The 144179-nt window shown below is 44.0% G+C and overlaps 1 protein-coding gene across 1 annotated transcript; it reads left to right on the top strand.

The window, feature by feature from the left end:
• Positions 1 to 30470: 30470 nt before the first annotated feature.
• On the top strand, positions 30471 to 139073 carry CDIPT (CDP-diacylglycerol--inositol 3-phosphatidyltransferase). Its single transcript, XM_078652405.1, has 7 exons — positions 30471 to 30808; positions 84999 to 85133; positions 109686 to 109839; positions 110546 to 110627; positions 134583 to 134664; positions 136417 to 136611; positions 136792 to 139073. Exons 1-6 carry the CDS (start codon positions 30766 to 30768, stop codon positions 136566 to 136568), a joined length of 648 nt encoding a protein of 215 aa, XP_078508531.1. The 5' UTR covers positions 30471 to 30765; the 3' UTR covers positions 136569 to 136611; positions 136792 to 139073.
• Positions 139074 to 144179: the final 5106 nt, after the last annotated feature.

Below are 144179 nucleotides of genomic sequence, written 5' to 3'. Positions count from 1 at the left end.
CACTACACAAGTCAGCCCCTGGGGTGAACTCTTCTGGCCCCCTAAATTAGGGGAGGTGCCAACTCCGGGAACAGTAGTGAAAAGCCTAGGACTAAAAATTGATGCAGATCTTTCCATGGCCCCCCAAGTTTCCGTGGTGATAGGCTCTTGTATAGGCCTACTTAGGCAACTCCGGAAACTGGTACCCATTTTGTCGGTTCCAACGCTGCAATCCATTGCGTCCGCCACAGTTATCTCGCGGTTGGACTATGGAAATGCCCTTTACTTGGGTCTTCCGCAGAAGCTCCTGAGGAAACTACAGGTAGTGCAGAATGATGCGGCCAGGTTGATCTTCTCCCTACCGAGGAGAACTCGAGCGACGCCCCTTCTACTGAAGCTGCACTGGCTGCCCATTGAACATCGGGTGCAGTTTAAGTGTCTCTGCATTGCCCATAAAGCTATCCATGGAGAAGCCCCCAAATACATTAAAGATCGCTTGAAAAAGTACATCCCGGGCAGAGCCTTGCGCTCCTCCAAAGCATGCAAACTTACTCCATCGCGATTTAATCTTAAATCTAAGGGTGGCAGAGCTCTGTCGGTCCTCCTTCCGCAAATTTGGAATGAGTTACCAGCAACCTTGCAAGGGGAGTCAGTGCTATTGTCTTTCAGAAAAGAGTTAAAGACCCACCTGTTTAAAAAGAATACATCTATACTTTAAACTGTTCTGTGGTCGTGGGCGGTCCTTTCCGCGGCAGTGTGTCGTGTTTCTTTTTTTGAAAAGCGCTTAGAGACCAGTGGTGATTTGCGCTATATAAAACTATAGTAGCATAACAGTGGTGAAGGGAGGGGGCCCTGAGGTGACATGTGTGCAAACACGCCCTGTGGCCGTTTTAAGTTGGGAGATGAATCCTGACAGTCCCTGGGGTCCAACTAGCCAACCAGGTACCTCCAGTAAGCGCCACAGAGCTGCATTGCAGAGGTGTAAAAAGGGGCGTGGTCTAGACCACCTCTCTGCAGTGCAGGCCTCTTGCACTTACTGGAGGTACCTGGTGGGCCAGTTGGCCCCCAGGGACCCTCAGGATTGAAGGGGAAGTAATTCCCCAACTTAAAAGGCACCACAGGGCGTGTTTGCACACATCACCTTAGGCCCGCCCCCTCCCTTCACCACTGTGGAAACACGCCCCGTGGCACGTTTTAAGTTGGGGGATTAAATCCCTTGGAATCCTGAGGTTCCCTGGGGTCCAACTAGCCCACCAGGTACCTCCAGTAAGCGCCACAGAGCTGCGTTGTAGAGAGGTGTAAAAAGGGACATGGCCTGGACCACCTCTCTGCTACGAAGGCCTCTGGAACTTCCTGGAGGTACCTGGTGGGCTTGTTGGCCCCCAGGGGCCCTCAGAATTGAAGGGGAATTAATTCCCCAACTTAAAACGCTCCACAGGGCGTGTTTGCACACATGTCACTTCAGGCCCAGCCCCCTTCCTTCACCACTGTGCAAACGCGCCTGTGGCGCGTTTTAAAGTTGGGGGATTAAGTCCCCTTGAATCTTAAGGTGGTAGGTGATAACGGGGTAAACCCTTTGCTCACCGACCTGGGTCAACATGTAGTTACAAAAAAAGTGGTCGGTTACATAACATATTCACAGCGTTCATTTCATCAGTTAATGGTTTAAAAGGTACACATAAACCAAATAAATACAAAACTGAATTTAATTCAGCTATCAGCAGTGATATCCAGTACTTTCACAGGTATTATATTTTAGTTCATACAATACAGGTATTATATTTTAGTTCATACAATACATAGCAATGGATGAAGTCATTATTCAAAATAGTGCTCAGTGGGTGTCAAAAAGAAGGGTTCCAGATTCAGTAGGGTAGGGTGTGGTTGGAATAGATGGAGGGACAAAGAAAAGGAATTGTGTCCTGTAGACAATTCAAAATCAATCTTAAAACATTTCCAGTCTATAATAGATCACACTGTTCCCTATATAAACAATACACGGGGGCCATGTATGGCAAGTTCTATTGTGGCGTGTATGTTGGAAAGTAATGTTGTCGACGTTTCGACCCCGATAGTAAGGGCGGGTGGTTCCTCAGTTTAGGGTCTTCATCAGGACAGTAGAGATAGTGTTAGTGAGCACCTGCGGAAATAGATACGTATATCACTCAGTAGGGTGAATTAAAAACTGTAAAAAGGCATCATTCAATGGCCCCTAAACTAGTGTACCTACATTGATTCTGGCGCGAAATGCAGTCCCACCTCAGTTGGAGACTTGCGGCGTTGGTAGTGTTCTGTGAAGGAACAATTAACATTTAGGAAGGTTGGCATAGGGCAGGTCAGGGAGGAGTCAACCCACAGTGGAGGCGCCCCTACTTACTAGATTCTTCTATGGATGGGAATCTTAGATGGATGTTTGGAATCCCAGATGAGTTGAGAAATGGCGTGGTACGTCAGAATCTGTGGATACAAAATGTATGTATCCATGTATCTGTACACCACTGGAAGGATTACACATTACCTCGGGTGTTCAGGTGGGGTTCGTAACGTTAGGAAGGATAAACTTACTTGGAGAAATCTTTTAATCATATCCATTAGTAGGTGTGGTATCAATCAAACACCAACTAGAAGGGTTAGTCTGGGAGAGGTTCTCTCACACCATCTGCAATAATCAGAATCAGAAAGACGGTGTTAGCTAGAGTCACTATGTACTTGTATTCGCCTAGGTCGACGTTACAAAAAGGATGAAGTTCAAGGCAGTCGCTGATTCCCTTAACAAATAATACCAATAGCCTCAGTAAAACTCGCACAAAAGTTGCAAGTTGTGATGGTTAAATCAGTCCCCTTGCATCCGTAGACAGATCGGGATCTCTACTTCCAATGAAGGACCTACAGCGCGGAGGCATGTTTACAGTGCTGTTGTGAGCAGAGAAAAGCATCAAAGTTGTGCTGGTTGCTAGGTTACTAGAGTCCCCTCGAATCCGTAGGCAGATCGGGATCTCTGATTCCAATACCAGACATGGGGCGCGGGGCCGTACTTCCAGCGCTGATGTGGGTAGAGAAAAGCAGCCCTGGAAGACCTGAAGTGCGGGGAAATGCTACACGCGCTGTTAAGAGCAGAAGCAGGCAGCGCGAAATGAGCAGCCTCTCTGTTTGACGTACCTTTGGTTCTGCTGGAGTTAATCCTCGGCGGGAACCACCAGCGCAATCACGGCATCACTAGAAATGCTTGTGGCAGGGGGCGTGTCTCAAAGGGCGTGTCAGAGCCCCTCGCGGTGCCATCGCTAGATGCTGGTACCGCGGGTGTGACTTTACTGCGCATGCGTGCTGACAGAGCCACTTATCCTGACCGGGTGAGTGAGTGTCAGGGATACTAGCAGTCTCATCATAGCGGCATAGTATCGATCTCCTATGATTGCTAACGCACAAGCGTGCGCACCCACATTCTTAGTGTTTAAAACGAGGCAGGATGACCTCGCAATTCAAGCAAAAAAGTCTCAAACATTCTTATACCACTGTGAACGGCATACTCAATTAATGACATAATCGTCCAGTTTTCGATATTATTATACATTGAGAGCTAACCTTGCATCCCTTTTAGATTAAAAGAACAATGAGGTTAGATGTAGGTTCTACTATTTTACAGTAATGTAACACAGTATTCTTAGATGGTATTGTTAGGTGTTATCAACAATAAACAGTTTAACATTGGCCCAGCTGGCTACTGTGAACGGCAAACTCAATTAATGATAAAATAGTCCCGTTTTCGATATTAATATACATTGAAAGCTAACCTTACATCCCTTTTTGGATAAAAAGAAAATGAGGTTAGATGTAGGTTCTGCTGTTTTACAGTAATGTAACACAGTATTCTTAGATGATATTATTAGGTGTTGTCAAAATAAACAGTTTAACATTGGCCCAGCTGTCTAAGTGATTACATAATTCTGTATAGTGATGCATATCATAGTATACCCTTTTCTGTGCAGAAGGCATTATCAAAAATCAGGGATCAGATGTCAGTCCCGCTAGTTGTGAGTAGGTCGCATCAAGTTCATTAAGACCATTGTCCACAGTGTCCAAAGTATACATCCATTTACATTCCCGCAAATTAAGTAGCGAATTTAAATCGCCCCCTCTCGGTCCAATCACAATTTTCTCAACCACCAACCATTTGAAAGATTCTGGAGTATGAGCTTTGGACATGAAGTGTTCGACCAAGGGGGAGCCCGGTGTCTGACATCTTATCCGGCTACAGTGTTGGAGAATACGCTTCTTTACATGTTGTTTTGTTTGTCCAATATATACCAGGTCACACGGACATATAATGGCATAGATACCACCACTTGTGTTGCAGTTAGTCATTGTTTTGAGATTCACCTTATGGTTCCGATATTCCCATACCTTGGTTTCTAAGGTGAGTGGGCAGGCCTTACACTTGGTGCATTTAAAGTGACCTACTACTTGGGGAAGATTCCAGATACTTTGTAGGGTGGGAGGAGCTGGAGTTTCTAGAAGTGAACACACCACTTTATCCCTGATATTTTTCGCCTTTTTGAAAGCGTGCATCGGAAGTTCTTTGTGGTCAATGACATCTGCTACTATTTTCCAATGTTTATTGACTGCCTTCTTGATTAGGTTACTCTTTGTGCAGAATGTGGTAACACTTTTTCGTATTCCAAGATGAATACTTTTTCCAGAGTAAGGGAGTAGCCATGGGGGCAGCCTTTGCTCCTGACCTGGCCATACTATACATGGCGGAATTTGAACAGGACCACATCTTATCATCTAGAAATCCATATGAAAACAACATTTGGATGTGGAGACGGTATATCGATGATGTGCTGATGTTGTGGACAGGAAACGAAGATGAATTGAACTCATTTCTTACATGGCTGAATACTCAATCCCAAGACATTCAATTTACTATGAACATGAGTAGAACCTCGATTGACTTCTTGGATATCAGCATTAAAGTTCAAAATGGCCATCTCCATACCACTCTCTACCGCAAACCCACGGAAAGAAATAGTCTGCTACGATATTCGAGCCACCACACACGTAGCCTCCGTGACAATCTACCATTCGGCCAGTTCCTCCGAGTTAGGAGGAATTGCTCACTAAAAGAGGACTACTTTTCGGAATCGGATCTCCTGATTGGGAGATTGATGGAAAGGGGATATCCGAGACGACTGGTGACAAGGGCGAGAAAGAGGGCTTGGTTCAGCCCAAGGGAAGATCTGCTCCAACCAAAAGAACGCCTTACCGATCCAGACAGGATTGTCTGTGTTACCACATTCTGCACAAAGAGTAACCTAATCAAGAAGGCAGTCAATAAACATTGGAAAATAGTAGCAGATGTCATTGACCACAAAGAACTTCCGATGCACGCTTTCAAAAAGGCGAAAAATATCAGGGATAAAGTGGTGTGTTCACTTCTAGAAACTCCAGCTCCTCCCACCCTACAAAGTATCTGGAATCTTCCCCAAGTAGTAGGTCACTTTAAATGCACCAAGTGTAAGGCCTGCCCGTCACCTTAGAAACCAAGGTATGGGAATATCGGAACCATAAGGTGAATCTCAAAACAATGACTAACTGCAACACAAGTGGTGTTATCTATGCCATTATATGTCCGTGTGACCTGGTATATATTGGACAAACAAAACAACATGTAAAGAAGCGTATTCTCCAACACTGTAGCCGGATAAGATGTCAGACACCAGGCTCCCCCTTGGTCGAACACTTCATGTCCAAAGCTCATACTCCAGAATCTTTCAAATGGTTGGTGGTTGAGAAAATTGTGATTGGACCGAGAGGGGGCGATTTGAATTCGCTACTTAATTTGCGGGAATGTAAATGGATGTATACTTTGGACACTGTGGACAATGGTCTTAATGAACTTGATGCGACCTACTCACAACTAGCGGGACTGACATCTGATCCCTGATTTTTGATAATGCCTTCTGCACAGAAAAGGGTATACTATGATATGCATCACTATACAGAATTATGTAATCACTTAGACAGCTGGGCCAATGTTAAACTGTTTATTTTGACAACACCTAATAATATCATCTAAGAATACTGTGTTACATTACTGTAAAACAGCAGAACCTACATCTAACCTAATTTTCTTTTTATCCAAAAAGGGATGTAAGGTTAGCTTTCAATGTATATTAATATCGAAAACGGGACTATTTTATCATTAATTGAGTTTGCCGTTCACAGTAGCCAGCTGGGCCAATGTTAAACTGTTTATTGTTGATAACACCTAACAATACCATCTAAGAATACTGTGTTACATTACTGTAAAATAGTAGAACCTACATCTAACCTCATTGTTCTTTTTAATCTAAAAGGGATGCAAGGTTAGCTCTCAATGTATAATAATATCGAAAACTGGACGATTATGTCATTAATTGAGTATGCCGTTCACAGTGGTATAAGAATGTTTGAGACTTTTTTGCTTGAATTGCGAGGTCATCCTGCCTCGTTTTAAACACTAAGAATGTGGGTGCGCACGCTTGTGCGTTAGCAATCATAGGAGATCGATACTATGCCGCTATGATGAGACTGCTAGTATCCCTGACACTCACTCACCCGGTCAGGATAAGTGGCTCTGTCAGCACGCATGCGCAGTAAAGTCACACCCGCGGTACCAGCATCTAGCGACGGCACCGCGAGGGGCTCTGACACGCCCTTTGAGACACGCCCCCTGCCACAAGCATTTCTAGTGATGCCGTGATTGCGCTGGTGGTTCCCGCCGAGGATTAACTCCAGCAGAACCAAAGGTACGTCAAACAGAGAGGCTGCTCATTTCGCGCTGCCTGCTTCTGCTCTTAACAGCGCGTGTAGCATTTCCCCGCACTTCAGGTCTTCCAGGGCTGCTTTTCTCTACCCACATCAGCGCTGGAAGTACGGCCCCGCGCCCCATGTCTGGTATTGGAATCAGAGATCCCGATCTGCCTACGGATTCGAGGGGACTCTAGTAACCTAGCAACCAGCACAACTTTGATGCTTTTCTCTGCTCACAACAGCGCTGTAAACATGCCTCCGCGCTGTAGGTCCTTCATTGGAAGTAGAGATCCCGATCTGTCTACGGATGCAAGGGGACTGATTTAACCATCACAACTTGCAACTTTTGTGCGAGTTTTACTGAGGCTATTGGTATTATTTGTTAAGGGAATCAGCGACTGCCTTGAACTTCATCCTTTTTGTAACGTCGACCTAGGCGAATACAAGTACATAGTGACTCTAGCTAACACCGTCTTTCTGATTCTGATTATTGCAGATGGTGTGAGAGAACCTCTCCCAGACTAACCCTTCTAGTTGGTGTTTGATTGATACCACACCTACTAATGGATATGATTAAAAGATTTCTCCAAGTAAGTTTATCCTTCCTAACGTTACGAACCCCACCTGAACACCCGAGGTAATGTGTAATCCTTCCAGTGGTGTACAGATACATGGATACATACATTTTGTATCCACAGATTCTGACGTACCACGCCATTTCTCAACTCATCTGGGATTCCAAACATCCATCTAAGATTCCCATCCATAGAAGAATCTAGTAAGTAGGGGCGCCTCCACTGTCGGTTGACTCCTCCCTGACCTGCCCTATGCCAACCTTCCTAAATGTTAATTGTTCCTTCACAGAACACTACCAACGCCGCAAGTCTCCAACTGAGGTGGGACTGCATTACGCGCCAGAATCAATGTAGGTACACTAGTTTAGGGGCCATTGAATGATGCCTTTTTACAGTTTTTAATTCACCCTACTGAGTGATATACGTATCTATTTCCGTAGGTGCTCACTAACACTATCTCTACTGTCCTGATGAAGACCCTAAACTGAGGAACCACCCGCCCTTACTATCGGGGTCGAAACGTCGACAACATTACTTTCCAACATACACGCCACAATAGAACTTGCCATACATGGCCCCCGTGTATTGTTTATATAGGGAACAGTGTGATCTATTATAGACTGGAAATGTTTTAAGATTGATTTTGAATTGTCTACAGGACACAATTCCTTTTCTTTGTCCCTCCATCTATTCCAACCACACCCTACCCTACTGAATCTGGAACCCTTCTTTTTGACACCCACTGAGCACTATTTTGAATAATGACTTCATCCATTGCTATGTATTGTATGAACTAAAATATAATACCTGTATTGTATGAACTAAAATATAATACCTGTGAAAGTACTGGATATCACTGCTGATAGCTGAATTAAATTCAGTTTTGTATTTATTTGGTTTATGTGTACCTTTTAAACCTTGAATCTTAAGGGCCCCTGGGGTCCAACTAGCCCACCAGGTACCTCCAGTAAGCGCCACAGAGCTGCGTTGCAGAGAGGTGGTCCAAAGCCACGCCCCTTTTGACACCTGCTTTACCGTTTAAGTGGCGAGCGATCTATCATAGTTCAACTGTGCTACTGCTTAGCATGTTCTGAATAATTTCTACATTTGCACAAACTGCCCGCAGAAATATCGGTGACAAACCTTTGAAAAAGGACTGAGGCACTTTCATAGGTCTGAATGGAGGGTGCAATTTTGTGACATCGCTCTAGTGAAATACTTTTCTTCAGCCTAGAGGCACGGAAACAAACTATGCTAAAAGCGAAAACGTGAAACTGCAAACAGACATGTTTGTAAAGGAGGATACGAAACGAGGCACTGCATAAATGCCTCATCATGTAGGGGGTTGGACAGGGGTGGTGTTTTAGGGTTTAGGGTCGTGCAGTGGTATTTGTGGGGGGTAGGGGGTCGTGCTAGGGTAGTGTTTTAGGGTTTAAGGTAGTGCAGCGGTGTTTGGGTAGTATAGGGGGTCGTCCTGGGGGTAGATTTAGGGTTTAGGGTAGTGCAGTGGTGTTTGGGTAGTGTAGAGGGTCGTGCTGTGGTAGTGTATTAGGGTTTAGGGTAGTACAGATGTATTTGAGTAGTGTAGGGGGGTCATGCTGGGGTAGTGTTTTACTGTTTAGGGTAGCGCAGTGGTGTTTGGGTAGTATAGGGGGTAGTGTTTTAGGGTTTAGGGTAGTGCAGTAGTGTTTGTGTAGTGTAGGGGTTCGTGCTGAGGGTAGTGTTTTAGGGTTTAGGGTAGTGCAGTGGTGTTTGAGTAGTGTAGGGGGTAGTGCTCACCATGGAGTTAACTGGAAGTCTTCTGCTGGTATTGATAGCGATTCTTTAGTCTGCATGTCAGAATTTTCAAATTGAATAGAAGAGGATTTGAGATCTCTCTTAAAACATGCCCTAATTTTTCTTTCTACAACTCTAACCATAATTTCTATGGCAAAATGAACCCCCTCATTGTGTTCCTTTTTAAATTAAATGTTTTAAGTGTTACCAGTTTATTCCAATCAAGATGGCTTCAGGTGTGCCATAATTTAGTCATAATTAACCACTTCCATGCTAATGACAAGGTCAGCTCGTCATGCAGTACGCTGTGCTTATGACGAGCTGACCTTGTCATGAACAATGGGTTTTTATATTCATCAGCACAGGAGGGGAAAAGCCATAGCATCCAAGGTGTTAAGACTGTTGGCGCTCTCGTTGATCTTTAGAACACTCTGGGTAGCTGCAGTAGAACACAAAGGAATCAACTGCCAGGCTTCTCCTGTTGAAATATAACAGGAAGATATTTGAGATCTCACTTAAAACATTTCCTAATTTTTCTTTCTCCAGCACTAACCATAATTTCTAGGACAAAATGAACCCACTCATTTTATTTCTTTTTAAATTAAATGTTTTAAGTGTTACCAGTTTATTCCAATCAAGTTGGTTTCAGGCGTGCCACACTTTTGCCATTAGTAAGGCTGTTAGCGCTCTAGTTGTTCTTTAGAACACTCTGGGAAGCTGCAGTAGAACACAAAGCAATCAACTGCCAGGCTGCTCCTGTTGAAATATAACAGGAAGATATTTGAGATCTCACTTAAAACATGTCCTAATTTTTCTTTCAACAGCACTAACCATAATTCCTATGACAAAATAACCCCCCTTATTTTGTTCCTTTTTATATTAAATGTTCAACTGACAGTCTCTGCCCTTGTTGGATGTACATGCTTTACTGAGAATGTCAGACTTCATTATCACATGACTGAGAAAGATAATGTGAATTTACAGAAAATATGCTCTCATTTTAGCTTCTGGAGCACCTTCCAAATCTCTATGGGACAAGCATGAGAAAATAGTTTTCTCTCAAACATGATTCATGATATCCCAGCAGAAGGCTTTTTCACATGGTAAAATCACCTTAGAACACACCACAATTCCTAAAATGAGTATGGTACCATCCACAAATGATTTATAATGTAACTAAAGTCTTAAAACCTTCTATTAACTGCAATGCTTTTTAATGAGGTGCTATCATCTATATTGGTCGCAAGATCGCTGCCAACACTTCTTGGATGAAGTGCTGAAAGCCAATCCGATCTCACGATGAGATGTGTCGTTAGGCTCCGCCCAGATATATATGTACTTTTTTTCTTTAATATCTAAAAAACTACTGAACAGATTTACACGTTTAAGCAAAAGGCACGAGCCTGAACTACGGACCACCTCTTTGCCAAATTTGGTGTAATTCCGTTCAGCAGTTCGGGCTGTAGCTGCGGCTAAAGGTCCCTATGGAAAATTGCATGGGGAAAACACGTTTTGGGACCCCTCCTTTTTTCTCGACCCCCGCTTCACACCCCGACTTTCAGGATAGGAGCGGACCAGAGCTGGCCATTAGATTTGAACATTTTGCAAAGATTCGTCAACCGGCGCCAAAGTTATTCCAAATAGAATGTTGCGGATTTCCTATGGAAAATAAGTCCTAACTATAACTACCTACTGGCGTCTGCCAGTAGGTAATATATATATATATATATTATTTTTATATATATATATATATATATATATATATATATATATATATATATATATATATATATATATATATATTTTTAATGCAAAGGCTCAGCTTTTAGAAAGGCACTCCACAGCGTTAAAGGTAATGCCTCATTTATTGGCACATCGAGGGTGGCTTCACATCCGTTTATTTAAAACTTGTTTGCCAACGCGTTTCTGAGCTGTCTGCTCCTTCGTCCTGGGCTCCGGCAATTCGGTATATTTAACTGTTCACAGTCCTTGCTTCAGCTGTCTTTAGTAGTGTCAGCTGTAGGCGTGTCAGCTTAGTAGCTAGGAATATTGGGACATGTAGTTCTTTGTTTGAAACACCCACAGTGGGTTCCGTTTTACCGCAATATTACACAAGATCACAGTGGTTGAATCCAGCACCACTGTGATAATTAAAGCACTCCAGTGTGCCCCGGTCTGTAATTCCACCTTCGCAATTCACACCAAACGCTGCGCCGTGTATTAGACCTCTGGGTAGTCCTGGTCTGACGGCCCCTTTCTCCAGAGATTCCCTCCTTCATTGTACCTGGGTGGTGCTTCTCCCACGACGAAGCTGTCGTGTTGAATGTTTTTAATGCAAAGGCTCAGCTTTTAGAAAGGCACTCCACAGCGTTAAAGGTAATACCTCATTTATTGGCACATCGAGGGTGGCTTCACATCCGTTTATTTAAAACTTGTTTGCCAACGCGTTTCTGAGCTGTCTGCTCCTTCGTCCTGGGCTCCGGCAATTCGGTATATTTAACTGTTCACAGTCCTTGCTTCAGCTGTCTTTAGTAGTGTCAGCTGTAGGCGTGTCAGCTTAGTAGCTAGGAATATTGGGACATGTAGTTCTTTGTTTGAAACACCCACAGTGGGTTCCGTTTTACCGCAATATTACACAAGATCACAGTGGTTGAATCCAGCACCACTGTGATAATTAAAGCACTCCAGTGTGCCCCGGTCTGTAATTCCACCTTCGCAATTCACACCAAACGCTGCGCCGTGTATTAGACCTCTGGGTAGTCCTGGTCTGACGGCCCCTTTCTCCAGAGATTCCCTCCTTCATTGTACCTGGGTGGTGCTTCTCCCACGACGAAGCTGTCGTGTTGAATGTTTTTAATGCAAAGGCTCAGCTTTTAGAAAGGCACTCCACAGCGTTAAAGGTAATACCTCATTTATTGGCACATCGAGGGTGGCTTCACATCCGTTTATTTAAAACTTGTTTGCCAACGCGTTTCTGAGCTGTCTGCTCCTTCGTCCTGGGCTCCGGCAATTCGGTATATTTAACTGTTCACAGTCCTTGCTTAATCACTGTAAACCTGAACTATCAAATGGACCGATGGAACCCACTAATGGTAAAAAAGCGGCGGATTTAAACTACATGTCCCAGCAGACACTGAAAGGGTGCAGAAATGACTAAGCAAGCACACCTGCGACTACTAAAGCCAGCACTAGCATGGGACAAGCCTCACTAGCCACGAGTCCATTGCCCAGGAAGAAGGAGCAGACAGCTTCGAAACGCGTTGGCTACAGGAATAAATGACGGATGGAAGTAACTTTCTGATGCAAATAAAAATGAAGAAAACTTCACCTGCTGTCGTGTGCTTTTCCGAATGCTGAGCCTTTGTTTAATAATATATATATATATATATATATAAGCAAGCTGTAACAAATGCAGGGGTTCATTGCTGTGACTCTAAAAGGTGCATCACGTGTGAATACCTTTTACAAACATCATCAGTTACTAGTTATGTTACCAGAAGAACCTATGCAATAAGGCAGCATCTTACATGTCGCTCAACATGCATTATTTATGTGATTCAGTGCCAACGACAAAGCTGTAAAAAACAATATGTAGGCCAAACAATGAATGACCTCCGCACACGATTCAGGAACCACAAATCAGCAATAATTAATAAGAAAATTGACCAGCCTGTAGCCAATCATTTTAACCTTGTGGATCATTCACTATCAGATTTGAAGATTTTCCCCGTGGAAAATGTCTCAAAGGAAGAACTACTGGACTCCAGGGAAAACTTCTGGAAGTACCGTTTAAAATCATTGCATCCAGATGGACTGAACATTACTGACAATACATCCTGATTACTGCATATCTCAAGAACTCTCAGGACTGCATTGATTCCACATTCCAAATGGTATCTTCACTCATGATGCTTTTTGAAAATTCAGCTGTGTCATCTGTGCAGCCACTGAGCTTACCATCGTGAAACTACCTGAGGAAAGCGGAAGCTGAAACGTTGTAGTGGAAATATATTTTTGTTCTTTTGTGAATATATCTGTTTGAGTCACTTCTTTCTTGGATATTTTATTTCTTTGTGACTCATTGTATCCTTTGGGATCCAGATTTTTGCCCTTACTGACTGTTGTTTTCTTGTGATCCTTCATCTTCAAGTATACTATTTTTGGGATTACAAACCTGTATCCTCCCTGGATCCGACACTCAAGCCAGAAGCAACCACCATGTCAAGAACAAATCTACATCCTAGATATGCGCTGTTCATCCAGGAGAAAATCAGTAAGTGCCAATTTACAATAGCACATTTACAAATCTATAAAAAACTTAACATCTATCCTATGGGGTTGGAGATTAAGTCTAAGCCACCTTTTAAACTAACTAGTTGTGAATGGTCCGCTACATGGAATATTTTACTGCATAACTCATCAATGGCCCTACTATTGGTATCTATTAAAGTAACCATTCAAAAAATGCAGATGCTTAAAGCCAAGCTACAAAAAGAACTGGAACTTTTAAAGAACACAAAAAGTGACTCTGAAGTGGCAAACATACTACAGAGGATTACAGTAGTAAAAAAGATGACTGCCAGGAATTCTATTAAAATTAAATCAGAAAAACTAAAAAGAGATCTGTTAATATTTCATATACCTCCTCTTCCAACTAACCACTTCGTAAATCATTCTGTTTTTGGAGATGTTCTTGTCAGTGTAAGCCCTGTGAATAAACAGCATAAAAAGAACAGAAGATTTATAAGACAAAAAAGACTGCATAGCATCAGCCAGCTTCAACCCTCCCAGACATCTGACTCAGTTATTTACCTGACTGGAGAGCTCCTATCACCAGGTGAATTGAACCTCATGAGCAAAGGCCTCTATTTCTGTCCTGTACCGAAGGACCATAATACGGCCAACATGATGAGAGACCTAAAAACCTTCTAGAGAAGATGCAGGCTCGCAGAATACTTTTACAATAATTCTAATTTTGGTCTGCCAAGCTACCTTCCAGATCCATTTAAGAAGTTCCGCCATCCCAAATCATGGACTCCTCAATGTGGTAGAAATCCTGTTCTTGATACATACATTTTATCCATCAACAAACACATCAAGGACTCAACACCTAAAAGGATTTTTGATAACATCAGCAAAGAAGAAAGAAAAGCTCTCCACCTCCTTCAACAGAGAATGGATGTCCTTATAAAACCGGCAGACAAAGGTGGTGCAGTGGTTGCCATGAAAGTAAGTGATTATATTGAGGAAGGAATGAGACAACTAATGGATACCAACACTTACAAACCTTTAGAAACTGATCCCACTGAAGATTTGAACAAAGAAATTAAAAACATGGTTGTAAGGTACAGGTGCTTAAACCTCATTGATGAAACAACAGCAGATATACTTGTTCATCCCCAACCAAGACCTGGGAGATTTTATATGCCTCCCAAAATTCACAAAATGAACAATCCTGGCTGTCCAATCATCTCTGGCAATGACACCGCCACTGAGAGACTATCTTTATTTATTGACCTGCACCTCCAGCCCATTGTACAGGAGCTTCCATCATTTGTTAAAGATACCAGCCACTTCCTTCAGATTATTGAAAAATGAAACCAAACCTACACATTTGATGATGATACTCTTCTGGCTACATTTGATGTTACATCATTATACACCAATATACCACATAAGGATGGGCTTATGGCGTTATCTGAAGCTCTTAGTAAAAGAACTGTGAAAAAACCATCAACAAATGTGCTTACCAACTTTGCTAGAGATATCCTTAAATCCAACAATTTTACATTCACTGGTAAACACTATCAGCAGATACAAGGTACTTCCATGGGTACTCGGATGGCTCCATCCTATGCAAATATCTTCATGGGCAAACTAGAGAACAGTATACTTGCTACTTCTAGCATCAAACCACTGGTATGGCTACGATACATTGATGACATATTTATAATATGGAATGCAGGAAGTAGAACATTGGAACAATTTACAGCTAATATCAACAATATCCATCCTACCATCAAATTTACCAGCAGCAATACCAAACAGAAGCATCATCTCCCTTTTCTGGATGTGCTAGTCACCATTCATGAACACAAAATTACAACTGATCTGTACCACAAGCCTACAGATGCTCATTTGTATCTAAACTGGACTTCATTTCACCCTCATCACACTAAACTGAGCATCATCTACAGCCAAGCACTCAGAATAAGACGCATCTGCCGCAATGAGGAAACCTGTAAAGACCATCTACAGGAGCTTGCCACATTATTTAGAAGGTGAGACTATCCTCTGCATATCATACAGCAACAAATTGACAAGTCTTTGCAGTTACCCAGAAAAGCACTTATTTGGAATACCAACGCCAGAAACAAAAGTGACAGAACTCCATTTGTAGTTGACTATCATCCATCAGCTCCCAACTACAGAAATATAATGCAAAAAACATTTCCCTTACTGTCCAGTTGTGAAAAATTGCAAAAGGTTTTTCCAAAACCACCAGTCATTGCTTACCGCAGAGCTCCAAATTTACGATCTCTTATTGTGAGAGCTGAACTCAAGCAAGCTGTAACAAATGCAGGGGTTCATTGCTGTGATTCTAAAAGGTGCATCACGTGTGAATACCTTTTACAAACATCATCAGTTACTAGTTATGTTACCAGAAGAACCTATGCAATAAGGCAGCATCTTACATGTCGCTCAACATGCATTATTTATGTGATTCAGTGCCAACGACAAAGCTGTAAAAAACAATATGTAGGCCAAACAATGAATGACCTCCGCACACGATTCAGGAACCACAAATCAGCAATAATTAATAAGAAAATTGACCAGCCTGTAGCCAATCATTTTAACCTTGTGGATCATTCACTATCAGATTTGAAGATTTTCCCCGTGGAACATGTCTCAAAGGAAGAACTACTGGACTCCAGGGAAATCTTCTGGATGTACCATTTAAAATCATTGCATCCAGATGGACTGAACATTACTGACAATACATCCTGATTACTGCATATCTCAAAAACTCTCAGGACTGCATTGATTCCACATTCCAAATGGAATCTTCACTCATGATGCTTTTTGAAAATTCAGCTGTGTCATCTGTGCAGCCACTGAGCTTACCATCTTGAAACTACCTGAGGAAGGCGGAAGCTGAAACGTGTAGTGGAAATATATTTTTGTTCTTTGGTGAATATATCTGTTTGAGTCACTTCTTTCTTGGATATTTTATTTCTTTGTGACTCATTGTATCCTTTGGGATCCAGATTTTTGCCCTTGCTGACTGTTGTTTTCTTGTGATCCTTCATCTTCAAGTATACTATTTTTGGGATTACAAACCTGTATCCTCCCTGGATCCGACACTCAAGCCAGAAGCAACCACCATGTCAAGAACAAATCTACATCCTAGATATGCGCTGTTCATCCAGGAGAAAATCAGTAAGTGCCAATTTACAATAGCACATTTACAAATCTATAAAAAACTTAACATCTATCCTATGGGGTTGGAGATTAAGTCTAAGCCACCTTTTAAACTAACTAGTTGTGAATGGTCCGCTACATGGAATATTTTACTGCATAACTCATCAATGGCCCTACTATTGGTATCTATTAAAGTAACCATTCAAAAAATGCAGATACTTAAAGCCAAGCTACAAAAAGAACTGGAACTTTTAAAGAACACAAAAAGTGACTCTGAAGTGGCAAACATACTACAGAGGATTGCAGTAGTAAAAAAGATGACTGCCAGGAATTCTATTAAAATTAAATCTGAAAAACTAAAAAGAGATCTGTTAAGATTTCATATACCTCCTCTTCCAACTAACCACTTTGTAAATCATTCTGTTTTTGGAGATTTTTTTCTCAGTGTAAGCCCTGTGAATAAACAGCATAAAAAGAACAGAAGATTTATAAGACAAAAAAGACTGCATAGCATCAGCCAGCTTCAACCCTTCCAGACATCTGACTCAGTTATTGACCTGACTAGAGGGCTCCTATCACCAGGTGAATTGAACCTCTTGAGCAAAGGCCTCTATTTCTGTCCTGTACCGAAGGACCATAATACGGCCAACATGATGAGAGACCTAAAAACCTTCGAGAGAAGATGCAGGCTCGCAGAATACTTTTACAATAATTCTAATGTTGGTCTGCCAAGCTACCTTCCAGATCCATTTAAGAAGTTCCGCCATCCCAAATCATGGACTCCTCAATGTGGTAGAAATCCTGTTCTTGATACATACATTTTATCCATCAACAAACACATCAAGGAATCAACACCTAAAAGGATTTTTGATAACATCAGCAAAGAAGAAAGAAAAGCTCTCCACCTCCTTCAACAGAGAATGGATGTCATTATAAAACCGGCAGACAAAGGTGGTGCAGTGGTTGCCATGAAAGTAAGTGATTATATTGAGGAAGGAATGAGACAACTAATGGATACCAACACTTACAAACCTTTAGAAACTGATCCCACTGAAGATTTGAACAAAGAAATTAAAAACATGGTTGTAAGGTACAGGTGCTTAAACCTCATTGATGAAACAACAGCAGATATACTTGTTCATCCCCAACCAAGACCTGGGAGATTTTATATGCTTCCCAAAATTCACAAAATGAACAATCCTGGCCGTCCAATCATCTCTGGCAATGACACCGCCACTGAGAGACTATCTTTATTTGTTGACCTGCACCTCCAGCCCATTGTACAGGAGTTTCCATCATTTGTTAAAGATACCAGCCACTTCCTTTAGATTATTGAAAAATTAAACCAAACCTACACATTTGATGATGATACTCTTCTGGCTACATTTGATGTTACATCATTATACACCAATATACCACATGAGGATGGGCCTATGGCGTTATCTGAAGCTCTTAGTAAAAGAACTGTGAAAAAACAATCAACAAATGTGCTTACCAACTTTGCTAGAGTTATCCTTAAATCCAACAATTTTACATTCAATGGTAAACACTATCTGCAGATACAAGGTACTTCCATGGCTACTCGGATGGCTCCATCCTATGCAAATATCTTCATGGGCAAACTAGAGAACAGTATACTTGCTACTTCTAGCATCAAACCACTGGTATGGCTACGATACATTGATGACATATTTATAATATGGAATGCAGGAAGTAGAACATTGGAACAATTTACAGCTAATATCAACAATATCCATCCTACCATCAAATTTACCAGCAGCAATACCAAACAGAAGCATCATCTCCCTTTTCTGGATGTGCTAGTCACCATTCATGAACACAAAATTACAACTGATCTGTACCACAAGCCTACATATGCTCATTTGTATCTAAACTGGACTTCATGTCACCCTCATCACACTAAACTGAGCAACATCTACAGCCAAGCACTCAGAATAAGACGCATCTGCAGCAATGAGGAAACCTGTAAAGACCATCTACAGGAGCTTGCTACATTATTTAGAAGGCGAGGCTATCCTCTGCATATCATACAGCAACAAATTGACAAGTCTTTGCAGTTACCCAGAGAAGCACTTATTTGGAATACCAACGCCAGAAACAAAAGTGACAGAACTCCATTTGTAGTTGACTATCATCCATCAGCTCCCAACTACAGAAATATAATGCAAAAAACATTTCCCTTACTGTCCACTTGTGAAAAATTGCAAAAGGTTTTTCCAAAACCACCAGTCATTGCTTACCGCAGAGCTCCAAATTTACGATCTCTTATTGTGAGAGCTGAACTCAAGCAAGCTGTAACAAATGCAGGGGTTCATTGCTGTGACTCTAAAAGGTGCATCACGTGTGAATACCTTTTACAAACATCATCAGTTACTAGTTATGTTACCAGAAGAACCTATGCAATAAGGCAGCATCTTACAGGTCGCTCAACATGCATTATTTATGTGATTCAGTGCCAACGACAAAGCTGTAAAAAACAATATGTAGGCCAAACAATGAATGACCTCCGCACACGATTCAGGAACCACAAATCAGCAATAATTAATAAGAAAATTGACCAGCCTGTAGCCAATCATTTTAACCTTGTGGATCATTCACTATCAGATTTGAAGATTTTCCCCGTGGAACATGTCTCAAATGAAGAACTACTGGACTCCAGGGAAAACTTCTGGACGTACCGTTTAAAATCATTGCATCCAGATGGACTGAACATTACTGACAATACATCCTGATTACTGCATATCTCAAGAACTCTCAGGACTGCATTGATTCCACATTCCAAATGGAATCTTCACTCATGATGCTTTTTGAAAATTCAGCTGTGTCATCTGTGCAGCCACTGAGCTTACCATCTTGAAACTACCTGAGGAAGGCGGAAGCTGAAACGTGTAGTGGAAATATATTTTTGTTCTTTGGTGAATGTATCTGTTCGAGTCACTTCTTTCTTGTATATATATATATATATATATGTATATATATATATATATATATATATATATATATGTATATATATATATATATATATATATATATATATATATATATATATATATATAATATATAAACTTTACATAAACACATGTTCATTGGATGATGTCATCATTGATGTCATTTGAGATGTCAAAAGTGATGTCACTGACCATGTCATGTATGATGTAATATGTTACGTCCTCAGCAGTGCATTGCGGGGGAATAAGCTATAGTTAGCTCAACTAACTATAAAGGACGAATTTCTCAGGTTTTGTACGAGTGAAATGTCCAACTAACTATAACCTCCCTGAAACCTATGGCTTTTTTCAGTGAAAAAAAAATATTTATATATATATTTTTTTTTTTGACTGAAAAAACTATAGGTTTTGGGGGTGTTATAGTTACCTGGACATTTCACTCGTACAAAACCATTGAAATTCCTCCGTTATAGTTAGTTGTACTAAGTATAACTCTCGCGCCCGCAATCCACTGCTGATGATGTCACATATTACATCATTCATGACATGGTCAGTGACATCACTGATGACATCTCAAATGACATCACTGATTACATCACTGATGACATCATCCAGTGAATGTGGTTTGGTTCGATATTTAAATAAGTATTATATATATAGCAATCTGCATTGAAGACTGAGTGAATGTATAAGTGTCTGGATGGAGGATTTAGTAGCACTGTGATTGACTGCCTAAGTGACTAATTTAAAGTGTCTCACTAAATATATGGGATACTGACTAAACTGTGCGAATACCTGTATCACTCTATCTCTTGTGTAAACTACTACACAAGTTGGTTACTAGCTATGTGAAAGTCTATATTAGTTATTAATTAGTTAAGTGAGTATTTGTATGGGATAGTGAATGTGTGTGTGGTTGGGTGGGAGATGTGTACCTGTCCAAAGATGTGTAAAAAGATGATTTAGTAGGTATATGAGGTTAAGATTGCACATGGAAACACTTGTTTGGGTGAGTGAATCTCTTTATGGGTGTGGTGATGAGCAAATATATTTCTCAATGATACATATCCAACAAAGTATAAATAGTTGTTGTTTATAAATAAGTATACATACTCAGTGATTGTATGAATGACTGTATCGAAAACTGTATACTTGTAATAGTGATTTTATAACTAAGCTAGCCAAGATAGACAACTTTGAGTGGCCAAGTGATTATCTATTGATAACAATGGACATAACCGCTCTTTATACGAGCATCAGCCACAAGGACGGTCTGAGGGCAGTCGAATACTATCTGGGACAAAGACCTATTGCACCTTTAAATCACAACAAAATGATTATTGATATGATTTATTTCTGCCTTCACAATAACATCTTTTTATTCCAACATGTTTTATACCAACAGTTGCGGGGGGTCGCTATGGGGGCCAGTTTCTCCCCCAGCTATGCCTGTCTCCACATGTGCTGGTGGGAGGAACTGGTCCTACATAGAAAGTACGCTAATACCCTCAGTCAAAATGTGAAATGTTGGTGGAGGTATATAGATGATCTGTTTGTAATTTGGAATGGTTCGGAAACAGAAGCCATATCATTTATTGATGAATTAAACCACAATGATATCAATTTGCAGTTCACTTCAGACATCAGTGCAGAGAGGGTTCTCTTTCTAGATGTGGAGGTATATATAGAGAGGGGTATGATTGAAACCAAAATACACAGGAAACCAACCGCTGTACATTCAGTCCTACATGCAACCAGTCTACATCCAAAACACCTCATCCAGAGCATCCCGTATGGGGAAATGATATGATTAAAGTGTATCTGTAGTACTGACATTGAATTGCAAAGAGCCCAACTAGAAAGCAAACACAGGTTTCTTGAACGAGGGTACACTGCAAAATGCATTGACGCTGCCATTTCTAAAAGCAATGCAGCCAACTGAGATAAATTGTTAAAACTAATAACACCAGGGTTAGGTCCTGACACCATTACTGATGCTGTTGTACAATCAGTAGAAACCACAGATCAATCCAGCAATTAATTCAGAATGATTGTGGGGTACAGCAAACAACACAAAGAAATTAATCGTATCATCCAAAGAAATTGGCCTTTGGTCAAAAATGATCCGGTACTGGGTCACACATTACACCGAGACTCTCGATCACCAACAGACGGGCCCCCAATATGAAAGACAGGTTGGTGGGAAAAATCCGGTAGATCAACCTAAGGGGAACTGGTTAAGCCAAAGAAAAGGTTTCTACAGATGTAAAACCTGTAAAGCCTGTAAGCATGGCAATAATACCACTACCTTTAAAACTGCATTTTGGGGTGGTGACCATAAGATCAATAAGTCTCTGTCGTGCAAAACTGAGTTTGTTGTGTATATCCTCGAGTGCCCCTGTGGGCTTCGGTATGTGGGAAGTACCAAGCTGCAGGGGAATAAGAGGATTTTACAACATATCAGAGCTATTAAGAACCAAGACTAGGTGTACCCCGTCGCCTGACACTTTAATGAATTCCATCAAGCGGACCCGAAACATTTGAAGTACTATATAATTGACTGTGTACCTTTTAACAAAAGAGGGGGCAACAGAGAGAGAACCCTAAGCAAATTGGAAACCAGATATATTTTAGAACTGGATTCCAAGAGCCCCAACGGGCTTAATGTTACTGAAGATTTGTACACATGCTTGTAAAAACAACGAAACATACAAACACATTATCTTTATAGTACTTTTTAGTCTGCTCTGATTTTATATACTCATGTATTTATTCACTCACATATCCTTGTTTTTATCTGGAATGTTTTACCTGGGTTCCTGAATACATAATACCATGCATGTTGTATTTAAATTGATGATAACATCACAAGTTCTATTAGATGGGTATTGCAATGTTTAACAATACAATGTATCATTTACCTCACAGTCAAATTGAAGAGTCCATTTCAAGATAAAGGCTTTTATCTTGTTTTTAAATCCCTTTTTTATAAATTTGATCTCACTTTAATTCACACTACTAACGACAGAGGCTTTTGTCGATTAAGTAGGGGTTATTGCACTAGCACTTGGGACCAACTAAAAAGGTTAAGAGATACAGCTATACTTTAATATGCAAAAGCAAGAGCAAGTGACCCAGTATCAGCAATATAACTTTACATATAACGGATGAGATGAATTAATATTTATGTTGATTGGTATTTTATAGAATGATTTTTAGACGGCAACATTTTAGAAAAACACCTTGATGTCTAGCAATGATCTATTTGGTATGTTTACATATTTATTTATTTATTGAACATCAATCTGCAAGATATCCTAAAGGAGTTATTTTATTCAATTCCAAGTGGATGTATGGGTATTTAAACCAGGTTTTGCACAGATTCTATTTCAATTCTCCCCAATAGATTTTATGGTATTTTAAGGTCTATTTATTTGTATAAACCCATATTGCACTATATTTTACAGCATCTGTTTTGTACAAAACACTTGACTGAGAATCAAGAAGGCCAAATGAAATTCTGGTACTCATACCGTGATTACTGACATGGCATCCTATCCATCAGATTTTAATGGATTTTAAAATCGTTGTTTTTACCTCAAAACATGGAAGGGATGTGAAAAAACATTTTTTGCACAAGTAGAAACACACTGAAAATTCAAAGTGTTACTACCAAGGTATGCAGTCACTGAACAAATCATTGAGGTATTCAAACCACGATTTAGACAAAGAATGAATGTCTAATGACTGCATACATTGTACATAGCATGTAACCAAAAAACTTAACCAGATTGATGTATTGCACTATTTTTGTATTACAAATTGGTGATTGCTTACAAAATGCACTGTCACTTTAACACTGTTTTGGGAAAACATGTTTTTTAAAATGGTATAAAACCAGTCGGATGACTAACGTGTCATGTGATCAAGGCTCCCTCTAGCCAAAACGCGTAATGGCCGACAGAGTTTGGAGATAATAAACTAGATTCTGCGCACTCATCTGTGGTCCGTGCTCCATATTTTTGTTGAAACTACAAAGCCGCTGTGCCATGGAGTCTTCAAGATATATATATATATATATATATATATAATATCCAAACCCATTCGGCGAAGAAACGACCAGCGCCTACTTGAACACGGAGGGCCACAGCGGGGTTCGCCAAGCCCCAATCAATCCACTGACAGTTGTCCTTTAGTCACAAAATAACACGCTGAGGCCCATGCTTGCTCCTTAGTGAAATTTTATTCCGGCACAATCACCCGACGCGTTTCGCAGCGTCCGCTGCTTGTGAACAAGTCGGGTGATTGTGCCGGATTTCACTAAGAAGCAAGTATGGGCCTCAGCGTGTTGTTTTATGACTAAAGGTCAACTGTCTGTGGAGATATATATGTATCTATCTTTCTATGGACTGCCTTTTTGGCTAAATCCTCTCAAATCCACTCCCCTCCTTGACCATATACAAACGCACCTGGATTTCCTTGGATGGCGATCCCTCGATCTTCTTACTCACCAGATCGAATTCGAAACCGGCCTCTGCAACTTTTGACGAACTTTATACCCAGCCGGACTGGCCGCTTTGGCACCGTCCTCCCAGCCCTCCATCTGACATCCGAGGTTCGGCATACGGCGATGCCAATTTCTGTGCAGCTGATGCCTGGTGCTCTTCTGATGTTTGGCGGGGTCTCCCTCGATCGCAGATCCATTTCAACGCGGCCGATGCCTAGCTGAGCTGCCCTGGTGGCTGTTGAGATGGGCTGGGAACTATGCCCTCTGGCCGTCGCCTGTCTTCCGGGCTCGCAGTCCCCTGGCTTCACGTTTAGCATTCCGATCAGCGGAGAATTGTCCAGCGTGGGTGCTGCTGTGCTGCTGCCCGGAGCAATCAAAGTTGCTTTTCATCCTATGCGCTTGCTTGTGGGCCCGCACTCCTGACCCCGCGGACGCCTTGCTCCCCTGTTATCCGGGGCTGCTGACCGGCTTCTGAGCAGATCTCTCCTTCCAGCATGGCATGTTGAGCGGAGGCAATGCTGCTCTGGGGCTCGAGTGTCTTTGCCCGTAGGGACCGGGGACTGACCGGCATTCTCCAGCCTTCCTCCTGACGTAAATGGACTTACTGGACAATGCGTGACCCTGGATGGCGCCTTGTACCCCCCCTAACCCTTTCCTTGTCCAAAATGATTTTATTGCAAAATATGAACCCGACTTTGGCCTTTTTGTTTGCAGGTCTCCAACCGGTTTTGCTGACATTAACTCCAACTTTTGGTTTCCCTTTAAGTTTCTTTTTTCACCCTTCCCCCGCTACCCCGCTCTTCACGCCACCTATCTTGTGGCATGAAACTGTGTAATGTTTTTTTTATGTTCCTATGTAATAGTGAATTTACTATTTGCATACATAGAACTGTAACCACTACTATATGTAGTACAGACATGCCAAGCCACCTGATTCTGGCGTGAGACTACCGATTTCAGGGCTAGTCTCCCGCCTCCCGATTCCTGCAAGCAAAACCCCGATTGGTTTCAGCTCACAGGGCTTGATATTTATTGGGTAACGTGCAGGGGCTCTAGAAGAGGTGAAAAACCAACAAAGCGTCATTAGCAAGGGAATTGTCTTTTAAAGACCTGTGGGGAAACTCTGCTGAGGGGAGCGCCCTACGGACTGTGTTGAGGCCCCTATCTGTTGCCGCTTATCTCCGTGGGACTTCGTGGGACCTTGGAAAAAAGCCGACTCCTTGCCGGACCCGCTGCGCGGGTCCTGCTTCGTCCCCTCCCTCTGTGGGGCTCTTTGAGACTGTGTGGAACTGTGTCTCTTTGCACCGGCAGGGCTGCGAGCAGCTTGGCAGGGACTCAATTGACCAGGAGTCCCTGCTCGTAACAGCTGAGGCCGCTCTCCCTGCCGGTCACGCCCCCCGCCCTGATAAAATCTGCCCAGCTTCTTTTGCCTGCGGGGAAACTCTGCTGAGGGGAGCGCCCTACGGACTGTGTTGAGGCCCCTATCTGTTGCCGCTTATCTCCGTGGGACTTCGTGGGACCTTGGAAAAAAGCCGACTCCTTGCCGGACCCGCTGCGCGGGTCTCGCTTCGTCCCCTCCCTCTGTGGGGCTCTTTGAGACTGTGTGGAACTGTGTCTCTTTGCACCGGCAGGGCTGCGAGCAGCTTGGCAGGGACTCAATTGACCAGGAGTCCCTGCTCGTAACAGCTGAGGCCGCTCTCCCTGCCGGTCACGCCCCCCGCCCTGATAAAATCTGCCCAGCTTCTTTTGCCTGCGGGAAACTCTGCTGAGGGGAGCGCCCTACGGACTGTTTTGAGGCCCCTATCTGTTGCCGCTTATCTCCGTGGGACTTCGTGGGACCTTGGAAAAAAGCCGACTCCTTGCCGGACCCGCTGCGCGGGTCCCGCTTCGTCCCCTCCCTCTGTGAGGCTCTTTGAGACTGTGTGGAACTGTGTCTCTTTGCACCGGCAGGGCTGCGAGCAGCTTGGCAGGGACTCAATTGACCAGGAGTCCCTGCTCGTAACAGCTGAGGCCGCTCTCCCTGCCGGTCACGCCCCCCGCCCTAACTCTACTTAACTGTTTGGGGAGACCGCCGCGCGGTACCGCGCGGGAGCGCCCGGGGCTAAGCCCGGGCAAAGGGAGGGCCCTCTACGGCCCTCAGCGGCACGAGGAGGACGGGGACGGGCCACACCTCTTGGCATCCCTACAAGAGAAGGTACAGTGCCTATTCACATTTGTAGACGACTTATGGACTTTCTGTTTTACCAACATAAGTCATATTACATAAATCATGACATCTAAGGGGGCTTATCCAATTTTTACTCAAAAATGTTGCTCGGGTCAGAAAATGGACACGTACACCCAGAGCCATAGTACCCTTATCACCATCAGTGAAAAAGATACCGATGATTGCCGCCAACCCCTAGATCCAACCCAAACCCTCCCACAAATCCATCTCAGTCCGGTAAAAATGTCTTATTGGGAGGAACTAAATGCTCTGTGCGGGACCAATTTTCTTCCTGTTATGGCTCCTTCCCCTGTAACAGGCTTTACTATCGACCCTCGCGCAGATGGACCTTGCGATCCACCTCGATCACCCAAGGAGGATAGCAGCCAAGTTAGTGGACTGTCACAAGGCCAAAGTGCGAAAAGGAAGCAGGACGGGATTCCATCAACGCTTGCCATAAATCCTATCTTACTCAAGATGCAGACCGAAACTCTAGAAGACGAAGTAGCATCCACCCAATTCCAACTATTGCCCCAGTTTGAATTGATGTTAAGATCTGTAATAGCACCCCTGCTCGACCAAATCAATATCCTAGGGGATAGGCTGACAAGCCTAGAGACTATTATCAAAACCAATTCTTGCCCTCCGGCAAAGTCTGCTAGATCTAACTGTTCTACTCTCCCTACTGTTCCCAAAGTGCCTTACATTACAAAAACTGTCCCAACTGTAAATCAATCTCTCAACTGCCTACTTCATACTGTTACCAAAACCACCCATACACCTGTGCTCAATATCACAAAAAATGTCCCTACCGATAGACAACCTCCCAAGAGACAACCTCCAACCGCCACCAAATTTGCCCGTAAACCTGCTTTATCTAAATACTCTGCGATTAGAGCAGAATCCAACAGAGTAGCTCGCATAGATTTGCCCCCCGAAGCCGCCCCTTTTGTGCTTGTTCTTGCAGGAGTACCTGCACCTATCCCCGGGAAACCTGAAAGACATCAGGACCTATTGTCCAAGGTCCTGTGTTGGTTATCAAAAAATAGACCCCTCCCACCCACCAAAGACGGTGGCATTCTGTGCGTTAGAAGAGTGGGCTGGTTAGGGTCATCACCTAAAGAAATTCCAGGGGACCTAGTCCTAGTTAAATTTAGGGACAGGCACACAGTCCCATATTTACGATCCTCCCAGCCCCATGAAAATGACGGCTCCATCTCCGTTTGGGATCTGTATGACTTTTACCAGATTACCCAATATATCCCCCCCTACCAAGACTAATAACTATACACAAACATCTGCTAGATAGGGGTACTATCAACTCCCCTACCCTTATTAAGATCAGCTCTTGTTATTAGACACTGACAGTAAATGTTTATGAAAATCAGCATTATGTAAATATGTACCATGTTTTTTTTATTGTAGCTTGTGTTTTTATATTGATGTATACTTTTTATGATTTCCTTGTGGAATCGAAATAAAGTTATTTGAATTGACCTGTGAAGTATAGGGGGGGCGGCTGTGTGTGTGCCTGGGAAGTTGTTTCAGCCCGGGCTGCCACACAGGGGGCTGAGAGGGCGGGGGTGCATGCAATGCCAGCAACCTGCCAGGCCAGTGCACAACCCTTGCATCACCCTCTCTCTGTCTGCCATTACGCGCCATGCTTCTGAAAGGTAAGAAAAAAAACATGCATTTGCGTTTCAAATGTCCGATCCTGCAGCAGCACACTTCTAAAGCCAATACATGTCAGTTTCCGGTCCAGGGAAGGCATGGCTTGGCAGTTCGGGCTGGACCTTTCCCATGAGGCACAGGGTCAGACTGATTTGCATATAGCCATGTCTGAACTGGGGTGGCAGAGTGGGCTAAAGAACGGTGATGGATCAAACCCAGATCTTTTGACTGGGTGTGAGTGTTTGATTGTTTCTGATGCTCCGTCCATCACCACCCCCTTTTGTACCGCTTTGGCTGCCGATTTTTTTTTTTTTAATCTCCCACTTTGCTCTTCTGAAATGTTGGCATGTATGGTAGTAGACCTTAGTACTTACTACCATTCCTATGTGTTTTTAAAGTTTATACCTCTTCCTTGAGTGACTTTACAACTTGTACATTTGCAATTTGTTCTGTTTGTATCTCTTATGTAACTCATGTAATCCAAAGTCCTTATGTAACGCAACTGGTTCCATAGCTGCCAAGGTTCCAGATTGGCACGTGTGACATTTCCATAATTTGGGTGCAATTATGAGTGACATTTCAAGGACTAGGAGTGACACTTTCTCACAAGCAAAGTCAAGCAATGAGGCTGAGGGAAACCTATCATATATGTACTATAGCACATAAACAGGTAAGAGCTGTCAGGCAGACCGTCAATCACAGAGAGAGAATCAATGAGAGCAGCATTCCAGAGACAGGGAGTTCAGTAGGTCTGTGGACTGTTGCTGGGATGGTGATAAAATATGATGTGCACTGTTTTAAATAGTTTTTTGTGCATGTATTTACCAAGAATTACCTTTCAAATTATATTGCTAAACGATTCTAATGCAGGTACGATTTCCAGTGCTACATGATTGTAAATGCAAAAGCAGAAGAGCTAATAAAATATAACACAGACCTTGATTTTAACGAAGTTAAGAAACAGTCACTGTACTTGGGACTTCTATCCAGGGAAAACACCAATCTTTCCCTCGTAAAGCTCGAGGTTAGCACATCTCACTATCCACGTATCTGTGAAAAAAATAATCTTACCATCCTCCAGGTATGCATGTCAAATGCCTCCTCAAGAGTCCCCTGGACACGCAGCAGATTGGTGGAAGTAAAATAGCAGCAGCTGATAGCACAGACCCAGGCCTGTGCGAGCTGCTGCAGGAAGCGCTGCGAGAGTCACAGCCGGGTGCCATCATTACTGTACTTCGCTCCGGCCGTGATTTGTAGCGCTCAGGCCACGGTTATTTGTAGCGCTACGGCCACGTTATTAGTGGATGTTAGGATGAAGCAAGCCTGGTAATACTCCTGAGGTGGCAATCGCGCGGAAAAAAAGTTTCACCGGGGGTCGGGGAACTTTCGGGAAAACAGTGAGGTGAGTACATGGTGTACACTGGCCAAGCTGCCAGGGTGCCGTAAGGAGGTCTGCGAGGGCTGAAATTGCTAGCGGCTAAATGTTCCGAATTATCCTGCGCTCCTCCGGCCATGATTATAGGCAGCCCACCCTCCGGCCATAAACTTACTAGCCAGCCCGGCCGCCTTTTTTAGTTAAGCTCCCTAAACTCCCCGCGCTCCAGGAAGTGACATCCCACGCGATGACGTCAGGCGCTGACAGATAGTGAGAGCCGCGTCGCGGGATTGGAAGCACCATGATACATTACATTGTAACAGTTGAGTGAGGCTGCCAGCAGCGTTAGCTCAGCTCGGAACCTCAAGCCTGCTCTAGCAGTGCGCGAAAGTCACGGGCAAGACACTGTTTTATTAAGTCTGTTTTATACCATGCTTTTGATGACAGCCACTACACAGCATATGCGTGACAATGCATTTCAGTGCGGTAATGCGGAATACCGCACTGAAATGCGTTAGTGTCACACCGCATGCGTGATACTTGGCTGGACTGTGGTTCTTTTGTAATGCGCTCTGACACCTTCGGGTAATGCTCGCGCTATATAAAATCGCATTAAATAAATAAATAAACTCATGCAAAAATGGTTGTGGAGGATGAAGTTCAAAGTCTATTTTTTTAATTAAAGACGTTGTTTGACAGTAACTGCTATATAATAAAATGAAGAAAGAAATGCATAATCCTCGCCTCCATCTCTTAATAGAAATGAAACTTGCCTTCTTGAAACCTAGTAGATGTTTCTTTCATTCTTCCTCAATTGACGCTCACAAAATTACCCCATCCTCACCGATAACGATTTATCAGCACGTTACTTCGGAGTATTTGTTAGAATGAATTGTTTGATAGAAGAAAAGAATGATTTTACAGAGAACTAGAAAAGAATACCGTCAGTAGGTGCACGTAGGAGAGAAAAAGTGAAACAATAATGTAAAAAAAAGGCAGATATATAATCAAAAGACCTGAACGAACTCTTTTCAGCTAATTAGAATTATTTGGTAAACTGAGTCTAATAAAACAGTAACAATAAAACTGAGCTGCATATATTCTCACAGAACTACACTAAAGAACGAAGGCAGACTTTCCAAGATGGCGACATATGCCGTTCAGCTGCTTGCTGCTGTTTCCGTCCAAGTGAAGTCACTTCTGACGTACAGCCGAAGTACAGATATTCTCTTGTCCAGGAGTTAGCGCTGTACTTGTTCTCTGCGGTAAAACCACGCCGCGGCTCGCCCTGTTGTCACCTGACACCTGTCTACCAGCAGATGTCGCCATTAATTTACCGTTAAATCTACTACGCGTACGTGCGACAAGGAGTTATAAAATAACCCCCCTCCCTGGTTTGTGTCTGAATTGGTACGCTCCATTTTGACGTAATTCTTCCTGTGTCGTCAGAAGGTGTTCTCTTAAAGGGATAGCAGTTTGTAACATCTGCAACCATGGAGGAGGAAAACATCTTCCTTTTTGTGCCAAATTTGATAGGTGAGAAGTTAACGGTACCTATTATTTTGTTTGGGTTTTGAAAAAGTGTACGCTCAGCATCAGTATTGTTATTCTTGTGTTCTTCAGTAAGGTTCCCAAGAGCTCAACGGTAATGTCACCGTGACCATGAAACCACAAATAATGACCACTTGAACCTATCATTCGTTCTCTACAGCCCAGCAGTGATGCCCTCCCTTGACACCAGTAATATCCTTTCTGTGTCCATTTGTAACGTCTCTCTGAGAGTCAGCAGTATCCCACTGAACCCACACGTTTCCACTAAGGCCGATCTGTAATGCCCCCGGAAGCAATTAAATTAATTTCCATGTGAAACCCTTCAATACTTAACTTCTCTGTACATCTTTAACGTATTGGCAGTCCCAGTCGAGGCAATCTGATTGTGCGGTGGGCATAAGGTTTCCATATTTTCTGTAGGCAAATCTCAGGACCCCAGTTTCTACTTTGGTTAATTCTGGATTAATTAAACCTGTTATGCAGGTTTGTTTGTGTCTGGTTTTAACACGGGATTCTCAATTTTCGGAAATAATTGGAGAAGGCCAGTTTTGTGCACGATATTGTGTTTATTTTGTGTCTCGTTTTTCTTACCAGCTTTTAGCTGGCTGTGTGACTTAACGCGCAATAACTGAGTATGCCCTTATGCGCGTCTAGAAATCAGCATACACATTTTCCCCTTTGCGCCGCTTCTCAATAAGGCCAGAGGTGTGAGTGAGCAATTAAGTATTTCGTACACTGTGCAAGTCTACCCCTTTAAAAGGGTTTTCCAGGGAGGTTTCAAGTGGAACATTTTAAAAAATATGCTTGCAATTTGTTTTGATGAGTGAGACCACAGGCAGGGACACTTCTCAACCTGTTGAACAGGTGTAACACTAAGCCTGGCCTCACTCGGCACCTAGTATTTAAACATTTTAGAGGAGGTTGGCAGGTAGCAAGGGTAGCACGCCTGCTTAAATAATACCGAGCTAAAAGCTTGGCTCTTGCTTGTGTCAATAAGAAAGAATAAAGAAGATACATTTCATACTTCGCGCTTCATTGAGCCATAACTATTCATATGGTATGTTTGTTCTATAGTGGTTCAGCGCTGATTTTGTGTTTGTTTAATTTTCCCCTTTGGATAAAGGGTGCTAATGAACAGGGAGCACCTTTGGAAGTCTGCACACAAGATATTTTAAAACTCTGATTTTGTTGGTGATTTATTGTGATTGGTGCAGCAAGTGTTTGTTTTTGGTCCACGGTCCATTGTTTTACACCTCCCAACATGTTGAACAGGTGTAACACTAAGGCTGGGCTCACTCTGAACCTAGTATTTAAACATTTTAGAGGAGGCTAGCAGGGGTTTCAAAGTGAGAAGGGGGATAAAGTGGTCCCAATCCCTTACTGGCCGTATTTTTGAGTTTAAAGTTCATGAGGTATTTGTCCTTGACAGTGGGTCACCCCCATCCCACTAGTGAAGAAGAAGGATCCGAGGTAGGTCAGGACAAATTTTAAATATCATAGTTCCATCACGGAAAACATTTCCAGACTCAGCTGATCATATCCAGTGTTTTATATACAATTGACAGAACTCCTATTTAGGAGAATGGTCAGCAATGACAGCCAACACGTGTTTCGCCCCCTTACATGGCCATCTGGCCTGGGGCTTCCTCAGGGGGTTAGATTTGTATAAGGACCAAAAGCAGATGCCGACTGCTGAGACCCGTTGCTCAAAGGCATTGATGCCTATGATCTAGAGATCTATTGCTAGGATATCGGATTGCGTGGACAATTTTGGTCCTTATACAAATCTAACGCCCTGAGGAAGCCCCAGGCCGGATGGCCATGTAAGGGGGCGAAACACGATTTGGCTGTCATTGCAGACCAGTCTCCTAATTAGGAGTACTGTCAATTGTATATAAAACACTGCATATGATCAGCTGAGTCTGGAATTGTTTTCCGTGATGGAACTATGATATTTTAAATTTGTCCTGACCTACCTCGGATCCAGGTAGTAGCAATGGTAGCACGACTGCTTAAATAACACTGAGCTAAAAGGTTACGGTAACTTCTCAATACTTGGAAAACCAAAGAATCAACATGAAGTTTAGCAGTTTATAAAAGTCCCAAACCATTGTTTTCCATGTAATAATCAGTGCCTTGATTTAAGACTTCAATCCTGCATAGGATTTTTGCTTCAGACCTCATCAGCGGGGTCTTCAAGTAGATGTGCCCAATTGTGGATCACAGATTGTTTTTCAACAATTTATGTTTGAAAAATAATCGTTAAACATTATAACTGGTGATAAAGATTGTACAAAACACAACCACAACAAGTCCCAGAATGCAATATGCTCTTAGCTAAATAGCCAGGAATGGTTAATGGGATCGAGGCACACAGCAGCCATATGTAAGTGGGATTTGTTGTCTTTTTTTTACTTGCAGATAATGACATTTTTTTTCTAGCTTATGCAAAAAATTGTTTAAATTCTATTAAAGACATGGATGCGAGGATTATGCTTTTCCTTTCTTTACTACTAAATTTTCAGCAGCCAATCACAGTAAATTAAAACAAAACCACATTACTCATGGTTCCCTGTACCTCCCATATCACATGCTCCAATAATATGCTAGCCACCCATATAAGTCTAGAAGCCACCATCTTGGGTCCTCTTTCTTTGTGAGATAAAACCATAAGTACAGAATATTCCAAGCGTGAGACAGGGTAATAGTCACCAAACTTCCAATCAGTCCGAAAGTGTCCTCAAAGCTTTCAGGTGATCCAAAAGGGATGTCCGACAACAAACCAGGGCCCAAGATAGAACTCCGAATTGGGCCTACAAAAATGTAGCAAAGCAACAAGTCATACACAAATCCTCTAAGGGAAATGTAGCCCACCAGATCAGGGAGAACATCTCAACTGATCTTCTGGTCATTTCCTGGAATAGAAAGTAACCAACGTAAAGTCTGGCACCAGGAAACTGTACTACAGAATATTGCCAACAATTATCAGGTGGGAGAAGAAGAAACAGCACAATTTTACATCCACACAATTTTATGACATTTTTCAAAAGTGTTCCAATGCACCACAATGAAAATGCATCTAATGGGTGGGATAATCCTCGCTTCTGTGTCCTTAATAGAATTGAAAATCTTGACACATAAAAAATGTCAATCTATCTCAGGAACAGAGGCTAAGATAATGCTAGTTCAAATCTGCGTTACCACCACAGATGCCACATCTACAATAGGTTTATAGAAATATTTCTTAAATGTAGACTCTGAAGACCAGTATGCAACACTCCATAATGTCCTCTGTGCAAGAACCCTAAGCATACGACTTGGATGCCATGGCTACTTTGGCGGAATGAGCACCAAAGGCAGATATATCAGTACCTGCTTCTGCCAGCAACCATCTCATCAAACTGGCTAATGTAGCTGAAGACACTGGTCAGAAAGGCTTTTGTAATCCAATGAGTAGTTGCTCTCCAGCTTCCTGTCTCACATCATAAGGTGACACCTCATCATCTTTTAAACATTTATCCACACATAACTGAGCATTATCTGGAAATCTCTGGTAAGTTATCAACCTGGAATTAGATTTGGTCTGACGAGTAATAGAGAATGTAACACCTACTGGAGAAAAAACTCTGCCTGCCAAACCCAGAGCAGGCACATCTTAGACCCTCTTACTTGAAATTAGGCATAATAATATGGTAAGCTTGACCGATAGCTGTTTGCGAGACAAATACCTGTTTGCCGGCCATTACTCTAGGAATTTAAGGACAACATTCACACCCCAAATGGACACATACCTCGGTCCTGGAGGGTTGAGCTTACAAATGCCACTCATTAATTTGTAGACTAAAGAATGCTCACCTACTGATTTACTTTCTATTGGAAGATGCCCTGCGGAAATCGCAGACCTGAAGTTATTCACCATACTGTATGCTAAACCAGGAGATGCTATTTCTGAAAGAAAATGTATTATCATACAACACTCTACCTCCACGGGATCAACAGCCTGTGCGTTGCACCAAGCACACCATCTCCTTCAAGCTGAGGAATAAAGTTTGTGGGTGCTATTTGCTCAGGCCTGTCTGATGAAAGCTGCAGCTTGTTGCAAAATGCTTGGGGTATACTATCTTGCCCTGAAACCATCCAAGCCATCAACTTGAGTTGACCTGATAGGACCAACGGATGAGGACGTCCCTCCGCATCCAAGAGGAGATCCAGTCGAAGTGGGAGCTGAACTGGAGGAGCAATCGCTAGAGTTAGAGCTATCAGGAATCTAGGTTGAGCCCTCTAATAAGGGGTCACAAGAATGATTTCTGATGTCTGATGCCTGATTTGCGACAGGACTCCGGGATCAGCAGGAACTGTCCTTGAGAAAAGCATCCACCGCTTGGGCTTCCGGATCTGGTCGGCAGCAGAAAAAATGTGCAAGCTGTCGGTTGAGCCGTGATGCAAACAGGTGCATGGACCCAACAATCTGTCCAGTTGTTGGAACACCAAATGATTCAGTGTCCAGTCGCTGAAATCCCGTAAATGATGGGAGTTCCAGTGGACTATCGTGTTTTTCTTACCTGAGAGATATTCTACTGTTAGGAAGATGCGATGATCTAGGCTGAAGTGCCATAAATCCTTGGCAGTCTGCTAGTAGATAGGATATCATCTCCCCTAGCTTGTTGACGTATTGGACCTCTGAGATGTTGTCCATCCTCAGTAATCAACTCAAAATGGTAATCTACAACCATCTGCCTTTATAGGAGAAAAACTCCTGATGGCGAAAGTGCCCGCCTGGAGTTCAGGCAATTGGACCGGAGACTCCGCGCTCTGCCTCTGACCACCAACCTCCAGTGGACACTGCACTCCCCCTCCCCCCCCCAACCCTAACGGCTGGCATCCAAAACTATCACGATTTCTGGGGAGGTTCTGAAAATGGCTCGGGCATTGCAGGATTACCTGCGTTCCAGCCACCATGTTATCTCCATCCTGGCTTCACCCAAAAGGGGGATTTGTTACGTGTAAAAGAGATTCTTTCTCAAATGTTGAATTTTTAATCTCTGAAGGGCTCTGTAATGGAGGGGACCCAGAAAAATGGCCTGGATTGAGGAAGCCACAAGGCCCTCAATACTGGGGATCAAACGCAATGATACAGTTGGTCTGCACAATGCAGAACTCAATTTGATCTTGATATTGCAAATCTTTTGGAGCGCAAGGATCAATTGTGTTCAGACCGGATCTATCTGGAATCCCAGGAATTCCATCTGTTGAGCTGGAGACAGGACAGACTTCTGTGAACTGATTAAAAATCCCAAACTCTGAAGAAGCTGAATGGTCCTGACACTCGTCCTCCATAGTGCCCGGCCCTGACAAAAAGGCCTCTTTGGAACACTCTTTTGAGTGACATCTGGGCCTTTTCAATTGTTGAGTAGGTGGAGCAAAATCTGGGAAGTTCCTTAGCATAGGACCCCTGAACAAAAGACTATCAGCCACTGGGCCTGCTTTCAAGGTGGCTAAATAATTAAGCTTTGGGTCTATCCTCATGAGGATAGATCTACGGCGTTCCGTGTATGTGGCACTAGCAGGCAAATGGCTTTCTGCGTGCAGCCAACCAGATCATCTGTATTCACTGAATAATTGGACTCTTTGGCCTAGTATGCCAACTCAGGAATCTTCGTCAAAGGCCCAGCCATGTCAAAGAGCATTGTCATGAATATTATCCCATGACCTGTCAAGGCCCTTATTAGGGTCCTTTGCAATTTTTTCATAAATGTGACCATGGTATGGTCTATATCTGGCGTATCCGCGACCTTACCCACAAGGTCTGGGCATGGGCACCCAGTGTGATGGTGAGGATGGACCACCTCATCAAAACTCAGTCGGCGGTGAGGTTGAACAGACTCCGCAAAGTCTGGAGGGGAGGGGCCCACTTTGAAGCTCTGGGGTGAATGATTTCTGTGGGCTCGAATAGGAGTACCCGAGGGGTCTTGGCAGGGGCTTGTTTCTTTCTACTAGGTCCTGGTCTATCAACCTCATCGCTGTCATCAGTGTGTGAAGAAGTATCTGATCCCAGGGTATCGGCAAAGAAAGAGCTATATGATTGTGAGGACTCTCCCGAGGGGGCTATAACCATGCTCGGTCTCTCTTACGCCTCAGCTTCTCAAAATCATCTGCATGTACGTCTACTTGGGGCTTAGCCGTGGCTTCGCCCTTTTTTTGAAGGGATAGCTTCATTGCTGGCTGGAGGGATCAAAGGTTGCCAGCCCTGTTGGCGTGCATAACCACACAAATGCCAGGAAAAGGGGCCTAGTGCACGTACAAGGGCCTTATTATTTGATTTTTGCATGCTGCAGTCTAGTGCATCCACTAAATCCATCTCTAGCTGGTCATTATCATGGTAGTATTCTACCTCCGCCTTGTAAGGCTCCCACTGTGTCATTCTCTTGATAAAGTATTGGATTCACGGGGGATTAAGAGAGAGTGGAAACCCTTGCCAGGCAGGAGAGTCTGTCTCAGATTAAGTGTGGAGGAGCTGCCTGGAAAAACGACTCTAGGCAGAACCTGCGTAAATTCTGCAGTCAGGGCATAAGGAGAGCCTTAAATATGTGCCACCACACCGGAAACAAGAATCACGCTAAGTGCAGAAATGCCCGCCGGCGCTCTGATCACTTTTCCTGAGCGTTGCGTTAGAATTCTGCATATACGCATTATGGGGCTTTTACTGGTAGTAGAAATAGGACTGTCTTTGTCACCGAGATGTGCGCAGTCCGGAACTTCTCTCGGGGGCAAGATGGCGGCGGCTTAGGTGGACGTTAGCACACAGGCAGGCAGCGGTCCGAACATTTTCTATGTGACCCATTTGGCTCTGTCTCGCTAAGTTTCTACTTACCCCCCCAAACCCCCCCGACCGAATGCTGTTTTCCCGTAAGCTCCTTTGACCTATGCATCTTGGAACAGTCTCCTCCTTCGTGAGACGGTGTGTGGGGAATTACCTGCGGCGTCTGGTGTTCCAGATCTCGAGAGAGGATCCCAGTATGGCGCCGAAGAATGCGACGGGCAGTGTTCCCTCCAAAGCAGCTATGACAGAAGCCGCTCGTAAAGCCCGGAGCGAGGCCCTGTCAGCGGCCGCGGAAAAACAGGCTCCTGGCAAGGGCGTTCTCACCCTCTGTGAAAGCTCCCCCGGGAGAAATCAAAGACTACGGCTGCCAGACCCGCCACGGAGAGGAAAGGGCGGGGCCCTGGGCAGTGGTGCGGCGAAGAACAGGCTGACGAGCCCTACGGTGGTGGAATTGTTGCAATGAGGGAGAGAGCTGGCTTGTAACGGGCGCGAAGCGGAGGAAAACAATGGAAATGATGGAACTACTGGAAACAAGGGGTGTGTGGCGTCTCAGGAGCAAAACATTGTGAATGATCTGGAACTGAGTAAGGCACCCTTGACTGCTCCACCCATGGGCTTTGGTAGCAAAGACAGTAATGGCAGTAATGGCAATAGTGGTAAGGAAGACAGGTTGCGCAATATGCTAATTACCGATCCCATCAGGACCTCGGAGATCCAAGTGGTTGCGAGGCAGGCTGGCAGTCAAAAGGCTAATGATGTACTAGAAGATAAAACGCAGATGGAAGAGATAAGGAGGGGTGAAGTTGAGAAGGAGTCAAGTGACTGTTTTTTTTCTGTGTCCGTGGAAGCCGAGTGGTCGGATGACATACTTAGCACGTCGCAGGGGGCCAGTAGTCTGGAATCAGACCCAGAGAAAAGTGAGGAGGAGGAACACCTCTCAACATCCAAAAAAGTGCAGGAGCAAAATGGGAAGGAAAACAGAGGAAGTAAAGATCTCTCATGGGATTACTCGGCAAATACCCCACTTTCAGGGCTATCTGTAAAAACTATCCCGGTGCATAAGACTGTCGCTCACTCCACTCTAGAGTCTATTCATCAGGCTATCTTGGCTCACAGGAGGCGTGTCTAGATAGTAGAAAAACTCAGGCAGGGATAAGGAAAATGCAGGGGGTAGTAAGGAAGCTTTCGAAGGCTTTTTCTAACATGGAAGAAAGAGTGGTAAATTTGGAAGAAAGGATGATGGCCACCGAAGCCGATGCTGCTAATGCGGTGAACCTTGGTGGAGGCTCATGATGCCCAGATTAAGGATATCCAATTGAAGTTAGAAGAGACGGAAAACAGACTCAGAAAAAACAACCTAAGAGTCCTGGGGATCCAGGAGGGTCTGGAGGGGTCCGATACCAGGAGATACATAGTTAATCTTTTCTTGGCAGCCTACCTGGAACTATCCGATTGGAACTGGGCATCGGAGATCCAAAGAGCACATTGCATCCCCTTCAAACAGAGAACACAGGTGAAGGAGGGTGACAAACCACCGGCCATATTGGCCTTTCTCGGGAACTTCCTTCTGCGACCAGTCTATTTCGGATAAAGCTAGGCCGGACGCCAGGAGAACGAGCGGGGGGGTCTCATTTTTTGTAAGGCCCGACTTCTGCCACATAACGGTAGAAAGACGCTGGAGGTTAAGGCAGTTGCTGAAACAGTTTCAGGACAAAAATGTTCAAGCATATTTGGTAAATCCTGCACACCTAAAAATCATCAACCAGGGAACCACTCTGTATTTTTCTTCGGAAATTAAGGCAAAAGGGTATTTGGACTCCCTGGACAAGCAATTTGTATAATTCGTAGTGATGGTCGGGCGGGTGAGGAGGTGGTATGGAGGGAAGGGGGGTGGTAGCACTCAATATGCTGTTGGTCTACGAAGGAATAGCAAGGGGGGTTGTTTGGGTGTGGAACAGGGGGAAGGGGGGCATTAAAAAAAAAAAAAGTCGGGTGTATTTCGGGAAAACGTTGCTTCCCTTTGTCCAGGCATTAGGGTCTAATGATTTGGTTGTGTTTATGGGACCCTCTGCCTTCTAGGATTGCGCACATCACATGCACAGACCTTGGTCTGAGCGCTCTGAGGTGGTCACAAGGGGGGGAGGGTGGGTGATAGCGGGGTGGTGGTGGGTACTTCATGGGGTGAGGGGGGTGCAGGAGGGGGGTGAAAAATTAAAAAGTAAAATGTATCTGGTACAATGTTGTCAATGATTTGAAGTATGTAAGGTCAGTATTTGGGTGGTCCCTGTTTAGGGATTGGTCAGGAGTTTCAGGACAAAGGCACGATGAGGAAACTTTGGATTTGTTCTTTGAATATAGGGGGGTTGAACGATTGGAATAAAAGGCAGAAATTAGGGCACTTCGTAGGATCAAATTATTTGGATATTATATGTATTCAGGAAACGCATCTGCCCTGGTCTAAGAGATACCTGGTAAACATTAAGGGGTTCTAGTTATTGGCGTGCTCTACGCAGACATCTTCTGTCAGTGGGGTGGTCATTTTGGCTAAAACTAACCTGGGTGGCTGTAAGCGCTTTTTAGCAGATTCCTTGGGTAGGTGGGCGATTGTGGAACTGAAAATAGGGATAACTTTGTGTACAATTTACGGCTCCAATCAGGACAAACCTGATATATTTGATAAGCTGGAAGTAGAGCTATTGAACTGGCCATATCCCCTGATAGTCTGCGGAGATTTTAATATATCCACCGATTTCATGAACAGTAATAATAGTGTAAGATATGCTGGACGGAAACCCAAGGTTTTTAGAGCCTTGTCCGCTTTAATTAGCTCACATAATCTACAGGATGTTTGGGGGTATAAGAAACCATCGAACCCAGACTTTACCTATTTCTCCTGCCACGCCAAGAAATATACTAAGTTGGATTATTTTCTTATATCTTCATCAGAGGCAGGAAGGATAGGAATCATTAAAATGCCAAAGGTAATTTTTGACCATAGCCCGCTGATTTTAGTCTACGAGAGGGATAACGCTATTAATCCCCCCTATAGATGGACGTTCGAGAGTAGACTGTTAGCTGATCCAAAATTTGTGGACCACCTAAAGAGTTGGGCACAATGTTACTTTGATTTGAACAGGTATGGTGCCTCTCGAAATTGTGTATGGAACTCCTTTAAGGTAGCGCTGAGAGGGGAGACAATTAGCTTCTCAGCTAGCCAGAGGAAAAAAGCCCGAAAGGAGCATGAGTTGCTGATGGCACAGTTAGTAGAGGCGGAGGAACAACATGTGAGAGAGATTATAGACGGGAAATAAGCTAACAAGAGCTTATGTAAGATTCTTGCCCTGAAAGCGGAAGTCTATAAATCTGCTGCCCAGAGAAGTGCGGATGACTATCAGATACATAAGGGGAGAATGTACGAAACGGGGGAGCAGGCTGGCAAGTTATTAGCATTAAGGATTAGACAGGGCATAAGTAGAAATATGATAGGGAAAATTCAGGTGGGCAACCAGGAGTATACTGAGCCAGAAGACATGAGAAGGGCTTTTAAGGATTTTTATCAAAAGCTATATCAAGAGGAGGCTAGGGCAGACGTTAGCCACAAAGTAATGTACAAAGTTCCCCAGGTGGGGTGGAGAGAGGGTAGAGTATGTCAATATGAAGCGTGTACAGAGAAAGATAGAAGAAAGCCAAAGAGGGGGATACCCTAGTTGGGACTAAAACCCTCACACACCTAGCAAGCTAGATGTCATGCTTCATCATATGGGTTTGCTCCTCGCTGAACTGGCGCTGCAATGTTCAGCGGGCACCCATAAAGGGGCTCTTTAACGGAGATCTTTAATCCCTGCCATATGGTGCATGCGGGTGTGCGGGGAAGAAAAAGGGTGTAGTCGTAAGAAATGTGATGAAACTTAAAAAAGGTGGGTCAGTCCACAAGGAACTTTATTGGCGTGGCTGACGCCCTTGGTTAAAATGGTGGGAGGGGAGATAGTTGCTACAGGTAGTGTTGTGCAAGATACCTACAACCCCCTGGTCTGGTCAACATGTTTCATGCCCCGAGGGCAATTCATCAGGACCTAAGTGGGACGTACTACACAGTGAAAAATTGTATAAATAATCATACAACCTTATGCCATGAGGTCAAAAAGGGGCAGGCAAAAGAGTCCTGCTGAGTACGGGTGACCTAAGGAAAATACAAAACAACACATAGTGAAGGTTTGTATGTTCTGTGAAATTGTAAGGCCACACACATAACTCGCTTAAATGACATACTCGTGTATGGAGAATACAAAATAACCGTTTACAAATTAGAAATCTGCATTGATATTGGTAAGTGCCTACTCATTGGAGACAACAATAGTTTATCATGCATGAACTAATTTGGTGATGAACAGCTAAGGAACACATAAGTCGTGATGGAGGGGGCACACCATTAACGATCTTACCCTAAGGGAGATCGTGAGATGCCCCGCAGTCTGCTCCAGTGGGACCTGCACATATAGGTCAGGAACCTAGGGGAAGAGGGAGACAGTGTTGATGACAGGCAGCCGTGCGTGCCTTACCATAATGGAAAAACAGCATCAAGGGGGTTAGGACTCGTAGGAAGGAACAAGCCCATGACGAGGGAATCCACCTGAACGGCCAATGGGGCGCCTCTCATAGCCCAAGTCGGTCAAGAGAGCTGGAAACAACCCCGCGGTCAAGACGAGTACACGGACCCCGAATAGGCGAAATCTGACCCCGCAAACCCAACGGGCGCAAAAGTCAGAAACCACCCAAACGACGGACCATACACCCATCGAGGCCACCGGGGACGAAGCCACACTCGCGTCCAATTGGAGGCGTCAGGCAAAATGGGCGTGTAGGTAATACTCCCACAACATCCGCCAGACCATCCACGGCCTAAGGGGAGACTGTTTCAAGCAGATCGAAGCACTTACCCGGATGGCGTGCGGTCAGAGCCGTTAACACCTACCCCCACCGTCTGGTCAGGACAGAGCAGCTGGTCAAGGACCCGGTGTTCGTGTGGAGTATAAGTAGCTCAAATCTCGCCGAGTCCGCGTGGGGGCGGAGCCTCAGCAGGTAGTCACGCATGCGTCGTAGTGTAAAGCTTACAACCACTGAAACAGGTTCGGTCGAGTTGATGCAGGTACAACGTGGCGGACATTTTAGGGGTACAAATCAAAACGGTCCGCTAAATTGGTGATATGGTATGGACAGGGTTCAGTCTTGTATGACATGCGGATGGAAATACAAACAGAAACGTAGCTGCCATATTAGAGGTGGGCATACACCAGTCCGCTGTTTACGACTGACCAATATGTGTAGGTAAACAGGCACAGATAGAGTATCAAGCAGTGAGCCATGGGAATGGGTTTTATCGTGACAGTGCCGACCATGGCACAGAATCATTAAGGCCAATGACATCAAGCCGAAGGCGATGTACCCATCTTTGTTCAATCTTGAACAATGCTTGCTGTGAAATATGGGGATGGGACTCCAAGACTACCCATCTTATGTTGTCTGCCTGATGACCATGCTGGGTGTAGTGCTCATAGAGCCTGGTATGGGTTTTCAGACACCTGATGTTGCTTTTGTGTTCCATGATGCGGAGTTTGACTGGTCTCATAGTCATCCCCAAGTAATGTTTACTGCAGGGGCAAGTGATGAGGTAAATGCACTTAGTGCTGTTGCAATTTGTGTGCTTGCGTAGTTGCCACTTGAAAGTCTCTGTGAGTGTGATCTCCTTGATGGAGAGTGTTTGTGGGCAAACCACGCAACCACCACACGGGAAGTGCCCTGTCACTGGGGGTTGACCCCATAATGTACTTTGGCTCTTACTGTTCTGTTTTTTTGGGCGTGTATGTATGAGAGAATCTTTTAGATTAGCCGTTCGTTTAAATGCAAAACGAGGTGGTGGAATGTCAAGATCACTCGAGTTCAGGATGTGCCAATTTCTATTGATGATTTGCTTGATGTGGCTGGAGTGTTTAGTGAAGCAAGTCACACAAGTGATCACGTTATCAGCTTCTTTAGGACTGGACTCCAACAGTGCCTCTCTGGGGTTGTTACCAGCTCGTTTGCGAGAGTCGTGTATCAACCGTGCCGGGTATCCTCTATCCTGTAATTTGTGCTGTAGGATACTTGCTTCATGGTTGAAGTCAGTCCTCTCAGTACAGTTCCTGCGGACTCGCAGGAACTGCCCGAAAGGCAAATTGTCCCTTAAGGCTCTCGGGTGATGGCTCCCATAGAGAAGGAGACTATTCCTATCCGTCTCTTTGCGGTACAAAGTGGTCTTTAACCCAGCCGGGTCAAGACTGATGTTCAGGTCTAGGAAGGGGATGGCCGTGTCTGAAATGGTACTTGTGAATTTGAGAAAGGGATTCTGTAGGTTAATCCATGTGCAGAAAGATTCACACAGCGTGCGGGTGCCTCTCCATAGTACGAAGATATTGTCTATATATCTTCGCCACATAGTCAGATTGTCTTTGAAAGGATTATTAGGAGAGTTAATGATATTCTCTTCGAAGGTAGACATATAAATACATGCTAAGCTGGGAGCAAATGTCGAACCCATCGAGGTCCCGCTGACTTGGTGGTAAAGCTGGGTACCGTACTGGAAGAAGTTCTCGGTTAAGGCTATGGTAGCACATGCCAGTATGAAATGGACAGGCGTAGGCGAGTACCACTCTTCCTGTAGTAAAGTGGACTTGACTGCGTCTAGTGTAGCCTGTTGTGGGATGCTGGTATACAGCGCTTCTACGTCTAATGTCAGGAGGAGGTCAACTCCCTCCCTCCCATTGATGTTGTCCATCAGACGGAGCACAGCTTAGCTTTTGAAGATTTTGGAAATGTTCTGGCTCCTCAGGACAAAGCTGTATTAGATAAGGATTTGGAATTGGATGAAGTGGTGAATGCTCTACATAATTCAGTGGCTGGTAAGGCAGTAGGGCCGGATAATATCCCATCGGAAGTATATAAGTGCCTACAGGCAGTGATAGCCCCAGTATTGTTAGATCTATTTAGCGGTATAATTTTTTTCAGGGGAGAACCCAAACTCTTGGAAAGAGACAAATATAGCTGTCTTTCACAAGAACGGCAAACCTAAGGAAGAGCCCGGGTCGTACCGTCCAATATCCCTCATAAATTCAGATACTAAAATATACGCAAAGGTGTTGGCTAATAAGCTGAGAGCGGTCATCGGTGGTCTGGTCTCTCCGTGGCAGCATGGGTTTATCCCTGGTCGAGGAACAACGGACCACATAAGGAGCGCCATCACGTTAGTTGATGTGCAAGCTGTCAAGAGGGGCCGGATCTCTATGATCCTTCTGGACTCTGAAAAAGATTTTGACCGCGGTACATGGCAGTATTTATGAGGGATATTGGAACGGAGGGGCTTCGGCCCTAAAATTACAAAGGCCATCAAGGCAATGTATGTAGATCCATACGCCAGAATCCAGCTAATGGGAGGCGGGTCGGACAAAATTTACATCTCCCGGGGGACCCGCCAAGGGTGTCCATGTTCACCAATTATATTCGCCCTTTACATTGACCCTCTAATAAGAAAGATATTGGGGTGTGAGGGCATTAAATCAGTGGTTTGCAACGGGTTCGAAACCAAGCCTTTGGCATATGCTGATGACTTGGCAATTACAACTACTGACCCGGATACTGCTATGCCCGCTTTGAAGGCAATAACTTCAGAGTTTGGTCGCTGCTCGGCGTATCTCCTTAATGAAAATAAGACTCAGATAATTTGCTCGAATAATATTATAAAACGGGATGGGAGATATACTGATTCGGCAATCTATTTGGGGGTCAGAATCAGCCCTATAATGGAGTCCGTAATTAAAGAAAATTTTGAGCCATTGGTTGATTCAATGGCAACGGAGTTAAAAAGGATAGGTTCCATTCACCTGTCCATAATAGGAAGAGCCAACGTGCTAAAAATGACCATGCCCCCGAAAGTTTTATATCTTTTTTGCTCGATCCCGCTTATGGTGGGGGAAAGTGTGGTAGTCTATTGAATCAGTTTTTATAAAATGTATATGGCAGTATGGGAAGACAAAAAGATCACTTACATACCTGTCTTTACCGCAAGAGAGAGGAGGATTGGGGGTCCCGAATATTTGGTTTTATCTAGTGGCATGTCTTTTCAGTCAAAATGGTGATACTTGTGGATAGTGCCACGAATACCTCGAATAAGCTACTTGGAAACATGTATCCCCCTTCTATATTCAAACTGCTGCTGGGGAAGGAAGCAGTGGGCCTCCTATTGCGTAAACCAGATCGATGATATTACAATAAAAAAAGATATAAGGTACTGGATAGTGCTTGGAAAGCGGTTCAGACATCACTTGGAATTCCGAAGTATAACTTCTATACACCTCTCTGAAAGTCAAATCTTTTTCCCCATTTGAGTTGTGACAAATGGTGGCCTTCTTGGGAGTCCCAAGGAATCAGAAGAATAGGGGATATTGGAGATGGGGCTGCTCCGCTGAGTTTTGTAGATCTGCAGCGGAAATTCGGAATCGCGCCGAATCAAAGTTTTAAGTTCCTTCAAATCTCTCAAACTTTGGCAACTATTAGGCCCCGGATTACCCCAGGAGGTAAAATTCCTATTCTAGAGTATGTTCTGGCTGGGCGCACTAGGATTGGTACGATTTATGGGGAATTGGTCTCTACAATACAGGATGATATGGATAAGGTGGAGGCCTCATGGGCGCTGAAACTGGGTGATCCTGATGTGGATCTCGATAAACCATTGCAGCTGGCAAGTAACCTGTTTCGCTCCTCGAATCTGAGCACAACATTATAAGACACTATATAAGTTGTACTACACTCCAGCCAAGCTTTTTGATTGGGGGGAAAAGGGACGACGATAGGTGTCCAAGGTGTTCTCAGGGGCCTGCACATTTGGTGCATATGTTTTATGATTGTAGCACACTGAATAAGATCGGTTCGGAGATGGAAAAATTCTGCGAGGGGCTGCTAGGTGTTAAAATTACCCTATCCCCGGTCCTGATGATATTTGGAATAGATTCTAACCTGAGGTTGAAAAAGGAGGAAGAAGCATTTGTATTTATTTGTGTTGCAGTTTTAAAAATTCTACTGGCTGCTGGTTGGAAGGACTCCTCGGCGCCCTCATTCCAGATGTGGTTGTCAAGGCTGTTAGGCATCCATAACATCGAAGCATCTCTATACTCCCGAAGGGGCAGAAAGATGAGGGAGTGGGACTGAATATTTGGGCTCCCCATAAAAAATGGAGGGATGCTAGATTGTAAATTGCTGTGCCTTTTTAATTATGCAGGAGGAATGAGACTCAATGTATATCGTTGTATATTGATGAATGTATAGGTATTTATTACTAAGTATATTATATTCATGATCTATTGCTGCTTAATTGGAATAATTGTGTTTTTACTGATCTTTTTTTATGCACCAAATATTCAATTAAAAAAAAAATAATAAAGAGATGTGTGCAGTTCACTCCCCTCTCCCACTCCAAAGAGGCTTCACTCGGCATCGGAAACCTGACCGCAGTTACATACACAAGAGAGATGATTTAAGTATCATTAAGCTTGTGCTGCAATACGCGTACAAATTCATCAAGTGACATGTATAGTGGCACACTATAGGAAGTCACGTCGCGACCTTTCAACAATTGTCAGTAACATAATTACAAACAGGCCCACTGCCTTGTCCTACAATGAACCTAATCTGAAAACACGAGTCACAGTTAATGAACATATGAAGAGTACTTTTGTGGCTGCGAAGCAGCAGAGAGAGAGGACACAAAATGGTGGCTTCTATACTTATATGGGTGGCTCGCATATTATTGGAGGATGTGATATGGGAGGTACAGGAAAAGGTGGGTAATGTAGTTTGTTTTATTTTACTGTGATTGGCTGCTGAAAAATTTGTAGTAAAGAAATGAGAAGCATAGTCAGAGCCTCCGATCCTGACATAGAATCAAGGTTTAAAACAGTCTTGTCGGGGAGAGGGCATTTCATGTGCAGATGCAAGTATACTATGCTGCTTATCTGACATTAACAGTGTCTAAAAACAAAAGGGCATGGCAAAAAGACATTGTTGGAGAGAACAATAAGAGTGGACTGTGGTTTTGAGCACCGCCTCTAGTGGTATTAAGTAGTAGTAGTTGCAGCTGAACTGTAGAGAAAGTAATTTATTATGCATAATGAATTCAAATTCTTGCATAAAAGGAAACACTTTTCAATTATAATACAAAAATTAATACAGAGCTATAATTTATCAATCAAAAAGAGTGTGCAATAATTTGTAATCTAGATTCACTAAAACACTACATGGTAGTCAACTAATGAGCGGGCTTTTCTGAGGCCTTACGCATTTGAGTCTACTAAGTTGAAAGTTTGGTAAATCGACAGTTCAACGGCGTACATTAGAGTTGAAGCAGGCAAATACAGCATGTCTGCATGTTCGAATGCCCCTTCTTTTCAAAAGTACTCTTAGGTGGGCCCTCTTTTCCGTTAGAAGCTTCAGGCACATGCACAATAAATTAACCAAGCCTTCCCTGCCATCCCCACATAGGGTCATAGCCAAGATGGAGAGGGGGGCTGTGTGGGCAGATTACTAAAACAGAGCTTAATGAATTTTTCCTTTCAAGTCCATTAATCAGGGTTTTATAAAGCGCGCTACTCACCCGTGAGGGTCTCAAGGTGCTGAGGAGGGGGCACACTGCAGACAACTAATGCTGATGCTTAAGAACTTTATAATTGTTTAATATTGTCCACTTATGTGATCTTTTTGCCAGCTCGGCTTTGTCTTCCACGGCTGAAAACATCTTCTTTGATCGATTGGTTAACTTTTTAAAAGCAGCAGAAGTAACATTAAAATCCCAAAGAGAATATGCACCCGAGGTATCAATGGCATATTTTAAATATTGCCTAGATAAGCGACAAGGATTTGATTAAAGTTTTGTCCAGTGCGGACCTCAGTTTGTACCAGGTCTTAAGGTAAGCCCCCTTTCTGGCAATTGTTTTGACAGTTCAGAGTCCAACCAGATTTAAGCAGGTAATGCACTTACTGGTAGACTGAAAAGTTGTCTATAGTTGTCGTGATGTAATTATATTAAGGGTTGCTGTGTCTCGCCTGCAGAGAGCTTCACTGCCATATGTTAAGGTTGGGTGTAGCTTAGCTGCGACAATCTTTAGCAGCGGGTCTAGACTTTGCCCGACTACAATCGTCTTTAAAGTCTGGAGCACAACTGGTAGGGTGCTATCTTTACCATGTAGTTCCTCCTTATGAGAAAGGAAGGTTCCCTTATCAAATAAGATGCCCAGGTATTTATACTCAGTTACTTGCTCCATCTGTTAATCAAGTAAGTATATGTATGATCTAATCTGCTTTCTGTTTTTAACCACAAAGGTCTTAGTTTTTTTTTGATTAATTGTCAGAAAGTTCTTGGTTGTATACTTTGAAAATTGGTTAATAAGGCGCTTTAGGACGACTTTTGTTTGACTCAGAAGGATGGCGTCATCCACATATAGGAGATTTGTAATGGGTTTTTGCCCTAGTTTAGGTGGATGGGAATTTACTGTGTCTAATGCTTGTGACATGTCAGCAAGAACTAGTTTAAAAGGTATTGTGCCAGTATGCAGCAGTGTTTATGTCCTAGTGCTTATAGATTTTTCTTGAAAGGTGGAGCTGTCACCTATTTGTATTTTTTTACCCATGTACCTGAATGCAGTATTAGTATTGCTTTTAATAAGCTAGAGGGAATTCACCAGTGTGAAAGTTTAATCCAGAGCAGGTTGCGCCTTATGCAGTCAAATGCTGACTTAAAGTCCAGATAGCAGAGGTATAAGTGTTTGTTGAACAGTTTTATCTTGTTCAATAGCAAGGGCAGTGTCAGAATGTTTGTTGTCGTCCCGAGCCACAAATTAACCCAGTTTGGTTTTGTGGGATAATTTCTTTATCCTCTGCCCACTTCTTCAGCTCTTTTGATAGTAATTTTCTGTCCACTGTCGGTCTCCACCTTTGAAGATCGAAGTGATGACACAGTCCGGAATCAGGGATGGCTTGTAGTTACGAAATGCTGTCAAAGAATGTAGTCATCCTGTTAGCCCAGACAGAGCGAGGGAGTTAACATTATATAAAGACTGTGGGATACCATTTGGCCCTAGGGCACCATTATGGCGACCCCTCTGGATTTCTTTTAATATTTCGTCGCGTGCAAAGGCTATGGCATCATCCGCTAGTGAATGTTGCCCTTTAGGGTAGTGATGGTTTCTGGAGGTGGTTCCCCGGTGGCTGTGTTTACCTCTTTCGCTTTAGATAGGTCATTTTTCCCTGTCATTTGATTACCTGTTGCCTTGCAGAAAAGGGTGGTTAGATTGTGTACACAGGTGGATTCAGAGATGTTTGAGCTAATTTACGATCTTTGGTGCTCTATTTAAGCCGTTCACGAGCTTCCAGAAGTCCCACTAGTTTGAGTTTCTGCAGAGGCAAAGGACCTTTTCGCAAAACATTTGTTCTATACAACGCTTTAAAAAAAATTAATATTAGTTCTATGACTTGTAGGCCGTGGTCACTTTCCACCTTTTCTTCGATCTGGAATGAATTTAGAAAGGAAAAAAGGGGTAGTGTGGCCATTGTGAACTCAGTATGATGTTGACAAGTGATATGTCCATGCTGGTGGATGGTCAGCTTCAAATCTGCCATTTAAGTCTAAAGTGGAGTGCTTCAACTGCTTTTACCAGGTATTTCAACCTTGGCACCTCTGTTTGTTTTTAGTTCAGTGCATATGCACCAGAGGTTGTCCTGTTCATTTTGGATATCGTCTCGGACCATGTTTGGTGTCAAGTTCATGTTGAAGTCCCTACTGACTAGTATTTTAAGTTGTGGCTGCTCAAGTTAACTTTTTCCAAGGAGGTGAATTTGTTTTTGTGAGAGTTCTTTTCTTGATCTACTGTCTGGGTGGCTGTATACCTTAACTTACAGAAGAGAGATATTAAGATCAGGAATCCATCTCTTATCTGCATCATCAGCATGCTACCATCATGGTTGTCACTTGTTCAATCTCTGTGTTTTAGTGATGCTGCAATATATTGCGCTAATCTTCCTATGCGGCGGCCGTGCCCACTAGTCTTTATTGCTGGGTTGAAGAACCCTAAGTACCAGTCAAGTGGTAATGGCAAGATGGAGTAGGTTCTTGCAGAAAGATTACATGGAATTACCTCAGATACCCAATTAGATCAGGAACGCTCATTTTTGTATTTAATCTGCTGATGTTCCAAGAGCGTATTCTCAGGCAGCCAGGTCATCGCTCTGTGTTGCTAGATTGATAAACAGGGCGTCCATGCTTACCAGAGCTGTATGGGTTTGTTTTTGTTGGTTATGTGGCCATTGCCAATTTTGTTGTGAAGCAGTAACTTGTTGATGCTTCCAATTGGGTTCCTGGATACTAAGTACACATGATTTCCAGTTTTATCCATGAGCGCCTCTCTTGGCATCTCTTGAGTGGAAAGCAGGCTGGGTTAGGCTGCTGGGATTTGCAAAGATATAATGATTCCTCAAGCTTCTATGGATTTCTTTTTATTTTGTGCAGGCCTACCATTTAGCTTGGGGACATTAAATGAAAATAAAATTCGTAGAGCGTGACTATTACCCATTGGTATCTAGGCGCTAAGCTGACTCAATGAGACTGTAGATGATGACAGCAAGATGATAGGAACTACTTGTTAAAAATAACCAGGTTTTTAGACTTTTCCTAAATTCTAATAGGTTTGGTTTACTCTTGACTTCTAGGGGGAGCGAGGTCCACCACCTTGCTGTGCAGGCTACGAAACTCTTCCCGCCAATTTAGCTTTTTTTTAATTTGGGGAAAATAAAATTTCTACTAAGAGTGAAGAGATCTTGTAGGAGTGTATCGTTGAAAATGTTCTGCTAGATACGCTGGGCTAAAGCCGTGTAGGGACTTAATGACTTAGCAGAGGGCCTTGAACTGAATGCGCTTACTAATATGGAGCCAATGCAATGGTATCAAAGCTTGAGACGCAGTTTTTTGTCTGCAAATGCCCAGTGGTAATCATGCTGTTGTATTTTGAAGCGTCTGTAGCTTGTTCAAAAAGCATTTTTGGATATTGGTAATCAACGCATTACAATAATCCAATTTGGAGGTGATGAGGGTAGTGACTACTGTTTATTTAGGGTCAACAGGATGCACGCAAAACCTTTCTAAAAAGTTTCAGAATATAAAAACATGAAGAAGTGATGTGATTTATCTGACCAATGTAGGATAGTTTAGTGACAAAGATAATCCCCATGTTTTTCACAATAGCACTTGGGATGGGAAGGGTGGCAAGTTCTTGATGCCACCAGATTAGAGACCAGAAAGAGGGATTATTGCCGAAAAGCAGAACCTCCGTTTTTGATGAGTTTAACTTAAAACAATTGTGCTGCGTCCAATTGCCTAGCTGAAGCATGCAATCATGAAATTTAACTGCAGTGGCATCTAGTTTCCTGACTACTGAGACGACGATCTGGGTATCGTCGGCATTGGAAATAAAGGCAAAGCCATAGGATTTAAACAGAGCTGATAGCGGGGAGACATATAGGTTAAAAATGGTGGGGCTCAAAGTGAACCCCTGCCTGCAAAGAGAAAGATGGTGATGAAATGTCTCATAAGTTCCTGTTTGAACTCGATCTGTTAGAAAACATTGTAAAAAATCCAGGGCTTTGTCTTTGATTCCAACGAAGGCAAAACAGTCAATGAAAGAGTATGATTGACCATGTCAAACACAGGCAAATGATCTAATAAGATCAAGGCTGCGTTGCCGTCATGATCTATGGTCTGTCCGATTTCTTCTGTGGTGGTGATTAATGAAAGCTCGGTGCTATGGTCAATACGAAACCCCAACTGGGTAGGGTCCGGAATCTGAGTAGTGTCTATAAAGTTCATCATTTCCTGTTTGACAGACTTTTCAACAACTGTGGCTGGGAATGGCAGATGGCAGATCGACATATAGTTGTTGGGATCGCTGGCATCTAAATTGGGAATTTTCAAAAGTGGGAGCACGAAGCGATCTTCCACTCTCCTAAGAAGTATCTTGATGGGAATAATTTATTGAAAATGCCTGTGAGATACGGAGCTATGACCTTAAGTGCCATATGCATTATTCTAGGGTTACAGGGGTCCTGATGAGATCCAGATTATACTTGTGTTAGGAATTTAGTGTCTGATCTACTGTCAAGGTGGAAACATTGGATAGAGTGCTAGCATTCATGTTAAGAGGGAGGCTTGACAATGGGCAGTGATAGTCAACTGCTGCTGCTTCAAGATGAAATTCTTACCTGAGGTATCTATCGATACCCTGGTTCCAGTAGAAGGGTCTGCAGTTACCTAGCTGCTTATCTGGATAAGCGATTGACTTGCTACTAGGATGGAGTCATGCACTGATTTGACGTTTTCTTGGAAAAACAATGCCAGTTTATTACAAAACTGTTGATCAATCATGGGATGTTTTGCTTCTGGGAGCTTAGAACGTTTTTGACTGTCACAAACAGTTTATTTGACTACTTTTTTTGCAGAATCTATTTTAGCAGTAAAATATTGAATTTCTTCAGCTTGAATTAGCTTTGTATAAATCTGTATGGAGGCTTTATAGATTTCTTTGTCACCCATCATATAGTCCAACCTCCATTTCCATTCTAATCTCGGACATTCCTGTTTTTATGTCTGAGTCTTTTATTAAACCAGGGCTCTGAGGGATTGGTTTTACGATTATGACGGCTTTTTGCTGGGGCCAAGTGATTTAACAAGGATTCCAGCCATTGGTGGTAATAGCCAATGACAGTATCAATGGCCAAAAGAGTTACGGGTATTGTCTGGGCTAGGAAGGAATTTTGCTGTTCGATGTTAAGATCAAGCCAAGTGCCTCGGATAGAGTGTTCGGTGGGATGTTTGATATTTTGATCAGTCGACACTTCCCCCTGTTTCAAACATAACACCCTAGGGTCTTACCAAGTCAGAGGAAGGAAGGACAGCCATTTAATCTGTGGAGTATCCTTGAAGATTCCATCAAGGAGATGGCCTGCAGCGTGTGTAGGACGCTGAACTACCTGTGTTAGTCCAGAGATCTATAAAAAATGCTTGTCATTATCTAGCCGGTTCTCCAGATGATAATTAAAATCTCCAAGGAAAGGAAAGTCTGATAAATTGGCTTTGAGTTCCACCATACTCCTGAAAATCTGATTAAATGCGGCTCTAGTTCCTGCGGGACGATAGAGTAAGAGTCCGCTAAAGGAGTAGGGACTGTTAAGTTCAAACTTAAATGCTAGAGCCTCACAGCTCTGAGCGGAAGAGAGAGCTTTAAAAGAAGGTCTAAAATAATCACGAAAGATGATGGCGAGACTGCCAGCCCTTTTCTCATCACAGTCTAGTCTAAAGACCCTAAAGCCCATCGGTAAGGCGGAAATATAGTCTGGGTCTGATGCTGCATTGCCCCATTTTCAGTAATAAAGGCCAAGTCTAGACTGGGACTCGATGAACTCAGCAGATTCAGTCGAGGTTTTTTTTAGGTCTCGCCTATGCAGCGCATGCATAGGAGGAGACCCTCTTGAAATCGATTTGGTTTTTCGCCCAAAAACGTGCACGCATTGCATTGCTTTCAATTGCAATGCGTACACGTTTGGTGATTCCCGGGAGCAAGCTTTGAAACCATCTGTTTGTAATTAACTTTCAAACGGATGGTTCTCCTGCTCGCTGCCGCGAGGGAAATGCTTTGTGGGTCTGTTTTTTTTCTGCTTTTTTTGCATTGAAAGAATGAAAGAAATTCTTTACACGTCCACCCAGTTCTACAGATAACAGGGTTTGAACACAAGTGCGTCATAGTTTGATTTTTTATGAAGGTGAGGTCAGAATTGCACGTCAGAGAGACCCTGAATGCAGCAGTTTGTACGACAATACCATCTCCACAGTGCCTTAACATACATACATTGTGTTTTTTTAGGTCTCGTGCCTAGCGTGCATACATGCCTCGCAGTGGCGCACCATAGTAGGCTTGTTTCATAGGGAGGCAGACCTTGCCAGGCACTTCGGACACTTTCAGCGTGGGTTTAGCATTTCCCGGGTCTTCAGCAGGTGCATGTGCGTTACAGGTTGCCTCAGCATTGCTGTGCTCCTCTCGCCCTGGGCACCAAGGTCTGTCTGGCACTGCACACACTTGTGGCACGCTTTAACTTCTGCCCCCGCCCACTTCCAGTCTGTTCCTCCTCCTACCTCAGTAGCCCCAGGGGCTCCCTCACACCCCGCTGTCTCCAGTCTGGCTCTGCCCACTTATTGTAAACACCCCAGCGTCCATTCTTCTGAATGGGAGACCCCTCCTTCGCCCCCCCCCCCCCTCATTGGATGGGGGAAAGCATGCAGGATTTGCATCAACCAATCGATTCCCGGCAAGGAAGGGGTTGCTGGAGAGAATCTTCACCTCTCTCCTCGCCGCCTTGCCTGTCACCTCAGATCGCGCCACTGTCACCAGCAGAAGGTGGGGAGGTCTGGGGTCGGCTGTGGAGATGGAGGCGGGTGGGCAGGCGGTTGTCGCTAAGAATGGAGTAGGACTGGGAGGTGCCTACACTGGGCATTGAGACGATAGGCAGGGAGGATCTAGGTCTGCTGTCATTGGGCAGTGGGTACTAATTGCTTTGTATAACTGGCATAGAGAGAAGAGCTTAGGAGATGCTAATATTGGCTAAGCAGAGGGCAGATAGCATTAAAGAGTGCTACTGCTGGCAGTGGGCACGCGGGGAGCAGGTGTATAATGATCAAACTGGGCATAAGAGGGCAATAAGAAGCAGTTAGGGCTGCTGACGTTGGGGAATGGGATGTGAACAGAGAGGGCAGAAGGGGTTTGTATGCTGTCGCAGGGCATAGAGAGCATGAAAAGTTTTAAAGGCAGCGGGTATTGAGCATGCAGGGTGTACTGTAGCATTACAGTGTTAATGCTGCATGCTGACACTAGGCAGGCAGGGGCCGGGATGGGGGCCTGGCCAGGCATGGTCACATGGTGCTGACTCTGGAAATGAAGAGTCACAGATGTCGGTGTTAGGAGAATGATTGAACTGGGGAAGGTTAGTTACTGAGAACTGATATTGGACGTGAAGGGGGCAAGCACAGAGCTGACACTGGTCACAAAGAGCTCAGTGAGGGTGATGGGATGCTTCTGCCACTGGAGGAGCTTGGGTAGAGGGTGCCAGTAGTACTGGGTTCACAAGTAACTGGGAATGTGCTGACCTGACACTGTCCATGGAGAGGACATTGAACACCGCTGGGTGATGACAGGCGTACCACTGAGGCAGTGGACCTGCCAAGGGCAGGCAAGATCACAAAGTGCAGTCACTGGACATGTATTTATAAGTTTTATATAGCGCTAGCTAGACCCGTGGGTATCAGAGCGCTTTACATACACAAGGGAAAACAAGTTGCATTACATAGCAGGACATAAGGCTGCATAAAGATAGAAGCCAAGAATTATAATTAGGCAAATATTACATAGCAGGACATAAGGATGCATAAAGATATAAGCAAAACATTATAATTAGGCATACAGTGATGGGGAGGGAGGAAGCTCAGGAGGTTGAAACAGTCAAATAACCACCTATCCTTGATGGACAAGTGAGCAGGGAGTCTGCTAGGCTATTGAAGTCTAGGTTTGTTGACTTGGACGGTAAAGTATTTCTTGAGGAGAGGGTTAAGGACTGCAGACAGTGTGCTCAGATGCGGTGAGTGAAGTTTTCAGGGTGCTGACACTTGTCTTGAAGGGGACGGGGTTTTACTGGCCCCTTTGTTAACAAGCATTTACAATGCAATAGGTCTCGCAGCATTAAAGTTTGAGTTATTGGCATTGTGTATGACAATGCCAATAGTTATAACTTTTGCAAATGTGACACCTATAGCATTTGTAATGCAATATGTTTTGTATTTCAGTGACTTAGATGTATTGATATTACAAATAACAATGGCTTTTAATTTGTTTAATAATTAATACTTAAATAAAAGTTATTGTAATTGAGTCGGTGGAAGGGTGCAATGAGTCGTGTCCCCGAGTGATGTGGCGGTGTAAATGACAATGCCTTAACAATGTCTTCACTGGGGCTTAATGCAGCGTGCCTTCACACATAAGAGGCAGTATTTGTTTCCTCAGTAATGAACCATTACCTCAGAAGCTACTGCGGTTTGTGTGCACACCTTAGGGACAAGGAGCTCGAACCAGGGCCTACTGCAGCCTACCCAACTCCTGACAATGGCCCAGACACCCCTCCCTCTGCACTTCCTCATTCCCCTGCAGCCACGAACTTCTCTGCCAATTGGGGGACACCAGAGTCGCTGTTCTTTGGCTTCCTGTTTTCAAAGTAGTCAGACAGACTGTCATCATCAAGTAACTCAGTGCGACTGACTAACAGGCCCCAGGATCCTAGTTGTCTCTGTGTTACCTGGTAGGGCCTGGCGAATTTTGACTCATAACTAACTTTAAACATGTGGATAAACGCAGGTTGGGGCCATGTCACTAGGGTTAACATTGGTAAATGGGGTTATGATCATTAAAACTTTAAGTAGCCCAAATATTGCAGTTCCAACTTAGTACTGCAGCATCTTTGTATTTATTTTGTAATGAAAATACACATGTACATATATATTTTTCACATAGTGATAGCAATATTTTACAAAATTATCAATTTATTGTGGATAAAGGAACTGGTGCACAGGGGGGTAAAGTATGTTAATTTTGTATATTACCATTGCGCAAATGTAGAGCATCAAATTTAGTGTAGTCAAATGTGCATGCTAGGGTTATAACCCGGGACTCAGCTTACAAATTAAGCAACTAAACTACTGGTATTCCTACCTCTAGCAGGCTGAAAACACCCAAAAGTGCAGGCTAGACACACTAACACCTTTGTCTTGTACAATAGCGTGGAGCCCACAAATACTAGCTAGAGTAGTATACAATTTGCACAGCATAGTAGTAGCACAGAAGAACAGAGAAGCATACCGAGAGTAGCATAATATAGCACAGCACTGCATATTATATTGGGCATTCCATAATATAATATACAGCATATTATAACAAAGCACAGCACAACACAGCAGGGCGTGATGTAATATGAGCACAACGTACGATGTCTTAACCCCTTCCACGCTGATGACGAGCTCAGCTCGTCATGAGGTACACCTCTCGTACGCTCATGACGGGCTGAGCTCGTCATGAACCGCTGTATTTACAAAACTTCAGCGCACAGCGGGAAAAGCCGCTGCGCACATGAGGTTGAGGTAGCATAGTACACGTACCATTAGGTGGCACCGCATGACATTGAACGTCATAACACTGCAAACCATAGCATATCAAAAGCATAGCACAATGCAGCACATTGAAATAATATCTGGAAAGCAGAGGATACTTTGACCCAACATACTGTTGTAGCGCATTACAAAGCACACCACGGCATAGCAAAATATAGCTCAGCCTAGCAATGCATAATGGCCACTCGGAGCGGCATGGCTGTCGATTCGTGCCTTTCCAGTCGTGTCCTTCGGGGGTAGGCCAGCTGCACAGATGCCACAGACAGCATGACTCACTCATTCTCCCTGCCCCTCCTATCCTCTAAAAATCAATCCTGATTCGCTTTGTTGAAAGGGGTGATGGGAAAGGGGGGGGGGGAATGACCCTACATCATAGACCTCGGGATTAAAACTAGCGAAATATGTCAGCCACATTTCCCCTGGGCAATCCGAGCCCTGCATCCCCCCCCCCCTACCCTGTCACCCAGGAAGACACCAGCCCTCAAAATCAGACCGGTGGGCCACCCATTCTATTCACCTTGTCAACTGACTATGCCCGTACAATGCCACCCCACACCCACCCTTCAAAGGTCATTAATTCTTTGGGACATTGACACACAACAGCCTGCCTTTTCCTTTCCGGTAAAATACCGCCACCAAACTTGGGATTTCATTTAAAGCCGGTTACTGTTATATCATCATTTTCTCAACCCCCCCCAAGTCCCCGAATCCCCGTCCTTCACCTGTGATAATGTGCGCAGTACCTGGACATCTTACACCGTAGCTTCCACCGCCTCCCCTCCCCCCTCTGTCCCCGTAGCCCTCTTCCTCTCTCAGGCTGCTGCTGCTCTTAAGACATAACGGAAATTTGTGTCTTGCCCAGCAAAAACGAGACCTGCAAAAGCCACGGGTATCTTAGGAGTCCACCCCACTGCCACATCCACTCTTGAAATGGGCATGCATGTTATGTGTATGTGCTGTGACCACCGTGAGCATTTAATGTGCCCATTCCTCCGGAGTCGTGACTCTAAACAAGATTAGGAATGTACGTGCCACATCACACCCTCCTTCCTGCTTACCTCTGCCAACCAGAGCCCACCCATGGCATCTATCAGCGCTGCCCAACAGCCCTGCCACCTGCTGATGTTAAAGATGGAGACAGATACTAGGGCACGCACATAGACGCTGTCCGGGCAGATAAAAGGTTACATCAGATAGTAATAAGACGTGAGCGAATTTGAAACCTGTTGTGGGGCGGGACTTCCGTCTTCTCAAGCCCGCGCACGTGCCCACGGAGCCTGACTAGAGGAGCAGTGGTGACGCGGGGCTCTCATGCCCGAGGGAGAGCCCAGCTGAGGCTGCAGAAGTCCGGAGTGGCGGTAAGTGGGGCTTAGTTGTAGGGGGGAGGGGGGGTCTCGGTGCGCTCGTGTGTGTGTGTGTGTGTGCGCGCGCGTGTGTGTATGTGTGCGGCGGAGGGGGGTGTTTCTGTAAATCTGTATGTGTGCGTGCGTGTATGTGCGCTCGTGTATGTGTCTCTGTGTGTGCGCATGCGTGTGTGAAAGCAGGGGGATGTGTGGCTGTGTGTGTGTTGGAGCTTCCCAGGAGACAGGAGATGGCCACAGCGTGCACGTTCTCGTGCGCGCGGCCCGCTCCGATCCGCTTTTGGAAAATGCGCGTGGCCATCTCTTGTCTCCTCGAAAGCTACGTCGCTCACAATAGGTCTCTGGCGAGACCGCGGTTAACGCCACAAGACCTAAAAAGACATCTCAGAAAATCCCTAGATATTTCAGCTCATTGCACCAGTGCAGCTATATGGCCAAGGACATGGATGTGGAAATATACTTTTTTTTTTATATCGTAAAGTGATTTCAAAGACCTGGTGTTACCTCTGCTCAGGTGGAAAAGTCATAAGTATATACTTTAATTTCTGGGATACTCAGAATCTGAAAAGATAGAACAACCATTTTTGAATGAAAATTTATACCTAATTTTTCCAGAATTCTGAGCAACTGGATGCCAGATGTGTGTATTCTGGTCATTAAAAGCAGTGCTGTATATGGGCAGGTACTCAGTAACTTTAGGGATAGTTCCTGCACTCCTCAGCACAGCTGCAATGCTTCTAATGGAAGAGTACCGACGCCTCTCAGTAGCAACGAGGTACTTTGGGACAAGGAGGAGTAACCAACATAAATTTCCGTTTCAGGCACTGAATAAAAAGCTACATAAATAAATAAGGCCGTCTCTTTAACTCCTTTATCCGCTTTGTGATTACCCATTCTGGGTGATGTGGCTCAATGCGATGTGTAACATTGCTGAACGTTTCCACTAGAAGGGCGGCTGACTACTCTGGAAGACCGGAAGACCTGAATACCTGAACACTGGGTGTGGTCACGAATAACCAAGTGCAGAGCCAGGGTCTAAGAACTGCACTTTTATCATGTCAGGGGTCCGAGCCTCAGCAGGAACCTAAGCAACAGCCGAAAAGCAGCACAACTCTGGAAGGCTGTGTCCATGTTTGACGGCCTGGGCATTGTGTCCGTAAACAAGCTGCAAACATCTGCCCTGTCTGCACATATCTGCCCATGAGCCGTGCACACAAGTTTACATACATGCAGCAAACTCACGATTAGAGCCACTCAATCGGTGTAAACTAGGTTGAAAACCAATTGATTTCTGTTGACTTTCCCAATATGACGAATCTTAAAACACGTAAAACTATTAATTAGAAAAGCACCGCGATCATTTTAAATTTGAAAATAAATAAAGAATAGCTACATGAGAAGGGTGTGATCTGTGTGATGCAGGCCACTCGTTTACCCAAACTTTCGATAATCATTCCATCTGCTTACCTCAGCAAGCTAAAATTTAGAATTCAAATGTAGTGTACACCTACTGTCATGCAGGAAAGCACCCCAGTCGGTGCTCATGCCCCTGCTCAGCATAAGACACAGTGGCCTGCCCACTGCCGCACAATAGCAGGACAACTATGATACCCTGCATCGCGCGCCGTGTTGAAGAGGTAACATGGGACCGGTATGACGCAATATATGAGTGAAAATTCAACTCCTGTGTATATTCGAGTATAATCAACAACAATACACTGGTTTACTTTCGCCCGCTCTTCCATGACGTGCCAAGATAAATAAAACATTACTTTTGACACACATTAAAAATATGCTGCGCGAAACCTCTCATCAAAGCTTGAGTTGTCGGTTCTTTTTAGGGCTCACGTTTCCAGCTGCGAAAAGCACGGTTTGAATAACAAGTTTCGTATGGGCCAGGTGCGAGGAGGCGCAGAGCTGCTTTGGCTGGAGCGTCTGGTCACCGCGCATGCGCGTTCGAGCCAGTTCCTTTGGGCGGGACTTCCGTCTTCGGAAGTCCCGCGCACGCGCCCACGGAGTGCCTGAGAGCAGGGCTCCCATGACCGAGGGAGAGCCCCGGCTACAGAAGTTCCGAATGGCGGTAAGTGGGGCTTAGTTCTAGGGGGGAGGGGGGTGCGCTTGTGTGTGTGTGTGTGTATGTGTGTATGTGTGCGGTGGCGGCGGCGGGGGGGAGGGGGGTCTTTGTATGTGTGCGTGCGTGTGTGTAGGTGCGCTGGTGTGTGTGTGGGGGGGTCTCTGTGTGTGCGTGTAGGTGCGCTAGTGTGTGTGTAGGTGCGGCGGCGACGGGGGTGTGTGTGTGTGCCTGTGTATGCGTGTGTCTGTGTATGCGTGTGTGCGCATGCGTGAGTGTGGGTGCGCGTGCACGCAGTCAAATCCAGCACAAGAGAAGCGTGTGGCACCCTCTCGTCCCTCATTCCCCGAGACGGGCAACATTAAGTCTCCAGTCTCCAGCCTGGACGCATCCTTCGGATGCTATTCCAGGCGAGACCTAAAAAGGGATACAGTAATGAAGTACATGGGTTCCAAACACCCTTGGAATCGGGGCTCTGCTAATTACACACACAATTTAATGTGGCTTCCTGAAGGCCTCTTGACTCTGCCTTTCCAAAGCTTTCCCAAACACTAAGCTATCTCCACAGAAGATGATGGGCCATTACAGCAAGCTTAAAACCAAAGCATAAGTAAAAGTCTAGGCAAATACATTCAAATATATTCACCTACTAACAAGCACTGACAAAGACAATAGGTCTGACCACAGCAAACTGCTGCAACAGTAATTTTTTGGGATTTAAAAAAAACCCCAAAAACATGCACCACAAAAACAATAAAAAATTAAAACATTCCATGCTCCCACTTAAATTAAAGCAGCCGTATGCTTGCAATATATATTTTTTTATTTGAAAATAGAATTAGCCCTCGCATATCATTTAAACTAACAGAATGGGTGCTTCCTAGTAGGCCAGTGTACTTGAAACAGGCGCAGTACCCCATTTTAGTTTTTGCACAACACAGTAAATATGGTTATTATTACTGGCACACAGAAAAGGCCCTATTTGCTTTGAGTTGTTAAACTTGATAACATAGTTTAGACATATACAGGTGACAAAAAATAAAAGAAGAAATCAAATAGATTTTCAAGATTTATTTTATTTTGGGTGATTGGGCTTTTTAAAAACAAAAACCATTACACCAAATACCAGTTTTTAAATAATACTACTACATATAAACACATATAATCGTTTGCCGATTCTTACAAAAATAATCTATAAGTTACTTTTATGCGTCCAATATTTAAAATGTCATTTTTTTTAAACAAATGTTTAAAAAGAAAAATCATGTCTTTCTGACATCATCCATACTAATATTATAAAGAGAGAGCCCAAACCTTTGAGGCGGGTAATCTCAGTAACCACAGCACCAATCACAACACCCAATACAGCGTTGGAAAGGGCAGTTGCATCAGAAGGACATAGGCTATGCAGACGGATAAAGATATGTATAAAAAAAATTGAAAAAAATCCACACTATACTATCCATATCCATACTAATAATATAAAGAGAGAGCCCAAACCTTTGAGGCGGGATATCTCAGTAACCACAGCACCAATCACAACATCCAATACAGCGTTGGAAAGGGCAAAGGACATAGGCTATGCAGATGGATAAAAAACATGTATAAACAAAATTGCAAAAAATCCATACTATACTATCTATACTACTGTTATAAAGCGAGAACTGTGAACCTTTGAGGCGGGTAAACTCGGGAACCACAGCGCCAATCCAAACACCCAATACATCATTGGAATTGTCAGGGTCTGCAGAGTGACATAGGCTATATACCACAAAAAAATATACGTTCCTTAAAAAATATACGTTCCAAAAACAAATAGTCCCTTGGAAGTAGCGCCGGCCGAGTGTGCTAACGACATGAATGCTGACATCATCAGGAGCGCGGGGAGGAGCGGCGGACAGGAGCGCTTGGAGGAGCGGCGGACAGGAGCGGAGGACAGGAGCGCGGGGAGGAGCGGTGAACTTTGGCAGACTGGAGCGGGCTGAGATAGGTCAAGCGCAGGGAGGAACGGTTAACTTAGAAGCGCGGGGAGGAGCGGTAAACTTTGGCGGACCGGAGCGGGCTGTTTGGAGCGCGGGGAGGAGCGGTAAAGTTTGGCGGACTGCCTGCGTGATGCCTGATTGCCCCCGGAGGGTCAAGCACGGGGAGGAGCGGTAAAGTTTGGCGGACTGCCTGCGCGAAGCCTGAGTGCCCCCGGACAACGTCGGGGCGGGCTGCTAGTTATTATATAAAACAGCACTTTGACTCTTCTTAATTTTCTGGTTGGCCGTTAGTTTTTTATAGACAATCTTTTTCGCTCTCTATACACACATTTAAAAGTTTCACCCCTCTACACACTAATGGGATTGAAGTCCCGCCGAGCCAGGTGGTTACAGCTTCTCTACATGAGCGTATATTCAAACTATTCAGTAGTGATTTTAAAAGTGCCTTCCGTTCATTTAGTAACATAGGGCATACACAAAAAATGTGTTGAATAGATTCGTCTTTATATCCGCATAGTCTGCAGTCTCGATTTTCCCTTTTATCCTTCCATGCTGGGATTAGGTCTTTTGTTTCCCACATGCCCAGACGCAACCTCATAAACTGATGTTTTAGAGTAAGTGAGAAATAGGCTGATAAATATTCCTGAGGCTTCCTTTTCCAATATGAATTAATAACCGTCCAGGCATGCCGTCTTTGCAGTAGGGTGTTCTCATCCTTTGAGTGAGACAAACATTTTATTGTGATGTTAATTAGTTTGTTGAATGCCTTTTTAGGTTTCGCTGGAGCACGGAGCTTTTAGCTCCGCCTCCAGAGAAATCTGTAGTCTTCAGTATAAGGGACACTTGAATCCGCCCTCTGTTCCATTGGCTAGCTCCATAAATGGAGGCTAGCCATTGGAACAGAGATCTGTCCGTCATGGCCGGACCAGATTCGTGGGCGTTCCTGCATTTTTTTCCCTCTCCACCCACTTCTGACGTCATGTGGCTGTGGGCGTGACCAGGGGTGGGGAATTCCTATCTCCCGACGCCCGAGACATCTAGATTTCTTAGGAGGGCAAGAGGTTTTAATTTGCATTTTGTCCAAAGGACAAGTAGACAGTTTTATAGTAATACGATATACAGCTGTTCAACCCTGTAGGTCACAGCCAGTAAATAAATTGCTCTGAGCAGTTTATTGGCAGTGAAAGGGTCAATGCAAAAGCTGGGGCCTGCACTTTAATTTCCCCAGAGCAGAACAACAAAATGATAAAGCAGAGCTCAAAGTTGGAGCCAACTCGATAAGCTCGTGTGGCTTCCAGGCCCTCCCCTGGTCCTTTTACTTTCTTCAAGCATGAGAGACACATCGAGCTTCTGCAGCTCCAGTACACTCGCAGCAATGGCATGTAAGAGGCTGCTTGTTGTGCCTCTTGGCCCCTTGCTCTGACTTGAACTGTATGACCCCTACCTTGTATTCTCTGCTCCACTCCTGGGCCTCATAGGGCTCCAATATCCCTGCTCATCTTCAACTCGTTTTGATTTCCCTTCTCATGCACCCCTTCCTTGGCACTTTGCGTTTCCTGTACACTTTATGTTACACCCAGTGCCTGAACCTGCTAACCCCACCATTCCACCCTCCGCTGCACTCTCTGACATCCCTGACCCGCTCTCCTTGGCCTCTCATATCTTACTTCATCGAGGGCTTACATTAAAGCTCATTAGTTTTCCCATGGGCTTTCATGCAGGCCTAAGGCCACCCCCAATTATGTCCTTGCACTAGGCCTCTCATCTCAATTTGTGCCTGCAACAGGGGCATTGTGAACACACCGCTGTAGCAACTACAGCAGCTGTAGAGTTTTTGATGGGCCTCTTCAGTCTGCAGACAAAGGCCCATAATGGACTTGAAAGGGTGGGTGGGAGAGTGAGTGAATCGGTGGATGAATAGATGCATGGATGAATAGTGAAAGGGTGGATGGATAGATGCATGTATGAATAAGTGAAAGGGTGGATGTACAGATGCATGGATGAATACATGCAAGAGTGGATGATAGATGCATACATCAATGAGTGAAAGGGTGAATGGATAGATGCATGTATGAATAAGTGAACGGGTGGATATATAAATGCATGGATGAATACGTGCACGAGTGGATGATAGATGCACAAATTAATGAGTGAAAGGGTGAATGGATAGATGCATGGATGAATAAGTGAAAGGCTGGATTGATAGTTGGATGAATGAGTGGAGTGAAAGGGTGGATGTTTAGATGCATAAATGAATGAATGAGTGAAAGGGTGGATGGATAGGTGCAAGGATGAAAGAGTGGATGGATAGATGCATGTATGAATAAGTGAAAGGGTGGATGTATAGATGCATGGATGAATGCGTGCAAGAGTGGATGAGACATGCATACATTAATGAGTGAAAGGGTAAATGGATAGATGCATGGATGAATGAGTGAAAGGCTGGATGGATAGATGGATGAATGAGTGAAGTGAAAGGGTAGATACATGGATGAATGAGTGGATGGGTGTAAGTATGGATGTTTGAAAGAATGGTAGGATAAGTGCAAGGGTGAATGAAGGGATGGGTGAATGAAGGGATGGGTGAGTGGATGGATAGGTTGAAAGTGGATTGATGAGTGAAAGGATGGACGGCTTATTGAAAGGGTGGATTAATGGATGAGAGAGTAGATGAATAGATGGCTGAGTGGGTGGGGATAGATGGCTGAGTGGGCGGGGATGGATGGGTGGATGGCTGGGTGGAAGGGTTGATGGATGGATGGGTGGACAGTTGAGTGTAAAGGTGGATGGCGGGATTAGTGAAAGGGTGGATGGATATATGAGCGAAATGGAAGATGGACGGGTGGATGGACGAGCGAAAGCATAAATGGAGGAAGTGAAAGGGTAGGTGGATAGATGAGTGAAAAGGAGGATGGATGGGTGGATGGATGGATGAGTGAAAGGATGGATGAATAGGAGTGAAGAGGAGGATGTGCGGAGTGGATGGATGAGCAAAAGGATGGATGAGTGAAAGGAAGGCGGGATGGATCCGTTAGATCGATAGGTTTGGAGATGGCAGGATAGGTTTGAACAGGGGCTTCGTGAACACTCCACTTTAGCAGCTACAGTACAGGTGGAGCTCTTGATAGGCCTCTTCTGTCTGCAGCTCGGCAGACAAAGATTCGTAATTAATGTGAAAGGATGAATGGATGTGTGGGTGAAAGGATGAGTGAGTGAAAGTGTAGCTGGCTAGATGGATGGATGGATGAGTGACCGGGATGGTGGATGGGTTACAGGGTGTAAGGATTATAGAGCGAAAGGATGAATGAGTGTAAAGGATAAATGGATGGATGAGTGGAAGGATGGATTGATGGATGGGTCGATGGGTGGGTGGAAGGATGAGTGAAAGGAAGGGTGGATAGATGGGAAACAACCTTTACAACGCAACTTTTACAACGCAGTACCATTACAACGAAACTTTTACAACGCAAAAACTATTACAACGCATGTATTTACAACGCATGTTTTTACAACGCAGGTACCTTTACAACGCATACCATTACAATGTAAGTATTGGTAAGTATATAATTATATTTAAAATGTTATATGTTTGGGTTTTGTTAAGGGGTATTTTTAGGGTTCAGTGTCAGTTTTCAGTTTTTGGGTAAAGGGGTATTTTTAGGGTTCAGGGTCAGTTTTCAGTTTTTGGGTAAAGGGGTATTTTTAGGGTTCAGGGTCAGTTTTCAGTTTTTGGGTAAAGGGGTATTTTTAGGGTTCAGGGTCAGTTTTCAGTTTTTGAGTAAAGGGGTATTTTTAGGGTTCAGGGTCAGTTTTCAGTTTTTGAGTAAAGGGGTATTTTTAGGGTTCAGGGTCAGTTTTCAGTTTTTGAGTAGAGGGGTATTTTTAGGGTTCAGGGTCAGTTTTCAGTTTTTGGGTAAAGGGGTATTTTTAGGGTTCAGGGTCAGTTTTCAGTTTTTGGGTAAAGGTGTATTTTTAGGGTTCAGGGTTAGTTTTAGGTTTTTGGGTAAAGGGGTATTTTTAGGGTTTAGGGTCAATTGTGGGTTTTTGGGTAAAGGGGTATTTTTAGGGTTCAGGGTCAGTTTTGGGTTTTTGGGGTAAAGGTGTACAGGATAAATTAAATTAAATTAAATAATCAAATTAAATTAAAATTAATTAAATTAAATAATTAAATTAAATTAGAATTAATTAAATTAAATAAATTAATTAAAATAAATTAAATTAATTAGTTCAATTACATTACATTAAATTACATAAAATTAATTAAATTAAAATAAATTAATTATATTAAATTACATTAAATTAATTAAATTAAATTATTTAAATTAATTAATTAAATTAAAGTACATTAAATTAAATTAATTAAATTAAATTAATTAAATTAAATTAATTACATTAAATTACATAAAATTAATTAAATTAAAATAAATTAATTATATTAAATTACATTAAATTAAATTAATTAAATTAAATTATTTAAATTAAATAAATTAATTACATTAAATTAAATTAATTATAATTAATTTATATTTCAAAAAATATTATATACTTACTAATACTTACGTTGTAATGGTATGCGTTGTAAAGGTATCTGCGTTGTAAATACATGCGTTGTAATGGTACTTCGTTGTAATGGATCCTGCGTTGTAAAAAATGCGTTGTAAAGGTAGTCGTTGTAAAAGTATGCGTTGTAACGTCATACATCCGGATAGATGAGTGAAAGGGAGGGTGTATGGATGAGCAAAAGGATGGATGGATGGTTGAAATGGATAGGTTTGGAGATGGATGGGTAGGTTTGGAAATGGATGAGCGGATGGACTGACGGACGAACAGATTGGTGAAAGGCTAATGGATAAAAGAATGAATGGGTGCCAATGTAAAGGTGAAATGCTAGATAGCAGTGGGTGAAAGGATGAATGGATAGATGCTTAGATGGAAGAGACAAGAAAGCTATTCTGGCGAGGATTTCAATGACTTTTTTCGCTTGCTTGGTGTCATAAGAACTTTGGATCAACTTGGTGGGTATTTTAATTTTCTGGTTACTCACTTGGCCTACACTATGCTCGTTTCTCTACCTTGGGATTATCAGGTAGGCGTGGTGCTGTATGCCAGCGCGTTCTTACTAGACCGCTAGTATTTGGTCTCATAAAGGCCATATTGCCATAGAAATTCCTGGCACTGAACAAAACTACTTTGTAAAAGAGCAGAATGCTGTGACACACAATGAAGCCAGCTCACAGATAGGAAGAGATAGCATTTTAATAAAAACACAAGGTCTTGGTTAACTCAGATGTAATTAGGGGCTCAAATGTTTAAAGTCACAAAAGTGCACCCCTGATGTATCTTTGTATTAATGCAGATTTACGTTTTTCATGAATTCACATGAATTTCCTTAAGTAGGCCAGGAAACCGTAGTCCTAGAAAATATTTGTGAATTGCATCTTAGCATGAGCAAATATGAATATGCCCCAGCGGAAATCTGTTGACGGTTTACAAGTTCACTTTTTCTCCAACCACATTTTTCCCAGCCATGGAAGAAACTTTACTTCTGCCATTGTCAGGGTAAATTGCCGACCTTTCTCAGTATGGGAAAAGATTAGAGAAGAGCTGGTGAAAAACTCCAATATTCAAATCCTTATATAGTAATAGCCTGACATAACCAGAGAGGCTATTATCAGAGGTCTTCTATAAAGAGATTGCAGCCATTATTTGACGGCGCACTACATGGCACCAAAGGGACAAGTGGATTTTGTTACAGGACATGTAGATTTATGAACCTACTTGTCCCATGGACAAGTACATATTTCAAAAAATTCCACACCCCTGGCGTGTACTTTTTTTTTTTTTTTGTCCCGTGATGTTTTCCTCATTTTGGAAAAGCCTTTGGCCGAAGTGGAGTGCTGCGCCCTCGCTGCTCTTCTGTGGCTGTCCGTTCCCGCCCCCCCCTCCCGCTGTCCGTTCCCGCCCCCCCCTCCCCGTGTGCCCGTAGGTGCTCAACAGTAAGGCCACTCCTGCTGACCCCTCGTGCAATGATCCTGCCTTCTGCTCCCCACCTTCCGGCTCATTCAGAGAGCCGGACCTGCAACTCGTGCTCTGTCTCCTCATACAGTTTATTTCGCCTCCTGCTCTCTCTGCCCCCGGCTCTTCAGACGGTGATTCCGCCCTCTGAAACCCGCAGGCGGGACTTGCATACTGCCCCAGGCCTTGTACCACATACCCAGACTCCCCCCCTCGTCCCCCTCTAATAGGATGAGTCTCCCCCAGGGCTCAACCCTCTCAAAGTCATCTAGGTCCATTGCTCGGGGAGGGAGGGGCCATGGGCGAGGGTTGGGGGGGTGAACAAAGAGAGAAACGGGAATGATGTAATTGAAAGAAGCAGAGAGCGGAGTGAATGAATGAAGGCTGAGGGAGGACTCGGGGGCAGCTCCGAGAGACAGGAAAACAGAGACGGGAGCAGGGGAGGCGACAGGCACTGCGAGAGAGCCAGAAAGGCAGAGAGATGGATGCAAGCAAACAGGAAGGAAACGATACACAGCAAGACAGGAAAAGAACAGGAGAGAATGAGGGAACAATACCAGCGAGAGGGACATGGGAGACAAAAATGAAGGGGAGCTCGGGAGAGCAGCAAAGAAAGGGGGAGAACGGAGTAATAAGACGGGGCAGAGTAAGAGAGACAAACAGAGTGAGTGGTAATTAGAGCGAGATGGGAAAGGAGAGAAACAAATAGCAAGATACAGGGAGTAGAAGGCTAGAGATGACCGGAGAGGCATGAAAGAAGGAGGGCGGAGGAGGGAACTAGACCAAGTTAGCTTGGGACCGTGACAGAGAGAGACGGAGAAGGAAGCGGTAGACGGGGAAGAGAGGGATCCAGAGAGAGATGCAAAGAGGCTGATATGGGCGAAAGGTAGGCAGAGAGAGAGAGAAGAAGCAATAACTAGAGCGCCCGAGCCAGACACGAGGTTTGGACGGGATAAGAGTGAAAGTGACTGAGAAATATCGAGGGAGAGATAGGGAGGAAGAGGGAGAGAGCGATAAAGAGAAGAGATCATTAGATTGCTAGACACCGGTACGGAATGAAAGACACAAAGCGGGAAATACAAAATAAGACACAGAATGGGACATAGTAATGGCACAAGTGTACCGTGCAGGGAAGACACCCCTGGCCAAAGAACTCACAGGCCTGATATTGTATTGTAAGTTGTGTTTGGGGGAGGAGGTCTCAGCTACCAACACACTCAGCCAGGCTCAGCAGCCATTACTGTAATGCAGACAAGTGACCTGGAAGCTCCCCTCATGGAATCACACACCGAGTGCTAATGCAGCCCCCCCCCCCCCCCCCCCCCCCCCTGCAGACAGCCATGGAATCACACCCCCAGGCCTGATGGCGCAGATGGGCCTGCGGTCTGGACTTAATGGAATAATCGCTGCTTGAAGCCGGGGTGACCTCGCCCAAGCCCTCTGCTTCTGGAGCACTGCACCCCCATAATGATATTACACAGTCATTTATGTAAGGTGCGCCACACTGATTGAATTGTGTCTTAGTACCTACAGAGTAGGTGCTATGCTATGCCTTTGTTATGTTATTTAGGGCTTGTACAACGCGTCCCTGTAACCAGGGAGGCCCTGTCAGGAGTGACTGCAGGCGGTTGCAGCTTTGGTTGCAAGGTCTGCGTTTGTAGGAAATAACTTCTATGGGAATAGTTTCGTGTGGTGCACGAAGTCCTGATACGTCATCTAGTCATGTCATGGTGAGCTCGAGACTGCCGCTGTGCAGGAAGTGAGGGGTGAGTACGTTTCACCGGTATCCTGCTCGCTGAGTGATTGTGCGACCTCTCTGTCAATCAGCGGGCGCTTAGAAGCAAAAGAGAAGGCGCAGCCACACGGACACAATACCATCATATCATTATGCGATACAGTCCTTTATCCATAGTTGTGACATCACAACACACCAATGATGCTACATTCGGCGATAATGCATGAGAAGCCAATACATTTCAGTCACCTCCGAGTTTTGCACATGTACACACTCAGCACAGCTTGACCCGGAAGCTCTTTATGATTGTGACAGACGACATTTAACCACAAATGAGATCTGCTACTTCATGTCTACATTTCGTGTGCTCCTCATCCAACGGCGATTACAGCTCCCCCCCCCCCCTCCCCCCATAAGAGCTAGAGTCCCTCCCAGCATTCACCAGTGTGGAATCATCCATCCCGCTCTGCTATGGGCCCCATAGGCCAGTTCGGTACATGTGTACGCACCAGTACTTATTACTACAAGTCCGCAGATTAATAATGAGAGCACATAGGGCGAACCGAGCCAGGGCTCGGACTTGGCTTTAAGAGCCAGAACACAACTCGAGCCATCAACGTATTTGGCGCACAAACTGTGCATCAAAAACCCTGGAAAAAATGATTAAAAGCTTTAAAAGTGTATTCCTTTAACAAGTCAGCGCGTTTAACTTTAGTATATTAGGTTGTATCAGTGCATATATTAGCAATAGTTAGAAGTGACAGTTTCAGAACATGAATTAAAAACAATCATGCGGTGGGCGGAGTTTCGGTTTTTTTTGGGGTGTTTGTGTCCGTCATTATGCCGCCCACGGCCGCCGGAAGAAGTCCAGGTGAGTGCGTTCCTTCCCGCCCCCCCCCTCCCGCTGTCCGTTCCCGCCCCCCCTCCCGCTGTCCATGCCCCGTTCCCGCCCGCCCCCTCCCGCTGTCCGTACCCGCCCCCCCTCCCCGTGTGCCCGTAGCTAGAAAGGAAAAGCATACATTTGCTTTAAAAGTTTTCTTCCACCAACGGCTTGAAAGTTCCCTGTAATTAGTGAGAAGTTCAAAGTCTTTACTTAATAGGTGAATCGGTGATCGGAAGAGGCAGACGACATTAGAGGAAGGTCCCGTGGGAAGTAAGCTGGATTGTGAAGATTATAGGGCACAGGTCTCATTACTGGATCATATGTTGACATGAGAGGCGTTCACTGCATCAAAAGAGAACTAGGGGGCTACTGCAGCTTGCGATCTGTCAAGCCAGCCAACAACACTCTTTAGAAAGAGAGAGGCTGGACTTTTCTTGCTCCGTCTCTTCTCCAGTGTCTTCCTTCTCGTCCATGTCTCCCTGGTCTTGTTATCTGCCTTTTTTTTTACCTCTACTTGTAATTGCACACATGTCACTTTTTCCTCTTGAAACGTATCGCTTGCTACCTCTTGTATTTTGTTTGCTTTTGGCACATGCACAATTGTCATCTTTGCCTCATGCAATGTAACGTTTGCTTTTGTAACACGTCCACGTGTAATTTTCTCCTCATGTAATGCTACTGTTCCCATTGTGAAGCGCTTTGACACCTTCGAGTAAAGTCCGCGCTATATAAAAACGCATAAAGTAAATAAAAAAATAAATCAAATCTATTCTCCCTTTCAACAGCTGTCAACGTCTAGCAGGTACAGCACAGGCAGCAGCAGTGCAAGCTTCTCTCACGCATAGGACAGGTACAGCACAGGCAGCAGCAGTGAAAGCTTCCCTCACACACGGAGCAGGTACAGCACAGGCAGCAGCAGTGCAAGCTTCCCTCACACTCAGAGCAAGTACAGCACAGGCAGCAGCAGTGCAAGCTTCCCTCACACACAGAGCAGGTACAGCACAGGCGGCAGCAGTGCAAGCTTCCCTCACACACAGAGTAGGTACAGCACAGGCGGCAGCAGTGCAAGCTTCCCTCACACACGGAGCAGGTACAGCACAAGCAGCAGCAGTGCAAGCTTCCCTCACACATGGAACAGGTACAGCACAGGCAGCAGCAGTGCAAGCTTCCCTCACACATAAAACATGTAAAGCTCAGACAGAAATTGTACTTGTTTCTTCTCTCTCACACTCACACACACACACACACACACACACACACACACACACACACACACATGCACAGATATAGCACAGGCAGCATCAGTGCAAGCATCCCTTGCATAACCGGTGCAGCACAGGCAGCAGCAGGGTGCGCGCGCACACACACACACACACACACTCCCCCCACCCCAACACCATCCCCTGCATAGAGAACAGTTACAATACAGGCAGCAGCTGTGCAAGCTTCCCTCACGTCGAATATTCCAGCACTGACAGCAGCACTGCTTGTTTCTCTCACACACCAGGATACAGCACAAACCGTAGCAGACAAGCTTCCATTAGTCTCAGTACAGGAAGAGCCTCCTTCATATTAATAATTATTAATGCAATTATTTTTAAATGAACATTCGTATAGCGTTAACAAACACTACCAAAACAAAATCTCTTGGTGCTATTAAGTCAACAAGGACTACAAGTAGAAAGGGCGTGTTTTATGCACCGCTTGCAGGTTGTCAAAACACATAAATTAAAGGCATTGTCATTTAGAATGCCAGTAGCTCTCAAAATCTCACAAATACGAGACCTATTGCATTGCAAATGCTTGTTTCATCTGGTCAGTGTTTTAAATAAATACGGAAACGTTTGAACGCCGGCTTTATTTTGCTTCCCAGGAGCAGCAGTCTGTTCTTTTTGTCCATTTGTTTCCCTTTCATTGATTTAGATTGCATTTTGTAGCGTCGTGAAAGTGTTTTGTGTGTGCTTTGTGCTCTTTCCTCGTAATTGTTTTCTGTTCTGTGTCTTGGATAAAAGGTAGTTGGCCTACAACCGGTATGTGACAATAGTGGTAAAATCCCCTGGCATAATAGTTTCTCAGTAATACATCTTTTCAATGTCTCAATGTGGCTTCTTTCATCTGATGTGAGCCCGCAAAAGCTGACCTCAGTAGCTCCACAGTTTTTTTTATTTCCATTACATCGCTCAGTTTCTTGCCACATAGATTATTCTGATATTCGATTTTATTCATTTGATTGATTTGGGAAACAAGTTGGAAATGTACCAACGGAGAACGATTCTCATATTTTCAGCCTGTTTCCGATTTTTTTTTAGGCTATTCAAGGAGTATTTTCTAAAATATATCTTGGTTTCATATTCCCAGGTGTGACAACACGTGTACAACGGGCACACGCAGAATTTCTCCCTAGTGGAACAATTCTCTGCCAGAGTATAAATCGTGTAACTTCTCCTGTGCTTTTTTCCTCCATGGGGAAAACATTAGAAATTCCCTTTCCTTAATCTCGATCGAGCAGGTTGCATGGCAAGGGGGCGAATGTAGCCGCAAAGTATTTAACGCTAATGTCTTTGTCGTGCCAGAACCTGTAAAATTGACTCGATTATCATAGAGAGACGCGAGTCAGGAAATAAATGAGATGTTTGACTAGCTAATGGGGCACATAGGTTACCACTCAGATCTATAGGTGTATGCGCCTATATAGCTATATATACTCGGTGTAAGTCTCAGCCTCCCCTCTCTGTATGTCTGAATAATCCATACATATATTGAGATTTGAATACTTGCTGCAGAAGTTACATCCATGCCATGTCATTTCCAGTTGCACACAACGCGACAGACACAACATATCTGCAGATGGGCTGGCTGTCTTTGCGCCAACGGCATACTAAAGTTTCAAACTATTTGAAAGTTTATTCTCCCAGTACGTCCTGTCTGGTAGCTTAGATCTGCTACACAATTACAACGGCTTTGTTTGTTTTATTTATACAAAAGCAAACCGTTCTTGACTGGATAAAATGCGTTCCACAACCGCCCGCGATAATAACGCTTGTCATTTACAGCGCTGTTGTGTTATAGAACTCGTCTGCAAGTAATTGCTGCCTGCTGAGCTCGTCCAGTAGGGTACCATAGGTCTCACATTTGCGAGAGATTAAGCTATTGCCAATGTAAGTGGCAATGCCATTTATTTATCTGTATTCAAAACCAACACATAAATCAAAATTTTGTCATTTACAATGCCAATAGCTCTAACTTTTCAAGAGGCGAAACCGTTGCATTGTAAATGCTTGTTTCCTATGCTAAGATTCCAAATATCTAGGGCAGAGAGGTCCTTTATCACCTGGTTTAAGTAACTACCCCAGGATCCTTGCGTTTTCTTTCCTTTTTGTCTTTCTATTTCTTTCCAGCATAGGTGATCTATGGTTCCGCTTGCAGAAGCACGCAACCTCCAGCACAGTTTTATGAAAGCTCCTTTGCTGCGGAATTCCTGGTTTAATAAGCCAAACTCTAGCCGCACCTGAGCAGGCGATGCATTTTGCTGGATATGGAAGACTTTTTTAATATACTTTTGTTTGTATTTTGTTCAAGGCCCTGATTTCACATCCTTTCATTATTTCGGTGCCATAGGTTATTGTTGGCATTAACTGTGCCTGCATAACTGTTAATAAGTTGCCATCAAAAGAAATCCAATAGAAAGAAAAGCGCACTGAAAAATTAATGTATGCCTACTACACTATTTAGGTGGATGTGCTCATGTGATCACCAAAAAGGCTGTCGCTCACACTGCAAGAGACAGTGGCTGAAGTGAGCTCACGTATTGTTCGATGCTATATGCTGTGGTTGGTGAAAGTAAATGTGACAAATGTGAATGAGAACTGCACAGATCAATGTATTTAAGTTAAATGCCTCACCTGCATTTTTTGGATGAGCTAAATAGGGCACACTATTTTTACAGGCTAACTCCCATAGGCCTCATTTACATGCTGATCAGGGAAAATAGATTAAGTAGGCAGAAAGAAACTTAGCTGGGGATGGCGACCATCAACAACTGTCTTTGTGACTGTTAGAGCCAAACCTTTTTATCTACATCCAGTGTTAAACCTCACATATGAAACTGTGAATTTCCTGGGAGTCTGTGACTGTATTGGCAATTTTTCCTTCTGCCCTCAACTATGCGACTATAGAATATGGTCCTTTGCAATATAGTCCAAGGAATTCTGTTGGTATGATGAGCTAGAATAGTGTTGCCAAACTAAACACCTGAAATACATTTAATATATCTATTGTTACTGTTTTTTCCACGTTTCTGGCTATCCTGAAGTTTATGTTATGTACAGTTTTTCAATTGGCCACATGAATAGAAGGCATTATGCGGTCTCTCTGCTGATTCTGACAGGTGCTTATGCTTTCATTTTGTGTGTAGGTTTGTATATGTAAGATTTATGTTAAATACCATTAGGCACTCATTTGAATGTGTGCTCTGGAATTCTTATGCAATAATTCCTAGTCTTTCTGACACTTTGAAGTTACATTGCTGTTGGTGGAAGAACATAACTTGTATTTGTTAAAGCGCACGTTCACCACTACGGGTATCTTGGTGCTGAATAACAGATTTTTTTTGTTACCCAACTCAATGCTACTCATTTTATCGACCTCAGATGATGATAGGCTGAGTAGACCCACCGGGATTTGAACCTGTGACCATGAGGTCGAACACAGGCCCAGGAATGTTTATTGTTAGCAACAGTTTGTTAAACAAGCATTTTTTTTAGTTTCTGAACACGAGGAGACCATAAACTTACAGATTAGGCTAAATATCTGACTTCAAGCCCTGCACGAAAGTTCACAGACTGCTTTAAATCATAGAGGATCCGACTGGGCAGATAGCAGCCCTTTGAAACGCACAGTTATTCTCACACATATCACTGGGTGAAAAAAAAGTGTACCATATCGTGTGCACATCGTACGTGCCTGCTCCGGTTACACCACCGAATCTGGGCACCTCCTAAAACGGGGCAGGAAAGGGGAGTTTGTCAGACAATCGGAGTACTTGAGCGCAGAATGCCGGGAGCAGGGCTGGAGAGGAGAGGCGGCCGGCCACTACCCGTCGTCAGTCTGTGCAGGTTAGCCCAGAACCTTCGAGCGATTTCAGAGGGGATTCTGACTGACACTGGGGGCGTTCGATGCACCACAACTTTTTTGCTAATGCTTAACCACTTGGGCGCGGCCGTGATTCTGCGACTGTGCAGCACATTCCAATCGCGGATGCGGTCATGATGGCCGGGAGCCGTCATCAGCACACGAGCACTGTGTGCCATGTTGGCTCCCGGCCGTCATCAGCATGGAAGGGGTTAATAAGAAAGTAGTGCTGAGTGGGTGGGGGTTTATGAGACAATGTAAAGATATGAAAATACCAGTAACGATGTCGTTCACTCTTGCTTACTTTTTAGGGTTTTATTATTAAATTTTTATAAATACGTGTGGGAGTTTCGAAATATGCGTTTTGTAGTCTTCTTCAGAAAAGCATATGGGGTTTTCAGTCGTGTTCAATTGTTCTTTCAGTCCCTCGATGCTCCAAACTTGGGAGTGGACTGCTGCCTCTCTACTCGTAGCTTTTTAGGACTTTTGTGGGTTTTTTTTCTACTAAGGCGAGGTTGCATTTTTTGTTTTTTATAAAAATAATTTGGGGGAGGTCTGCTTTACACCTTGGCTGAAATTTCAATTGACCCGCTACAAATATAATTTACTTGAGCTTTGGAGCTTTTAAATCATTATTATGGAGCCAATTCCCGTTGGGTCCGATTGTACACTGGAAGTGGCAAGGTTATTATCTGCTGGTTCCATGACAACAGTGGTAACAGTTTCAAATCCTAACCTTTTCTTTAACATCCTAAGGCATTCTGGAAGTTGTAGTCCAGGTTAATTTCCATTGAAGCTATTTTTAGGGCTCGGCCTACGTCACCACGAAGTGGGGCGGAGCTCCGAGCTCCTATTGTTAAAGAAAAAAAAAAGTTTCTTTAGGGCTCGGGAAAGAAACATTCCTTAGTGCGCGAGCTTTTTTTTATTATCTGAATGGTGATTGGTCGTCGCGGTGCTGTTTTTGTAGTAGTCTTGATGCCATAGGGCATATGTAATGTTAGGCGGCCATGTTGGCATATTCTGTGCGGTTACGCGCACGGCAGACTATTAATCTTAATTAGGAGCTGTCAGAGTGCCCGTGTAATGCAATCCAGATGGTCTGAGCGGTGAGCGCGTTCAATGTAAAATGACGAGAGGAGAGGCAGCAGGCGAGGCTCACAGAAGATGACTCGTACGTGCTCGTCTACACTGTAGTTCTTGTGTTTCCTGAATACTCTCATTTTGGTGCTTTATTTTGCTCTCTTTCAAATATTCTCACAATAATGTCAGTGCTAACCAGATGGCAAAAAGTCTAGCGCGTCTTAGCATGACCACAAAATAATGTCTATTTAGTGAAAATCGTTTAAGCACTGTGCAATTGACAGCTTTTTCGAATGCTTATTAACACTCGCAACTACTTAAGGGAGGCCAATTCACCCAGTTGTGTTCGTACAAGAATAGCTGCCTGAACAGCTCGAACCACCTCTGCTTCACAAAAACGGCATTTCAAGAAAGCCACCCCTCTAGCACACCGACCCTACTCCCCCCCTCATTAAATCTGTCCATTATAGAAATTATCGGGTGTCATTGTCTTTCACTAGTTTTTATTGAGAATCTTTTGCAGTTTGCAAAGTTATTTGAGTAGCCTTGGGCAATGTGTCCCACTGTGTGGATAACATCTAAAGTTAAAAACATTGTACGTGAGATGTTATGATACATGGCTTACTGTTGCAGGTATTGTTACATTTCCTATTACACAAAAAGTTTGAAGGGACTTATGTGTTAGAGAGTATGCTGTTTTTTTGTAATTTATTTTAATCCTTGCCTTAGTGGGAGAACAAAGCATCCAATCTATTGGGCCCCTCTCTTTCAAGCATGAGGCCACAGGGAAGCGTAGGAATGTAACACTACTGTGACAAGATGAGATAAGAAGTGCATAGGGAGTGCATAGGGAGCGCAGAGTGCATAGGGAGCGCAGAGTGCATAGGGAGCGCAGAGTGCATAGGGAGCGCAGAGTGCATAGGGAGCGCAGAGTGCATAGGGAGCGCAGAGTGCATAGGGAGCGCAGAGTGCATAGGGAGTGCAGAGTGCATAGGGAGTGCATAGGGAGTGCAGAGTGCATAGGGAGTGCAGAGTGCATAGGGAGTGAAGAGTGCACAGTGCTTAGGGGGTGAAGAGTGCACAGTGCATAGGGAGTGCAGAGTGCACAGTGCATAGGGAGTGCAGAGTGCACAGTGCATAGGGAGCGCAGAGTGCATAGGGAGCGCAGAGTGCATAGGGAGCGCAGAGTGCATAGGGAGTGCAGAGTGCATAGGGAGCGCAGAGTGCAGAGTGCATAGGGAGTGCACAGTGCATAGGGACTGCAGAGTGCATAGGGAGTGCATAGGGAGTGCAGAGTTTAGAGTGCATAGGGAGTGCAGAGTTTAGAGTGCATAGGGAGTTTAGAGTGCATAGGGAGTTTAGAGTGCATAGGGAGCGCAGAGTGCATAGGGAGCGCAGAGTGCATAGGGAGCGCAGAGTGCATAGGGAGCGCAGAGTGCATAGGGAGTGCAGAGTGCATAGGGAGTGCACTAGGCACACACACCTCCAGGCACCAGTGCACTCTTCCACCAAACACACACACCAACAGCCATCAGTGCATGCATCAATTGTTAACGCATCCACAATTAACTTTTGTACCAATCGCAGTATGATACACTTTACTTTTAAACATATTCATGTAAAGCACAGCATGACACCATTGGTAAAATTACAATACAACTCACATAATACCACTACACACCACATGCACACACTCCATCACACATGACGAAAAGACATTGCCATTTACAATACCATTAGCTCAAAATCAAATAAATCTAAGCCCGATTGCATTTCTAATGCTTGTTTTTCCTTGATGTATTTAGTCAAGGGTACAAAAAGGCATATCCCAACGTAAGGTCCAGGGAATTTGCTTACTTCTGCACCAGTCTTATTTCCACGAGGGCAGCTGCAATTTCCATCGTAACCCACCATGCTTTGCCTAGGGTTTTCAAAACAAGTCACCAAAATATAATTGTTCGCAACGGCGTGGTTGGTATTAGCTTAAATGTCTACAATGACATGAGTAACTGTGCTTTCAAGCGCGCCTCCCAATGACGGGAAAATACCTGATATTGTCGGCAGAGGGCGATAAAAGGTCTTACCATAGAAGGAGGGCGGGGGGAGGTCTGGCTCTCGGGCAAATGTTTCCATGCTGGCCTGTGGTGGGCGACCCCATGATTTCAGAGTCTCTTTCATTTTGCGTGCATTGATTCATGCTGATGTGATATTTGGCAGGGGGTCCTGATGCTGTGTTAGCAGTGGTTCTGGATCTTCTTTTGAATTTCCAGAATCGGGTGACTGTGGCTGCTCCCATGGTGGCGGGTCTATGCTACTGGTTGCTTTTGAGTAAACATCGGTTTGCATGCTTCTCTGTGTTTTATTGGAAAATATGGGGAATGGTTTTACTTTTGTTTTGTAGGTGACTTCTTCTCCCCTCTTGAGTTTTACTCCCTTGAGTGACAGCTGGGTTTTCTTTTTCTGTCTGCATGGTCATGAAGTTTGCAGAGAGAAGGGAAGAGAGTATTTTTTTCATTTTATTCCCTGCTTTGCGTTTTTTGGTATAGGTCCTGTCTGTCTTTGTTGGTCATCTAATGTTTCCTTCCACTTTTCTTCAAGTGGGATGCTGTTTGCATTAATTATGCTTGACATCGGGCTGTTTTAGTGATCACTGGTTTCTTCATTGTTACCAAGGTCAAAAGTTTGTCTGAGGGTTCACACTCTTCCAAGTCGATCAGCTCTGGTCTGCGCCACGGGGCTCCCTGCTCCAGGAAAACATGAGGGATAACAATTGGGGGGTTAGGGGCTATACCTAAGCCGCCCGTGTCACTCCATTCTCCTCTCCCCTCTTGTTCTCTCTTTAAACTTTAAAGTCAGACTACGCTTGATGGCATCTGGCGATTGTAGATGCAGAATTATCTTTGAGTTTGTGCATCAGATTGCCTAAGCCTGAAGGGAGGGTACTTAATTTGTCAACTATTGGTGCACAGTTGCACCCCGATTGTTGTGCTGCAACGTGGCTTTGCACTCTAATAACTAGTTTTAGCTAAGCTAACATGTGATCAATCCATGAAATGAACACTGCTAGCATTTTTAATAAATCCACTTGTAAATCCATCTTGTTAGACTAATAAGTCAGGGCATCCACCGTTAGTTGTGATATTTTTAAGAGAGAGTCCCATTTGTCACTTGAGTGTGCCCTTTTTCTTGAGAGATGTTCTGTGGTGTTTTGTCTGAGTTGGTAACAACCAATAATGTCTGGTTAGAGTGAGTAGATTGGTTATGGTCATATACAAGAACAACAGGAAGCCCATCTAGCTGCTCATTTGTGGCCAACTTGTTGTCCCTGTCACCATCCTCGGATGCTACGTGCCCTAGATCTAGCTGTAGTTGGTCATTTCCTTTATTTACATTGTTGCCTTTGCTGTGCGCCGCATGGCAGACTTGGGTGATCCTTACAACCTTCTTTTGACTTGTCTGCACTTGGTCCAAAAATGGAGCACTCTCGTAAGAGTGTTACATCGAGCTCCTGTGGCACATGCAGCAGCAGGGTTTGCAGGCTTGTTTGCTGGTCTGCTTGGTGGACTTGCGCCACAATTACTTTACTTGGTGGTGGCAGTAGGGAGGATGGTAATGAAAGGAAAGGTTGCACAGGTTTGGGCAAGGGAAGGGGAGAGGAAGATGTAGGGTCATCTTTCTCCTCATCTCATATTCCTGCTCCCAAACCCTCAAACTGGGTCCTTATTCAACTTGTTCAACACCAAAATACCCATGCTACCCGTCGGACTTCTCAAAATTAATTTTTGGGAGAATCTCAAGTCCTTCCTTGGAGGAGAAGATAGCCTCTCCAGGGTCCCATAGGAAGTTGAATTTAGTGGGAACTTAATGGCTTTCCTCAAACATCTGAGCCATGGGGGAATTTAAAATCGATCCACCTATATGATTTTGATTTGGGGATTTTTAGTGTTGGCATAGCTTAATTTATTTTTTCTGTCTGGCTGCGGAGGCCCCCGTGCCCGCCCAGATCTCATATTCAAGGAAAAAGGAGGAAGGTAGGAGGAGATCCTGGATGTTGGTGGGACCTTTGACCCACCCATCCTTTGACTCCTCTGGGCAACAAGAGCGGAGAACAGGGCAAAGGAATGGCACTTGGAGTGGCAGGACGTGTTGAAGTGTATAGAAGCCCCAAAGGCCTTATCTCACTTTTCGACCCCGTCTTTCCCTTCCGCAGTCCAGGCCCGAGCTCTAAAATGGAAAGAGGCACAGCTGCTCACGCTCACAGTAGAGTGGCAGAGGGACCGAACACAGGCTTGTGCAGGGACAAGGTCTGTCTGGTCTGCTAGTTCAGGCGACTCAAGTCCTGGTGAAGTCTGTTGGAGTCTGGAATCTGTCCTTTTCTCTGTCCCCCCTCCTCGATTCACACCTTAGTTTGCATGGGGGGGACAGGTCATAGCAGGGCAGGTTGGGTGGGCGGCAGGGCTATGTACAAGCTTGCAAGCTGCACTGGTGCCACCTTCCTTGCCGCCTGTCCTACGTTGCCGGACGGCGTCTCCTGCATGCTCCAACGCCACACCCCCCTCAAGCGGACCCCCACAGACAGCAGCAGGAGGAAACAATGAGTGGCGGATGAGATCCTGGCAGGACACCAGCACTCAGTACGGGGCACAAGCACATCAGCTGCTTCTGTGGCACCTCGCAACACTCACTCCTTTGAGTCCTCGTGCAAATTAACTCTCAATTCAGAAGACTGGGTCCTATGTGCCAGCCTCAGGAAGCACTAGGAATAGGATAGCATGGAAACCAACAACTAGATAGTGCCTTTCCACCTCGTCTGTAGTGTAGAGGAAATTAAAATATTGTGCTGATGCCTCTCTTTCTGAGTTCATCATTTATGTGCATCTCTAAAGTTCCCTGTTGTGAACACAAGGAACACTTGTTGCAGGTGCTGCTCCAGAGGGCTGCCCATGAAGATAGAGGAATACTCAAAACATCTGCATAGCTACATAGCTGTGCCATGTAATTAGTTTTGCATTTTGTGTTCTGATTGAAAGATGTGAACATATTTACCTTCCTTTAATTTTATCTGAGAGCAGTTTAGAAGCACGTTTCTTATTTGTTTTGATTATTGACGGCAAGAAAAATGTGAGCCATACCTACCTTTTAATGATATATGTAAGATTTATACTAGATTTATTTTCCATTATTAGTTTTTGCCAAAGAAATATTTGTAAGCGTGACAGCAAATGTGTTTACCATAAGGTGGAAAAAAGTAGAGTTTCAAAATTTCGCATAGTGCCAGGCTATGTTAGATATTTTTAATAATCACAGTCTGTAGTGTTTGAGACATCCTGCAGGTGTCTTGGAGACTATATGTCAGATGATGGATACACACACAACCCTACAAATGAATCCAGAATCATTGGTCATTCAAGTTAAGGCACTGGAATCTGTGAGCGTCGCTGAAGTTTGAGGGTGAATGGTAACACTTGGTAGGCGGCACAGATCTCTAAGTCCCTTTCTAACAGGTCGATGTATTCCAATCCTTAGAAGGAAGAGGATTTCAGAGTAGTTTGTTACTAGCAGCACGCCCCAACGTTGTCCGGGGGCAATCAGGCTTCGCGCAGGCAGTCCGCCAAACTTTACCGCTCCTCCCCGCGCTCCAAACGGCCCGCTCCAGTCCGCCAAAGTTTACCGCTCCTCCCCGTGCTTGACCCTCCGGGGGCAATCGGGCATCGCGCAGGCAGTCCGGCAAACTTTACCGCTCCTCCCCGCGCTCCAAACGGCCCGCTCCGGTCCGCCAAAGTTTACCGCTCCTCTCCGCGCTTCTAAGTTAACCGCTCCTCCCTGCGCTTGACCTACCTCAGCCCGCTCCAGTTTGCCAAAGTTCACCGCTCCTCCCCGCGCTCCTGTCCTCCGCTTCTGTCCGCCACTCCTCCAAGCGCTCCTGTCCGCCGCTCCTCCCCGCGCTCCTGATGATGTCAGCACACACGTCGTTAGCGCACTCGGCCGGCGCTACTTCCAAGGGACTACTTTTTTTTGGAACGTATATTTTTTAAGGAACGTATATTTTTTTGTGGTATATAGCCTATGTCACTCTGCAGACCCTGACAATTCCAATGATGTATTGGGTGTTTGGATTGGCGCTGTGGTTCCCGAGTTTACCCGCCTCAAAGGTTCACAGTTCTCGCTTTATAATAGTAGTATAGATAGTATAGTAAGGATTTTTTGCAATTTTTTTTATACATGTTTTTTATCCGTCTGCATAGCCTATGTCCTTCTGCTGCAACTGCTTTTTCCAACGCTGTATTGGGTGTTGTGATTGGTGCTGTGGTTACTGAGTCTATACTTTATAATATTAGTATGGATTTTTTGCAAATTTTTTTATACATTTTTTTATCCGTCTGCATAGCCTATGTCCTTCTGCTGCAACTGCCCTTTCCAACGCTGTATTGGATGTTGTGATTGGTGCTGTGGTTACTGGGATTACCCGCCTCAAAGGTTTGGGCTCTCTCTTTATAATATTAGTATGGATATGCATATGGATAGTATGGTATGGATTTTTTGCAATTTTTTTTATACATTTTTTTATCCGTCTGCATAGCCTATGTCCTTCTGCTGCAACTGCCCTTTCCAACGCTGTATTGGATGTTGTGATTGGTGCTGTGGTTACTGGGATTACCCCCCTCAAAGGTTTGGGCTCTCTTTATAATATTAGTATGGATTGTAGAAAGCTGTTTTAGCCTGTTGTATTAAATACATGTTACTCCATTTTATTCTCCCCCACTAGGTTATGCCCGTATAATTTTTGCCTTCATTGCATTCTACTTCATGCCCACCTGCCCCTTGACTGCGTCTTCCTTCTATTTGCTGAGTGGACTCCTGGATGCTTTCGATGGGCATGCAGCACGTGCCCTCAATCAAGGTAAGCTATCTCCAACCTTCTTTACATGATACCAGCAGTCTGTCATACAAAAATAATTGGGGAGCATTATAAAAGTACCCCCTCCTCCTAATTCTGTGTGTGTGTGAAGAATGCTAAGAAAATATTACTCCATTGAAGATTAGAGTGCTGCAAAAAAGTTAGGCTAGTTATGTCTTTTAATAACACTCCCATGAACAGAGATTGATTAAATTGTTTTGACTTTCAGGTGACGTAGATAAAGGCTCAAAGCATTGTAAATGTAATATCATGCTTTATCCCTATCATTATATTGAATTTACATTTATTTTGGAATAAATTGACCAGGTTTATGCAGGGTGCTTGTTAAATCAGCCAAAAGAGTTGTGGTGAGGCAAAATATCTGATCTGGAGAGGCACCTGAATAAATTATTTCTTAATGTAACATAGCAGGAATAAAACGATGATTTAGTGAGTGGATGTGAATATAATTACATTTTCATGTTCTGATTAAAGAAATCTGCAGCAGAAGAGATAGAAGAGACGTTAAATGTAAAACTAAACAGATCTGTATTGAAAACAGTTACTTATTTGTGGTTTGATTAACTATATAAGTGGCAAGTTTGCTGGGATGGTTACTAATGTATTGATTTATTGATATTTTATTTACCCCCACGAATTGCTGAAGAGTTGACGACTTCCATAACGCTTAGCTGAATTAAACAGAATGTTAACTGTTGATATGATTGTGTGTACCATACACATAAAGCTGTTATATCAGTAGAGACGACTTAAGATTCAGACAGTAGAGAGCATTTAAGATTCAGACAGTAGCGCTCCGATAAAAATGTGGGAAATTCCATCCAGTGTTTTTTTTACCGATGTGAAGCAGTGAACAGGATTAACAGAAAATGGACAAGAAAGCTTTGACGTTGTTATGATAGATCTGTAAATTACACTTTAAACTAACACAAAGGAAAGTGTATCCTGAATTTTCAACAAATACTATCCAATACTGCTGAGTGCCAAATCAAGGGAGCCTCTTAAGGATTTTGACTGGCATATGTTGTGAATTATCTTAATGCCCAGTTTTGTGTGCCCTCGACATTAAAAAGGACAAGTCCTCATAATGATACGTAGTATAAGAGTGATAGTGATTGCTGTATTGCAGATTTGAAGAAAAGAAGTATAACTTGAGAAAATAGGGTAATTGTTGCTAAAGCTCACATGCCAACATTGCAAAAAGTCAAAACTGAAATATAAAAATATGATCAAAGGAAAACTGCACACTGTTCTACAACAAGGTTGGTGATGGAAAACACTATTTAGAATGGTTGCCATAAATTACTGCAGTAGTGAGCATTGTAAAAGCCTCTCATCTTGGTTAATTGATTTATCTTCTGAGGCATGGTTTCAGGTTACGCTTGGAAATGGTTTTAAACAAGATTGTGAACCGTCTCACCTTATAAATAATTTGTACATGGTTTGACCTTATGGCGCAGTTGTCAGAGGCGATGTGTTCTTTTAAATTCAGTTTCCTCTCGAAAAGTGCATACATCTCAATTTGTTTTGGTATGATAGTTCTTAAGAGTGGGTTGATGGCTCTCGATTCATAGAGTAAGGAAATCTATTAACAATAAATATTTCCTTAATGCCAGGGTTCAGATAGTGGATTGATGGCTGATAGATGTAGCAGAGGTGTGCACAGCCAAGGGTGCATGAATGAAACTAGTCAGACTGACCGTAAATTTATGAAAGACCTAGAACTATGGCACAAACTGCTTAAGCTGCGGAGTTCGCGCTCCCTCCTCCCCCCCCAGGATGAACGCCTACCATTGAGGTACTGGGTTTTTCAGAACCGGCACAGACACCGGTAACCCAGCGGTGTCAGGGTACACCCAGAGACCTCGGGTTCTTCCAGATCCAGACCACAGAAACTCAGAGTCTTCTAGGTGAAGTCAAAGATCGATTTATTGGCTGCAACCAAGGTAACAAGTGTCCTAGAAGTACAACACACGGGGAAGTATATTCTCAGGAGACTGTTCGCATTTACAAAATCAGGCTTCTCTTCTTATACACACTTTTAGGCTTCAGGCAAAACATTCTTGGTTGTAAAGTAAATCGTTAACATATTTCCAATACAAAGAAAAAGCAGAGTCATGATGACATGTCCATATTTCACTTCGTGCTGCCTACAACAAATCACCCGGCAAGGCACAACATTTCATCAGATATCACTGGACCCCCAATAAAAAAGGGCACCTCCCCACCATAAAGCAAGTGAAGCAAAGGAGCAGAGGTAGATGTGAGCAAGATACGGCAGGTGTGTGCGCTGAAATAGTTTTATGGCTTGTTGAGCCTTGATGCTATCTTGTTCGGCCACTGGGAGGGGAACTGACCTAACGAGTACGGCCTGGGGCAATGGTTCCAACTTGCACAGGTCATAGGAAAGTCGATTAAGGAGTACGTGTCCTTGCTGTAATGAATTTGGCTGGATTAAGGCCTATGTAAAGGGCAACACACAAGATGGCTGCAGTATATAAAATGGAAGCCAAGGGTTCTGGACGGTAATGACGATTTCGAGGAGAAATCGTTACTCGAATACGCTGAAAATATATGTACATGGTGTGCTCGTCATTCTCGGTCTTTTGATACCAAAATCGTCATGTTTCGACGAAGTTTTAATTCTCGAGTCCAGAACGATTACATGAATCCATAATCTTCAGAACCACAAACCCTCATTTTGCCCTTACATAGGCAATTAATCTATCCTCATGCTAATCTGAGTCCAGATCTATATTCCTAAAGTCATTGAGATGTTGCTGTAACATCATTCTAGTACTCAGTTCATCTCTTGATACAGGCTTCCTTATACATGATGTAACACAGATGCCACATATTGCAGGAGCACACTGTATGCACAGACAGAACAGGAAAAGAATGGCTAAGACCATCCCAATGACCATCAGGATTTTCCATCTCCAGGCAGATATCAGTTCCCAGAGCCATCCCATTAACGACCAATCTCCTTTATCCACATGAATAGATTCGGAAATCTTATGTAGTTTGGAGATGGCCTGGTATACTGTTGGAGCGTTATCAGGGATGAAGATGCAGCAACTAGATTGGATCAATCTGCATACCCCACCTCGGTCTGCAAGTATGACATCTAAAGCGACCCTGTTCTGAAGGGTCATAAGTCGATCCGACTGGAGCTCAGCAGTCAGGTTACTAAGGGCACCAGTAGTTTCTATTACGGTGGACTCAACTACCCTTGTCAATTGCCTTATGTTCCTGCTGTTAGCCATGGATCCCCAGAACAGCAGAAAACCCTTTGCAAAGTCCCCAAATTCTTGACCTGCAGTGTCTTCTTCACTCAAAACACCTCTAACTATCCTTGTCCGATGGTAGTCTGCCGCTGCTGTGTAGGTGGGAGGCAACAGGAAGGAAACAAAACATGAGCCCGAAAAGTCAGGGGGCAACCATGTATAGGCTCTATCGTGGCAGATGAAATAAGTACCCTTAGCTGCTAAAAACGCAGGGGAAGTCTGAGATCCAAAAACATACGTTTCAGTACAGACACTCTTCCCTAACTGAGCCCTGGGATTCGTGCCATTACCTTGCAGACACAGATGACCCTGATGGGGTACAATCCAAATCGGGGACGATCTCTTAGCTTGCTGTTTCTCACTCAGAGTAGCTCCATATCCAGTCATGTTCCATCCTATGTATAATAGTGTCTCATCTCTAGGGATAGTCTCATAAGAAATACCTTCCTTAATCATGTCAACTATACCTTTGACTAGAGCACTTTTTCTAGAATTGTCTGTTACACGTAGGGGGTAGATTTCGTGTGCATATATGAACATTGTCCTATATGCCCATACAGAACCATTGTGACTAAATGGCAGGACCAAATAGGGGATACCTTTATCCGTTGTGTGAGGCATAAGACCGCACACCCAACAGTTAGTTGTGTTCATTACAAGTTGGTGTTGGTGTAACAACTGAACAAAGGAGTTATTAATGAACTCCAATCTCCTATTTAATTCGTGGTCAGGCAAAGGGTGGAAAGAATGAGAAGAAACAGTGGGAGGAGGTATGGGGGATGCAGTGGGTGCAAATGTTACACTAAAAGAGAATAAAACATAACTTATTAAAAATACCATGACACTGAATAGCATGGAAATACACAATATTATAAAGTTTTTCCTTGTCATCACGTTGCACAGTTGGCGCTTTAAGGTCGCTTGTTTGGCAGGTCTCTCCACATCGGGAAACTCCATCCTCTCTAAAGTGCTGCCCGCGGTGGTAGGTTGCCTCTGCTAAGGGATGCTTCTGTCAGTCTAGGGCAACTCCCTTGGACCAACCAGAACTACCGACCTAACGTCGTCAGCTGCACCCCAAAGACTTTTAATCAACCGTGGCCCTAGCAGCGGAACCCGGATGGCGGTTCGAAAAACAAAAATAAGCAAGTTACCTAGATGATGGGAGAGCTGCACTTTCAAAAATAGTACTTGGGAAAAGGAAAATATCGGTTTTTATTAGTCCATGGATCTTAGTCTCAAATTGCAAAAAGAAAGTGTTTTACTAGTTCGTTTTTCTCGGTCTCAAATTGTATCGCTGCTTCCCAGGTATTGTTTGATCCTGGAACAGAAGGTCAGGCTCTGTAATGTTCAATCGCTCGGATGGTGTCACAGTTTTGTGCAAAATGTTCTCATTTTCTTGTTCAGAGTCAGTTCTCTTTACGTGCAAGTCATGAAAAGAGACGGTATGTGACACGGTATCAGGTTCAGGGTCAGCGACACCCTTCTGGACCCACTGGTCATGGGGTAGAGGGGAAGGGAGTTTCTTACAATGGATCCCGTGGACCCAGTTGGCCTTCCCCTCCACCCGAACGGCTGATCTTGTAGAAAGAAGGACGAGATGAGGCCCGGTCCACCTGGGTTGGTCGTTCTTCGTTCTTTGGAAGTTCCTTACGAGGATCCAGGTACCAGGGTCAATGGCGTGACCCGGAGTCTCAGAGACCGGAGGCAGGGTGTTGTGGACCTGTTGATGCAAAACACGCAATTTAGCAGTCAATACATACAGATAGTTAAGCAAAATAGGGTGCTCAAGCTCGCTGAACTTGGTGGGTCTAGGCACTCCCCATATGTTGGCTGGCCGGCCAAAAACTATTTCATATGGACTAAGTTTCACTCGTGAATGTACAGTCATCCTAGTGGACAGGAGTGCTAAGGGTAGAGCGTCAGGCCATTTAAGACCTGTGCTCGCTTGAATTTTGGCCAGTTTAAGTTTTAGAGTGCCATTGTAACATTCTACTAATCCAGCTGATTGGGGGTGATTTGCAGCGTGGAACTTCTGCCGGATACCTAGCCCTTCACACACTCTCTTCATCACACGGCCCACAAATTCACTCCCATTGTCAGACCAGACCATTCTAGGCCTTCCGAACCTGGGGAAGTACTCTTTCACAAGGGCTTTTGCTGTGGACAAGGCAGTATTGTCTTTTAGGGGATAGGCTTCTACCCATCTTGAGAAGGCACAAACAACAACGAGTACGTATTTTAAATTGTTGCACCTCTCCATGTGAATGAAATCTAGCTGCAAAACCTCGAACGGGTACGTAGGAGGTGCAAAATGACCAGCTGGAGTTGGGGTTCCCCTACCAGGATTGTGTTTCAAACATACCATGCAATTCTTGACAACATTCTCTGCACACTTGGGAATCCCTGAATTCTTCCATACTGGGGCCAACAACTCACAAATCCCTTTCACGCTGATATGAGCCATTCCATGAGCCATTGTAACCACTGCAAGCACATATGCATCGGGTAACAACCATCTCTGATGCTCTGATGATTCAATCCAGCAACCATTTGCATCCATTCTACCCGTACTTTCTCTCCACGTACTCAACTCTTTCTCTGTGGCCTCAGCTTGAATGGACTTCACGCTCTCTATTGTGTCTTCACACATTCCAACATTACCAGTCCATCTTGCAGGGCCTGCAACATACATTCGGCTCATTACATTCTTTGCCGTTTCTTTCGCGATTTCATCAGCAAATGCATTTCCACGACCTACATCATCAGTCACCTTCTTGTGAGCACTACATTTCACAATCGCCATTTGCGGGGGCAAGGTCAGTGATTCAAGATGCTCCTTCACCAACTGACCATGCTGAATCTTAGCTCCATGCGAAGTCAGGAATCCACGTTCTCTCCACAATCGCCCAAAACTGTGAGCCACTCCAAATGCATACTGACTATCAGTGTAGATAGTCACTTTCATCCCTTTAGACAACACACATGCTCTCGTCAGTGCAATCAGCTCTGCTGCCTGAGCTGAATTATGTGGGACACGTGCAGCTTCAACTACTTTGTGCAACGTCGTAACGGCATATGCTGTGGTCGTGTCCCCACTCGGGAGCTTAAAACACGAGCCATCCACCCATAATGTACCATCACACTCAGCAAGAGGGGTGTCGAATAAATCTATTCTCCCTTTCGTCTCTTCCTCCGTTCTGAGAAAACAATCGTGCTGTTCTGAAACATCTGATTCCTCTGTAATTGGCAACAACGTAGCTAGATTTAGGGTACTGCATCTTTTTATGTGCACATGGCTCGCTAGCAGTGTCAATTCGTAACTGGACAGTCGAGCACTAGTTAAGTGCTGTGTCTTGGTTCTATTTAACAATGTGTCTACTGCATGCGGGACCATCACGATTAGTGTATTATTCATTACTAGACCAGCAGACTGTCGAATAGAGACAGCTGCTGCTGCTGTGGCTCTTAAACAACTCGGTAATGCTTGTGCTACCAGATCCAAGGTCGACGAGAAATAGGAGCATGGACGCTGCCTACCTCCAAACAACTGAGTCAACACAGACAATGCACAGCCCTCTTTCTCGTGAACATATAATGTAAAAGGCTTACTGTAGTCGGGGATACCTAACACAGGGGCCGAACACAATGCTGTGCGTAATTCGAGAAAACTTTCCTGACACTCTTCAGACCAAGGAATGGGATTGGGTGTATTTTTACACGTTAATGCCACCAAGGGTTTGGCTAATAAGGAAAAATTTGGAATCCATTGTCTACAGTATGATGTAATGCCCAAGAAAGCACGCACTTCTCTCTGTGTTCTTGGCACATTCAATTTCGCTATTGCCTGAATTCTTTCTGGGGTCAGTTTCCTTCCCTCCTTCGATAAGAGGTGACCTAGGTAGGTCACTTCTTGTCGGCAATATTGCAGTTTGGAAAGTGACACCTTGTGATGAAGATCACACAGATGACGTAACAATGACAGCGTGGCCTTTTTACAAATTTCCTCAGTGTCTGCGGCAATGAGTAAATCATCCACATATTGTACAAGAGTAGCACCTTCAGGTAAAACAATCGTATCAAGCTGTGTTTTTAGAGCTTGACTGTATATTGACGGACTCTCACAGTAGCCCTGAGGAGCGCGTTTAAAGCGGAAGCTGCGGCCTCCTAAACTGAAGGAAAAAATATCCCTGCTCTCCTCAGCAATCGGGATGCTGAAGAAGGCATTCTTCAGGTCAATCACCGAAAACCAAGAGGCAGATGCTGGGATCATAGTTAATAATGTGGTAATGTCGGGGACAACTGGGAATTGTGGCACAACTATTTTATTCACCTCTCTAAGATCAATCACAAATCTGTACACAGGTGGCTGAGAAGGGTCAGATTGTTTTAAGACAGGCAGAACAGGACTATTGCAAACATTGCCTCGTGTTTCTTCAATCACATCCTTTTCAATCAATTCGTAAACGATCGCTAGCAAAGCTTTTTCACCTTCACTCGAGATTTTGTATTGGGGAATTCGTGGCATTTTAACGTTGGCTTTCAATGTTACAACATATGGTGGAATTTCTAAAAGACCTACATCATTAGGACCAGTGGCCCAAAGAATATGTGGAAGAAACGACAATTCTGCTGGAAGTTTGTCCCTCGACAAATACATGGGAGAAACTACTTTCTTACCTAAAGTAAGGTGTACTCCTGAAGGAGAACAGTACAAAGTCGCATGTAATCTTTTTAACAAATCTAATCCTAGCAAGTTTTCACCACAACCTGTTGTCAGAATGAGGGGTGCTTCGAATTCACAAGGACCAACAGAAAGAGACAAAGGGTCAGAAATCGGATTTCTAACTGGGGCGCCAGAAAAACCTACAGAAACGTTCATTTCGCCAGACAAAGGTGCGCCAGGGAGTTTGGAGTGCATAATAGAACTCTTTGTAGCACCAGTATCCACCAGAAAAGGCTCTGACACACCTGATGTAATCACCTCAACGTAAGGTCCACTCTGATCTACTGGAACTGAAACAACTCCCTCTCTTTGTCTTTGGCTGTCCTAGCAATCATTACCCTCCAAATATTCATTTTCTGTGTAGTAATCATCAACATAGTATTGAGCTGTCCTGTCAGAGGCGTTGTTCTGCTGATCAAACCTATTCATAGAGTTTTGTGGTGGAAGGGGACGTGCGTTCTGAGGGGCGTTTCCACGCCCTCTACCTCTAGGTGCTTGCTGACTGCCACGACCTCTTACACCAGAAACTCCATTCGCACGTTGTAATAGAATAGGACAATTATACTTGAAATGACCCTCTTCTTTGCAATATGTACACTGGTTGGGACCTACGGGTACACGGGGTTGAGTATACTCGACTCTTTGCGAGTTCCTCTGATACTGTTGAGGCTGCTGGAAGTTATTCTGATAATTATTCTGACCATTATTATTTTGATTACCACCACCACGTGGCGGGTATGCTTGCTGTAGCAAAACCTTCGTTTTCAATTCTTTAGTTTTCTTTTCTACTCTATCTTTCTCGTCTTTGTCTCTATTTTCGTAATATTGGGCAGTAGCTAATATCTGTGCTGAAGAGGAGACTGCCCAAGAACTTTCTGAATCCTTTAACTTTTTACACAGTTCTGGAAGTAGATTGTGCACGAATTTGTCGACGAACAATCTCTGACCACCTTCTGAGGTCATATCTTGACCGCTGTGGTCAACAAATGTTTCTTCAAACCTGGTGAAGAAATCGGAGACTGTTTCTTCTTTCTTCTGCTTGCATGCAGATAACTTATCCCAATTTACACGTATCGCAGGCATAATCGTTTTCATGTAATCAACTATTCTACCAGGAAGTTCTGCTATCAAAGGCTCAGGCTTAGCGCCACCAACTTGTCGGGCGTCTGCAGCAGCAATATTAGCCCATGAGTCACCTAATTCCTGATCATGATCTGTATGACGAATTTTACCCCATAAAGGCTGTGGGACTACATTCCCAAATAACATATCAATATCGGCTAAATTCATTATACATGATCCAGCGGTTTGTGACAGCTCTTTATAATACCCTGCAGGATTTTTACGCGGATCAGGTCATGTCTGTTTAAGTGCTAAAACTTCAGCTCGCTTCCATGGGACATGTACCCATACACACTGAAAGTGTGGCAGGATAGGTGGGTTAACAGTTGTGTCGCCCTCTCTCCATTGTGGGGGAACTTCTCTCATAGGGTATTGTCGCGCCTTTTTCCTACTAGATGCACTAGATTGCGACCCAGAACTGCTTCCCTTACTTCGATATGATAACAACATTTCAACTGCTTTCTCCACATCTGGACCTACAATCATGCCCTCCCCAAACTTAAACCGTACACGACACATCTCTTGCGGGATGCATTCCAGATCATTGTCTTCCAAATCCTCGCAAAGGAAAACACACATCTGTTCAAAAACATATCTCTGAGTCGGTGCCTCCCATTGATGGAAGACTTCCATGACCGACTCTATATCATATTTTACTGTGTCCATAACCCATTTTCGTGCTAAACGATTCAATGAGTCTCTCTCCTGATAGTCAGGCAGTCGACTTCGCAACTGTCTTCGTTCCATTCTAGGGGTCGTGGTAGGCGACCCAAATAGAGGTGAAAGAAGGTTAGTGACAGTGCTGGCCATTTTCTGCCGAATTGAAGGTGAAACTGAAGGAAGGACGGGGTAAGATAAGGCAGGAGTAGAGATATCAGCAGAGGAAGCATCTGGAGAAATAGAAGGGGCACTAGGCAAAATCGTAGAGGGAGCATTAGGAGAAGTAGACAGTACAGCGGGCAAAATCGCAGAAACAGGTGTGATCGGTGGGCCTTGAGGAGGCTGCACCAAAGTAGTAGGAGCCAGCTGAAGAGTAGCTGGTGGTTGCTGCAGAGGAATAGGAGGCATAACAACCACAGGTTGTGCGACTGTGGGTTGTGGGGGTGCCGTGGCATTTTGTGCATAGGGGGGTGGTGAACTTAATAAATGCGACATTAATGGATCTTTTTCACGCTCTTTTGTTGCCTCTTGCTGAAGAGACGGCAAAACTGGATAACACTTATCTATCGCCATTTTATGTTGCCTGTGCAACTGCTCACTCATCTGTTCTTCTTCATTATCTTTAAACTGCATAGCAGCTTGCATTACTGAAATTCCTCCTTCTCTCTTATTTTTCTTAGCTAATTTGATTTCCTTCTGTTTGGCCTCCTTACGCCATAGGCGAAAAGAGTCGAACATCGCTGGCCGGGCTTTCTTTTTGAAGAGTTTAACTTCAAGGTTATCTAAGATTTCGGTATCAAAGCTACCATATTGGGGCCATTTTAAAACACCATCTTTTCTTGTGTATTTGATCCACACTTCGTTGTATGTGATGGGGCCTACCCCATGTTTCACATATAACTCGTAAGTTGGAGTTCCAACTGGAGGAACCGGACATGAGTCCTCCAATCGGGAGTCCCTATTATTACAACCAAGACAAAACAAATTTCCAAGTCTAAGACTAGGCATCTCTGCTCTCTAGTCTAGTTCCAAACTTCAAAGGATTATCGATTACGATATTTCTCGTGAATACACGAGTCCTTCGGTTTTGGTGCTTGCAAGTACCAATAATTATCCCAAAGGATACCCAAGATTAAGACCAACTAAGGACTGGGAGACGCTCCACTTATACTTAACTGAAATATCGATGACGTCACCAGAAGACTCGTCTTAGTGTTTCGCTCTACCAAACTTCAAGGGTCCAAATCAGGGCGATAGCCAGGGCAGCAGTCCTTGTAGCCGTCGGGAAGCGGGGAACCTCGCAGCAAAGACCTTCGGACCACGTCGACATGCAGGGGTCGATGAGGTGGTTGGCCGTCCTCCAGAATTTCCACACGAAGCTCCTCACGAACCTCTGGCTGACTGGCACCACTGGAATCACCCCAAACGTTGGGCGCCAGCTGAGGTACTGGGTTTTTCAGAACCGGCACAGACACCGGTAACCCAGCGGTGTCAGGGTACACCCAGAGACCTCGGGTTCTTCCTGATCCAGACCACAGAAACTCAGAGTCTTCTAGGTGAAGTCAAAGATCGATTTATTGGCTGCAACCAAGGTAACAAGTGTCCTAGAAGTACAACACACGGGGAAGTATATTCTCAGGAGACTGTTCGCATTTACAAAATCAGGCTTCTCTTCTTATACACAATTTTAGGCTTCAGGCAAAACATTCTTGGTTGTAAAGTAAATCGTTAACATATTTCCAATACAAAGAAAAAGCAGAGTCATGATGACATGTCCATATTTCACTTCGTGCTGCCTACAACAAATCACCCGGCAAGGCACATTATTTCATCAGATATCACTGGACCCCCAATAAAAAAGGGCACCTCCCCACCATAAAGCAAGTGAAGCAAAGGAACAGAGGTAGATGTGAGCAAGATACGGCAGGTGTGTGCGCTGAAATGGTTTTATGGCTTGTGGAGCCTTGATGCTATCTTGTTCGGCCACTGGGAGGGGAACTGACCTAACGAGTACGGCCTGGGGCAATGGTTCCAACTTGCACAGGTCATAGGAAAGTCGATTAAGGAGTACGTGTCCTTGCTGTAATGAATTTGGCTGTATTAAGGCCTATGTAAAGGGCAACACACAAGATGGCTGCAGTATATAAAATGGAAGCCAAGGGTTCTGGACGGTAATGACGATTTCGAGGAGAAATCGTTACTCGAATACGCTGAAAATATATGTACATGGTGTGCTCGTCATTCTCGGTCTTTTGATACCAAAATCGTCATGTTTCGACGAAGTTTTAATTCTCGAGTCCAGAACGATTACATGAATCCAGAATCTTCAGAACCACACCATGAAGGAAAGCAGTGATAGACTGCATGGAACTTGGACTTAAGATGAGACAAACAATAGCATGCAGCAACAATGATGTGCCCTCTAACCTGACTGCAGGATACTATTATGTAATCTTATTCCCTTACCCCTTGTTTATGTAATCTGGGAAATTAACAGTTTTATTATATGTATGACGTGTGATTTTTTTTTTGTTTGTTAATTGTTGAGGAAAGTTATGTTTATGTTTTGACAACTCTGCAAACGTACAACACCGACAAGAAGAGTCTTAGCCTGTAACACGATTACCTTCAGCAAAGGTGTGTTACCAGATGTAATATTTCAAAAATGCAGTATATAAATCTTATTAAAAAAGTAAACAATAAATATCTCTAACACCGAAATGCTGGTGTTTGGCAAATGAAAGAGTATCGATTTCTAGAAAATTGGAGAATCCACTATTCAGAGGTAAGATTTACCAATAAGTCGAGGCTTGTTTTAACATTTTAACATTTTATCATTTTTGTGTAGCACGGCTACACCATTATGCCACTAGAGGGCTTTACATAGAGCATAGTCTTCTGTTATGAAAGAAAAAAAGCAGAAACAGTATTAAAAAAAAAAGAAAAAATTATAGATACAAACCAAAGTTATTAACAATGCTTATTGGTGAGTTTAGGTATCTAGATTATTTTATGTATGATTTTAAGCAATTAAGGGTCTATTACGATGGTGGGTCATTTCGGCAAATGGGACTGCTCACCATGTGTGAGGTGGTCCCGCAAATCCAATTAGGATGCGCCCTCCACATAGGCGGGCGCATCCTGCATTTTTAACATTGCGGCGGGCGGTGCTTTCAGCAGCACCCGCCGCAATGTTAAAACAAAAATGCATTTGCATGCACAACGTGGCAGGCACCACGCGGTGCCTGCCACGTGGTGCCTGCCACGTTGTGCATGCAAATGCAGGGGCGTACCATAGGTATCCCCCATGTGCACTCCAACACCGTGGGGGCCCGCAACGGGCCCCCACATGCAGCCTCCGCATGCCTTTCCATGGCGGCAATTGTGCCATGGAAAGGCACATCACTGCCTGCATCTTGATATGGATGGCGGTGCCTTGCAGACACCGCCACCATATCAATCCCCTTTTCCGCCCGGTCTCCTGTTTGACCGGCGGACGGACTTTCCGTCCGCCGTGGTCCCCCCCCCCATCCTAATATGGGGGGGGGAAATGGGAGGCGGGCGGTGAATAATGGCGGGCGGATCGCCACCGCCATTTGGGCGGTGGCGATCCGCCCGCCATTATAATAGACCCCTTAGTGTTTAAATGCTTCCTCCTAGTAAGGGGAGTGAGTTGGAATCCTAACTCGGGCAAGGAAGAGATCCAAAAAGATTTTGAGCATGGACAGATTTGAACCTCAGGCCTCTTAGGGAATCGCAATCAATTTTGACCTCCTGAGGTGGTCAGTAGGTTTGTTAAGTATTCTTCTAATTGATTCCTATGTAAGGTACCCTGGCGTTTGGCAAACAAAGTAGGAGTTATATATGGAACATTTGAGAATCCACTCTTGAAAGTTATAACTTACCAGGGTAAGTCTACCAGAATAATTTACCTTACCAGATTTAGGCAACTTTTGTACTAAAAAACATTGTAACACTTACTTTTGTAGAAATGTGTTAAGGCATGATTTATGGTAGAGGAAAAAACCAATGGTTAGTTCTTAGGTTTTAATTAAATATCTGATTGGATTGAACTGTAGCTCACCTCCATAACTAATGTTTACCATAGATTTCTATTTACTAGATTTAGACTCACCATTCTATATGTTTCTGTGAGTCTACCTGAAAAGGGGTCATGGAAGACTAACTTGCCACCTGTCCATATGACAATATGGCATCACAATTTACGTTACATTTCATGATGTTTTGTCATCTCTGTAAGGTGCAAAGGAGTCTGTTATTATTACCTCTTTTGTGCATGCGTTAGGAATTACAGATCTGATTTTTCTTATTTTACAAGAACGTTCGTCTGTTTTAACACTTAATTCAGTAATTTACTTTCACTATTCAATCTAAAGAACTTGATGATTGTGCCACAAGTTGAAACTTGATATGATGTATTTATATATTCTGCTGCTAAGCTGAATGCACTTTATCATTTATTGTCTGTAACTATTTTTAAATGATTTCTGTATTATATGGAAGTTTGAAAAAATGTTTTTATGGCTTTTCAAGGCAGGATAAAGAAAGTGTTGAGTGATTGACTTATCATTATCTAGGGTCAAAACATGTACCCCAATTCAAGGAGAATGGTAATGTGATGGGAAACGGTTTCCTGAATTATAAGCATGTATGTGGCAGATGTTTGGCTGCTTCATTGTTTTAGATGCTTACTCACCAAAGGTTCTGCAATAATATACTTACCAGTTCTCAATAACTTTTTTAGAAGGTTGCTTACAGTACTGGTATAAAGACTCTTTGTAGCAACATTTACAAAAAATAATCTAATCTACTGCTTCTGTCTAGTTCTGTAATCAGGCCAAAAGGATACCCAAGTTAGTTGCTTGTGGTTTCTTTTTATTTCCGGTTGTCTTTGGTGGAGGCTGTTATGTTCCACTTGACTCGAGCTGAAAACAAACATGAGGCATAATAGATTATTTCAGGACCAAATTTATATTTTTAGCTAAAATGCAGAGCTTTCCAATGTAGAGGGCCCCATGCAATCTGCAATAATTGTAATAATCCTTAATGAGGTTATTAGTTTCTTGTGAGAAATTTTAGATGAATACAATTTAACAGCATAATGGGAAGATAGTAATCCAGTCCAGTAGAATGCTGGTAAAAGCAAAAACAATTATTGCCCAGCTTACAACAAAGCAAGGTCCAAATGAATAAAATCTATTTGCAGTGACATGGGCACCCGCGACCATCGTGTTGCCTTACGCATCTTAAAATCCAACCCTAGCGTCCTTTTCTCTTGTAGGGTGGCCAAGTTTTTAAGCCAAGCTTGGTTAGTCAGAAACAAAGCTCAGCACGGGGTGACACTACCCTAGACCTTATGCTACCCTGGTGGCAGCTGGAATAAATATTATGTGATGTCGCATTTAATAAAATTGCAGACTAGATTGTAATGTCACCCCCAATTTAGGACATCTTACTTGATGGTGACAACACAAGCACTTAATGTAAATATCGTTGTGATGAACTGTGTTCATCATTATCGCTATCTTTGTTACTTAAATTCATTGACTTTGTGTACTCCCCAGGGTAGGATTTCGCATTAACTGTACATATACTTTTTAGATGATTGTTTTTAGCATTGTCGGTTTTTATGTTTTGTATCTTAAATCATGCTAAAAATTTTGAGAAGCGGCCCCCCTTCTCAAAAGGGCTTGAGAAGGGGGGCCGCTTGCCCAGTCTCCTTTAAATGGCTTTGGCTGTGGAGGTTGTGGTCTCCGGGACCTGATAAGGCTCAGGAAGGGGTGGTCATGCAACTCCCACCCCTTTTGAGCAAAATCTGGCCCGGGTATGGGGTCCCTGGGGCCTATGAAGCCTTTGGGTGAGGGTGGGGGGGAGGGTGGAGGGGGGGGCGGGCAGACGCCCCTCGTCCTCTTTTTTTATTGGTTTGTTCCCAGGGAATGGATAGCTGGGGCCTAATAAGACTCAAGGAGGGGGCCGTGCAGCCCCTCGCCCTTTTCAATTATTTTTGATCCTGGGGAATGGGGTGCCCAGTGCTAAAAAGTCTTGGGAGGGGGCTAAACTCTAAGGCCCAAGATGGCTTGTGGAGTGGGGCTGCATGGCCCTCCTCCCACATCCCTAATAAGCCTCTGGGAGGGACCGCACGTACCGCTCCCCCTAATATATATGTTTAGGCTCCGGGAGATGGGGTCCCCAGGGCCTGAAAGCCAACATTATGCTGTGTATGCCAAAGGCTGTGCACGGTGTGGGGTTTGCAGCCTGCTGGTGGTTTGGCAAAGGGCGTGGCAGCAGGCCAAGCCCTATGTCCGACTACCTGCTGTACAGGGCCCAGGCTTGTGCGCAGCATGGGATTGACTGAATGCAGGTAGTTGGAAACAGGGTCTGGCTGCAACACAGGCCCTGCAGTTAACCCCACGCACAAGTAAAGGCCGTGCACGGCGTGGGTTTGGCTGCCTCTCTGTAGCTACCAGGCCCTTTGGCCACCCCCGTATGCGATGAAAGGCCGTGTGCAGCGTGAGGTTGGCTTCCTCTGGGTGGGTTGGCCCCAGGGCCTGGCCTCAGACCAGGCCTTGCGGACAACCCGGGGTTGGCTTTACGTATGGTAATAAAATATTACTTTGTTAAAAAAACATTTTTTACTGAAAAAGCAAAGATTACAGTAACGTTATAGTTAGATGAATATGTCAGTGACAACATTAATGTTTTAAACTAAGAAAAAAAACACAGAAATTCACCATTTATAGTTGGCAGCGCTAACTATAACTTGTTGCCTCGCCATACACTGCATATGACTTCACATATTACATCACTCATGATCTGTTCTATGACATAATTTATGACATAACTGATGACATCTCAAATTACATCATTGATGACATCATGTAAGCTTCGCTTGTACGCATTGCTTTGTAAACCGGTACGGCATTAGAGCTATGAATGTAAGTGCAAATAGCACAGAATAATGTGAAACATCATGCTATCATACATACAACCGCCCCCCTATAGGTGAAACAAGCTTGTGTTATTTGCAACACTGAACCTATAACATAGACTTCGTGGGTAGCCGAGTTCATGTTGACTATGAACCACAGATAAAAGGGTAACCTGTACTGCACAGTGTTTTTTCTGTATACAACTATTCAGGGAAAGTCAAGTTCCTCCAGATACTCAATGCCTGTTACATAACTAATGCGCTACTGCAGACACTCTTTACCTGTGTCAAACCCCTCATAGTCACTGAACCTACATTGAGAAATACACCACAGAGTATTAAAAAGTATCTACTAAGAACAGTGTACACGCTATTCAGAACTTGTCCAGAGAGCGACTAATCACTCAAAGTAGCATAGGTCTGAAGGTGCTAAGGATCATACTACCTCCAGCATTCATACTGTGGTGAAACCCTCAACATCTTCTGGAGCAAAACAATCACATGTACATAGGTAAGTACCTGGGGCCCACTGTCTTCTATGTTATGTAGATTTTTTTTGCTGAGGCGATTCTGTTAAGTTAAGGCTGCTTACAATACTTAGTATGTAGTATGTAGAATCTTTGCCCTGTTGGAAACTTTTTCTGCAGTGCCAAAAAACATGTATGGAACATGCTGGACTCATGTCATCAACTGTCACCTGCACACAGTTACTCTTCAATACAAAGATTTATAATGTGTTCAATACCTCTACACATCTATGATGCATTAAGAGCACATGCGTTTTGCAAAAACCTACACACATCAGCTTGACACAGGCTGTACAAAATTATGTGGAAAACTAAAATGGTAGTTACCCACCACTATGTAAACTATAAAACAAGTAACACATTCATTAGATGATGTAATCATCTATGTCATCAGGGATGTTATTTAAGATGTCATAAATGATGTCATGAGTGATGTATTACATGAGCTCATTAACAGCATGGCGGGGCTAAAGTTATAGTTAGCTTTGCAAATCTAAATGGTGGATTTTTGTGTTTTTTTTTTATTTCAAAATGTAAATGTTGTCACTGGCATATTTACCTAACTATAACATTATTTTATCCATTGGTTTTTTTTCAGTGAATATATATGCATCTTATACTTAGAGGGGCTTTCAGCCAGCTTTCACCAAAAATTGGATAACTTTACTCTCAGTGACGGCATTTTGCCCTTTTACAAAGTTGCTCCTTCCAGCGTATGGGATTATAATATGTGTCTTTTCAGACCAAAAAATATTTACATTTTTTAAAAATTATCATTAATATTTTTGCTCGTTGGGCTAGGTAACGGAGCTGCACGGCCTGGCTCACTCTGCTGTCGAGAGGCATCTTTCCTGCACACAATCAGTGTAGCTGCAATCCCTGCGGCCAATTGGACAGAGCGCATTGTTCATTGCTGATAGAAAGAGCCACCGAGCTCCAAAATAGCTTTTACAAAAGTTGTTTTAAAGCTTCCTCGTTCTTTTAACCATGCGGACAAAATGACACTTTTTTTATGGTCCGACTTGACAATACATCTATCACCAGAAAATGATCTGAACATCGCTAGAGGGGCTTTGGCTCCACCCACAGGTTGAAAGCCAGGAGTACACGTTTTGATTGGGCAGACGTGGTGTGCTTCAACAAAAAAAGTGCTTCCCTCTACACAGCAGTGATCATCTTGGTTATTTATCCGGCTGGCTGAGAGTGAACTTTCAGGGGCACACATGACACGGTATTGCAGTAGCTGTTTCTTAGTTTATGGTGGTTGTTTTTCTCTGGAAGCAGCAATATTCCTTAAAAGACAGACCTATTGGCATTGCCAATGCTTGTTCTTTTTATCTGTGGTCCTGTGAGGTGTTCTGTGGTGCAGACTGCCTTCAGGACTGCACTTGCATCACGGGAAACGTAATACTAGGACAACGAGCACAGAGTGTATTTGTTTCTATTACTTTTCTAAAGCTTTCTGGGCATTCCTCTCATGTTGTCAAACCATGTGTGGGCAGTTTCTACTATCCAGGCAGGACTCACACGTCTCCTTGGTGACCTTGTAGTTTTATCTCAGCAGGAAAATAAGAGCATTTTGTTTTGTTAGAAAAAATAATTTTTCTGTTATATTGGGACTACAAGTTCATGATAGCCTGTGTAACATATTGATAGCTCAGAACAGAGCCCAGCATTCTTTGTTTTCACGAACATAGCACTCATGCTCATTTAGAAGGCATTCACTTATAATTAGTTTTCATTGCATAGTTGCTCCCTATGCCAGTGCACCCTGTTCAGCATTTCTGATTTATGCAGTAGGTATCATGGTGATATGCATTTATTTAGTACCTTGGTAACCATTATATCATGCATATTTGTGGTTTCTTTTTATTCTCCACAATCATGTCAGTAGAGCATTATCCGTTGTCATGGCGACATGGTTTTCTGGTATGTAGTTTCTTCTACAACTGAGTGAACGACGGTAGTGTGAAGCTAACCTCTCAGGAATCTCCTTTGTACTGATAGCGCTTTTGAGTTCAGCATTCTCCATCTTCTTGACCTATCATTATTGTATCTGATGCCTTGTCACCAGGAGACCCTGATTGAGTAGCAGTCTGTCATTACTGATAGCACTCATGTAAGGAAATGCCTCTTTCTGCATACTCACACCCAAAGCTTTGGACTGATGCTGCTGGTTTTTCCACTCTGAGTGTATATCTTTATACACCACATTTCTGAAGCATAAAAGTAAAAATATATATATATATACAGTGCATACAATATTAATACAAATCTGTCAAGGTACGGTTATAAACCTATTCCTTGTATGCATGATTCTTTTATATTGCAACTATTACAATTTAGGAAATGTGCACTATTGTGACACTTCTGTATGCTGAATAGGTTTATAATTGTACCTTGATGGATTATTATTATTAGTTGATGTACTGTCTATTTTCTTTTTAAACTTTTATGCTTCATAAATGTGGCAAATAAAGATATACTTTACTATAAGAGTGCACTGCGGCCTGCTAACCAGGCCTCCGTGCCAGTGTTCTAACCTATGACAAAATGTATGTTTATTTAGCTACCCGCAATTGACATAAGCTGACTTACTTCTAAGTCCCTTGTATATGGTACCAAGGGTACCCAGGTCATGTACGTTTAAGTTCCCACACAGGGCTGCAGCACTGATTGTGTCACCCTGTATGTGACACTGTACAAAATGGCTCCCAGCCTGCCACTGCATCCTGGAAAAGCAGTTTTAAAGCTGCTAGTTTAAACCAATGGCATAGCTCCACTTCCCTCAACCATATATATATGTCTCCCATAAGAATGGCCTAAGGAGCCCTAAGGCAGAGAAATGTATATTTTTAAGTAGAATATATACTTTTAATATGTCCTAACAACAAAACTTCCAAATTCTAATTTTTACTGTGCAAAAATGAGTAGCCCCATTGGCCAACACAGAGTTACCAGCTGACCTCTCAGTCCGGATCACTTCTTAATGGGTCTACTAAAATGGGTAATTCAAGGTATCAAATTAATCGTGGCATTAAACCCGACCTGATAGCAAAGTCGAATTTAATGTCATTTTTAAGGAAAGGCAACTTTTAGGAAGTGGGCACTCTGTTGCCCAGTTTGTCCAGTGGCCTAACACAGATGCTAGCCACCATAGAGCCTTCTCCCCTCCTGGGAAGTAGTGTAAATGATTCTCAAACTCGGGGACAATAGAGCCCTGCTTCAGAGGGAGGGGTGTTACCTCCCCCTTGCAGGAAGCCACTGAGGGTGTTAGCCCAAAAAGTTGAAGCCGCCTTTGGTGGGAAAATGGCAATCACACTCATGTAGGGCTTTCCCTTTGTTCAGATAGACTGGCTGGCGACAGGAGCAGAGAGGGGATTCCAGTGGCCAAACCAGTTTTCCAATGGGCATGTAGCCCACAGGTAGCCACACCTCTAGGGTGGCTTACCAAGCTCCTAACAGTGAAGCAAGGGATCAGACATCTTGAGAGTGGGCAGAACTGTGCATTCTGTTATTGCAAGATGCCCAAATAGCCAGAGGTCGCCACAAGGCGGGAGGGATCCTGGTAGCCAATTGGTTAGTAGCCACATCATCCCCCAGGGCACTCTCCGGGCATAAATATGGCACCCTGAACCTCAGATCAAAATTGGAGAAAGGACCGAAAAGGACTGTCCTGCTGACTCCTGGACCTGCCAAGACAGACTGCACCAACTGCTGCATCATGGGCTAGCAAAGAGAGGACTGTGCCTGCGGCTCCTGGCTGATGAACAAGTCGCTCCTGTGCTTCAGACCAAAGAAAAGACCCCAAAGTTATTCGGCTTACCCCTTGGAACCAGCACCAGGGCATCAAATCCGAAGTAACTCTCTCTGGCAAGTCAGTAGCCACATTCCTCAAATTGCCCCATAGCGCCCTTGGGCAACACAAGAGACCGATCGTCAACTGTCAAAATTTGCACCAAGTCTACTGGACCCGGGAGTGTTCTGTGAGTCCAGATTGGTCGCTTAAGATTGACACCACCCTTCACCAAAGAAAACCACTGGACCCGCTGTATTTACAGAGATCGGTACCCCAGCTGGAAATGGCTTTCTACTAGCTCAAATAGGACTTCGAGGGACACTGACCCTTGAGGGCAAAGTTGGCCAACCTTATCTGTAGACAGAGGAATAATTGCAAGGACACCCTGGTCGACTGCACAGTACCCAGAGCGTCCTTAAGCATCCCGAATCACCAGCATCAATGCTATTCGATTGAAGTCTATGGTGGTCTTGTTGTAAAGTGTGGAACTGGACTGGAGATTGCTTTGGTGAACAGGTAACTGTCCAAATACTCCTTATTGGACCCCCTGACCTTCTCCCTCCCGGAATCGTCCTCCCAACTCAGGCCAGAGTAGTCAAACAAACTCTTCCAAACTTAAAAAAAGTTTTCAAACTTTATGGTTACAAGTGATTGCTTGTGCTCTGGACTAAAAATCTGAGATGTACATTTTCTTTAAAAATCTGTACCTCCAGAACCCTTCTGTGGGGTTTGCTCATCTTCGTGTATAAAAAAGTAATCTATTTTGATAAATTGATGTCGGATTTCTTTTGTGTTGCGGGACTTTCTTTTGATGTTTGGTGCTTCTAACTGCTTTACACTGGTTCCCTTGTTTAAGCCTTACTCCTAAAAGCCACAACTACCCAGGGTTTAGCTTAAGGTTTTGAATATGAGCCCCTACTGGCCCCAAGACAGTTTTGTGAGTGTATTACACAGTAAGATTGAACACCGGTACCATATAATACACTGCAGTACTCACAACTCACACACACCTAACACTATCTTAACCTCACACTATCAAATCCACTTGAATCCCTCTAGACCAGGGGTCACATATGCTACCAAAAACGTTCTTACACCCCTAACAGAACTCCTACCCACAAAGAACAGCAGTCTGAAACTCTACACAGAGCAGCAGTCTCACTCAAACTTACACGTTCTCCCACCCATCAGGCTAGAAATTGTACCCTATTAAAAGTACCCACTAGCACTCTCACTATTGACAACGCTCTCACCCCTTCACTGAGTAGCAGTCTCATACTACCAACATCACTGTCATAACCCTTACAGACTAGCAGCCTCCTGCTACTAGCAGTGCTGTAAAGCCCTTCACACAAAAGCTTCACAAGTTATCAGAACCACTCTCACACCCTTCACAGTCTAGCAGTCATACACTACTGACCGCACTCCCTGGTCTTTGCAGGGAAGCAGTCTTGCTCATAACATTCACAGACGAGCAGTCTCACTCTACAGACAACACTTCCTCACCTTTCACCAACTCTCGCAGACCCCTTAGGCTAGCAGGATCACCCTGCTAGCAGCTTTCTTTCACTAGCAGTCACAAACTAAAGACACCACTTTTATACCCCGGAGAGAAGCTGTACTAAGCAAACAACTGTGGTTTCACACTTCTCACATACTAACAGTCTAATAATACTGCTGCACTCTCACCCCCCCTGCCCACCCATCCCGCCAATGTCCCCCTCTCCTATCACAGGATAGTCGCAAAGCCAATAAGACTAGCTAAAAGTGATTTATCATTGATGTTTAAGTTTGAATTTGTTGTAATGTAAATGGACGAGAGGGTAAGTGTAAATATATGAGACAATTGGTGGATGGATAGTTGCATATTTAAAAGATAATTGACTGACTCTATGGAAAATGATGAGTAAGTGACTAAGTGCATCGATGGATGAGGGAGTGCATGGGCAGAAACATCCAGGCCCTTCTAGATATGCACCAGATCTACGAGCATTGCCTATGCTTATTTCGAATAAATACTTTTCAAGAAATAATTGTTAAATTGGGATCTCTTGATTAGAATGAAGATATGGTTTGGAAAGCAGAATATTAAAAATAAATATGTAGAAAAGGAAACTGCAAAATCTAAAACTCAATTTCTGTCAAATTCCACTTGATATGGGTGGCACTCAAGAACTATTTCCCCTTTATTTATATTTTCCACAAACCTTGTTTATGAGTTTGGACAGGTGCTTTATTTCAATGCTCTCTGATTCCTCAGTCTCTACCTGGAAGAGGGCTGTTGGAACGAGCACAGCCATTATTGATGGAGAGTAATCAGATAAAGATACAAAAGCCATGGTTAAAGTTGAATTTCGCCTAACCGTTGTTTAGTCCACAGGTGCAGCAGATTATTCTTTCCCATTCTTTACAGTGGCTTAGCATCCGGTCTGGAAAGCATGGGCCAAAAAAGTAGAAGGTGGGGGCCGTCACCATTCTTGAATTTGTTGGTGATGCTTCCAGGCTAGGCTAAATAAAATTGAGTAGATGCACATGTTTTCGTATCCAGGATCTCTGAAGGCAGAATGACCAGTGGCCCATCTGGATAATCAGACCACCCCAAAGTGAGCAGATTGGAGAAGACAATCGATTGGCTTACTTTAGAAGAAGGAGTGTCCACATAGGCTCCTAAAGGCCAGATCCATGCCACATTTTCTAGATAACTACTAGGTCAGGCTTTTATGTAGATTAAGTTTATGTAAATTCGTGAATAGGTGGAGCTCCTGAAAATATGACATGGATCACGAACTCTTGTACTTATGTTAGATACTCGTTTTTAAAACAAGGCATCGAGCAGAGCTTGGTAACGAAAGGACATGTAAAATGAATTCAGTATGTATGCAAACATTGTAATTTATCCACCTGCTATTTGGATATTGGAACTTTTACTGTATATCAGGAAGCTGGGGTGGCAATGATATTTTGCTTTTCGTTGTCTGCACCATCTGCTCCTTCTGCCGGAAAGCAAATGACCAACACCTGCGTTTTTTCCGCCTTAAATTGCATGTCTTCAACCTTGTCATGACCACTGGGTGCTAGAATTGGTGTGCCACACATTGTTTGTCATGCATCAGATACACCTCCCGGCTGTGCCCTTTTCTCGGGGGACACTTGTTGGCAGTTAAACGTAGATGGCTCTGGGGCATCAGAAGATATGAGCGGGCCAACACAGCAAATCTTTGCTTTGACACTCATTTCGGACTTGAGCACTTGTCTCAGGGAGTCCGACCCTCGCATACTCTTACCTGCCCAACCAGGAGTTGGACATTACTGCCCTTTCATTAGAGGAGACAGCCACTTTACCATCTGCCTGAGGGAAGAGAGAGGCAGCAGTGGAAGTGTACTGTCACCTCTTTGTGCCAATGGTTCAGAGGGAGAGGAAGGAGCCGACTACAGGCTACATTAACAAGCATCTGTTCTCTCCACAGGCACAAAGTTTGGCGCCATGCTTGACATGCTGACGGACCGCTGTGCCACCATGTGCCTCCTAGTCAACCTGTCCCTGCTGTACCCCTCCTACACCATCCTTTTCCAGCTCAGCATGACCATCGACGTGGCCAGTCACTGGCTGCACCTGCACAGGTGAGGTGGGAGGGTTAAGGAGAGGTCAGAATTTGGTTAAAAACAGTGAGATAAGCTTTAGGGAAAGCAAACGCGCGTCTGGGTGTAATGAGGGGTTTGGGTGGAAGGAACTTCAATGAAAGGGGCAAACGTTATTGTGGGGCAGTGCCTGGATGAGAACCAGAGCTCGGGTGGCACTATCATTTGGGGGTGTAGCCGTTCTTCAGTGAATCCGAGTGGAGCTTGAGGTGGGGTGGGGTGGGACATGGGTATGGCATGTGTAACGGGTAATGGAGCCTGAATGGAAGTATGTTGGGCAGAACTTTTGAGAATGGAACAGACGGTAATGTTTGGATGAGAGGTATGAGGAGAACATCTATGTAAATAAAGAACAAGCGCAGAGCAAAGGTAAAGATGGCGAAGGAGCACAAGGCAACTAACTGAGCAATGAGTGATTGAACAGGACAAAGGATTTTGAGTACGCTTTGGCGGACTGCGTGGGTTAAAGAGATGACGCTTGTGTCAAAGAGCTGTGGGTGTGAAGGCTCGCGCTTCTAAGAGGGCAGTTGGTAGGGGCAGAGTTTGAGCAAAGCAGGACGATAACAGATTGCAGTTCATTTTCATTTCTGCAGTGTCCCCAAGGTAATGGCCTCTGGCCAAGAACGTTATCCACGAGGTAAAGCAACATTTTCTCTCCCCAACTCTTTCATTATTCTTTTTCTCCTAGCTCCACCCTGAGAGGCAGTGACAGTCACAAGAAAATTGACCTGTCTGGGAACCCTCTGCTGCGACTCTACTACACCTCACGGGTAAGAAGTCTGTTACCTGAATTAACCCGGTGCTGTTGCAGCCGATCCCCTTGTGTGTAAGAACTGAAGGCAAGGCCAGTGCAGTGCAGCTGTTACGCACGTAAGCGTAAGATTAAAGTGCTGTGCGTGTACTGCACCCGTGATTAACCGCTACCGCGTTTTCCCGCTGTGCGCTGGAATTTCAAAAATGCGCAGTTTGTGACAAAGCCAGCTCGTCATCCGCGTAGCGCAGGTAACGCCCATGACGAGCTGGCTTTGTCATCCGCATCGAAGGGGTTAAGAACATTCGTTTTCTCTCTGGAATGGTCTTTCTCTTTGTTTGTTGCTTTTGTTAATTCAAAATGTTATTGCATTTACAGTTCCAACAGTTAACCACACTTGTACATACCATTTACAAAATTCATTATTATTGAAAAGTGATTTTCATGTTTCATTTAAAACAAGTATATCCATTCAACCTGACAGACTAAAATGATTTGTTCTTAAATAAAACTTCGTGAACTAATAAAATAGTTGGTGTTATTAAAGAACATGAATTCAAATAAATTACTAATCGTTACTGACACAAGACATGCAGTCTACTAACAAACAATTGATTACTGTCTCGCTCTGTGTCAGAACAGTCTAAGCGCCAGGATGCCCGGTGGGTGACAGTTCAGCGCTTTATAAGAACGCCTATACATACATACATACATACATACTGTTATTAAATAGTGAAAGTACTTAGGCCAAACCGTAGTTGCTTTGGGCCCAACATATTGTGCACAAAGAATGACCCAATTAGAATATCTCAGAAATACCAAGCACTGGAAACAATGTCATGGAAGGAGATGATCATCCTATGCGGCAGCGGTGACTGGCATCAACACAATTCTGTTAATCACTGTAGACAGCTGCTTAGATTTACAATGAAACAGATTAACCCGAGTTCTTATAGATACAACTCTCTTTTTAAACATTGAACTTTGAAAAAATTAATATATATATATATATATATATATATATATATATATATATATATATATATATATAATACATCCATATTCACACCAAAGATAAGACTTGCTTACCTTTTTGTATTTATATATATATATATATATATATATATACACACACACACACACACACACACACACACACACTCTCTCTCTCTCTGTCTCTGTCTGTCTCTCTTTTGATTAGTTCAACCGCGAGCTCCCATACACCTTCAGAGTACCTCCCAGCCTTGTGTTCATTTGTAAATGAACATAAGATCATATTTTCTTTTTACAGATAAAAGAAGGCTGTTTTTATTTCACATTATTATCATCAGGTTGCAGATCGCAGGGCCTGATGGTGAGCAGTGCTCAGTCAGATTTATGACCCCGGCTGGGGCACAGAGGTGAGCAACTGCAGCACTGAGGTATTTAACTCTTAAATAAAGGCCCCTGCCAACTCAATATTGGAGCTGTGAACAAAATTATGTTTCGGATTGCTTTTAAATGGGAGAAAATTAAAATCAAAAGTTACCTTAATGATTTGGTTAACTCTTCTTTTTAATTTTCTCTTATTTCAAAGTGTCATATTTATGAACTGCAGGCCTCTTGGTCCTAGTGGCCAGTCAACACCGTGCTATAAGTATAGCTGCAATATAAGGCCATTTTTAAAAATGACAGAAATTTCAAGTGCAGAAAAATGTTCCACACTATGAACAATTTTGCTGAGCGTTTTTTTGAACAATTTTGGAGAAAATGTTTCTGCACTTTAAATTTCTCCCATTAAAAAAATATATATAATGTATGGTTGTGTTATATGTGTAACGGTGCCACATATGGTGAAAGATATATCCTGTGCTGCAAGTACATACAACACAGGCTCTCAGTTACCCATACAAATACATCCATTCATACGCACACATGTTCATACATCCCTAAAGACTAAACTCTCACTGACACACATGGCAACCCTGTCATAGTTCCCCTAGACAAAGTATTTTGTGCAAACCATAGTATCTGGCTCTATGGACATTAGGCTTTAAGTCAGTGAAGATCGGGTGTCTGGTTGTTTAGCCCTCAGCAACTCACATGATTTTCACTGATCAGAAGTAGCTCTCACTACAGAAATGGTAGGAGACCCCTGGTTCAACCGCATTTCCTCTTTGATGTTGTTTCTCTTAGTCACGTAATTTCCCCTTTCTCTCTGATGCACTTTCTCTAATGTGTTTTCACTTAAATAGTTAATCTCTGCAGATGTGGGTGTTTACTGATGTCTTTTTTAATTTCAACTTTTGTGTTTTATATGTAAATGTAAATGTATTGCGACTTATATCGCGCACGTATCTCCCGAAGGCATCAAGGCGCTTGCCTTGGGAACCCGTCCTGGCTTTTTCCCTGTGACATAACCCCTACTGGGTATCCCCAGGGTGAAAGCCAGGCATCCCGCAGCGGGGTGGGCCGCCGTAGTGGAGATTAAGCAACTATTGCCCAGAGTTGCAGCGTGGGACCCCATGATTAGAATAGGCACCGAGGCGAGAATTATCGAGTCCGTGGACATTTTGGGCTCAGGACCCTGCCGCGTCGGGAATTGAACCCTGGTCTCGGGCCAGACATCTGCATCAGAGTCTGCCGCTCTAATCAGTGAGCCACACTCCTCCTCTTGGGGCCCTTTCTTCCTCTGATGTCTTTTTGTTTGGTGGTTTAGTCTGAAATACGCAATAACATGAAAGGAAAAGTCTACGTATGCACAGGTCACACACACCGCCGTCTTTCCAGGCTCCTTGCGTATCCAGTTCTGTTTTGTTCACCTGAGTAAAGAGTTGCAACAGAGTCGTACTCAGACCAAAACTTATGTTTCTTTGTACTGTTGACCAACCATGTGTGGGGGTGTGTGCATGTAGACACTTAAGATGCAGCAGCTTTTCAGAGCATCAAGTGGCCTGTAGCCTCCACCTCGGTGACACACTAAGTTGAACTGAAACTGTCCCATGAGAGACACAATGTAATTGTTGCTGTGACAGGTGAAATTTGCCATTAAAGTGATGTATCCAAATTCCTTCTGGTGGCAGTAACACTCTTGCATTGTGTTTTAGTTGTTGGCTCAATGGTCATGCCAGTGTCCTCGCGCCATTTTTTTACTCGGCTTGTGCACACCCACACCTATGTCAGTTTAAAGATTCCTCCTTTACTGCTAAAGCTGCAGACTTACACATGTTACGTTTTGTTAAGTGTGTTTGTAAAACACATTCCTAACAATGCCTCAGTATGATTGTGGAATCTAGGCATGTCTTCTTTCTCCAATCTCTACCTTTTTCGGTCTTGCTGAAGCAATGCGTAAGCATTGTTTTCGGCGAGATTCTAGTAAGCTGCTTTCAAAAGTCTACCCACTGTGGATCGCATACAGTTCATGTGAGGTAGGCGGGTGCACAGGAATTCGCTCCCCCTACCCCTCCCACAAAGCAAGACAAATACTTCAAAGGAATCCGCTCAGGCTACAGCTGCTGGCTACAGCTTACAGTGCATGTGCTCGCGCGCGCGCTTGAGCAGAGGTGGCATAAGGTATTCCTCATGCTCATTAAGGCTCCTGTGCTCCTTGCATTCCCCACTTCCCTTTAGCCCATCCCTTTTGAAGTCTGCTCGCATTTCCCTCCTCCCCCTTCTTGGTCCTTGGCTCCTCGCATTCCCCCCTCCCTTCTCGTCCAGCCCTTTGATGCTCTGCTGTAGATGTTAGTTATTTCAGACAGAGCAGACACTCACTTTACGCAGTCTCCTCCCATCGTGGCATTTTCACATTCTTCTCGAGTCTTGCTGTGCAGGCCCCCCTTTTATTGCGAGAATGGTTTGTTTTCCCACTCCTCCTGCAATATCACTCCTAGCGATGTTTGCTTTTCTGGCTACTGCCCATTAATACGCGTTTGCAGACACCACAACAACATGGGACATCCAGTGTAACACACCATGAAATGTTCCAAATAAATATGCACGGAACAAGTGACTCAAATAGTGTTTTTAAGTTATTTAATTAAGTTGAATCAAGAGAACATGTGCAGGTCAGTGCTTTTTTGAGTGAACTATGCAGTGTCCCTGACCTAGATTAATTGATTAGTATGCGTTGATTGAATGCATATGTTCATATTTAAATACCCTTTTCTAAAACATTAATTACCTACTTCTGCAGTAATTGTGTACTATGCCCTTTCATCTCTGGGTTTGTAAGGCACTCTCAGTTCTCATTTTATATTTGCTGTGAAAGCATCGTAATGCACCAAGATGTAGGCGCCTATACATTGATTCAGGGGCATCACCTTTCCCTACCACGGAAAGGATATCAACTGGTTATCACTCTTTATACATGTATGTATCATTCTAAGTGAGCTGATATGCTTGCCTAATAATTGAGCACACTTCTGCAGGGTGCAATTTACCATTTTTAGTTTGTGAGGATCGGCATTTCTTTGACCGTGGGTGTTTTTTTTCTGTTTAGTTTGTTTGGTTTCATTGGCCTAGGACCCCCACAATGAGTTGCAAAAGTTGTAGTGTCCAATTTTCCTCTTAGGTGCATCTGCCTTTAAGGGCTCCAAGCAACTACCTGGGTATCTATCTATCTATCTATCTATCTATCTATAGCTCTCTCTCTCTCTCTCTCTCTTTCTCTCTCTCTCTCTCTCTCTCTCTCTCTCTCTCTCTGCCTCTCTCTCTCTCTCTCTCCCTCTCTGCCTCTCTCTCTCTCTCTCTCCCCCTCTCTGCCTCTCTCTCTCACTCTCACCCACCTCTCTACCCACCTCTCTCTACCCGCCATTCTCTCTCTATCTACCCGTCTCTCTCTACACACACATCTCTCTCTCTCTACACACACATCTCTATTTCTTTCTCTCTCTACACACACATCTTTCTTTCTCTCTCTACACACACATCTTTCTTTCTCTCTCTACACACACATCTCTCTCTCTACACACACATCTCTATTTCTTTCTCTCTCTACACACACATCTCTCTCTCTCTACACACACATCTCTATTTCTTTCTCTCTCTACACACACATCTCTCTCTCTACACACACCTCTCTCTTTCTCTCTTTCTCTCTCCCCACGTCTGTTGGACCCCGGAGACTCTTCAATGCGATACAACTTTAGCCAACTTCTTAATAACATTGACAGGTCGTATAGCGAACAACAAAAAGTGAACTTCTGACTGGTAATTGCATGGTGTGCGTTACTCAGAACATACCTCTGTTGCATCCATTTTATAAGCCTTGAGAGGCTGTGTGGGTCCCTGCAAAACTGTGACTGGCATGGTGCCCAAAGCTCTTTGCGGCTGTTGTGATACTTCATCAACTTTTCCATTCCTCAGCCTGCATACCTTAGAAAATTGGTGCTACTGTGTGTTTTTTCCCTAAACCATAATAATCCAAACATTCTGGCCAAAATGCATGTAAATGAGACCCAGGCGAAATGTTGTTTACCGGGCGTTACTGTCATTGCTGGCATGTTGCGTTATGCTTGTTAGGCAAAATGCATGAGATTCCTCAATGTTGCACAACTGAAATGTACGGGAAAAAAATACCAATGCAGGAGTGTGGCCCAACACAAATTAACAGAACACGAGTTGATGCACGATTGTGCAGCATTATTCTAGCGCAAACTGCAACATCATGCCCAAATGAATGCAAAAACTAATTTCACACCTATTATAGGGCCAAATTCCCAATAAAAAATATTGCAAAATACTGGGGGGTGGGGGGGGGGGGGGTGGAGGGGAGGTGAAGAAGTTAGGATAAACACAGCACACTGGGGGGTGGGGGGTGGAGGGGAGGTGAAGAAGTTAGGATAAACACAGCACAAAATAGGAAGATATACAGAAATGAAAAAGTGGTAGCATATTCTAAGAGGAGGATTTCTGGTAGTTCAATCATCAAGATAGGATGGCGTTAAGGCTTGCGACTATTAATATCTGTGGGCTAAACGATGGCGGTAAGAGACAGAAAGTAGCGGCTATGCTTAGACTATTGAAGCTGGATGTAATATGCCTCCAGGAGACGCATGTGAGGGGGAAGGATAAATACCTTATGGATCAACTTGGGTATGAGGTATTAGCATGTACACAACAAGATTTTAAAACAAAAGGAGTGGCGATTCTTGCTAAGAAAGGAATTGTACAGGTAGGGAGGAAAAAGGAGGATGAGGAGGGGAGATGGGTTATAGTAGAAGGGGAGACAGCTGGGGGTCGGTATACATTTGTCTCAGTATATGGCTCTAATGAGGATGAACCTGACTTATTTGATCTTCTGGACATTGAATTGGCACTTTGGGCAGAACCGGTGATATTTTGCGGGGATTTTAATGTCAATGGGTTATCAGGGTTGGGTTTGTCGGGTGGGGGGGATGCAGGGTGATCGGAAAAAAAGAACACGAAGGGCTATCAATAACCTAATGTTTCACAACGCACTGGTAGATGTTTGGACAGTCAATAATCCCGCTGGTACAGGTAGTACCTTTTATTCCGCCCCTCATAGGGTAGTGGCCAGATTGGATTACTTTCTGGTCTCTAGCTCCCTATTACCAGGTACAAAAATAGAAAGACTTCCTCGGGTCTTCTCAGACCACAACCCCCTGATATTATCTATCCCTCAGAGCAACAGTACAGTATGTAAGGAGTATAATTGGACGTTTGAAAGAGGGCTGCTCAGGGAAGAAGAATATGTAAAAAGGATGAAGATATGGATTAAAGAATTTTGGGAAGTAAACAGAGGTACAGCTGCCGCAGGGGTGGTCTGGGACACATGTAAAGCCGGGATAAGAGGAGAAACAATGGCATATACTTTTAACAGATGTAAAAAGGAAAAACTCGAACTAACTGGCAGATTGCGTGATTTAATGGAGTTAGAACAACGGCTTATGCAAGCGGCCATCACCCAAGAACCTTTAGATGAGATTCTATTGGAAATAGAATTAAAAAAAGCCGAGGCTAGCGAGAGTCTGGCAAACAAAGCGGCAAGCAATTATTTAATGAAAAAAGAAAAATGCTACGAGTTTAATGAAAGGGTTGGGCACATGCTAGCAGTGCGTACCAGACAAAATACGGCAGCAGGAGAAATAAAGGAAATTAAGGATAAAGGGGGGAAAATTGTGACTAAGGCAGAGGAAGTAAGAGAAGTATTCAGGGAATTCTATACCGACTTATACGATCAAGATCTTGGGAATGTTGATACGGAGATAGAAAATTACTTAGTAGGAACTGCACACGGGGAACTGGCCGTGGTGGATAAGGAGACATTGGAGTTACCATTGACATTGGGGGAAGTGCAGAATGCAGTATCCAAACTCCCCTCAGGAAAGGCAGCAGGGCCAGACCAAATCCCGGCAGAATTTTATAGAATTTTCTGGGATACCCTGGGGGGCGATATGCTGGAAACTTTAAGACAATCACAGAGGGGGGAAAGTACTCCACAGTCTTGGGCCGGGGCAAACATTATAGTAATCCTGAAAAAAGGCAAATCACATCTGGATCCTGGGTCATATAGACCAATAACATTAATGAATGCCGACGCAAAAATTTATTCCAAGGCACTTTCATACAGATTAAGTAAGGTAATTGAGGGCTTAGTGTGTACAACACAACATGGATTTATCCCCGGGAGAGGGACCACTCAACATACAAGGCAGATGGTTACCATACTGGACGCAGCGGACGCCACAGGGGACCCTGTCGCGGCTATTTTCTTGGATGCAGAGAAGGCCTTTGACAGGGTCTCTTGGAGGTATCTGTGGAGGGTCTTGGGTTGGTTTGGCATAGGAGCGGGCTACATTAAGGCTATTCAAGCACTATATTTAGAACCAAGGGCTAAGGTGAGAATAAACAGAGGGTACACCAATGAAATACGTATAAGACGAGGCACACGACAGGGCTGCCCGTCTTCGCCACTATTATTCGCGCTATATATTGATCCCCTCCTGCGCAAGCTGGAAGGAAATATCAATATACCCCCGATGAAACTAAATGGTGTGGAACACAAAACACTTGCATATGCAGACGATGTGGCGGTGGTTACCCCTGAACCTAAGCTAGCCATTATAGAAATAGAACAGGAGGCGGTTGTGTTTGGGATAGTTTCGGGCTATTCACTGAACAAGGGAAAGACGCAAATCATACAAAATAAATGGGTAAGCCATCGGGATATAAGAGTAGCTCCGGAAGTTATGTATCTAGGTATTAAAATAACAGCCGACCTAGATAAGCTAGTAGAAATTAATATGACTCCACTATTGTCAAAAGTAAAAGTAAATACAGAAAGATTGAATAATCTGCATCTGACCTTGATGGGACGGATTAATGTAATAAAGATAACGTTCCCTAAGCTTCTATACCTGTTTAGATCAATTCCATTGTTTTTTGATAGCATGTGGTTTAATAAACTAGAAACAATCTTGAACAAATTTATCTGGGCCAAAGGAAAGACAAGGAGAGCCTACAGACATTTAACAGTATCTAGAGAAAAAGGTGGCTGGGGGGCACCAGACTTTAGGCTCTATTACTGGGCTGCTGTATTGCAGTACTGCAAGGGGCTGTTAGGTGGGGGAGGCACAGATCATACATCAGAAGACAACCCAGGACATTCTAATGTCTATACTACATTATTGGGAGAGGGGGCAGTAAATGGGTTCCTAAATACAATCGACTTTAGCTATTTTAAGCACACACGGTTCAAAACTCTAAAGGCGGCCTATAGGGTCTGGAAAGGGGTCTCAAAAAAACTTGGCCTGGGAAGATACAATAATTATACACGACTGTACACAAACGGCTCATTACCAAAGGACATTTTTGGGGATGCAACTATGAGGGATTGGCACAACAAGGGTATAGTGAAAATAGGAAATTTGCTCGATTGTCAGGGGAATATGCTACAGTTTGGGAGGCTCCAAGCAAAATTCAGATTAGAACACCATAGCTTCTATAAATACCTCCAAATCAGAAGCTTCTTAATGCAAAAACAGGGTGGCATGGCGGGGTTGGGTCAATGTAGAGTCATGGACTATATTGAATTAGCAGACAAATGCACAATAAGAAAGCTATATGCAGAACTGAAAGATACTAAAACTGATGAAAGGGGGAAATATGCACAAAGATGGACAGAAAAACTGGGGTCAGAGATAGAAAGTTTTCAGTTGTCTCTGGATCTGGGCAGAACAGTACTATGCTCAGCCACTCTGCAATCACAACATTTTAAGACTCTGTTCTCACTATATCATACCCCAGCTAGAATCGCCCAGTGGGGGGGGAAATAACTGGAATAACATGCCCCCGCTGTAACTCAAACGGAGCAGATATTGTACATATGTTCTCACAATGCCCTCAATTGTATACCCTGAAAAAGGCTTTTGAAGAGTTTTTCGAGAAATCACTCAAGGTTAAGATAAAACTTACAGACGAATTAATTATACTAGGAGTGGGGGATACGCCAGGCAATTTTCCAGCAGAATTTATGTTTGTCTCAATGGCGGTGTACCGTATTTGCATAGCAAGAACCTGGTTGGATAATGCTACCCCCCCCGTTCCAAGTGTGGATCTCAAGACTTCTGTCTATTTATAATCTGGAAAAGGCAATCTATGACAGGAAAGGAAAGAGAGCTAAGCTGCTTGGCAAAAGGATATGGCAGCCCATTACAAACTGGAAAAACAGTAGATTAAACCCAGGATAAATCGAGGGATGGTTAATATTACATTTCTCTTCTTTTCCCTTTTTTTTGAATTTTTTTAAATTTTATGCTTCTTGTTTATCTTATTTTTTCTATTTACGTTTATATGCACCAGAATAATAACTATATACGTGTAATATATGCATAACCACTGGCGAAATTGCTGTATGCTGTAACTTATATAGGAATATATGGAAAAATGTCAAACTGCTTAATAAAAATATTTAAAAAAAATATATATATATTGCAAAATGCCGCCTGGCATTTCATGTAATTTTGTGTAATTCGTTGGTCATTTTGTGTAATTTCCGCAAAGCAAATTACGCAACTCTCACCCAGGCCTAATGTGGCTCTAGGTAACAGCAATGAGAATATGGGATATTTAAGGTGTTTTTATTTCCCTTGCCATTTAGAGAAAAGCTTTTCATTAGCCGAGACCTTTTAATTGTACAACAATTATTTCTATAGTATGCTCACTTGTAGGGGCATTCAGCAAGCCCTCTTCATCCATTGGTCTGTTACGGTGTCTGTCACATTTTCTTCCACCCACTACAGCATGAGGCCATCGGTCAACCCACTTCTGACTGTGGCTAACTTCATTATGTGTGGCTGCAGTCAGCCCTTTCACAAGGAGCACACACAATGTAGTTCCTTTCAGTGTCGAGGACTACTGTGGCAATGAGTGCCTTTTGAGTCCCAAAAATAGTTAGCCATTGTTTTCTTTTAAATTCACGAGGGCCCAGTAGCTTTCCCAACAGAACCAAACAAGCATTGACAAAGTCAGAAGTATGGCAGCCAGCGCCACTTCGCCAATGCTTGTTTTTCTACTGGTAGGGTGCTTTGTCTCTTTTTTCCTTTTAATTGTGTTGTTTTTGTGACTCTTGGCTCCCGTTGGTCAAACTACTTCTGCATCTGCGTGATGTTTGCGAATCTGTTGCACCACTGAACGCCACATCATCACTTAGCACCCCTCAACGCCACAGCATCACTCAATGCCACAGCATCACTCAGCACCACTCAATGCCACAGCACCACCCAACGCTACAGCACCACTCAACGCCACAGCACCACTCAGCGCCACTTAACGCCAGAGCACCACTCAACGCCACAGCACCACTCAACGCTACAGCATCACTCAGCACCACTGAATGCCACAGCATCACTCAGCACCACTGAATGCCACAGCATCACTCAGCACCACTGAATGCCACAGCATCACTCAGCACCACTGAATGCCACAGCATCACTCAGCACCACTGAACACCACAGCATCACTCAGAACCACTGAACACCACAGCATCACTCTGTGCAACCATTCAACAACTGGTTCAAATATGTTCTCTCAATGTTTCAAGCTTTATTACAAATGTCACAAAAAGATGTTAATATTTCACTTCTGTTCTTGGATTTTCGTCACAATAAAATACACTGAACATAATGTTCACAAAAGTTATTTACAAAAGTTTAAGCTATTGCCATTATAAATTACAATAACTTTTATTGAAGTATTAATTATTTAAAAAAATTAAGCCATTGTTATTTGTAATATCAATACATCTAAGTCACGTAAATACAACACATATTGCATTACAAATGCTATAGGTGTCACGTTTGTGAAAGTTAAAACTATTGGCATTGTAAATGACAAAGCTATTAATTTCGCTATTTTCAAAACCAACACATAAATAAATAAAAAATGTGTAATTTACAATTCCAATAGCTCCAACGTTCCTAATGCGAGACCTATTGCATTGCAAATGCTTGTTTGTCTCTGGTTGTGCGTCAAAGGTAGATTATGGGAAAAGTCGGCCTCAGTCCTCAAAAGTGAGTGCCTGTAACCTCAACCTTGCAACCACCTTATTGAAATGAGCCACGCTCGTGTCTATTTTGTGAATTGATATTTCAAGTTCATACCTGTTTCACAATGGCATTTCTTACTGAGGTGATTTTGCAGGCTTGCACTAGTGACAGCTATTTTTTAGTTTCTGAAATTTTAGACTTGCACATGTGACACCAAAGCTAACTTTATGAGTGAAGAGGGTTGCAAGCTTACACCTATGATAGCATTGGCTAAGTTCAGTAACATTGTTTCTCTGCCACACTGCGGAACTTGTGTGCTGCATTTTAGAAAGTGTTTGCTGTACTCGGAACCTAAACCATACCATCTCATAGCCAAAATATTAATATAGCTATATGAACCTCAGGCCATGGCAAAAGCTTGTGCAGTAGCCATCCTCAAACAGTTGGCAATACACAAGGCCTCTGGAAATATACAATGCTGCTCCCGAAATGGGATTTTAGCTCAATTATAAAAAAAAATAGCTTTTACAGAAAACGCCAAATAATCCCAGATATGCAGCATCATTTTCATATTGCAACGAAAAGATTTGTATATCTTGAACGGATTAAACGTTAATTAACATAAAAGTACCACAAGTGATACAGCATAGATAGACAACACTTTACAAACGTGAACTGGTTACTAATTGCAGTATTCATTTGTTAAACTAGTAGTGAGCTTTTTGCCCAGATTGTATTGTGCCTCAAGATAGAAAAAGAGTAAAATTATACTGCCACATAATCTGCTGTATTATTATCCTTTTAGTTGATGCATTATTTATTTAACACTGCCCCATTACTTGATCTTATCTTCCATTGCTGCATAATTCCAGTGGCTCTGGATATAGATAGCTCGTTAGTTTAGGGTGAATCAAGCAAGGTCATGGACTAGTTTTTAGGTCGAGCCTGGGCGACGCATGCACTGCTCTGTAAGGCATGCTGTATTGAGGTATGTCATAGAAGCTCCTCCCATCTCCCGCCCAGCTTTTCAATTGACTCTCGTTACTGTCCTTTCAAAATTGATGCTTTTCATTCGTGAATAGACTTAGTAGTCTCTCCATGGTACCGCCTTGTCTGCATTTGTAACCTCCCACAATGACTGGACTTTTATCTATGTTGTTACACGGACTTCTTTATCTAGTCGGCGAGCACTATTTTCTTTAATGATCTTCCCTATTCCACCCACGACATCGCAGCACACCACCACCTTTTATATTGTTATTAGTCACACTCGACCAGCACCAGACCAGGCAGCACGGGAGGGGGACCGGCAGAGTCCCACAGTACCTCACCTTCATTGTAGAGCCCACCCAGCGCCGTGAGGGAAACGGCAAAGCGGACCCACACTACAATCCCCAGGTGCCCCGGTGGCAGAGGCGCACCTGGGACGACACAGCCTGCGCCAGGAGGCGCCTACAAACATCGGAGCACCGACAGCTCCTTGGGGGTCACACTCGACCAGCACCGGACCAGGCAGCACGGGAGGGGGACCGGCAGAGTCCCACAGTACCTCACCTTCATTGTAGAGCCCACCCAGCGCCGTGAGGGAAACGGCAAAGCGGACCCACACTACAATCCCCAGGTGCCCCGGTGGCAGAGGCGCACCTGGGACGTCACAGCCTGCGCCAGGAGGCGCCTACAAACATCGGAGCATCGACAGCTCCTTGGGGGTCACACTCGACCAGCACCAGACCAGGCAGCACGGGAGGGGGACCGGCAGAGTCCCACAGTACCTCACCTTCATTGTAGAGCCCACCCAGCGCCGTGAGGGAAACGGCAAAGCGGACCCACACTACAATCCCCAGGTGCCCCGGTGGCAGAGGCGCACATGGGACGTCACAGCCTGCGCCAGGAGGCACCTACAAACATCGGAGCACCGACAGCTCCTTGGGGGGTCACACTCGACCAGCACCAGACCAGGCAGCACGGGAGGGGGACCGGCAGAGTCCCACAGTACCTCACCTTCATTGTAGAGCCCACCCAGCGCCGTGAGGGAAACGGCAAAGCGGACCCACACTACAATCCCCAGGTGCCCCGGTGGCAGAGGCGCACCTGGGGCGTCACAGCCTGCGCCAGGAGGCGCCTACAAACATCGGAGCACCGACAGCTCCTTGGGGGTCACACTCGACCAGCACCAGACCAGGCAGCACGGGAGGGGGACCGGCAGAGTCCCACAGTACCTCACCTTCATTGTAGAGCCCACCCAGCGCCGTGAGGGAAACGGCAAAGCGGACCCACACTACAATCCCCAGGTGCCCCGGTGGCAGAGGCGCACCTGGGACGTCACAGCCTGCGCCAGGAGGCGCCTACAAACATCGGAGCACCTCCTGTCCCCGCGGGACGCACGCGGGACCGCCGGGCGAAGCCCGGGCAAAGGGCGGGCCCTGTACGGCCCTCAGAGGCCAGAAGAGGACGGGACGGGCCACCCCACCTGACCTGACATTCCCATAGGAGGAGGTATAGAGACACACTTTTCTATTGACTTGCACTGTATTGCTTTCTGGCGTATTGTATACAAAACATGTCCATCTGGGAGGAGCTTAATGCCCTGTGTGGCACTAAGTATGTCCCGGATGTATCCCCCCCCCCCCGTATTCTGGGCAGTATTCCAGATAATTCAAACGGTACTCCGCGGGATCCACCTCTAAATATAGACAAAACTCAAGCCAATGCACTGCCTCGGGGTTTTAATATTAAAAGGAAGCATGACGGGGAAAATGATAACGAGAACCAACCTAAAATCCAAAAATTGTGCACCAGCCCTACATTATCCCCCTCTAACCCAATTAACCCAATCACATCAATGGTGGATATGGCTGTGGATAAAATAGATGACCCTGTATCGTCCTCCCAACTGACTTTACTGGCTCAGCTCGAGCAATTGTTACTATCTGTCATATCACCTTTGGTTATAAAAATTAACGATCTGGGGGACAGGCTGACTAGCATTGAGAAAACTATTAAAAGGAATACTCCGCCAACCAAGAAGATGGCAATACCCATTTGCCCAAATCCTCCCATTACCCCCGAAAAGTTTAAGTCAATCATACATAAGAATGTCCGAAACCCAATTACTACCTCTTAATACACCTATCGCAACAGGCCCTAAAGTAGCACTTAAATCCCCGTTAATTAATCACACAGTGGCCAGAGCCGATCCAGAAAGAATGCCACGTATTAACCTACCTCCTGAAGCCTCCCCATATGTGACTGTCCTCTCTGGGGTCCCTGCACTTAGCCAGGGAAAACACGAAACACATCAGGAACTGTTAAACAAGGTTATTTTTTGGCTACAGAACAACAGACCTTTGCCACCTGATCTAGATGGTGGGATCCTGAGCGTCAGGAGGGTGGGGTGGCTAGGTACGCTGCCTAAAGATACCCCTGGGGACCTGGTGTTAATTAAATTTAAGAACAGGAACATTGTCCCCTACCTAAGATTTTGCCAGCCCAAAGGAGGAGATGGCCCCATTTGCATTTGGGACTTGCATGACTTCTATCCGAGACTAAGATCAACGGCAAAGAAATACAACTCCTGGGGAAGGGGATCCTGTGCACCTAGCGCCACTAACCTTCTAGCCTCTAATAGATTTGAACCACTGTATAAAAACTGTATTTTCTGAGGACCTTCTATAAAGAGGCCACCTATGAGCATTAGCTTAACTGACACGGTAGTATGCAATCAATAAGTAAACTGCTGATATAGGTTTGACTGATGTTCTCCCCCTGAACCTTAAGCTAATTTGTGGCACTGTATGTATGACCCTTTTGTTTTTAGAGTTGTCCTATTATTAGCTGATCCGTCATACCTATTTAATCCTGTTTTAATAGTTGATATTAACTTTGTAATGAAATGTTTAGGTATTTACCTGTGTATTGTTGCTGCTTTATGATTTTAAACCAAAATCGAATAAAGCTAATCTAATCTGAGGTATTTTTTAATTTCCAGCACGGTCCGCTTTAACTATAGCGGCCCGCTTATTTAATTATTTCATTTACAGCGCGGTCCTCTTTCACTTTAGATGCGGCGCTTATTTATTTATCTAATTTACAGCGTTGATCGCTTTCACTTTAGCGGCCATGCTTATTTATTTACTTAAGTTACAAAGCTACCACTTTCACTTTAGCGCCCGCCCTACAATAGCTTTCTTTCTTTATTTTTACACTTTGTGTAAAAGTGCCCCATACTCGCTTTCACTTTAATGTTGGCTGCCTCCCTTTCTTTAGACGCTGCTCACTGTACCCTGAATACGGCGAGCAGCATCTAAAGAAAGGGGCGCAGCCACTATTAAAGTGGTCTTGCATTTGCCAGAATTTGAGCTATTAGCATTAGAAATGACAATGCCTTTTATAGATATGTTGCTTCGAAAAACACATGAATAAAAGGCATTATCATTTCCAATGACAACAGCTTAAAATCTCGCAATTGCGAGAACTATTGCATTGAAAATACTTGCTTTTAAAGGGACTTGGCTCCATGATTTTGTGGGAAAAGATGATAATCTGTCTGGTTCTCCACGTTGGGAATGTGTGGGCAGCTTTTAAAAGGCAGATCATAATGTTAGCTTTCCACAAGTTCTTCCTGAATGCTTGGGACAGGGACTGTTAAGATTCGTTATCAGACCAACGTAATGAAGCAAATAAAAAATGGCCCATTAAAATTATTTTACTATATTTTGAAGAAAAGAATTGCCTTTTTCATACTACGGATTTCATCTATTCCCACACAATATTTTTTGGCCCTGCATTGCTATACAATGCAGATTTTCCAAGAGTTCATGTTTTAAAGTTTTAATCTTATTAATGACACAGGTGAGTAATATTCAAAGCAACCAAAAATGGGAATAAATATCATAACCTCTGAAACAAAAACTGCAGTACTCAGATATGCAGGCAAGGGAACTACAAACACATACACAACACAGATGTTCCATTATGACTGTAAATTCTGACACTTTCCAAAGTCCTCCTTCTTTCTTAGTGCGACAAAAGTCAGTTTAGTGTGTGTACGAAGTGGAATAAAATGAGAAAACACAATTGAAGAAGACCGGTATTGCAGTGATCTGTTACTCTTGGTCCACAGAAGAAAAGGGAAGTAGATTGAAGTAATGTTGATTGTGAAACAAAAAGAAAGAAACGAGCAATAGATATCAACTTCATTAGCAAAAGAGGGCACTGTAGGATATTGGCAATGCTTTTTTTTTTTAATTTCCAATCTTTAATAAACTTAAGGCATGGTACAAAGTATGCATTTAGTTGTATTACTTGACATCTTGATAGGACAGGTGATGATATTTCAACGGCAGTTAGACAGAGCATGGAACATGGCAAACAGCAGGTTTGTGAGTAAAGGGTGTTACTGACTGGTACGACGTTTGGGAAATTGGCTAGTCATGTGCTATGGGGATGACCCTGTCTGGGGCGTCATTGGAAGTCTGGGTCCCGGGGGTGGGTGGCTGGTTTTGAGATTCCTCAGAGTTAGTTGTCCGGTGGAGGTAGGAGATCAAGGGACCCGATGTCGTGCGGTCTGTTAGCCTCGGGCATCAGGTCCTAGTGTTCGCTTAGGTGTGTTTGGCAATATGCTTAATCCGCTAGCCAGTGCCTGGGTTGAGGTGCCGATCTGCAGCCCCAGTGTATCTCCACACAGTGCTTGGCCAAAACCATTAGCATCGCGGTCAGTCTGTAATTGGCATCAGTAACCTCTTAGTTGTGGCCCAACAGGCCTGTGAGTGGATCAGGTGTAATGGGTTCAGCAGCCATGTTGCTAATGATTGTGCATACCTTCCGCCAGTAGTCTGCTACTTTGGGACATGCCCAGGCCAAATGCATGAAGGTTGCTTCAGGTGTCGCCAGCGCGCGCATCTAGTGTTTTCAGACTGAGCCGTTTTGTGTCGTGTGGTTGGGGTGCGGCAGAGCCGGTGCAACAATTTAAAATGAATGAGTTTTGTTTGGTTACAGCAATATTGCCACTGGGTTGGTGAAGGGCCTTCGGTTAGGTCTGCCGCCCATGCACAACGGGCACTCTCAGTGTCAATAGGGTAGGCCGCCAAAGTGAGCGCATATAGCCTCATAACTAGTTTTTGCGGGGATGCAGCTGAGTGTATGTACTCCAGTGCGGCATTTGGCAGAGGAGCATCTGGGAATGTGGGGTTAGTGCCTTTGTAAGTCGCTCTAATGTGATAGTAGAGTAGCTTGTCAAGTGGAGTTGCGCTCGAAGGGAGAGGAAGAAAGCTGCTGTTGGGGTAAAGACCAGCGTTCGTTCGTATGCCCAGGTTCGTGGCTCGGCGTGCCACGCTGGTTGTTTGTAATGGTGGGAAGGAGAGGTTGTTCTCAAGATGCATCGCTGGCGCGTATAGGTCCTTACTCTGGGTGTTTTCGCGAATCCCAGCCCATGCCCAGCGTGCACTTTTCACCCAGTTAATTTCGTCCCGAAGGGCTTTGAATGGCAAGAACAGAGCTGTTTGTAATGGCCACAGGGAGGCCATGTCCGTCTCGACCCTTATAACGGGGTCTTGGTGCACCCACGTTGCCAGAGGCTCAAGACAAAGAGAAGCAGAGACCAGGGGCAGCCCTGTCTGGTGCCCCTACTGAGAGCGAAAATGGAGGACTTCCTGATATTGACTTCCTTTTGGAGGAGCGGTTAGTGGTATAAAAGCCTAACCCAGCTGGTGAATTTGGGGCCAACACCCAGTTTATGAAGCACTGCGAACATGTAGGGCTATTTGATAGTGTCGAATGCTGAGGCAGCATCAAGGGATACCACGACAGCGTCTTCCCTGATTGTGTTAGCACCGTACTCCGTGGAGCCTGCGCAAATTAAGGGAGCTGTTTCTGGCAGGCATGAATCCTCATTGGTCCGGATGGACCACAAGGGTGAGAATTCTAAGCAGTCAGGAGGCAAGAACCTTGGCTAGTATTTTTGCTTCGCAGTTAAGCAACAAGATGGGTCTGTAGGAGGAACACCTGTTGGCCAGCTTGCCCACTTTATGGATGACAACAATATTGGCGAGCCTCTGGTCCTCGGGCAGGATACCCCTTTCTCTACTTTCGTGGAACATCCCTGTGAGATAGGGTGGCGTCTTGCCTGCTGTGAGCTTGAACAGCTCGATGGGCAAGCCATTAGGGCCCGACGCTTTCCCCCCCACGTAAGTCGTGGATTGCTTTTTCAAACTCCGCAACTGTGGTATCCAAGTCGAGATCAGAACGCTCCTCTTCAGTGAGAGACGGCAAGGAAATATTGCATAGAAGCGAGGAAGCCTCTTCCTCCGTATGCGGTGTGTGGGAAGTATAAAGAGTCTGATAGTAATGGCTGAAGGCGTCCGCAATATCCTGGGGCGTAATGAGGCGGGAGCTGGAGTCTATTTCTATCTCAGCCATGACTCGGTGGGCCTGTTCCATGCGATCTAGCCAGGCCAGCAATTTGCCTGCCTTATCGGCAACGTCATAGATCCTGCTATGTGTGGCCCTATGGAGCGTCTTAGCAGCCTCTGTAGCCATTTCAGTGATTTTTTTTTACTTTAATACACAGTTTCTGGCGGATCTCCGCCGAATCATGCGTCCGAAGTGCGTTCTAAAAGTTTAAGATAAGCAAGTCATATTTGCATCCGTCTCTTTACGCTGTCCCACGATCTGGGCCAAAGCCACCCCCTCTGGATCTTTGCTCCCAACCTGTTAACATTCCACAATAGCAGCTTTAACCCATGTCTAATCGTCTTGCCCATCCCATCTTGATTTTTGGTTGATCAATCGCCGGCGGAACCACCCGCGAGCGCCCCCAGGAGGAATCACCTCAGCAGACCTTTTACCCTTCATAAACAGAAGTACCAAAAACATGGATGGCGGTGTCAGAACCTCCCGCCCACCCGAACTTGCAGAGTGCATTTGCCTACTCCTTAAACTTTGTGGGTGCGTGTGACCAACCGGGCACCCGTTCCAGAGACGTGAATAACCGGCAGACATGTAATTCAGTCAAAAATACACATTAGACTACAATCCCACGTTCAAATCGCAGTGTGTTCATCACGAAGGAGTTCCAGAACCACAGACCAATAGTAGTTAATTGACTAAGAGGGCTAGGACCGCCTCCCAGTCCAGCCGCTTCCTGCTCGCCAGGCAGGGTGCCTACATCGGATTCTTCGGTGCCCTTCTCACCCCTTGCCCCCGGGCTCGGCCGCCGCCTCGGCCTACAATGCGCCATCTGTCCAACCAGTCCCAGGCCTCCTCGGGGGTATCGAAGAACCAAGCCTTCCTGTTCGCTTGGCCGGGAAGAGCATGGCGTATTTCAGATCTTTAAGTAAAAAAAAAGTTTTCCTTTTGGGAATGGTTGTGTAACACTCAGCTCATTTACTCATCACTCTTAATAACCAACCCTTTATAGGGTTCAAACTCTCACCATTATCTCGTGAAACACTTACAAGAACAAGCTTATTGAAAAGACAGATTATTTACATGATAAATTAAAAAACACCCAAGGTATTTTATGATATACTCAATACACAATCTTCATTACAATTTAATATACACGGTTAAAAAGCAATATCTACAATTAAAACAATGTATGGCACAGAAAAGAGAACAGTGGGGAAAGACAGTAAACTTTGTCTTATAATTGTTAATTTGAACCCAATATAGGCAACACACAGTAGGGCTTATCTTCCCTATAACCACACATTGGTTGACCACTCCAAATTTAACAAAAGTAAAATGCATCGACGCGTTTCGGAAGCTTTCGCTGATTTTTAGCCTCCTTCTTCAGGACCAATTTTTTTAGTTTCTCCACTTCCAGTAAGCCACCTAGTGCAGAGATAAAACATTTCTTTTACCAAAAAGTAAAATGATCTCTGCTGTCTAATCCAATCTGTTATTACTCAATGTGTTAAAATATACTCATTCAATGTCCTATGCAAAGAGGCCACCTGTCGTTCAGGCAACAGTACTAAAAAAATCATTTACACTCTATAAACAAAAAATCTGTTTTACATTTTCTTTTACTTTTCTGAACATTGTAAGTGTTTCACTATCAATCACGCTTCCAACCTCTCCTAAATAAGGTTACTCACCATTGAATAAGTATATTTTAACACATTGAGTAATAACAGATTGGATTAGACAGCAGAGATCATTTTACTTTATGGTAAAAGAAATAAATAATCTGTCTTTTCAATAAGCTTGTTCTTGTATGTGTTTCACGAGATAATGGTGAGAGTTTGAACCCTATAAAGGGTTGGTTATTAAGAGTGATGAGTAAATGAGCTGAGTGTTACACAACCATTCCCAAAATAAACTTTTTTTTTTTTACTTAACGGTAATTTGGTGCTCTATTTCCTTTTGGTTTACATAGAGCCCCTCTCTTTTGTTTGAAGTATTTCAGATCTTTCCAGCAAAGTGCCTTTTTGACGTTGAAGAAGCTGTGTCGCTGCGCAGCTGGTGATCTATGCCAATTGCCAATAGGGCTTTTCCTGTGTGGCTGCTAGTGGAGCTATGAACCAAGGGCTGTCGGGGAACAGATAGTAGCAGCGGGCCGATATAATCCCCCCCCCCCCCGGACCCAGGCCTCCAGTTAGCAGCCTGCCAAATCCTCTCTGTGTAGTGGACCAAGAAATAGCAGTAGCGGCCAGGCTTCTCCATCAATATCGCTTGATTCAGTCCCCTTCACCTGCCGGGAGCGCAAACCGGCCGCTAGGCCTCTCAGAGGTCCACCTTGCCACCTCAGGAGAGTGAGCTCTTTGTTTACCCAGCGTCTAGCTGCGGCTGCCCCTACCTCTTATGGCAGCTTCGGGTCTGTGGCCACGATCGGCCGGGAAGGCGGCAAGTGGGGCCCAGGCGCCAAGGGACCATAAGGGTCACGTCCTTCTCCCCTTCTCCTGCTTCAAGAGGTGGGCAGCGCGCAAAACCGAAGCCACCCGTCACAGGGCATCCAGTCATCTTACCCGCAATGGGGCTCAGCAGTTGATTGTGGGCCCACACCCTGTTGCAGCGGGCACCACAAAGATCAGCGCCCAGCGAGGTGCGCAGTGCGAGCTCCAAGGCCCGTGCGATGTTAAGTCAGGCAGCGGTGCCGCTCCCAGGCGCAGCCGGACACTGCTCATCACAGCTTTCTCCTCGGGGCTGCCGCCCCGCCTCCATTCAGCCCCGGGTGCTGCAAGGACGTGCTGACGCGGATTACTCCGGTGGATCTGATTGCCCGGAGCGGAGCCTCAGTAGACAGTACGAGTTCCTCACTAGTGGAGGCCGTGCAATTCCTCTGCCGGGCCGCTATGTGCGTCGTCAGGGCGAGAGCCGGAACCGCCAGCTGGAAACGGTGGTTTCACAGCTCTCTCGATCTGTGGTGGGTTCCGATTCTTGATGGTATCCTTTTCTGCCAGTTTAGAAGCGGATTATTGGGCGGATTTACACTGGACCGGGCGCGCTCTGTCGGAGCCGCCTCAGAAAGCGGCCATATCTCTCGGCGGTTGGCCACGCCCCCGGCTTGGGTCTTTATAAACTCTATTTGGAACCCCAGGACTGTTTTTGAGAATCCATGGACCTGTTTTAATGAGTTGGCGGCAGTTCTTCTTTTTTTGGAATCATAGAAATACGTCCCCCTAAACCTAAAGGAATGTGTTCAATTCATTATCATTGTTACTGGGTACTTTTGAATACCCTCTCGCATATTGATTCCTCAAGCTTCTGCACCTCTGAGGAAAGAAAGTGGGTCTCTTGTATTGGAATCCGTATTTACCTCTTCTGGAATAGAATTGAGATCATTCCTCAAATTGGAATCGATTGGCAGACAACCACCTTTTCTACTAGTCAACACTGACTATCATTGGCCAAAATCCAAGCTGTCCGAAGACTCTGGCCAATGATAGTCAGTAGGAAGTCAGTAGATTTAAACGTCTTCTCATGTTTGGATATCTCTTTTATTAAGGTATTGTCTGTTCCAATGAAGTAAGTTCTGTTTGGCATCTGTTTTTAACTATAGTCTTTCGTGTCAATCCAATAAAATAACAGTATTTTAATTTCTATGCAAACAGATGAACCAGTTGAATCCAGTTTGACAGAACAGTCAATATCGAGGGATTCTTCTGGCCTGCCATGCCATTTCAAACCTTTTCGTGACATGGCCCTTCATATTCATCTTGGCAGGAATACCAGGCCTGACCAGTACCTTTTTTGGAATACTTGCCATATTTTCTAAAGAAATTAATCATCTTGTGTCAATGTCAGGAGTTGGTGGCACCTAACCTGTAGTGGAAGGCCTATTGCATTCAGATTTTTAAACTACTTTCTCACTGGTTTTTCTTAAGATTTACTGCTGTTATACATACACCTACATGAGGAGTAGTTGTCCAGTCTGTGGAAAAGTGTGAAAAAGAAAGATGGATTAAAAAAAGGTTCTCAGGACATGTCACAAATGTCTGAGAAGGTGTTGAGGAAATAATTTTCAGTAGACCGTTTTGAAAGGCTCTTTCAGCTGCATTTACACAGACCAAATTTATTTAAATACGATCCTTCTTGATTGACAGAGTCTGAATCCCAAAGTTTTGGTAACAAAGCTCCGAAATACGCCTACAAAAAGATACAGTCAATTGACAATATATAAGAAAGATTATATACTTCACTACCTGCCAGAAGCTGCAAGAAAAACGAAGGTCTTGGGGAAGGGATAGTATTTAGATAGTATTTATAGAGTCGTAATGGAATACCTGTGTTTGGTATGAGGTTGGAGCTCCTCTGCCCAATGGTTGTCTGAGTATTATAATATTGTCAGTTAACCAGTGCTATGATGACATTTTGTGCTATTATGATTGCGGTAATGGCGATGAGTACATGATCTGAGTCTGAATTAGTTGTATGTAAAACTTACGTTTTTGTCAACTAATGCTTGAATGTTTTTAATTGGAAAATCTGGTGTACAATTGATACCCGAAACATACAATGGTTGCAATTAATTTTAGGTTTTGTATTACAGTACATGTGTATTTTATCTGTCTTTATGGTATATTGCATTAATTTTAGTTAATCAAGCAATAAAACTTTACCTGACTATTTGGCTTGATAAAACTGTTGGATACAGCTTTTTCACTCTCTGGCATGGCCTCTTTCTGTGATATTGTTTCTCTCTTTGACTTGACCTGACTCTGGGTTTAATCTCTCCGTGATACAGATTCAGTTTCTGTGACATTTTCTCTATCAAGGCTTGCTGTTTCTGACACAAGTTCTCTCTGACACGATTTCTCTCTCCTCTGACACTCTCTGGTGCCAATGTCTCTGTCTCGCATCACACAAACATATACACTCACACTCACACACTGACTGGTAGCTTGCCTCTGATGTAGTTTTGCTCAGCTGAGACCTGTGTTCTCCCTTGCTTCAGTGGTTTCTTATGTTAGTTTCTCTCATTATGATTTTATGTCATCTTTCCGCACTCTGTACACCTGATTATCATTCTGTTTTCTCTCCCTTAGCCTGTCCTGTTCTCCATGTGTGCTGGGAACGAGCTCTTCTACTGTATGTTGTATCTCCTGCACTTCTCTGAAGGACCTGCAGGTACAGTGGCCGGATAAACAAATCAGGGGTTGTGAGGGAGAAGAGGGAGGGTTTGATAGGAGGGAATCCATTTTGGAGAGCAGTATGAAGAATATGTAGGATGGCTGTGGTGTTGGAGGGACTTCGCAAGGGGCTAGATGTGCAATACAAGTTATGCTGGTTGATGCTGTTCAAGAACAAATTCAGATGGAGCTGATATCAGAAAAGAGTTTGTGTGGATAGTTCTAAGAAGGGTTTAGAAGACAATGTGAAACCAAAGACAGAAGAGAAAATCTGTTGGTAAACAGACGGGATCTAGTTAAACTTTATTTTCAAAATCCGTCCTGAGGTTTAGCTCAGCAATGAGTAAGAAGGTCATTGAGTCAGAGATGTAGTTCGTTAAATATAAAATGCATATGCTTATTATATACAATACAAGATAGACCTCAGCAAAATATTAGCCAGAGCATTGTACAAGCTACCTATCCAAATTAGGGTGATCTGGAAAGGATGGGTGCAGGACTAGGGTTACTAAGAACCGTAGCAACAGAAGGGAGGCGACCTTCCCAATCTTAATAGAAAATTCAACACCATCAACTAATTACCAGGAGTCTTGCACTCTCTGGTGCAACGAAGTGTGCTCCTGAGCGTGGGGAGGATCATTGGCGATCATTTGCTTCTCTCCCAGGTGACTAATCCTTAAACTCAACATTGGATGGTGGTTGACTCCTTCCTGGCAAGAAGAGTAAACTAATATGGGGCAGAATCCAGAAGATGCTGTCTATCCTTGTGGAAACCGATGCCACTTTGAAGAGAGGGTGATTTTGAGGATGATCCGTAGCCTTCCACCTGTACCTTAGATTGTCCAGAGATATCTAAAATTAGAGTGACCTAAAACAGTCACTGAACTCTGAGTAGTGAAGGAGGTAGAGGTAGGCCGCCTTGTGCCTGAAAACCCACAGGCAGGAAGACCAGCGGAGGTGCCCAGCATGGAAACAATGAATAGCTCATTCCATATAGATGAAATGGAAATGCCCCTGCTGCTGCACTAGGACCATGATGTGGTGTGCCACTGGGTTTGGAACTTCTAGAAAAAGAGGGTTGAGGGGATTGTCTGAGAATAGTCAGTTTAGATGCTGCCACGCTGATGATTCCCTTAAGCACATGCATTTTTAAAGTACTTTACAAACTCCTGACTGTCCCTGCAGCCAGGCCTTTGTAAACCGTACACTGAAGCTATTCATTAGAAGGAGAGGGATGTAAGGATATCTGCATTCACATTGGGCATACTGGATGCCCTAACTGCACCACAGATTTTCATTAATTTTCATAATGTTCTAAAGCCTCACTCACAATGGTATGAATAGTTTACGGTGGTAACATAAACAGGATTGGGTAGGCTTGAGTAGCTCCAAATCCCGAAGGGGACTTTGGCAGTCACTCCTTAGGTCTGTTTCTTGTAATGTGTAATCTTTTTCTATTCAATCTCACTCCCTATCCCTTCTTCTACTCCACTTTTTATCCCATTTCCCTCCTGCTTGCCCTGATTTTTTTGCCGGCTTTGTTGTTTTCTTACTTGCTTGTGCATTCCTGTTACCCACTTTCCTATTTCTACTTGCTTCCTGAATTCCTTTTTCTCGACTATCCCAAATGTATGCCTGGTGCTGCCTTGTATTCCTCCTCCTCCTCTCCCCCTTAACTCTTGTGCCCTCCCTTCTCTTTGCCCTCTTTCGACCAACTTCTTTCTCTTCCCGACCGCATTTCCCTCTACAGTTGGCCTCGGGGAACTGGGATTCTTCCGCCTCCTTCTCTGGGTCTGTGCCCCCATCGCCCTGCTGAAGACCCTCATCAGCATCTTACACCTCATCACAGCTTCTCACAACATGGCAGCCCTGGACCAGGCGGAGCGTGCCAAGAAGAAGTGACCTCATGGACTAACATAATATGGTGGCCCTGGACCAGAAAGAGGCAAGTAGACACCACCCAGACTGATCCAAAACTGCAGCCCTCTGCGACGCTCGGTGCACCACGATAAAGTGGCAGACAGAACCAGACAATAGTATTCACAACTGATGAGGTCCTGAACATGCCTAGACTATAGTGGCTGAGTTTGCATCTTCTTATCCAACTGTTTTTTATTTTTTTCAGATCAAACAGTGCTTCCCACGGAGCTGAAATCCATTCAGGTTGTTGGAAATCCAGTTCTAAGAGTTTCCTTCTGTTTTTCTATGTTCCAAAAAGCCGATTAATGCCTGCTCTATTTAAAGCAAGACTGTTCTTGGATGGCTGATCACTATAAACGCCGTGTGAGATGGTGATCATTCCAGTGGCCCTAGATGTCTAGTTCAAGATTGGTCAGCCACTGTCCCTGGGGATGCAGTGCATATTCTTGTTTCCATTCCAGATGCGTCTGAGATCTGATCCAGACCTTGATTTGCCTGGCTGTTCTCTTGCACCAGTCCAAGTCTTTGTTCATTCCTCAGAGGCCTGTAATCCAGGCCATGATTCCTCTGTTTCTGAACTGGGGACATAGTGTGAGCTGATCTCTGGTTCAGGGGGACCAAGGATCCAGGGCCAGGATTTCCATGTAATTATCTCACATGCCTTTTTAGCTGGCCCATTGGGCCTCTCCAGTCTGTCTGTCGCTCTTTGCTTCGAGGTCTCATACTACAGGTTTCTTTCCAGCAAATTAGTATTCATTCCAGGACCAGTGGTGAGCAGTGGACTGAAGAACAACAGTGAGATACTGTGGTCCCGTGGTCAATGTTTAAAATTTAGGGTTAGTTTATTAAGGGAACACAGTTTTAGCTAACATCTGTTCCACAGTGGGAGCCACCTAATTACAGGTTTCTCTGTTTCTGTCTCAGTTCACGCATTGAGAAAAGTCCATTCAAGTTATGCAGTAATGGGGGACAGGGTTTTTATATTACACAGTGTAAAATGCTGGTCCCTTTTAGGCCAAAGATCAGGTCTGTGATTTTCATATTGCTGGCGTACGAACACCTTGTAGGAAACCTATTCCAGAGAGGGCCAGAATAATGTACTGAATTATTCTTTCACCATACTAGATCTGTGAGGTGAGGTATCTTCAAGCAAATCTGGAACCTAGTACTTGATCAAACAGTCCAAGTCACATATTGCAGACTTCATTCCAGTGAAGGTGGAATACAGTGCTGGTTTATCATAGCACAGGATATGCCTGGTATCTATATCCGCTGATTCATTCCCAGCCAGGCCGATTCGGTGCTCTTGACCTCATTGTACGGCAAATGTTCTGCTCACTGACTATTGAGGAAAGACCATCACTTTCACAGGATGGTTGTGTGGCTACGATGTGCTGCCCACTTCCACGTGTCATGGGTTGAAACGAGATAAGGGATTTGTAAACTAAAGACCTCCTTAATGTTGATGGTTTGGATAGAATTGTAGCCTTCTCTGGAAGGTCAGGCTACACCAAAGTCCCAAAGGTCAAGCGCAGTTCACATTCCAAGGTCAGGTACTGTGGAAACTGTAGCTGCGGCACATCTCCCTTGGGTAGTGAGGCATGCTTGATTGAATTGAAAGAATCAAGGTTAGAGGATCCGTACAAGTACAACTTCCAACCGTGCAACCTTGTTGTAAATTCCATCTTGATTTAATCTTCTAAAACCCTTTACTGCATTGGAAGCTGGTTATCATCATATGCTGTGCTGCATGGGACCAACATCCATGACCAGAAATATGTTTCAGAGAGTTCGAGCATGAGACTTGTAGCTCTAATATCAGCAGAAAAGCCAGCAGGCACACAAGATTTCGATCTAAGGTTACATCTGATTTGTGTGTGTACTCTAGCTAGTTATACAGTCAGTCTGCATAAATGGAGACGTGTCTCTCTTTTTTTCTATCCCGAAAAACCTTTTCCAGGGAGAAGTAATCTAGTACTGTCCATTTAGCTGCCTGCAATGGATTTTTGTCTCCTCTGCGTGTGTGTCCTTATAGAGAATAGCACGGTGCCCTGCTTTGGCCAGCACACTCTTTGTGAACCCACTTGCTCCCCTTGTGCATGGCGAGCCTGTTCAGCCCATTACAAATGTCAGTATTTAATGTTTTACTGTATTCCTTTTTTGGGCCAGTGTTGTATTTATGTTAGGTTTAGTCATGTCATCTTCCCAGGTATCTTCTGGAAGGGGCCTAATTTTGTGTTATTGGAAGGACGTTGTGCAAGAGCTAGTTAAGTGGGATCTATAGTGAAATAATACGGGTGATTGTGACATCTTAGATCAATGCAGTTATTTATTGATGTCTGTGTGTTTGCACTCTATCTTCCAGTTTTCGAAAGCACACATTTTAGATATATCTATGGTTGCTACTACTGATGAAAAATATACCAGAAGGGATGTTTTTTCATAACCCTGTCATGTTGAAATTGAGAAATAAATCATGTGATGCTGCCTGTGTCTTGGGCTTTATTTTGTCTTCGTGAAGTGAAACAACAACTTGCCATTGATCAGCATGGTATGCCCTGGCCACGTGGAAAAACACAGAAGGACCTCATTGATCTTGGTGATTTATCCAAGCAACACCTAAATTAAAAGTTTGAGTTTACTCTACACAGAAAAATATGAAGAATCTCTTTCATTTGACACAGTAAAACATTATTTTGACTAAATATAAAAACATAAATATTTTTCTCAGTGTTGCATAATATACTATCCTATTGATTCCATCACGATCATACTACAAAGCAACCATTGTGAGCCATTGTATTATTTATTTTACAGTGGTCCACGAATGGGCCAGTACCTAACTATAGCTGACATCCCATAGGATCAATACAGAAAGAAAGAGTTAATCTTCGTTGTTAATAAAGTAATGACTGTTTCTGGTTGGCAGAGGTATTCCCCCCCCCCCCCCAGTCCAACCAGGAACCACAATCCTAGTCATGGTAAGTCACAACACACCCAAAATGATCCTGCGCTCACCCTCTGGTAGCTCTATACAGAGCAATCAGCTTAACTTAAAAGGCAATGTGTAAAGTATTTGTGTAACACTTCAAACAGTAACACAATGAAAACACCACAAAAAGACTGCACCATATTTGAAAAATAAAGCTTAATTTTATAAATCAACCAAAATGACAATCCAAAAAGTAAAAGTCGAGATATGAATTTTCAAAGCATGAAGGCAAAATAGCACTTAGAAGCAAAAAGCACTTAAATGGGAAATCTGGTCACCCTAGACCGGGGCAAAGTCAAAGGTTCAGGCCAACCGCGAAGTTGGGCGGGCTAGATACAGGGAGCCACATGTGCCTGCTGAACCAGAGTACCCAGATCCTGGATGCATCGTCGTTGACTAACATGCGAGGCATCGGCATCGGTATCGAGCCATGCAGAGGATTAGATGCTTCGATTTTCTCCATGCAACTGCAGCCATGTGTTGGTTTCGAGTGCAACGCACTGGTTCCAAGTGCGATGCGCAGCATCTGCTCCTGCAGTAGGTGATGCATCAATTCCAAAGACAATGTGTGTCTGCTCCGCGAAATGATTAGAATGCGGTGATTCCGACTCACGCAAAGGCAAAGATGCGCCGATTCCGATGAGGATGGGTGGGTTCTGGATGTAACAGCACCTTAGGCCTCACTTCCAAGGGTCTCGACTGGGTTTGCACCACTTGACAGTGCAGGCTCACGTTTTGTAGAATCCAGATAGAAATGCAGGTAGTTGAAGTCTTTGATATCCCTGAGACTTAGAGCACGAGGCAAGCCAGCAAGTCCTTTGAGTCACTCTGGGTTCAAGTGATGCAGAGTCCCCTGAAGGCCAAATAGGCAGGCAAGAGCAAGGGGAAGACAACATAGTACAACATAAAGTACCCTGTCTGCTTGATAGAAAAAAGAGGCAAAACTTCTATGCATTAAGAGTCGCTGAATAATCCCCACTGAGCCTTGAGATTCAAAGAATGCCAATAACACTTATAATTATTTGTCTGGAAAAGCATTCACTTTATTCAAATGTTTGATTTCATAAATATGATAATATATGACTAAACAACTGTGCGTAGTATACATACAAATCAAAAGAACAATAATTTAACACTTAAGAATCCTAGTGCATACAGCAAATGTCATATTCAGCTGGTCAAATTAATTGAGTGATAGTCTTTTAAGATCTTTAGGTCCACTTCTTGATCAGCGACTTAAGGGCGCAATAGATATAACAAGCCTTTACAATCCAATGGTCTCGGCATTATTAAAGGTAGAGCTATTGGCATTGCTCATGATTTTATTTTATTTTTTTAAATCATAAATAAACGGCATTGTCATTTACATTGCCAATAGCTTAATCGATTGCATATGCGAGACCTATTGCATTAGCACCCACACACACAGTAAGTAGTAGAGTAGTAGAGTGAGTAGTTGATAGTGAGTAGGAGAGAGTTAATTAGTAAAGAGAGTATTAGAGAGCGAGTAGTAAAAAGTGAAAGAGTGAGTATTATATAGTGAGAGAGTGAGTAGTAAAGAGTCCTAGAGACACACACATTTACATGCACAGCCACACCTTTACATATAAATAGTGTATTTTTATTTTTTAATAGTAAAGAGTAGTATAGTGACTAATTATGAGTGAGTAATGTTGAGTAGTAGAGAGTGTGTAGTACAGTATTACAGTAAGTACTATATATTAGATGCTGTTTAGTACAGTGAGTAGTAGCGAGTAGTTGATATTGAGTATTACAGTGAGTAGAGAGTGTTATGGAGTCGTATAGTAAGTATTCGAGTGCGTATTGATAATATTTGATAGTGAGTATTATGGAGTGACTATTTGAGTGAGTATTTGTGAGTAGTAGAGAGCGTAGTAAAGGGTGTGTAGTAGAGTGTGTAATAGAGCGTTATAGTGAGTACTGTAGAGTATTTGTGTACTAAAGTGAGTAGGGAGTATTAGAGAGTTGTAGAGTGAGTAGTTGATATTGAGTAGTACAGTGAGTATAGAGTATTAGATATTTGTCGTGTAACTAGTACAGTGAGGAGTGAGAATATTAAATGTGTTTTGAATTTTCGTGCACAGATGCGTGCGCGATAATTCGAAGCACATGTCTTGGTGTGGCGCTCGCACGCGCACTACTTGCCTGGCCTAATGCTTGCGGTATGAGCAGCAGCAGCATATGTTTCCAATTATTGTGCCCAGACGCGGGTGCGATAATTGGAAACATATGCTGCTGCTCGCAACCGCGCGCACACTCCAGCAGCTCGTTTTAATAAGGCGAGACAATGTTAATTCATCTTCGTGGTAAATGCCTTATGTCAATGGGGAAAAGGGTCCGGTGGTTTACACTTCAGCCTGGTTTTGGTTTTGCATGCGCGCGATACCTCTGGGGCTACGCCTGCGCCGAACACACTGTATGTCCTGATTTGGAAGGAGACCCGGGAGGAGAGCGTTGTCAGCTCCCGCAACACAGGTTCAGGGTGAGGTCAGCGAAAGGTTCCCACACAGCGTGCGGCGATGAGGCATGAACGGAGGAAGACTGAAAGAAAGCACGTTAGCCGCTCTGAGTTTTTCACCACCTCTGTGGCAAAAAACTAGGTCTGGGCAGCAAATTCCGTTCCGCTCGCGGAATTTGGGTAATTTCGCGGAGAACGCGAAATTGCCCAAAATTCTGCGTTCCACGACTTCCCGAAATTTTTTGATTGTTCGTGTTCTCAAAATGCGTGTTTGCGAGATATTTCTCCTCGAGCAAGCAAACCGGGATTGTGAACAGGAAAAAAGCATCGCGAACAAGCAATTCCGCATGTTCGCGGTATTTCTGCGTGTTCGCTGAGATTTTTTACCGTTTCACGGAGATTTGCGTGATGCAATTCCGCAAATTCCGCCCACTCCTACAAAAAACTCAGAGCGGCCAACTTTCTTACTTTCAGTCTTCCCCGTTCATGCCTCATCGCCGCACGCAGTGTGGGAAGCTCTCGCTGACCTCGCCCCAAACCTGAGCCGCGGGAGCTGCTTGTGAGCCAGCCTCTAACACCCGGGAGAGATGGAAGCGGCTAGGGCAAGAGAACGGAATACAGACCAGTCAGCCAGCAGGACCCAAAACCAAACTGGACCAGGCGAGTTAGCCCACCGCTCCCTTCCCAGCTCTGAAGATCATCCTCGGCATCAGAGCCGCCGACACGCAGCCAGCATCAATGCGGTACAGACCTAGGATTATGCTGGTAAGTGCTGGCCTCCGGTGCAAATGCTTGTTAAATTTCTATTAAATAGCATCTGAAATATGTGTGTTTGTGAAAAATTGCAGCTTCTAGAGCACGAGAGGATGAATTGTTTGTTTGGCAAGCGCTTTCACTTTTAAATTACAGAGCTGGGAGTGGCAGAGCTGACTGCTGAGCATAAGAAGCGAGATCTCGCCTTCTTTCCATTAACACAGGATTCACGTCCGAAACACCCCCTCACCTCCACTCCCCTCGCCTCACGTCTCCCAGCACTGCAAGTACGGCTAGGGCCCGGTCCTCTTCCTGTCATCCTTGTGCTTAGCTCTATTGCCTGCACACACCCTCCACCATGTTGCTTTCACTTTAACCCACACGCTGTCCCTTGTGTTGCTTCTACCCCCCCCCCCCCAACAGTGCTGTTGGAACAAATATTGTAAATAATAAAAGAAAAACGTGATCTAAATGAACCTTTAGGCTGCAAGGCATTGCGTTATTTAATCCTTTATTTCATTACAGCTCAATTGTCATGTTCATAAAAGCGGAACCTCGACCCCATAACGAGCCTAGTTTCCATGTGGGTTCTGCCTCCCTCTAAACGGGATGTGGTGTTACAGCCGATCTGCAGTCTTTGGAACTCGGGAACCCGGTTCCAATCTCAGTTTTGCCTCAAACTCTTGTGATTCTGGGCAAATCCCCTAATTTCCCGATGCCTTGAACAATGCATGTGTCCTAGTGTAATGTAACTCGTGCTTACGCAAAGTGCTCTGATCCCTTGTGGTCGAATTCACGCTATATTCTACAAACTGCAGAAGACTGCACTAAGGGGTAAAAAAAAAACAAAGCCTCAACATAAGAAAACACGAATAGACACTCGTTGACTGGCCGATTTGTACACAGCGGACCCAGGAAACCAGGACAAATCACAGCTTCCCTGCTTAAATTTATAATTTTCAACAGATATTTTGTCAGAAACTCCTCCTTTTCCTTCATTAGGTGGAGCCTATAGCGACCTCGCACGTCCACAGATTTTTTTTTTGTAAATATATTTTTATTGCAGAATCAGGAATAAACACATCCAACAGGCCAACCTATACACCAACGGCACCCAGCATACAGTGTAATGGCAATACAATACACAGCCGATTAGCCCACATCCCGGAGGCTGGGCGGCGCTTCAATGAGTCAGTTCACTGGAGGTACCTCGGTGCGCGCCCTATGTGGGTCACAGGTCAAGTGTAACACTTCGTTTCTGCTTTTATCCCAAAACACCCAACCCTCCCTCTCCATCAAGTCCTAGGCCACTCCAATGTCACTTCACTAAATCAGCACGATTACCACCCAGGGCCATCCCGTTCCGGGA

The sequence above is a fragment of the Lissotriton helveticus genome, chromosome 7, assembly GCF_964261635.1.
Source record: "Lissotriton helveticus chromosome 7, aLisHel1.1, whole genome shotgun sequence".
In the NCBI taxonomy this organism is placed as follows: Eukaryota; Metazoa; Chordata; class Amphibia; order Caudata; family Salamandridae; genus Lissotriton; species Lissotriton helveticus.
The sequence above is the reverse complement of the archived record's forward strand: the minus strand, read 5'-3'. Positions and strand labels throughout refer to the sequence as shown.

What these genes read in the sequence shown, in the direction of transcription:
- CDIPT (XM_078652405.1), top strand. Translation starts at nt 30,766, where the DNA reads ATGGAGGAGGAAAACATCTTCCTTTTTGTGCCAAATTTGATAG. An exon ending in TTTTGTGCCAAATTTGATAG is followed by an intron (nt 30,809 to 84,998) that starts GTGAGAAGTTAA and finishes CTCCCCCACTAG; the next exon opens with GTTATGCCCGTATAATTTTT. An exon ending in CACTGGCTGCACCTGCACAG is followed by an intron (nt 109,840 to 110,545) that starts GTGAGGTGGGAG and finishes TTTTTCTCCTAG; the next exon opens with CTCCACCCTGAGAGGCAGTG.